The following is a 144,179-nucleotide window of genomic DNA, read 5'->3' on the forward strand; positions in this document are numbered from 1 at the left end:
ACATCTCCCAAAAGGGTAGAGCTTTCTGTGTAATGCTATTTACCCATTTTTTTGGAACAGCAAAAGAGGCTGTATGGAAACTGCCCCCATCTATATGCTTAATTATTGGTTATTTCAGAAATAGGCAAGGTCTGTTTCTGAAGGCAATCTTTGAAGGATCCAGACACATATATCCATACAATTATATACAGACTGGTACTTCTGGACATAAAAGTTAAGGTTCAGCTATAGGGCAATTATAATAGGGATTTAGCACAGCTTTGCTTGTATCTTTGATAAAATAAATAATGAAAATGATTATGATCTCTCTTTTTTATGAGAAGAATTAGCTACAGGTAATCCTCAACTTACAACAGTTTATTTAGTGACGGTTCAAAGTTACAACAGCACTGAAAAACGTGATTTACGACCGTTTTTCATACTTACAACCATTGCAGCATCTCCAGGGTCACGTGATCAAAATTGAGACCTCACATTTATGATGGTTGCAGTCATGTGATCACCTTTTGCGACCTTCTGACAAGCAAAGTCAATGGGGAAACCAAATTCAGTTAACAACCATGTTACTAATTTAACAACTGCAGTGGTTAATTTAACAAATATGGCAAAATAGGTTGTAAAATGGAGCAAAATTCACTTAACAAATGTCTCACTCAGGAACAAAACTTTTGGGCTCCATTGTGGTCATAAGTCGAGGACTACCTATAGTATAAGAAGCATAACTGGAGCAGTGGATGGAATTCAAATTTTTTTACTACCGGTTCTGTGGGCGTGGCATGTTGGGTGTGGCATGTTGGGCGTGGTGCAGCTTGGTGGGGATGGCAGGGGAAAGATACTGCAAAATCTCCATTCCCATCCCACTCTGGGGCCAGCCAGAGGTGGTATTTGCCAGTTCTCCGATTTACTCAAAATTTCTGCTACCAGTTCTCCAGAACCTGTCAAAACCTGCTGAATTTCATCCCTGAACTGGAGAAACCTCTCTTATTTTTCCAGCTGGATGCACATACCAGGAATTCTAAACTGCTCACGTCATGGATTGTTTTTATGATTTGAGAGGTCACAATTTTGTCCAATTCCAGATGGCTCAGTCTTGGCAAATAAATCACTCACTCAAGCAGATGCTTGCCAAGTTAATTGCAAGGGCAGATTCCACAACAACAGATTACATCAACCACCTCCAACACTTATGGCATGCAATCACTTTGGAAAACCAGATGGTGCAGCTCATTTTTAAAAGTAGGATGCGTCAAATCTGGCTTGCAGCCTGAAATCCTCTCCCTTTGCCACCCACACCTCCTCCTTCCATAAGCGTAATTCACATGTACACAGGCTTAACCTTGTTACTGCCTTAGCCATTTTTCTGGTTTTGCACAATGTGTTGATCTAATCTATTTGCTCAGGTTCCCACAATCAACGAAACCACCACAGATGAACTACTGTAAAGCATAACACAGGATAGGATGTTATGTGAAGGCACTGCTAGGTTTTTAACAGAGAAGCTTAATTGTGTTCATGGGAACAGACTTTTAAGATGAGATCAGATAGTCTTTATCCAGGGGACAGCTAAGCTGTACACAAATTTCCAGTTCTTTGCTGCCATCTAATGATGATGTCTATAGCAGTCAGAGTTTAAAATGTTTTCTTGGAAGCAATACAGGAAACAGTATGTTATTGCCATCTTCCACAATTTTGTTTTGCTTTCCGAGCATACACTACAGATCTGGGCTTTTCCTAGTGGCCTCCCATCCAAATATTAACCGGGTTCTATCTTTCTTCCCCCCACACCCCCCAGCTAGGTACTGTGACAAAATGTACATAAATCAGGAAAGAATCCTGGAAAATCTAAAACATGTCTAAAGTGATGGAAATATTTAAATATTCAGAGTATATAGTCCATATGTACACCCTATGACTATAATTAAATATTGTACCTTATGATTCTTCATGCATGTATCTTTTCTTTTTATGTATACTGAGAGCATATGCACCAAAGATAAATTTCTTGTGTGTCCAATCATACTTGGCCAATAAAGAATTCTATTCTATTCTATTCTATTCTATTCTATTCTATTCTATTCTATTCTAGTCTAGTCTAGTCTAGTCTAGTCTAGTCTAGTCTAGTCTAGTCTAGTCTAGTCTAGTCTAAAAGGTAAAGGTAAAGGTTCCCCTCGCACATAAGTGCTAGTCATTGCCGACTCTAGGGGGCGGTGCTCATCTCCGTTTCAAAGCCGAAGAGCCAGCGCTGTCCGAAGACGTCTCCGTGGTCATGTGGCCGGCATGACTCAACGCCAAAGGCGCACAGAACGCTGTTACCTTCCCACCAAGGTGGTCCTATTTTTTCTACTTGCATTTTTACATGCTTTCAAAACTGCTAGGTTGGCAGAAGCTGGGACAAGTATCGGGAGCTCACCCCATTACATGGCAGCACTAGGGATTCAAACTGCTGAGCTGCTGACCTTTCAATCGAAAAGCTCAACATCCTAGCCCCTGAGCCACCATGTCCTAGACTAGTCTAGTCTATATAGGAGTGTATAGTTTCGGTGTATAATTTTTGAATCATAAACTAGTTGTGTGTATGCAGCGGCAGCAAAAAAAAAAAAAAAAAAAGCCAATGCAATCCTAAACTGCATTAAGAGAGGGATACAATCACGATCAACTAAGGTACTAATACCATTCTATAAAGCCTTAGTAAGACCACACTTAGAATACCACATCCAGTTTTGGTCACACCATAAAAAAGATTTTGAGACTCTAGAAAGAAGGCAGAGAAGAGCAACCAAGATTAGGGATTGGAGACTAAAACATATGAAGAACTGTTACAGGAACTGGACACGGTTAGTCTAGTGAAGAGAAGGACCAGGGGATACATGATAGCAATGTTCCAATATTTGAGGGGCTGCCACAGAGAGGAGAGGGGGTTAAGCTATTCTCCAAAGCACCTGAGGGCCAGACAAGGAATAATGGATGCATCTTCATTTCCTGCAAGATGGCGCCGACGAAGGCTGCCTCAGTAAAATGCTCTCTAATGGTTTATTTATTTCTAATTGTTCTCTGCGACTCACTATGGATTTCTTACTCATGAGACCATGAGTCTCATGAGACCATCTGCTAAAAATTAAGCAACATTTCTTTAAGGAGCAGCTTTCTCTGATCTCACCCCCCCTCCGTCTTTACAAACGCGGAGAAGATTCTAACACAGGAAGAGGCAATTCCCCCGGAGCCATGGATTACCAAAAACAAAAACAAAAAACGACGGAAGCGGCGAAGGAGAGATAAGCAGGCTGGGATCTTAAACAGATTAAGGAACAGAAGCAATAAAACTCCTCTGCCTTCAATTTTCCTAACAAATGTACGTTCACTTGCAAATAAGATGGATGAAATAACAATTTAAACAATTTAAACAAATACAATTCTGATTTTCACAATTCATCAGTCCTACGCTTCTCTGAGTGGGACACAGTGGCTCAGGGGCTAGGATGTTGAGCTTGTCAATCGAAAGGTCGGCAGCTCAGCAGTTCAAATCCCTAGTGCTGCCGTGTAACGGGGTGAATCCCAGCTTCTGCCAACCTAGCAGTTTTGAAAGCACATAAAAATGCAAGTAGAAAAAATAGGGACCACCTTCGGTGGGAAGGTAACAGCGTTCCGTGTGCCTTCGGCGTTGAGTCATGCCGGCCACATGACCACGGAGACGTCTTCGGACAGCGCTGGCTCTTCGGCTTTGAAACGGAGATGAGCACCGCCCCCTAGAGTCAGCAATGACTAGCACATATGTGCGAGGGGAACCTTTACCTTTACCTTTACCTTTCTCTGAAACCTGGTTAAATGACTCAATTGAAGATAGCAGCCTGCATATTCCAGGGTTTCAGATTGAATGATCAGACAGAATTACAGAAACATGGCTTATGCCTATATATTAATAGCAGCTGGTATCAAGATTTAACAGTACTTTACAAATTCTTTGACAACAATTTAGAGACTTTAATTATCAACTGCAAACCATACTATTCGCCTCGTGAATTTTCCTCATTTCTTCTAATTGCTGTTTATGTCCCACCACAAGCCTGTGTAAACAAGGCATTACGAACTCTAGCTGACCAAATCATGGAGGCTGAAGCCAAATACCCTGATTCTCTGGCCATTATTTTGGGAGATCTAAACAAGGCAAACTTAAGGAAAGAGCTACCAAAATACTTTCAGCATGTCAATTGTCCCACTAGAAGCAAGAATACTTTAGACCATTGCTACACAACATTAAAAGATGCTTATCGGTCTTTATCATGAGCAGCTGTAGGACACCCTGATCATTGCATGATTCACCTTGTACCTGCTTACAGGCAAAGACTTAAAACCACAAAACCAACAATTAAATCAGTGAAGACCTGGACGGAGGAGGCAAAATTAAAGCTACAGGCCTGCTTTGACTGCACTGATTGAAATATTTTTGAAGAGACCTCTGCAGACCCAGATGAACTCACAGATACCGTAACATCATATGTCAGCTTCTTTGAAGACCTATGTGTACCGACAAGGAACTCGTGAATATACAGTAACAACAAACCTTGGCTCACACCCAAACTTAAGCAGCTACGTCATTCCAAAGAGGAAGCCTACAGAAAAGGTGATAAAATGATGTACAATCAGGCCAGAAATGTACTAACCAAGGAGATCAGAGCAGCAAAAAGAAGCTACTCTGAAAAGCTAAAGAATCAGTTTTCACCAAATGAACCAGCAAACATGTGGAAAACTTAAAAATATCACCGGCTATGGCAAACCTCCTTCCCAGGCTGAAAGTAATCAACATCTGGCAGATGACCTTGAATGAGTTTTACTGCAGGTTTGAAAGGAAACTACAACCACCTATCTCCACAACCCCCATCTCAGATACACCAACAGCCAAGCCGCCTACAACTGACCCCATTTCATTGGGTTCACAACCCCTAGTGATCACAGAAAAGGAAGTGCAGGACCTATTTCACAGACAAAAGCCAGGAAAAGCTCCAGGCCCAGACCAGGTAACGCCTTCCTTAAAAGTCTGTGCTGACCAATTGGCTCCATCTTCACCCATATCTTCAATAAATCACTAGAGATGTGCTATGTTCCTTCTTTCTTCAAACGCTCTACCATCATCCCAGTGCCGAAGAAGCCCACCATCATGGAACTGAATGACTACAGACCAGTTGTAGTCATGAAAACCTTTGAAAGGCTAGTGCTTTCCTACTTGAAAACCATCACGGATCCACTGTTAGACCCCTTGCAATTTGCATACCAAGCAAATAGATCAACAGATGATGCTGTTAATAAGGCTCTGCACTACATCCTACAACATCTTGAATCTCCAAAGACCTATGCAAGGGTCCTCTTTGTAGACTTTAGTTCAGCATTCAATACCATCATTCCAGACACTCTTCTAACTAAGCTAAACCAGCTACAGGCACCTGAACAGACTTGTAAGTGGATCACAAGCTTCCTAACAAACACGAAGCAGCAAGTGAAGCTAAGCAGGATCACATCAGATACCTGTACAATTTGCACAGGGCCCCCCCAAGGCTATGAGCTCTCCCCACTTCTCTTCTCTCTGTACCAATGACTGCATCGCCAATGATCCATCTGTTAAACTATTGAAGTTCACAGATGACAGAAAAGTGATTGGTCTCATTTGAGACAATGACGAATCCGCATATAGATGAGAAGCCGAACGACTAGCCTTGTGGTGCGACCGAAACAATCTGGAACTGAACACACTCAAAACTGTAGAAATGGTGGTAGACTTTAGGAGAAACCCTTCCATACTTCTACCTCTCACAATACTAGACAACACAGTATCAACAGTAGAAACCTTCAAATTTCTAGGTTCTATCATATCGCAAGATCTAAAATGGACAGCTAACATCAAAAACATCATCAAAAAAGTATAACAAAGAATGTTCTTTCTGCACCAACTCAGAAAGCTCAAACTGCCCAAGGAGCTGCTGATCCAGTTCTACAGAGGAATTATTGAATCTGTCATTTGCACCTCTATAACTGTCTGGTTTGGTTTTGCAACCCAACAAGAAAGACACAGACTTCAGAGGATAATTTAGAACTGCAGAAAAAATAATTGCTACCAACCTGCCTTCCATTGAGGACCTGTATACTGCACGAATCAAGAAGTGGGCCGTGAAAATATTTACAGATCCCTCACATCCTGGACATAAACTGTTTCAACTCCTACCCTCAAAACGACGCTATAGAGCACTGCACACCAGAACAACTAGACACAAGAACAGTTTTTTCCCGAAGGCCATCGCTCTGCTAAACAAATAATTCCCTCAACACTGTCAAACTATTTACTTAATATGCACTACTATTAATCTTCTCATCATTCCCATAACCAATCTCTTTCCACTTATGACTGTATGACTGTAATTTTGTTGCTGGTAATCCTTGTGATTTATATTGATTGTTCCTGATTGCTTATTTGTGCCCTGTGATTATCATTAAATGTTGTATCATTAAGTGTTAAATTGTACCCTATGACCATCATTTGTGTTGTAAATATAACTTGATGGAGGTATCTTTTCTTTTATGTACGCTGAGAGCATATGCACCAAGACAAATTCCTTGTGTGTCCAATCACACTTGGCCAATACATTCTATTCTATTCTATTCTATTCTATTCTATTCTATTCTATTCTATTCTATTCTATCTAAAATGAACAAGGGGAGATTCAACCTGTAAATAAGGAGAAATTTTCTGACAGTGAGAACAATCAACCAATGGAACAGAAGTTGCCTTCGGAAGTTGTGGGAGCTTCATCACTGGAAGCTTTCAAGAGCAGATTGGACTGCCATTTGTCAGAAATGGTGTAGGCTCTCCTGCTTGGGTGGGGGGTTGGACTAGATGACCTACAAGGTCCCTTCCAACTCTGTCAATCTATCTATCAAAAAGCTGTAACTAACTAAAACTTGGATAACTCAAGACAGTTTGGTGGTATTTATATTACTATATGGGGTGGCTTCACAAAAACACCTAAGATCAAAGGGCTAGTTTGTGAATCAGCTGAGGAATTCAGTACAGCAATATTATTATCTTGAATTATTTCAAACAGAGTCCTTCTTCCACCCAAAAGAAAAGAAAACGGGGTGGTGGAGAGAGAAACTGATATTCTTTCCCCCTCCCGTTTCCTTCGTCCATATCTATTTGAAGGAAATAACGGGGAAAAAAGATTTTCCGAGTTTTCTCTAAAACAGCCTGAAATAAATTGCTCGCTTCATATGCAAATGAAGGGCCGGGATACACAGCCTGAAAGGATCTGGTCAACCAATGAATGAACCAATCTGAAAGATTTATACAAACAAACCGCCATGCGGTAGCTTTAAATAAAAAAAACGCCCTCTCGCGGAATCTTAGGGAAGGACGCTGATGACGCAATGGTGGTTCGACAACCAATCAGCCGTTCAGAAAGAATTTGGGGCTGCCCCCTCCCCTAAGTAGCAAGATAACGCGAGCGAAAGAGGCGCGCAGACGCCTTTCTGAGTTTTTTTTTCTATCCCTTCCCAAGATGGCGGCCGCGATGGGTTTCCAAAGGGGCGGGTGTATTATTGCGCCTGCGCGCTGAGCAGCAAGTTCTCTCTGAAGATGGCGGCAATGCAACATTTACGGAAAGCGTGCGCTCACGCCGGTTTTACTCCTTTAATAGTCAGGGTGAGACTTTTTTATTATTATTATTTCCCTCTCTCTCTCCATCTCTCTCTCTCTCTCTCTCTCTGTTTGGTCCTTCTACGTTATGATTAATTGGTCAAGTGAAGGAGGAGCGGGCGGGCTCTAATGCATTTTAATCTGATTAAAGAGAATTGTATGTAATTCAAATTAATTCAAAAGCAGGGACTCTTTAATTAGGGCTGTGCAGATAATAACCGTTAAAAGGGAATTAATTAGGGCTGTGCAGATAATAACCGTTAAAAGGGAATTAATTAGGGCTGTGCAGATAATAACCGTTGTATCCACCTTGTGGCTGTTTTCTACCGCAAAACGATGTCGTGAGATAAGGCTGGTTGTGGCTGATGGGTCTTTTAGTCCATCTTTCAAGGAAGGCGCTGGGTTGGAAGTGGGGAGATCCAATTTGAAAGCAGAAATCTGGTTGAGACTTCTTTTTAGGAAAAAGGTGGGATATTAATGTATTGTATTAAATAATTCATATAATTATTAATAGTTTCATGAGAACTATTAGGAACTGGGTGACTGTGAGTTCTAGTCCCTCCTTAGAATGAAAGCCAGCTGGCTGACTTTGGGCCAGTCACAAATACTCAGACCAACCCACCTCACAGGGTTGTTGTTTCAGGGAAAAAAGGAGGGGGAAGGTGTGTTGGGTATGTTTGCCATCTTAAGTTATTTGTAGAAATAAAGTTATTTGTAGAAATAAAGGCAGGTTATAAATAAGGCAGGATATAAAGGCAGGATAAGGCAGGATATAAAGAAGGAAAAAGATAAAAGAATAGAACAGGGGTCTCCAACCTGGCTGAGGAACTCTGGGAGTTGAAGTCCACAAGTCTTAAAGGGACCAAGGTTGGAGACCCCTGGAATAGAATATAATTTTTTATTGGCCAAGTGTGATTAGACACACAATTTGTCTTGGTGCATACGCTTTCACTGTACATAAAAGAAAAGATACCTTCATCAAGGTACAGCACTTACAACACTTAATGATAGTCATAGGGTACAAATAAGCAATCAGGAAACAAGTGAGGCTGAATGATATTGAGGGTGATCATAAAGGGCTCAGGATTAACAAAATATGTAGGAGCTGCTAAATACAGGTATTCTTCAATTTAACAACTACAATTGAGCCTGAAATATATGTGGTTAAGTGAAATATTTGTGTTTTCCCCCATTTTATGACTTTGCTTGCCACGGTTGTTAAGTGAATCACTGCGACTGTTAAATTAGTAACATGGTTGTTCAGTGAATCTGGTATACTCTGACTTTGCTTGACAGAAGGTCACAAAGGGTGATCGTATGACCCTGGGACACTGCAGTCATCATAAATGTCAGTCGGTTGTCAAGCATTCGACTATAGATCACATGACCATGGGGATACTACAATGGTTGTAAGTATGAAAAACGGTCAAAAGTCATTTTTTTTTAGTGGTGATGTAACTTCAAATGATCACTAAATGAACTGCTGCAAGTTGAGGACTACCTGTATGTTAATCTCATATTTCTATAAGCGATCTTATTACTAAATAAGTAATAAGAAAAGTAATATTACTTTTCTTTTGGAGTTAGTCATGTGCCATGCATCTGAGGAAAATGGGTGGTTAAGAAATATGAAATTTAAATAAATTGATGTGTGTTTTCAATCATAGCCTAACATTCATCTTTCAGTTGTTGATAAAAGTAAAGTGTTGGTGCAGCCTCTTAAAAAAGAAAGACAGTCAACTTGATATATAGTTTTCTATTTTTACATATATTTTGATTGGTATTTGCTGCCCAGAGTCATGAATTTGAGTTAGATAGCTGTGTAACTTGGAATAATAAAATAAAATCATTGGTATTTCCAAGGCTATCAATCCTTCAGGTCCAAATTAAGACTGTAGCAAATATTTTAAACAAATATTTTGCCGATCAGTGCTTTCAGGGAGGAAATATTCTTTTCACAACTTCAGAAGTCTTAATAGTTAAAAAGTGGATTTGGATATTAACTATTTTCAACTCCAATTTTTCATGCTATCCCCACTCTTTTGCCTGTTAAATAAGAATTATTCCAGGAAGGCAATTTCTTAGGAGAACAAGAATCAGTTTTAGCTTCTGTTCTAGAAACATTAGCAATGTGGCTAAGCTGGCTTTAATTCAGGAATACAGTTATACTCTAATCATAATTAGAATCACGTATAGTACTTGCTGAGATTTCAAAGGTGCAAAATAATAATTTTTAATTGTTTCTGTTGTAACAGAAGTTAATATCTATGCCCAATGACACATTGGAAAGTGAGAAAATTACAGTCTGAATATTCTTGTGGCAGCTGCACTTTAGAAAGACCTTGTACAGATAGTCCTCAACTTAACAACCTTTCATTTAGTGATCATTTGAAGTTACAACCCCATTGAAAAAAATGACATAACTTTTTTTACATGTATCACCATTGCAGCATCCTCACGATCACATGATAAAAATTCAGACGCTTGACAACTGGCTCATGATGATTGCGATGTCCCAGGATCATAGGATAACATGCAATGTTCTAACAAGCAAGGTCAATGGGGAAGTCTGATTCCCTTTACAGCTGTGTTGCTAAACAACTGCAATGATTTGTAAATAACTGTGGCAAGAAAGGTCATAAAATGGCGCAGAACTCATTTAACAAACGTCTTGCTTAGCAACAGAAATTTTGGGTTCAATTGTGATCATAAATTGAGGATTACCTGTAGTCTTAAATGATTTTTGCCATTTTGGGATTTGCCTCTCTTACGATTAAATCTTAAAACTGTGCCCTAATTTTTTTTTCTTGTCTCCTTGCTCAGAGGTTGGCGACCATTGTTCCCAATGTTTCTCAAGTAGATAATTCTTCAAATTTCCTGAGCAATGTTCCTCACCGAAAACACCCTGGCATCCTCCATCTCAAGTGTGTGATGCTTCCGCCTGAGTTAGTGCAAGCAGTTTCCTTTTGGGTAGCCCGTGAGTAAAACTTATTAAAGATTGGATTGTCTGAGTATATCAGCTGGTGTCTTGGTTGAAGGTATGTTATAGGTAATCCCGGATTTACGACCGGCTGCTTAGCAACTGTTCAAAGTTATGATGGAGCCCCCAAAAGTACATACCAGTCAGATTTGAGGTTCCAAATATGACCTCTGAAGTCATCAGTCAATCAATCAGAATAGAGCTGGAAAGGACTTTTGAGTCTTCTAGTCCAACTCCCTGTTCATGCAAGGGACCCTATACAATTTCAGACAAGTGGCTGTCCAGTCTCTTAAAAACCTCCAGTGATGAAGCAGCTACAGCTTCTGACAGCAAGCTGTTCCACTGGTTAATTTTCCTCACTGTTAGGAAGTTTCTCCTTAATTCCAGGTGGCTTCTCTGTTTGGTTAGTTTCCATCTGTTGTTTATTATCTTGCCTTCTGATGCTTTGGAAAATAAGCCAATCCCCTCTTCTTTGTGGCAACCTCTCAAATATGGAATACTGTTATGTCGTCCCACGTTCCCCCCCCCTTGCCCCCTGTCCATCTTTTCTCTAGACTAGACAAACCCAAATCCTATAACTGTTCTTCATATGTGATTACATTTTTTTTTTTATATTCAAAAAGTTTTTATTAGTCAAAAAAGGTTTATACAAATACATTTCAGGTATGGTAAATTTTCATTTTTCTTATCTAAAATAAGAATTTTACTCAAATTTTTTAACACATACAACAGCCATATGGCAAGCAGGTGACACGAAGTAGCTAAGTTTACAAATTTTAAATACGTAATAAAGAAGAGTCAAGAATAAACAGAATATCGTACAAAAGAGAGTAAGGAAAACCAACACAATCCCAAATATCTTTATCACTTCCTAGTTTTAGATCTCAGAACTCTGGGTTCAGCCTGACCCAACTCCAGGGCCGCAACAGCGGCAGCCGCTCCTCCCATGATCTATAACTTCCCTTCTTCAATTCCTGGGTCATCTGATTCCAGGAGGCTTTGTGTTCCTCCACATAGGCCGTAGCCTCCGCAATTGTACTGATTTTTTCGTAATGCCCTCCCGGAAAATCATCAATCCTCTGGCATCAGCCATCTGAAGCCCACTCCTTCTGGTACAATTTGCTTGACAAAAATAATATTTCTTTCTTTTTCACGCACCTGTCTGGGAATCTGCCTCAGAATGGCTATCTCCTGCCCCTGTAAATCAGTGCCCCACTCCTATGTTTTCTAAGAATTTCATCTCGCCTCTTCTCACAAATTTGACATGAACCTCTCTAGGAACTGCATGCGTGCGTGCATATTGCTAATTAACTCTATAAACTCGATCCACATCCCAATTCATGAAATCAACACCTCTCCCAAGAAATTCTCCCAACAATTTAGTCACAACATCTCTCAAGTCTTCTTGGTCCACTTCTTCCAAATTTTGAAACCTAAGGAAATAAGACATTTTATCCATCTGTAGTCCAAGCACAGCATTGCCTGTCGCCTCCTCTCTTTTCTGCACTGCCCGCATCTCGCCTCCAAACCTTCCACTTTCTGCTTGTTTTCTGCTGAAACTTGTTGAGTATCCTTTAAATCCTTTTGGATAGTCACAATTTCTGCTCTTATTTCATCCAATTTCTTGTCCATATTAGATAACTTTTCCAAAATTCTCCATCTCTCCAGCAGTTGGTCTCTGACCTTTTGCCATTAAGGAAAAAAATACAAAATCCTCAGGCAGGCACAGTATCCTTGTAATTTCCTCCGGATCCACCAGGGGCACTCACAGGAGCAACGAGTCCAGAGTACAGTACGTCACCCAGGTAGCGGAAGGGAAGTGATGTCATCAAAATTCTCATAGTGAAGGAGGAAGCTGGACGCCACCACTGTTCCCCAGAAGGAGGGGGGGCCTCAAACCTTCCCTCCTAAATTTCTCCATCACCTCTTCTCCAGAGCTCCACAAAACCGTAATCTTCTTATTTTAAGTTCTCCTCTCTCCAGAATAACTCGTGCTCCTTCCAACCGCAGGGGAGAAAACCCCCGCACTCCGGAGCACTCCACCACATTTACCGATATTCCCTTCCCTTCTCCTCCTCAATTCTTCTCCGTGCCCTGTTCACCACCAGGCTGCTGCAGTTATAAATCCAATGCCCCGGTGTCACTGGGCACAGCGGCCCAGGCGACGACCAAAATAATGGCCGCGGCCTGTGGCCTCCAAACCCCGCCAAGCCTAGGACGCGCCAGCATCGGTCCCCACAGTCCTGTATGTCGGCTGGGAGACCCCTGGCGGGCCGTCCGTGCGGCAGGTGTCCTTTTCGGAACACCTGGCCCCTGAGGGCCTCGGCGGCGGCCGGATTCGGGCGCTGGAGGCAGGAGAAGCCTTCCAGACGTCCGTTGCCGCTGGATACCGGAAGTCGTCTCCATATGTGATTACATTTTGGGTGCTTGGCAACCAGCCCACATTTACAGCTTGTTTGCAGCATACTATAGTCACATGACCAAAATTTACAATATTTTTTGCCAGAAACTGGTGTTCACTTCCGTAAAGTCTATTGCGGACATGATCCATTAACGACCGTGATTTCCTTAACTGCTGCCACACAAAAATAGTCATGAAATCAGATTGGACACATGATGACCTGCTTAAAAACCTATACAACTTACAACCTTAATTTCAGGGTCAATTAAGTCCTACCTGTACCGTTCCTGAAACTGAAATGACAGGGTGAATTCAGTGATCTTACTTGTTTTTCATTTTGGAGAGTATTCTTTCTCTATTCTTTCATTTAAATCTATCCCTATTATTTCTTTAGCAACAACATTGAATTGGTTTACCATTGTCTTCTGGGATGCTTTTTAGATTCAATGGCTGTCATAGAGCCCAATGAAACCTCCTTTGGTTTCTGTCACAAGTCTTGTTCTTTCTCCCAGAATCCCCCATACGCGATCTGGAGAAGAAATCTGAGTCTCTTAGCAACTACCTCTGGAGCCGCAAACGCCCGGTAGAGTTGAAAGACCTGCGTAAAAAACAACTCCTTCTGGAACAGGAACTAAGGAAGGATGCAGAAGTCCTGATCCAGCAGAAAGGTGAAAGTGGGGTATGGATGACAGAGAGAAAACAGGAGCAACCTCACTTTTTCATTTTTATTGAAGTACGATATCAAAAACATACAGGATAGTTAAAAAGACGAGTTGGGAGAACTGAAAGAAAACTTGAGGAATAGCAATAGCACTTAGACTTATATACCGCTTCACAGTGCTTTACAGCCCTCTCTAAACGATTTACAGAGTCAGCCTATCACCTCCAACAATCTGGGTCCTCATTTTACCTACCTCAGAAGATGAAAGGCTGAGTCAACCTTGAGCCAGTCATTATCAACTGCTGGCAGTAAATAATGAGTTAGCCTGCAGTACTGCATTCTAACCAGTACTGCGCCACCATGGAATATAGTTAGATATGAAATCATAGGGAAAGAAATTAGGCCAAATAATATGTCATTTATAAAAATAAACAGTTACAATTCTACATATAACTCTAGTCCAAATAGCATTTATGTACACATTTTTAATATATTTATATGACTTTATTCTGAATTCTATATTAATGAGTTTCATATTTCATTATACTTGCCTACACAAAGGCTACACCTCTAAACAACCAGCTCATAGGTAGCAAGTGCAATCCGGGCCTCAGTCCATTGAGGGAATTGATTCATTCATTCATCTTCCTAATGCTGCAATATTAACTTTTTGGCCATGGTAATGTGCACAGAAAATCTGTAGTAGTCCCCAAGTTGTGACCACAACTGAGCCCAGAATTTCCGTTACTATCCAAGACATCTGTTAAGGGGTTTTTGCTTCATTTTACGACCTTCTTTTCACAGTTGTTAAGTGAATCATTTTGATCATTAAGTAAATCTGGCTTCTCCCATTGACTTTGCATGTCGGAAGCCAGCTAGGAAGGTTACAGATGGTGATTACATGACCAAGGGACAGTGCAACTGTCATTAAATACATGCCAGTTGCTAAGTGTCCGAATTTTGATTACAAATCTGGTGGGGGTGCTGCCACGGTCAGAAGGGCGAAAAGTCACTTTTTTCAGTGCTGCTATAAGTTTAAATGGTCACTAAACAAGTGGCTGCAAGTCTCGACTACTTGTAATTTCAAAGAATATTATTCCCTGAAAATTTTAGATTTTGTTGCACAATTTATGTAATTAACTTTCTCCTATGAATCGGACGTTGTAAAAACATGTTTAAAGAAGCACTATCCTTATTGTACCTCCAACAAAATGCTGTTTTTGACAGGTCCTTTTCTATAAAGATGGAGTCCAGTGAATACTAAATATTAGAATGTTAGTTTTTCCTCACTTTGACAAAATACATGGAGATCTTATCAAGAGATCTTATCTGTTGATAAGACAGCTTATCTTGTGGAATTGTTGAGCTCCTGCAGAAAAGCTGAGCTGTGACTCTAACAAATATATAAAAATAAATTCTGTAGGAAAGTTTATTTTTTTTCAATCAGAATTTTCGGCAAAAACAGAGCAATATGGAGGGGCCAGAGTTGCAAAGCCTCTGTTTTGCTAAATGGTCTTGGATTGATCACTGTGTCTTAACTGATCCTACCTCTTTGTTGCTTCTATCTTACGATTTATACTGATACTGTTTCCTGATTGCTTAATTGTAGCCTATGACTATCATTAAGTGTTGTATCATTAAGTGTTAAATTTGTACCCTATGACTATCATTAAGTGTTGTAAGTGTTGTACCTTGATGAAGGTATCTTTTCTTTTATGTACACTGAGAGCATATGCTTTCAGTACACTGTGTGTCCAATCACACTTGGCCAATTAAAAAAAATCTATTCTATTCTCTCAGAGCTGCTTATGTAGATAGACCAATAAGAGGCTGAGCGATGAATTATATTACACTCTTTGAGAAAGGGCGAGATAAAAATGTAATAATTGCAACAATAGTATACTTTCTCATACATCTTTTTTAGGTGGATCTCTAGATGAAAACGATGAGAAGCTGAAGCAAAAACTTTTGATTGCTATTCGTAAATCAATTTACCACTGGGAAGAGTTAAAGTGAGTGTTTACAACTCAGGATTCTGATTATTGGAGGAAGATGTAGTTGACTCTTCTTGTTTCATTCTCTTTGAATCGTAAAGTCCTGTTTTTCTTTTCACATAGTTCCTTCCTATTATGGGTGTTGGTGTTACAATGATGGTTTAAACTCTGCCTGGTTTCAGAAAAACTTTTGGCTGTTTACACTTTTTAAAAAAATACAAACCTCTTCTATGTACAATGAAACAAAAGTGGAAAGGACTCACTCGCCCAAGGCCTGGGAGAAAAGCCAAATTTTATTATCAGAATGAGAGCTATATCACTGTATGCTCTGTATACGTGTGTTCTTTGCCTCCACTTTATGATGGCTATTCTCATGACTTTAAGTGACTTCTGTTTAACTGTGGGATGAGAAGTGTTTGTGTAGCTTTCTCTTTTTGTACTGACCACACTTGCAATTTTTCTTCCCCCAAGATATACTCAGGAGCTCAGCTTTCTGTACATGGTTAGCCGCATGGATGCAAACTACGCAGCAGTGAGCCGAGCTTTCCATGAAGTAAGTTGCAGCTGTAACTTCCAGAGCGCAGTGGGCAAGATGATGTAGGGATGGAGGGAGCATGGTGATAACAGCAGGCTTAGAAATCCTGTCACTATTCTGGACTGGAATATTTACTCACTGTTAACATCTCAGCTTTGTAACAGCAACAGTAACAGGAGTTGGAAGGGTCTTGGAGGTCATCTAGTCCAACCCCCTGCTCACACAGGAGACCTATACTAATTCTGACAAATGGCTGTCCAGTCTCTTCTTAAAAGCTTCCAGTGATGGGGCACCCACAACCTCTGAAGGCAATTTGTTCCATTGGTTGATCATTCTCACTGTTAGGAATGTTCTCTCCTTTATCATCATCATCTTTTTTTTTCTTTTTTTTGGAAAAAAGAGATTGATATTTTTAGGGTGCAACCACTGATTATCTGCATTCTTGCAGTATTAATCATTTAATAGGATAAGCCAAAATTACTGTTGAAAATACATATTCATGTGCCAGAACCAAATTTTGCTGATGAGTAATTTTTCCTCATACTCGGCTGTATAAATGTGATAAGAAAGGAGACAGTCCCTTTACATAGGGTGTAAAGTCCAGAAGTCCCAAAATATTCCCATACTCCATTGGTTGTTTTGGCCTTGAATATCAGGTAGCCTGTCTTGTGCTGTGGGTGCTTGTTTCTAGCAATTGAAATTGGGATGTTGTGAACGGCGGCCTGTACTTCAGCAGCCACTCTTCTTTTGAAAGTCTGAAAAGATAAGCTCATAAGTAGCATCTCTGCCAAACTTAAAGCATAAGGTCTTTTTTTTTTTAAAAAAATCATGTCTTACCTTATTAAGCTTGGAAAATATTATGCTGTCCTTCCAAACTGAGAAAGTGACCCCTTTTTCTCTGCAACTTTGTTCCCTTCAGATCCAGAAGCGAGTACCAGATTTCCAGCCCAAAACTTTGCTGGATTTCGGCTCGGGTACCGGTGCTGTCAGCTGGTGAGAATCCCCTTGGAAGGGAGAAACTGCCTTTCTCTGCAGCAGCAGCAGCAGCAGCAGTGAGACTTACCTCCCTAGTGGAGGGAGTGAGTCCCTGAAACAAGGGAAAGAGAGGGGAAGGCAATCTTTTGTGGGCTATGGCTTCACCGTAACATTTTTTGAAGGGGATGAACGCTGCCAAGCCAGCCATTGCACATGTGAACTGGGCAAGTTAAGGTTAGGGCTCCTCGTTTTCCTAAATGGGGATATTCTGGAAGTGAAGCTTCCCATCTATTTTGAAGAGGATCATGTGTAGGAATGCTTCCAAAATGGAGGGAAATCTGCAGCCAGGTCTCCATAGTCAGTATAAGAGGAGGAACACAAGGCAAGCGAAAAAGAGGTTCAAGCAGTATGCTTGTGACAGAAATGGCTTTCCATTGGAGGAAGCCAACAGAAGTGGATCTGGTGTGGGATAGGGAGGTAATATGTCTTCACATCTATAACATCATTCATCTATACATCCTTCTTATCTATACATACATCTTTTCTATCTCTCTCCTATCTTATCTTATCTATCCACCTATCCTTCTTACCTATCCATCCATCTTTCCTATTTATCTGTCTGTCTTTCTGTCTATCTATCTAATCTATTTTTCTTTTTTCTATACTTTAGGGCAGCCCATAGCATCTGGGGCGAAAGCTTGAAAGAATACATGAATATTGATTGCTCTGTTCCCATGCTGGACCTGGCAGAGAAACTAATGCAAGGTGAGATGGGGCCTGAATCTGTCTTTCTCCAACTAAAAATGTTTTCCTTTTTAATTTTTAGACCGGCAGGTAACTTCCTTTCAGTTAGGCCCCAAAAATCGTTGCTCATCACTCTGTTCTCTTCCTGACATCATTTATTTATTTATTTATTTATTTAATCATATTTATATACCGCCCTATCTCCCGAAGGACTCAGGGCAGTTTACAGGCACTTAAAAACACATAAACACATAAATACAATATAAAAACAATTAAAAAACTTATTCTATAAGCCCGTTATTAAAATATAAAAATAAAACCCAATTAAAACCCATAAATTTAAAATCTAGCTCAGTCCTGCACAATTAAATAGGTATGTTTTAAGCCCGCGGCGGAAGGTCCGAAGGTCCGAAAGCTGACGAAGTCCGGGGGGTAGTTCGTTCCAAAGGGTGGGAGCCCCCACAGAGAAGGCCCTTCCCCTGGGCGTCGCCAGACGACATTGCCTCGCTGACGGCACCCTGAGGAGACCCTCTCTATGAGAGCGCACGGGTCGGTGAGAGGTATTCGGTAGCAGTAGGCGGTCCCGTAAATAACCCGGCCTTGTACATACGCCTGTACCTCCTTTGCTTGTAGTTTCCCTTTGTCCCCTTCAGAGTTGCTTGCCGGATTTCCACCTCTCACAGGCCCTTTTCTCTGTGGATTTATCTGTTGCCTGTTTTCTTCCTAGGCATCTCTGAATCCCAAGAGCTCTGCTTTCCTGGTGTATACTTCAGGCAGTTTTTCCCCGTTGGACCAAAGGTAAGTACAGTTCACACAGCTGCATTCCAAAGAGACTGAGTCCCAGGAGTTTTAATGAATATACCATGCCAGCTCCTGAGGTTCTGTTGATCAATGGGTTGGGATGCAACATTTTCCCTATGGAATCTTTCTAGCACTCTCACAAGAATTTACTTTACTGACTTATTTACAAACTCCACCTGATTCCATTGTGGCTTAAGTAATTGAAACTGATCTACTTTGGGTGCATTAATGTATATAGGCTGGAAAATTTTACGATAGTATTAGATAAAATTAGAATACGTTAGGCTTGGATTTAAGATTTAAGAAAAAGGATTCATATGCAGTATATGAAAGAGAGATCTGTTTCCCAATATAGGTAGATATGCTTAACATAACATAACATAATAACAGAGTTGGAAGGGACCTTGGAGGTCTTCTAGTCCAACTCCCTGCCCAGGCAGGAAACTACACCATATCAGGCAAATGGCTATCCAACATTTTCTTAAAGATTTCCAGTGTTGGAGCATTCACAACTTCTGCAGGCAAGGCGTTCCACTTATTGATTGTTCTAACTGTCAGGAAATTTCTCCTTAGTTCTAAGTTGCTTCTCTCCTTGATTAGTTTCCACCCATTGCTTCTTGTCCTGCCTTCAGGTGCTTTGGAGAATAGCTTGATTCCCTCTTCTTTGTTGCAACCTCTGAGATATTGGAACACTGCTATCATGTCTCCCCTAGTCCTTCTTTTCATTAAACTAGACATACCCAGTTCCTACAATCGTTCTTCATATATTTTAGTCTCCAGTCCCCGAATCATCTTCATTGCTCTTCTCGGCACTCTTTCTAGAGTCTCAATATCTTTTTTACATTGTGGCGACCAAAACTGAATGCAGTATTCCAAGTGTGGCCTTACCAAGGCATTATGGTGGGACGGCGAAGTTAGGTTCAAGGGGATACCTATCGAAGCCATTGCTAGATCCTGTGCCGGCTCGCAGCATAAACATCATCGATTCTGAGGTGGAAGAAGAGGCTAGAGCTCATGGTCATGAGGATAGTTCTATCTGCACGGTGGGTGGGAGGGGCAGGTATGGCGGACACGGGGGCCCATATCAGGTTCGGGGAGTGCGCCCGCGCTATCTACGAGCGATCGCGCACTCCGGTCCCCCGATAGTTTCCCGTTCCCTGAGTGGCTTAAATCCTCAGAAGCTGGACCTTTGCCTGATGTTATGCAATGCCAGGTCCGTTATAAATAAAGCCCCCCTCATCTCCGATCTTATACAGGAGGGGGGTGCGGACCTGATTGGCATTTCGGAGACCTGGTTGGGCACGGAAGGGGGGGTTCCCCTGATAGAGATGTGCCCACTGGGTTTCTGTGCGTTCCATCAGGCCAGGGCCCAGGGTAGGGGTGGGGGAGTGGCGGTTTATTATCAACGAGTCTTGAGCCGACGGAGATCACTGTGCCACAGATAACTGGATGTGAGTCCTTCCTTGTGAAGTGGGGCTGTGGGGTTCAGGTGGGTTTACTGATCACGTACCTAGTTCCTTGCTGCGTGTCAGAAACCCTGCCTGAGCTGTTGGAGGTGGTCGCCGGGACGGTAGTAGAGACCCCCAGGCTTATGGTCATGGGGGATTTCAATCTGCCGTCAGTGGGGATAGTATCCACATCAGCTCGGGAGTTCATGGCTTCCATGACGGCCTTGAACCTGACCCATAGTGAACGACCCCACCCACATCGGGGGAAACACTCTGGATTTGATTTTTGTCTCTGGACAGTGGTTGAATGATCTGGGATTAGGGGAGTTAGTTATCAGACCCCTGTCATGGTCAGATCATTCGCTCCTTCAGCTGGACTTTCGAACCGCCGACCCCCTCCGCAGGGAGACGGAGCCGACTCGCTGGTTCCGTCCCAGGCGCCTGATGGACCCTGGAAGGTTCCAGACGGAGCTTGGGCTATTCCCTGAGGATTTAGCCCACGACTCGGCTGGAGCTCTGGTCGCCGCCTGGGATCGGGCAGCGGCTAGTGCTCTAGATCGTGTCGTCCCTTTGTGGTCTCTGACCCGGTGCCGATCTCGTTTAGCCCCTTGGTACTCCGAGGGGCTGAAGGAGATGAAGCGCCGGAAAAGACGCCTAGAGAGTATCTTGAGGGCCAGCCGCTCCAAATCTGACCGGACACTAGTTAGGTCTCAAATTCAGACCTATGTAGTGGCGATGAGGCTGGCCAAACGGGAGTATTTTTCCAACCTCATTGCATCAGCAGATAACCGCCCAGCCGCCCTGTTTGGGGTGACCCGCTCGCTCCTCCATCAGGGAGCGGTAGAAGATCCCTTAAAGGGTCGAGCTGAGGAATTTGGACAATATCTGTTTGATAAAATCGTTCACATTCGGGAAGGGTTGGACACAGATTTGGTAGATCTGGACGGGGTGGGGGAGGCAGGTCTTGATGTTATTATCTGGGATGAGTTTGATCCTGTGGCTCCTGAGGACATGGACAGGTTAATGGGGGGATTGAATGCGACCATATGTTTATTGGACCTGTGTCCCTCCTGGTTGGTACTGGCCACTCGGGAGGTGACACGAGGCTGGCTCCAGAAAATTGTGAACGCTTCTTTGATGGAGGGTGTTTACCCTGCCGCCTTGAAAGAGGCGGTGGTGAGGCCCCTCCTCAAGAAGCCTTCCCTGGACCCAGCTATTTTAGCAAATTATCGTCCGGTCTCCAACCTTCGCTTTGTGGCAAAGATTGTCGAGAGTGTGGTTGCACGACAGTTGCCCCAGTACCTGGATGAAACTCTCTATCTTGATCCATTCCAGTCTGGTTTCCGGCCTGGTCACAGCATGGAAACAGCCTTGGTCGCGCTGGTTGATGATCTCTTGAGGGCTCGGGACAGAGGTTGTTCCTCTGTCCTGGTCCTATTAGATCTCTCAGCGGCTTTTGATACCATCGATCATGGTATCCTGCTGCGCCGACTCAGGAGACTTGGAGTGGGGGGCACTGTTCATCGGTGGTTCTCCTCCTACCTCTCCGACCGGTCGCAGACGGTGTTGACAGGGGGACAGAGATCGACCCCGAGACTCCTCCTATGTGGGGTGCCGCAAGGGTCGGTTCTCTCGCCTCTTCTGTTCAACATCTATATGAAGCCGCTGGGTGAGATCATCCGTGGTCTTGGGGTGAGTTGTCATCTATATGCTGATGATACTCAGCTATATATTTCCACCCCTAACCACCCCAACGAGGCTGTTGAAGTGATGTCCCAGTGCCTGGAGGCCGTACGGGTCTGGATGGGGAGGAACAGACTCAGACTCAATCCCACCAAGACCGAGTGGCTGTGGATGCCGGCGGCCCGGTACAGTCAGCTAATTCCATCACTGACCATTGGGGGCGAGCTATTGGCCCCCACGGAAAGAGCTCGCAATCTGGGCGTCCTCCTGGATGCACGGCTGTCTTTAGAAAATCATGATGGCCGTCGCCAGGGAGCTTTTCATCAGGTTCGCCCGATACGCCAGTTACGCCCCTTTCTGGATCGGGCTTCTTATGCACGGTCGCTCATGCCCTTGTTACATCCCGCCTGGACTACTGTAATGGGGCTACATTACATGGGGCTCCCCTTGAAGGGTACCCGGAGACTCCAACTGTTCCAGAATGCGGCTGCGCGGGTGATAGAGGGAGCACCTTGTGGCTCCTGTGTAACACCCCTCCTGTGTAATCTGCAGTGGCTCCCGGTGGTCTTCCGGGTTCACTTCAAGGTACTTGTTATCACCTTTAAAGCGCTCCATGGCTTAGGACCGGGATATTTACGGGACCGCCTACTGCCACCATTAGCCTCTCACTGACCAGTGCGCTCTCACAGAGAGGGCCTCCTCTGGATACCGTCAGCTAAACAATGTTGGCTGGCGACCTCCAGGGGGAGGGCCTTCTCTGTGGAGGCTCCTACTCTCTGGAACGAGCTCCCTCTGGGGCTTCGTCAACTCCCCGACCTCAGGTCCTTCCGCCGCGAGCTGAAGACGTTGCTGTTTCGAAGAGCAGGACTAGCATGAACGTAGTTTTAAATTGGGGTTTTAAATCAGGGGTTTTAAACGGGGTTTTAAATTTGTATTTAAAAGTTTTAGGCCATCAATTGAATTAATTTTCTATTCTTTTTTGCTGTTTTATATGTATTATATGTTTTCTGTTGTTTTATTGGCTGTGAACCGCCCTGAGTCCTTCGGGAGAAGGGCGGTATACAAATATAATAAATAAATAATAATAATAATTATAAAGTGGTATTAACACTTCACATGATCTTGATTCTTTCCCTCTGTTTATGCAGCCCTCATACTCATACAGCCTTTTACTTACCTCATATAAATATTTTAAATAATATTATGTTTCTTTGTACATACATATAGTTGCACAGCTGGAAGAAAAGACTGGATTGCCATCTGTCAGAAGTGGTGTAGGGTCTCCTGCTTGGGTGGGGTTTGGACTAGATGACCTACAAGGTCCCTTCCAAATCTGTTATTCTGAAGAGCCGTTTAAGGCATGGAGTTCAATAGCACACTCTTCAGTGCAAGAATTATGAAAAAGGAAAGGGAATTCATAATTATTTTAGTGTTGTACTTTTCCTCATGGTTAGCATAGTTTTCCAATAACCAATCATTTACAGCCATGTTTTTTTCAAATTTGGCAACTTGTAGATATGTAGACTCCCAGAATTCACCAGGCAACATGTAGAATGATTGAATAAAATGAGAAACTCTTACAAGGATGACTCTTAATAAAAATGTATTTGTCCTACCGTAACTATATCCTGATGTTAGGCCTGACAGATATATGGGTAAAGAGGGCATTATTATTATTATTATTATTATTATTATTATTATTATTATTATTATTATTATTATTACTATTTATTGGATTTCTAGACCGCCCTTCTCCCGAAGGACTCAGGGCGGTGTACAGCCAGGATAAAACATAAACAATGTACAATTAAAAGCTAAATTAAGAAACTTATTATACAATTGGCCGAAAAATTAAAATATTTAAAATCTAAAAATCCCAATTTAAAACATAAATAGAATTTAGAATTTAAAAATTTAAGCAGTTTAAGAAAAAACTTAAGCCAGCCCCGCGCAAATGAACAAATGTGTTTTCAATTCGCGGCGAAAGGTCCGAAGGTCAGGTATTTGGCATAAACCAGGGGGAAGTTCCAGAGAGTAGGAGCCCCCACAGAGAAGGATCTTCCCCTGGGGGCCGCCAGCCGACATTGTTTGGCGGACGGCACCCTGAGAAGTCCCTCTCTGTGTGAGCGTAAAGGTCGGTGGGAGGCATGAGGTAACAGCAGGCAGTCCCGTAAGTACCCAGGCCCCAAGCCATGGAGCTCTTTGAAGGTAGTAACCAAAACCTTGAAATGCATCCGAAAGGCAACAAGTAGCCAGTGCAGTCTGCGCAGGAGAGGTGTTACATGGGAGCTACGTGGAACTCCCTCTATCACCCGCGCAGCTGCATTCTGGACCAACTGAAGCCTCCGAGTGCACCTCAAGGGGAGCCCCATGTAGAGAGCATTGCAATAATCCAGGCGAGAGGTAACGAGAGCATGAGTGACTATGCATAAGGCATCCTGATCGAGGAAGGGGCGCAACTGGCGAACCTGGTGAAAGGCTCTCCTGGAGACGGCTGTCAAATGATCTTCAAACGACAGCCGTGCATCCAGGAGAACACCCAAGTTGCGCACCCTTTCCCTTGGGGCCAATAACTCGCCCCCGACAGTCAGCTGCGGCTGCAGCTGACTGTATCGGGGTGCCGGCATCCACAGCCACTCCGTCTTGGAGGGATTGAGCTTGAGCCTGTTCCTCCCCATCCAGACCCGTACGGCTTCCAAACACCGGGACAGCACTTCGACAGCTTCGTTGGGGTGGCCCGGGGTGGAAAAGTACAGCTGAGTGTCGTCAGCGTACAGCTGATATCTCACCCCGAAGCTACTGATGATCTCACCCAACGGCTTCATATAGATGTTGAACAGGAGGGGCGAGAGAATCGACCCCTGCAGCACCCCACAAGTAAGGCATGCCGTATTTGAACCAAGATTTTAACTTTTGAAGCCAGTTGATTTCTATCAATAGGCTTTCTCAGACAGAATTTGTAATTGGAGAATGGTTTAATTTCCATTTTCACCTTCCCCTCCATAGATGACATTTGACATCGCAGTATCCGCTTTCTCTCTCAATGATCTGCCAACCTATGGTCAGAGGAAGGCAACGGTGAAAAACCTATGGAAAAAAACCAACCACTTTCTGGTAAGGAACATGTCTTAAATTGCCTGTATGGATTCAGTCAGTTGATGCGAGATGTTTACTCTCAGCTCTGCCTTGAAACTTTTCCTGGTTCTCATGGAATGCTCTTTTGATAACTTCTTTGAGTTGAGAGATAGCAGCCTATGGATTGCGGATCACCCTTAAGTCCTCTTTTTGCATTCTGCTGGGTGTTGCTGGTTGCAGGAAAGGTGTCCATCATTCTTTAGATCAGTAGTCACCAACTGGTGGTCCGCAAGAAAATGTTGGTGGTCTGCAGAAAAATTATTTGCATTTTTTATATTGCACTAAATCAGGGGTCCTCAAACTATGGCCCCTGTGACAGATACAATGAATGTTTGTGTTGCTGCAGAGAGTTTCCCCCTTCAGGATCTTTTTATATAGGTCGGAGGGGGGCAGAAATTCCGATTTGGGGACTGCTTTCGCCTCCAGATACTGGGGATTTAGGCGAAGGCTGGAGGGAAGTGCTGCTGGTGGCAAAGAACTGGAGGGCCTTGTTCCAGTGGGACTGCATCATGGCCTTGAACTGGCTGACCATCTCAGCCCACTGAGCCTTCAGGCACCAGTACCCGGCCTTGTACTCCCGCAGGTCTTCCCTCTGCTTGGAAAGCTTATGCTCCTAGTCCTCAGTGAGGTACTTCTACTTCTTCTCGGTCAAATCCAATTTGAACTGAGCCAGCTGTTTTGCCAACTCTTTCTCATGGTGGCTGCTTAGCTTCAACAACTGCTTGCTATTGGGGCTCTGAGGAGCTTGGGCAGGCAGGCGAGGAGTGGCGAGTAAAGGCTGGCAAGGCACCCCTCGACGTGAGTGAGATCAAGTTGATCACACCCATCCAGTCACATGACCACTGTCAGGCATGGAAACCATACTAGGCCTTAGGTTTCCAGACGCTGCCACATTTTTCCTCTGAGGGGAAGAAGGGGGGGTTGAGGGGTATGGTAACATTCTTCAAGCGGTCAGGGTCGGATTGTGTTCACATCTGCAGAAGGAGTGGCAACGAGGTTTCGAATAAAGTGGAAGAACGTTGGATCATGTGACCAGCAAAGGGGTTAGGGGGTGGGACTCTTGGGGTTTGTATAACTGGGAAAAGAATCCGGAAGTTCAGTTTTGGAATTTCACTCATCGTGTACCAGTTTCCTTATGCTAGTAAAGAACTCTGAAAGACAATGGCTTCTGAGTTTTTTTTATGCAGAGGTTTTTCTGGAACCTTGACAACCACGTTGCCACGCCCACCCAGCCGGTCATTAGGCAGATCATATTAATGGTCCGCGGGATTTAAAATTATGAATTTAGTGGTCCCTGATGTCCGAAAGGTTGGGGACCCCTGCTTTAGATGGTGGTTGCTCTCCATGCTGTTCCTGATGCTGCTGCCTGAAAGCTGCTGCAGCCCCTTAACCCTCTTAATTGCCCTTCTCTGAACCTTTTATTATTGGAGTCCTCATTCTTGTTAAAACAGATTTTCATGTGATAAAAAGGTTTTGATTTGTCCTATGTATGGCCTGGATAAATATTGGAACAAGAAATCAACACACACACACACCTCACCCTGTTCTGCCTTTCTCAAAGAGGCAGGAACCAATGGTACTCATTCTTTGACTGCATGAAAGAAGGTGTCTTCTCAGTACTTGAAGAAGGAAACTAGTATGAAAAGAAAGGTCAGGATTTGCAAAAAAAAAAAAGGGGGAAGGGGAAAGGAAAGGGAAAGGGGAAAAAAAGGAAGTGTTAAATGCTGGAGTGACAACCTGAGTTACATTTGGTCTGCAGGTCCTCCTTTATTTGTCTACCCCTCCTCTGTTTTATATCCTTTTCTAGGTTCTGGTTGAAAATGGAACCAAGGAAGGCCATCAGATGCTCATGGAGGCCCGAGATGTCATTTTGAAGGCGAGTCACCTTTCTTCAGTTAATGGCCTGCTTAAAAAAAAAGGAGGGGGGGGGTTGCAAAATGATGGTGAAAGAAAAATAATCAGATATGTCTCATTAGATAGTTCTTAAGTTAGGGATAATTTTATGTGGTTTGCCAAGTTTCTTTGAAAGGGAGGATACAATTAATAAGTATCTGTTTGGATTTTGATTCTCTCCCACATGCATTGCAGGTGTCATTTAATTGTTCCAGTTCTTCTTTACATCTACATGTTTATACAGGTTTTCCAAATCTGATTTAATTAAGCAGTGAATGGATTCTTCTTTCCTACCCTAATTGCAGGGAGAGTCGCCTCTGTTCTGAAGTGAGCATAAGGTGTGAGCTTTCAGGATTCCCCTCCCCACATTTGAGGGGATGGTTTTCTTCACTGCTATCTTAATTTAATTTAAATGTTAATTTCCAAAATAATTTGTTTTGTTTCCGTCTCTGTTTGTCCTCCAGGCTCTGAATAAGTTGTAGCAGTCACTCAAAAATCATATATCATAGTCTGTGAGCCTCCATGTTAAGGTTACAGGAAAGTGTGGAGGTCACCATTTTTACCAACTGAAACTTTTTTTCATTTTGTTCTCAGGAGGCAGATAAAGTAAAAGAAGAAGCTCATGTTTTTGCTCCGGTAAGTACTGAATTCTATCCAGAGTTGCGTTTATGAAAGCTACATTAGAATGTAAAAATGCCTCCTCTGCTGTCTTGGACTTCAAGCCAGTGTTGTTTTGCTCTTGGGTAAAGGAGAGATTCAAGCTGGAAATAAAGAGTAATTTTCTGACAGTGAGAGCAATCGACCAGTGGAACAGAAGTTGCCTTTGGAAATTGTGGGAGCTTCATTACCGGAACCTTTCAAGAAGAGATTGGACTGCCATTTGTCAGAAATGGTGAAGGGTCTCCTGCTTGGGTGGGGAGTTGAACTATATAGCAATAGCACTTAGACTTGTATACCGCTTCACAGTGCTTTATAAACTTCTCTAAGCGGTTTACAGAGTCAGCATATTTCCCCCAACAATCTGGGTCCTCATTTTACCCACCTCGGAAGGATGGAAGACTGAATCAACCCTGAACTGGTGAGATTTGAACTGCCAAACTGCAGCTAGCAGTCAGCTGAAATAGCCTGCAGTACTGCATTCTAACCACTGTGCCACCTCGGCTCAAGATAGCCTACATGGTCCCTTCCAACTCTGTTAATTTGTTTCTGGGTTGTTTTTTTAAAGCCAGGATTTTTACTTTTCTGACTCTGAACCATATCTTTGATTGTGAGCCCAGAAAACATGCAAATCTTGGCTTTTGACCAGAACTTAAAACAGTCTTTTTTTGCTTGTTTGTTTGTTATTGGCACTTTAAAGATGAAGAAATGTTAACGGAGGAACAAAACGGAGGGCGGGAGAAAACATAGCGTTGCAATACTTGATTGGTGAGCAGGAGCAGAAATGGTATAAAAACGTATCTTGTGTGATGAAGCACAAAAGAGGATTCTTGTGTTCATTGAGGCTCAGGATTACTGAAACATAAAGCAATGGACTTCTCTCCTTTTATTTGTCTAGTGCCCACACCACTTGCCCTGTCCTCGCTTGTTACTGGATAATCCTTTGCCGTGTAACTTCCTCCAGCAATATCAACCCCTGCCTTTGCCTTGGGTAAGTCTGCCTGCCTGCTTGTCTTCCCTTGAGACAAAATGGGGTGATAAACCTGCGTGCGTAAATATCTGCACGAGTTAAGGCCATAATTATTGGCTGAATTATGGACGCACCTTTACATAAATGCTAGGAGCACTTCAAAACACAGCAGTCCTAATAAATACTTGATATTTATGCAGGACTTATTCATGTAACATGGATTGGGTGCAAAGCAAGGAATCAGAGCAGATAGTAGCATGTGTTCAATTTCTGGCACTATTTGACATAGCTATATGACCCGTACACCTCCCAGTTCATTCCCAAATTATAGTTCACTTAGAAAGAGAATATGAGATATGAAATAATTTATTTATTTATTTATTTATTGTTTGAATTTATATACCGCCCTATCTCCCAAAGGACTCAGGGCGGTTCACAGGCATATAAAACATCAATATACAAATAATAGTCTTAGCTGTATTTTTATGTAATTTAAATCACAGTTAGTTTTAGTTTCTAGACTTTCCCATTTTGGTTTACAAACCTTCCAACCGGAATACAAGATTTTAAGATTGTGTGAAGTCTGGAAAAAGGTAACATTTTCCTGTTTGAACCAGCAGGCTGGGTTTTCAGAAGATGCAGAATTAGGGAGTTGTAACGTTTGTGGAGTACTATGGAAAATCCAGGCCAGGTCTTACCACATTGGATGAACCATATTAAGCCATAATATGCTTTATTTTAATGGGACACGGTGGCTTAGTGGATAAGACACTGAGCTTGTGGATCGAAAGGTCAGCAGTTCAGCGGTTTGAATCCCTAGTGCCATGTAACGGGGTGAGCTCCCGTTACTTGTCCCAGCTTCTGCCAACCTAGCAGTTCGAAAGCACGTAAAAAATGCAAGTAGAAAAATAGGGACCACCTTTGGTGAAAAGGTAACAGCGTTCCTTGTGCCTTTGGCGTTGAGTCATGCCGGCCACATGACCACAGAAATGTCTGGACAGCGCTGGCTCTTTGAAACGGAGATGAGCACAGTACCTCCTAGAGTTGGGAATGACTAGCACATATGTGCGAGGGGAACCTTTACCTTTACCTTATGCTTTATTTGTTTTGGATTGGATGTTGTCTGAATAAAGTTTTGTCTTGGGATTAAGTTGGGGTTGGGTGAGAGTTCCGTGGGTCACGAGAGCATAACCTCTTGAGTATGCAAGTGGAATTCTGTGCAACAAGAAAAGCAATTCAAGCATAGGCAAATTGAATAAAAGACACTGCCAACAGAAACTCAAAATATAGAAAGCCTAAAATTAAATTGAAGATTATTCCTGACATAAATAAAGACTTGAAAACCATGACCCTGGTCTGGAATACAGGTAGTCCTCAGTTAACTGCTACAATTGGGATTGGGAACTCCTTCAACATAGTGACACAATTGTGTGTGTGTGTGTGTGGAAGTGTCTTGGCGACGTTTCGACGAAGTCCCATTCGTCATCTTCAAGCTTCAGCTTCGTGCTTCTGGGAGCAATGTGTGATTGCAGCTGTTTCTTCCTTTTGCTGCAATCACACATTGCTCCCAGAAGCACGAAGCTGAAGCCTGAAGATGACGAATGAGACTTCGTCGAAACGTCGCCAAGACACTTCCAATTTTACGCGGGAGAAAACCCGAATAACCAAAGACCTACATACAAACACCCGCGAAAACCTCAGAAAACATATATATATATATATATATTGACTTTAAAAAGACCAGAACTATCGCCAAAACTGAACACTTTTTTTTTTATTTATTTTTTTTTTATTGAAAGAGTTTTATAAAAAAACAAAAACATTTTTCCCCCTTTTTTCCCCCTCCCTCCCAAAAAAACAAAAAACAAAAACAAAACACCCCCCTCCCTCCCCCACCCAAAACTGAACACTTTAACACTTTCACCAAAACTGAACACTTTAACAACAGAATAATCAGAGAAGCCATCGAGATAGAAAAACGCCCACACAGCATGAACAAACGAGATGATACCTCCCGCCTAGCAGCCATTTGGAAACCCGCCCTTATTGACAAACGAGTCCCTAACACGAGGAATGACACCAGACCCACACTCACGAAGTCCACACAGGATGTCACCACCACACATCCACCCAGAAAGCAGACCCAAACCCACACTGATCAGGAAGCACGACCAAGGACCAGAAGCCAGACCGCAGCTGCAACATTAGCCATTTCAAACCCCTCCAATCCATTCATGCAGCAGACTGACACCCACTATGAAGATGTAGCACGACCACAAACACGAAGCCAAACAACAGCAATGCAACTCACCAGCTCAAATCCCCCTGCAACTCACATTAATCTGAGCACAACCAAGCCCCCACCCAAACAGGACACACCCCCAGCCAATCAGAGCACAAAAAACCCCCCATCCAATCAGAGCACAGCCAAGCTCCCACCCAATCAGTTCAAACCCCACTAGCAGTTAAAAGGAAGAAACAGCTGCAATCACACATTGCTCCCAGAAGACGGCTGAAGCCTGAAGATGACGAATGAGACTTCACGAAACGTCGCCAAGACACTTCCAATTTTACGGAGAAAACCCGAACAACCAAAGACCTATGTACAAACACCCGTGAAAACCTCAGAAAACATATATATATATATATATTGACTTTAAAAGACCAGAACTATCGCCAAAACTGAACACTTTTTGTATTTTATTTTTTTATTGAAAGAGTTTTAAAAAAACAAAAACATTTTTCCCCCTTTTTTCCCCCTCCCTCCCAAAAAAAACAAACAAAAACAAAAACAAAACACCCCCCTCCCTCCCCACCCAAAACTGAACACTTTAACACTTTCACCAAAACTGAACACTTTAACAACAGAATAATCAGAGAAGCCATCGAGATAGAAAAACGCCCACACAGCATGAACAAACGAGATGATACCTCCCGCCTAGCAGCCATTTGGAAACCCGCCCTTATTGACAAACGAGTCCCTAACACGAGGAATGACACCAGACCCACACTCACGAGGTCCACACAGGATGTCACCACCACATCCACCCAGAAAGCAGACCCAAACCCACACTGATCAGGAAGCACGACCAAGGACCAGAAGCCAGACCGCAGCTGCAACATTAGCCATTTCAAACCCCTCCAATCCATACATACAGCAGACAGACACCCACTATGAAGATGTAGCACGACCACAAACACGAAGCCAAACAACAGCAATGCAACTCACCACCTCAAATCCCCTGCAACTCACATTAATCTGAGCACAACCAAGCCCCCACCCAAACAGGACACACCCCAGCCAATCAGAGCACAAAAACCCCAGCCAATCAGAGCACAGCCAAGCTCCCACCCAATCAGTTCAAACCCCCACTAGCTGTTAAAAAGGAAGAAACAGCTGCAATCACACATTGCTCCCAGAAGACGAAGCTGAAGCCTGAAGATGACGAATGAGACTTCGTCGAAACGTCGCCAAGACACTTCCAATTTTACACGGGAGAAAACCCGAACAACCAAAGACCTATGTACAAACACCCGTGAAAACCTCAGAAAACATATATATATATGTTCCGGGAGAATATATATATATGTACGCGGGAGAAAACCCGAATAACCAAAGACCTACATATATATATATATATATATATATATATATATATATATATATATATATATATATATATATATATATATATATATATATATACAGCAACTTTTACTTTTTGCCAGTTTCCTCATTGACTTTGCCATCAGTGAAGGTCCCAAATGGCAGTCACATGACCACAAGATATTGCAACCGTTGTAATGGTGTGCCATTTGCTAAGCACCTGAATCGCAATCATGACCGTAGGCATGCTGCAATGGCCACAACGTTAAGGACCTGCCCAGTTTCCTTGTTTCATTGCTGTCATAACTTCAAACTATTGCTGAATGAGTGGTCACGAAATGAGGACTACCTGTACCTTATTCTTTTTGCTGATTGGGCTGATAGGAATAGTTCATGCACCAACCCAGAAAATAGCACTTAACACTTAGACTTACATACCGCTCCATAGTTTTTTACAGCCCTCTCTAAGTGGTTTACAGAGTCAGCGTATTGCCCCCAACAATCTGGGTCCTTATTTTACTGACTTTGGAAGGATGGAAGGCTAAGTCAACCTTGAGCCAGTCAGGATCGAACTCCTGGCAATCGGCAGAGTTAGCCTGCAATGCTACATTCTAACCACCGCACCAAAAAAAAATAATCACATATCAGCCTACTTCTGAGAAAATTTCTGAGTTCTGGAGATAAATTGCACCATTTTGCGCCCGTATTTATTTGTTTGTTTAATGTTTTTGGTCACCCATCTTAGTCAATGACTCTATAAATGAAGAAAGACCAAGGGGCCGTAATCAGCTTCCTCTAGCTTAGATGGATTGGGCTACAATTCCCTTGCAATGAAAGCCCTCCCAGCTTGGAAACTGAGGAGTTGTTGCTGTATGTAAATCTCCCATACAATTATAGTGAAGACTATCTACAGACCTTAAGATAGAAGAAATGAGAGTTTGCTATAGGATTCCTAAAGATGCATCCCAAGGCCAGTTGCCCTGGTCAGATCTTTTTGTTGGCTTATAGATGGAAGTCAGACTTTCTGGGGAGGCTTCCCAATCCTTACCCTACCCTCATATCTCCACCCCCCCTCTGGCCAGATTTTACATTTTACACAATTAGAATTTATATGTTGTTTCCTGAGGGATTCCTGGACTTATTGGAAGAAAATATAGCATCAGCAATTAGTGTCTCAGTCTAATGTTTCTGCTAGCTTTTCTTCCCTGGATTGTGAGAAGAAGGCCTAACTTTCTAAGATCATTCTCTCCTATGTGTGTTTGTGTGTCTTTCTCCAGAATCCTCCACACAAAACCGAGAGATTTTCTTTCTTGATCCTGGGCCGGGGATCGGGGAAGTCGATGGAGTCCTGGCCTCGCATCACCCAGCCTGTCCTTTGCCGCAAAGGCCACGTCCATGTGCACCTGTGTTGTGCTGATGGCACCCTTCAACATGCTGTTGTGACATCAAAAAAACATAGCAGGTACTCGATTCCCCCTTGGGGCGTAAGAAATTCTAGATCCAGGCTCCGCTGCCCTGGAACCAAGGTAGAAATAGAGTAACAGAGTTGGAAGGGAGATCTTCTAGTCCAACCCCCTGCTTAGGCAGGAAACCCTACACCACTTCAGACAAATGGTTATTCAACATCTTAAAAAGTTCCAGTGTTGGACCATTCACAACTTCTGGAGGCAAGTTGTTCCACTGATTAATTGTTCTAACTGTCAGGAAATTTCTCCTTAGTTCTAAGTTGCTTCTCTCCTTTATTAATTTCCACCCATTGCTTCTTGTTCTACCCTCAGGTGTTTTTGAGAATAGCTTGACTCCTTCTTCTTTGTGGCAACCCCTGAGATATTGGAACACTGCTATCATCTCTCCCCTGGTTCTTCTTTTCGTTAAACTAGACATTCCCAGCTCCTGCAATCGTTCTTCATATGTTTCATCCTTGAGTCCCCTAATCATCTTTGTTGCTCTTCTCTTCTCTCCATTCTTTCTCAAATCTCAACATCTTTTTTACATCGTGGCGACCAAAACTGGATGCAATATTCCAAGTGTGGCATTACCAAGGCATCATAAAGTGGTATTAACACTTCACGTGATCTTTATTCTGTCCCTCTGTTTATGTAGCCTAGAACTGTGTTGGCTTTTTTGATAGGTGCTACACTAAATGGTTGTCCACTAGGACTCCAAGATCCCTCTCACAGTTACTGCTATTGAGCGAGGTACCACATATACGGTACCTGTGCATTTTGTTCTTGCCTAAATGCAGAACCTTACTTTTTTCACCACTGAATTTCATTTTGTTTCATAGTGCCCAATGTTCAAGTCTGTCAAGATCCTTCTGTATCTTAAGCCTATCTTCCAGAGTGTTGGCTATTCCTGCCAGCTTGGTGTCATCTGCAAATTTGATGGGTTCCCTGTCTATCCCCTTGTCCAAGTCATTGATGAAGATGTTGAAGAGTATGGGTATTAAGATTAAGAAGGTAGCCCTAGATCCAGGGCTACATTCGAGTGCCCCTGAATGTAATCCTGGGGGTCATCACCTGTCTTTGCTTCTTGCAGGGATCTCTATCGATGTGTCTGGAACAGTAATTGTGGAGATCGGCTTCCTATTCTGACTTCAGATAAAAAATCCATTGTGGAGGACAAGTCAACTCTCGAAGACCAGATAAACAATTCTCAAAAAGTGAATACTGCTCCGTGCCAGGATCAGAATTGATGAGGTCTCTTCCGACTTAGTTTTATACTTCTTTTCGGTATGCCGTTTGAAGCTGTAGACCCAAGGTTGTTTCTGCTTGGCAGTGCGTGTATAATCAACAAGATCAAAGTGTGGTACACCTCAGTCCACGTTCTGTGGATCATGGTGATTTTCATGGAACAACTTCAGCCAGTATCAGATGATGTGGATTTAATTCAGCTGTTTTTCTCTTGGATATTAATAGCCAGCCTAGTGAGGTATCCGGAGATTTAATTAGCTGTGATTATGTTGGTGGGCAGTTTGACCATTCTCTCAAGGCAGAGACGAACCCTTTGGTCAACTTCTTCAGTCTTGTGCTCTACAAAAAATTTGAATTACAGTTTCCATCTCTAGTCCTTGGCTGTGAGAGCTAATTGGGCCTGACAAAGGCTTGGAGAACATGAGGGTGCCAGAATCTACACTGCATATATCTCTTTCTGGATTATTCCATTTGGATTGGAAATGGGCTATTTAAATATTCTCATCCTTTTAAAACATCATCTATAAGAAGATTAACTGAAGGTGATAAAAGTTAGCTTATTAACATTTTCACATACAGTAGGAGTGTGTTACACAAGAAATGCAGTAACACTCCCTTCCAGAGTAGTAGTAGAAGCCAAACCTATATGGGTCAGCACAATATTTTTCTGTTCTGAGTGACACTTTGGGTGCCCTGAAACTCACAAATATGTCTCCTATGTAATTTGGATTGGTTGATGAGCAGTTTCAAAAAATTGGGTTGGTTGTGGTTGTTCTCTTCCTTGTTCTGCCTTCCTATTGTGTTATGTGTTTGGCTAAGGAAGAGAACAAATACTTTCCTTTTTTTTTTTTTTTTTTAAGAAAAGGCTTAGTGTGTGCTCAAATAAAATGGCTTGGAGATCCTGAGTGAAAAGGGAGTGGGAGACAGTTTTGGCTTACACGATGATGCAGAAGGGTGTGTGCTTACGACCACTTTAATCCCAGCTCTCAAAAAGATGCCAAGTAGATTGAAATTGGAGAGCGAATAACGTAGGAGGGATCCTGGTATTAGTAGGTTTGGGATTGGTTGCTTAAGGAGGAAGATTTGGGCACTTAATAGTTTCATTGTTTTTTAAACTCCCCTGCATACAGCCATGCACCCAGAGGCCTGTGGGGTCCTTGGTGCTCTATGAGCTTGCTTCCTAGCACTGATGATGCTACCTAGTTGGGTAATGAAATGTGTGCAAGAAAACAAACAAGCTCAGAGAGCACTGAGGACCCCTCATTTCAACCATGAGCTACAAATATTCTCCTTTAATACAGTAGTACCCAGAGGCCTATTTTGGGCAACAGCAGTGGTATTAACAAAGCAAGTTACAGATATTTTACTCCCCCTGCCACTTATTCCACGTAGCCAGTTAAATCTTTCTGTCTCTAGTGGAGATGGTGACATTGGCATCTCTTCTAAGGACACCCGGACTGCCTCTGGAGTGGATCAGAAATCCTACCTCCTGTTCTGCAATGAATGAAAGGCCGCACATATCTCAGCAGGCTTTTTGTCACTGAACCGGGGAGATTTTTTGGTTAGGCCACCAACAAGCTCTACTCAGTGTTTTCTCCCTCCCTTCCCACAAATCATGTTGAGGGGGGGAAAAAAACTCTTTATCACCCAGATCTGTAGTACTCCCTGCCTGAGTCTCATTCCTATCTCCTATCTATGGAAATTCTCAGTCATCCAGGTCATGGTTGTCCCAAAGGTGCTTTTTCAAAAGGCAACTGGACTTTCTGGTTTTTGTTTTGTTTTTTTCTTTGAAGACATTTTGCTTCTCATCCAAGAAGCTTTTTCAGCTCTGAGCTCTTGAAAAAGCACCTTTGGGACATTACTATCCATTCTTCCTGAAGTCCAAATCTGTCTGCCCCATTTCTACCACTTTGATTTGCATGGCAATGAGGAGAAATTGGCGGTCCAGTTTTTTAATCAGAAGAGGGTGCAGGTTCTACTCAATGATGCAGGCAGTTGTGATAGCAGTGGGTTTTTTTTTAAAAAAAGCCTGCTGAAATCAGTAGAGTTAATTATAGTCTTCCTTGGTGACAATGAATCATCTAGGTCAGGATGTCAAACTTACGTCGTCACGGCGTCTTCATGTGATGTATCGGGAACTTTTTTTTCCCCTTTGCTAAACCAGGCGTAGGCATGACTAGCACGTGATGTGGGCCGTGAGTTTGGCAGCCCTGATCTAGGCCAGTATTTTATAAACCTGGCAATTTTTAAAATGTGTGGATTTAAATTCTCAAAATTGCTGGCTTCAGGATCTCTTGCTGGCTGGAGAATTCTGGGAGTTGAAGTCCACTCATCTTAGACGTTTCCAGGTTTGAAAAACATCAGCCCATGGAACATTTGAGGCTTGACTGGATTACATTGGTGATCTATCTTATCCAGTGTTTTGTTTTAACCTAGGCAACTCAAATTCCAGTTGGCTATTGCGTGTGTATAAAAAAGATGTTGAAACTCTAGAAAGAATGCAGAGAAGAGCAACCAAGATGATTAGGAAACTGGAGGCTATGAAGAATGGTTGCAGGAACTGGGCATGGCTAGTCTAGGGAAGAGAAGGACCAGGGCAGACATGATAGCACTGTTCCAATATTTGAGGGGCTGCCACAGAGAGGAAGGGGTCAAACCATTTTCCAAAGCACCTGAAGGCTAGATAAGATTCAACTTAAAAATAAGGAGAAATTTTCTGACAGTGATAACAATTAACCAATGGAGCAGTTTGCCTTCAGAAGTTGTAGGAGCTTCCATCACTCAAAGCTTTCAAGAAGAGACTGGACTGCTGCCTGTCGGAAATGATGTAGGGTCTCCTGCTTGGGCGGGGAGTTGGACTAAATGACCTAGAAGGTCCCTTCCAACTCTGTTATCTGTTCTATTCTGTTTATTCTGTTCTATGTATCTGGAGACCTTTTTTCAAGTATTTGATGGAATCAAAAAAGAGAAACTGGGTTAAGATTAAAAATGGATTTAAATTAATTTTAAAATTAACTGAGGTGAGTTAAATGAAGCTAGTATTACCCTCTTTTTTGTGTCCTTTTGGTCACAAATTACTGATATTTGATATCAGTTGAAGGGCTTTGGGGGGGATTATATAATTGGAATTCCCCCCCCAATTCAATACTGAGATTTTCACCAATTAATATAGTCTATAACAACCATCAAACAGAAAAGAAAGAGCATCCAGTGTGCACATATCCAGCAGTATCTTGATCCCAGTTAATTAACCATTAAAGTTCTGCTAATACAGTTGCTGACTTTGACAAATACTGAAACTTATCAGCTTTTATGTTGCGGTGTATACATTAGCCTGAAACTTGGCCACTGGACTAGAGCTGTGTGGTTGTTGATCGGACAAAAGGTAAAGTACACACCATTTAACTGCTTTGCCGAGTGTGTGTTTTAAAATGGGTGTGACAAAGCTAGAGCAGATATCTCTGAGGGGATAGTGAAAAAATAAATAAATTAAAACCTGACTTTTCAAATCTCTATGGTCAGAGGACAGTTATGTTAAAGGACAATGTTGTGGCCCTGAAGGCAAGGAGTTCAGCTGGGTCCTAAAAGAGCTGCATATACTTTGGGAAACAGCTTTGACTTAGGTTATGAGCTTATGATTTGATATGAAAAACAACCTAGGGTAGGGGCCTCTGTGGCTCAGACTGGTAAGACAGTCTGTTATTAACAGCAGCTGCTTGCAATTACTGCAGGTTCAAGCCCCACCAGGCCCAAGGTTGACTCAGCCTTCCATCCTTTATAAGGTAAGTAAAATGAGGACCCAGATTGTTGGGGGCAATAAGTTGACTTTGTATATAATATACAAATGGATGAAGACTATTGCTTGACATAGTGTAAGCCACCCTGAGTCTTCGGAGAAGGGTGGGATATAAATGCAATTTTTTTTTAAAAAAAACCTGATTTAGAATTAGACTTTTTTTAAAGCCCAAATTTATATGGGGAGAAATTTAAAGCACCCGTTGCTGCTGATGCTTTTTCTGGAAGAAAGTGGAAGAACTTGGCTAATTTTCTATTACCTTATTTTTCGGAGTATAAAATGCATCTTCCTCCCCCCCAAAAGGGAGTGAAAATTTGGTGCATCCTATACACCGAATGTAGCCCCTCCCACCCACTGGCCCCTACCCTTTGGCCTCTGCCTCCCAGCAATTTACCTCCTTGCAGCAAGCAGCAAGAAGAAACGGCCCATTTCAGCTTCAGCACAGCCTAATTAGCACAAGTTGATTGTTCCTGACTCTCAGCTGTGGCAGGATGCAGGAATTGCCATTGCCTATTGCTGCGCGGACCTCTGATGCTTGCTGAATGGAGGTAAATTGCTGGGAGCGGGTTTTTTTTTTATTGTGCTAATCAAGCTATGCTGAAAATGAAACTGAAAGTAAAACAGGCTGTTTGCTGCAATGGAGGCAAAATTGCTGGGAGGCAGAGGCAGATTTCTTTTTCTTGTTTTCCTCACCAAGAAAGGTAGGTGCGTCTTATAGTCCGGAGCATCTTATACTCCGAAAAATATGGTACATCTCCATAAGGGTCACATTTTTATTTTTCTCCCACCCACAACACCTCAAAACAGTCAATCCATCCATGCCCTTTTTGGGAGAAAAAGCAGAAAAGAGGAAAGGACAACATAGAAGGCTCCCATTGGCCAATCAGTGAACCTAACACAGAATTAGGTTGAGCCAAAGCAAAGTTATTGAAACAACACAAAGAAAAGCCACTTTTCTACACTATCAGAATACTGACATGGCATGAATGAAAAATGATGCTAGAGTGTTTCTCAACCTCAGCAACTTGAAGATATGTGTGGACTTCAGCTCCCAGAATTCCCCAGCCCACATGCTGGGTTTCTGGGAGTTGAAATCTATGTATCTATTGACGTTGAAAACACTGCTAAACTATGCCTTGTACATGGATGTTTTCTGCTGTCCACCTGGGAAAATGTCCGTCCTCTTCGCTCCTAACGATTGATAGGATATTCTTTAGTCTTTGTTGGCAAACACAGGATGATGTTCCAAACGGAGGGAGCCACCACAGAATAGCTCCTCAACTGGAGAGCCTTTGCTCGCCAGCATAAACTGTTCTTCCCCAACTACAGGTAGTCCTCATTTAGCAACCATAATGGGGACCAAAGTTTTGGTCATTAAGCAAAGCAGCTAAGTGAAACCATAACTGCTTACTATCTTACTTTCCTTTCCTTTAAAGATCTCTGAAGGTTGTAAATGCAAGGATTGGTCAAAAAGTTGCTTTTTTAAAAAATCATCATTGTAAGTGCAATTAGCCACTCTACGAAACAGTTGTTAAACGAGGACTAAGCTGGCTTAATCAAACAATTAAATAAATTAATTAAAGCTGGCTGAGGAACTCTGGGAGTTGAAGTCCACAAGTCTTAAAGTTGCCAAGGTTGGTGTCAAACTTGCCCGCATTGTGTCATGTGCTGGCCCTGCCCCCGCCCAGTTTAGCAACTGGGGGAAAAGTCCCGATACGCCACGTGAGGCCACCATGACGCCACGAGTTTGATACCCCTGCTTTAGAGTATCAATCCAGGGAAGTTTGATGCAAGTGACACTTTAAGCAATTTTATATAAGACAACATCCAATATTTTTTAGAAGGAAAAAAGCACTTGGTTCCAATGATGACTCAAATAATTTATTTGTTTCTTTATAATACATCTGGCTAAAGATAAGTGTTTTAGACTTCCCATGGTCAAAGTTTTAAACAGCTGTTACACAAAAAATTAAGAAACCATGTCACTTAAATAGCATTGTCCCAAGCTCGGAACAAAATGGTGTTTCATTTCAAGATTTAAGATGTTCCAGCAAAGGAAATAACAGAAACATGGGACAAGTCATTTTTTCCCCCTCTCAGAAATGCAGAAGTAGCTGAAATAGTAATCCCTGCTGTTTTATTTATTTATTTTGTTTAATAAAATGTCCTTGGCAAAAAAAAATTGAGTATTTTTTAAAAAATCTTGCTATCTATTTGATATCAATAACTTTTTACTGGGGAAAAATGATTCTTTTAGGGGTTCATTTCAGTAGTTTATGTTGAAAGTAGCACTCCATTGGACTACAAGCCTCACAATTCCATACATAATGAATTTTGTTCTGTTTTTTTATTTAAACTAAACAAATTATCAGGAATACACATTTATGTTTTTCTGTGGATGAATAGTGAAGGTGTTTCCATTGCAATAATGATTCTGGAAACTTTGGAAAATACTGTGACTTTTTTTTTAATGCAAACAATTCAAAGTTTTCCTTTTTTAAAAAAAAAACCTGTGTCCAATACTATGTTCCAAAGGCCACCCTTGCTACCTGAAGAACTTAGGAGCAAAGTAGGAGTAATCTCTAATAGTAAACTATGTCAAATGGGTGCTGAACCTTTGATGTTTATTGTGACGTGTGTCCAGTAAGGCTATACTATAACAAATGAGGGCATTGAGATTGCTGCTTTCATTAACTTAACAGCTTTGGTATGAGTCCTGATGCTGCTGGATTTTTTTATGCTGATGGAGCAGTTTGGTTTTTCCTCGAATTAAAAGGGAGGAGTCAGGCTGGAAGCTGTAATCTTGAAGTAGTTCTGCATTAACGTAATAATCAAGCCCTGCTTGCTATCCATAGAATCAAGAGGTTAGTTGTAAAAAACAAAGTGGCTAACCAGCTCAATGAACCAGTTTTGAGCCCTAAATCACCAGCTGCTCAGTTGCATGGTCAGATTCAGTAAGGGGAAAAAATGAATCGATCGATTTAGCATTGAGCTTCTAATGCAGGTCAACCTGGTTCGCTGGCAGAATTTGTAGCTGGTATCTGTCCATCACCACGTGATTGTTTAGATTCTTCTGAATATTTTTAACCTCTCTTTATGGATCATTAAAGGTGGCTATTGCTTGTATACATTTGCACTAGAGGGTGGATTATTATTGATCCGGGTTTGGGACTTCCAATTTATTTATTTATTTTCAACCGGCTATTGGTGCCGCAATGGATCTTCACTGGCAGAATGCAATTGTTCAACTTCAGCAAACATTCTTAATTATTAAGTTGCATGCATGGATGTTTCGCCAATCTTGCTTAGGGAATCTTTCCAGAGGAGAGGAGCAACCTACTCATTCACATACCTGTGTATTTAGAAGAGGGATACACAGGGCCTGGCAGAAACTGTTGTATTCCAAGTCCCATCATCCTGAAACCACACGGCCAGTGATCAAAGGCAAAGAGTGTTGTTATCCCTTACCTCTTTGTAGGAGTTGGTGTGAATTACTTCATTGAATAGATAGCAAACTTGAATAAATCTTTAAAAGCTTCTTTGGCAATACAATTGCTAATTTGGAAAAAAAATCTATTTTGCAAAAGTATAACCATCAGGGTTCATGCAATTTTTTTTAGCCCTTTCCTCCACCTGCCTCATGTGTAGAAGAGTCCATACCTGGAGCAGTTAGCATAACTAATTGCCATTTGCTGCCTTCTGCAAAAATATTAAGGCTGGTCCCAGCCACCCAGATCTTATCCTTCCTGTCATGGTTTTAGCCTTAGGTTGAATAAGTCCACAAAGAATTCTAGTTAGCAATATAAGTGCATGTGCTGGATACATGCCAAGCTAAACCATGGGTTGCTCTGTGCTATTTTGCTGAATGCTTTGTAGGGTTCAAACTTTTTGTATTTTGCAAACTATATTAAGTTCACATAACGTAGTTAACCAATCATAGGTTAGCATCCTGAATCTGTGACATTACCTGAAGAACTATTGGGACCTGTACTTGATATAGTTTTTGTGGTTTCTGTCCAATTTTTCTAGGAATGCAGACTGCCTTAAATTTATGATCTTTTGTTAGAACTATAAAATTGGGCACATTGCATAGTAAATAACATAATTCATGCATTTATGGATTCTGGTCTAGTTGGAGATCAGTTCAAAAAAAATTTTTTTGTTAAGTCAACAAACTCCAATTTTAATTACTCATTTTATTGGAAATTTGGAGGTGGAGCCCTTGTCTACTGCTACTGTGGCCCAGTGACCTTAAGTTTATGATGAGAGTTTCCCTGACAGGCTGTTTCCTATAAGTGAAGCGTGTTGTTTTAAAGTCTAATAGAGCAATTGGAATGGGCTGGGACACCCAAATTGGTGGGAGGTTCCCTTGTAGAGTATCGGTGATTATTCACAGACATCCAGAGAAGTGTTAAGAACTGAAGGAAGATGGAATGGAAGCAAGCAGAGGGGAGAAGAACCTGGTGAGAAGAAGACAGAAAAAAGGAGGAAAGATGGAATAGAAGCAGCAAGGCTTCAAGGAAACTAGGACAGTGGGAGAATAGGAAGAAATTAGGAGAATGGAAGTCATTGTGAAATGGAGCTAAAAAGAGACTGAAGGTAAAGCAGAAACCAATACACTTTGGAGCTTTCAAGTTTGCCGTGGGGTAGAGGTGGTTTCACGAGTGCGCAAGACTGGATTTCTTTCCTTGATCTTTGGTTCACTAAAAGAAGAAGGTCTGCAGAGTGAGAAGGACTCATTGGATTTCTTCGCTCAAGACTAATTAACTGGTCGGAGAAGCTTTAGGAGCAGGTTCTCCTGAGAAGAACCAAAAGCAACAGGAGGTGGTCCTTATTTTGTTCTTCAACTCTTCTTCAGCCCTCTTCCTTACGGTTGCAAAGATGGATCAGTTGTTGGCTGTGAAAATTGGCTGCCTGGCAGGGGTGCTGCTCCTCACTCTTCTTTGTGGCCTCATCCCAGCCCAGATCAAGTGGTTCCACATCAACATGGCCAGAGGTGAGACATTTGGAAGTGTCATGATTTCCAATTAGGTTGGAACTAACATAATAGTGTCATAGGAGTGTCAAACTCAAGGCCCAGGGACCGGATCTGGCCCACGGGGTGCTTAGATCTGGCCCACGTGCTCTCTGGAAGCAGCGAGGGACTGGCTCGCAGTGCCTCTGCCAGCAAAAACAGAGCTTGGGAGTGCTGTGCACTCCATTTTGGCTGGCAGAGGGTTGCAGGAGGTTGTCCTAGCCAAAAACAGCTCACAAGGGCCATGCAGCCCCCACCCCCACCCTGAGCTCTGTTTTCGCTGGCAGAAGGCTGTTTCAGCCAAAAATGGAGTTTAGGAGCCCATTTTCACTGGCAGAGCACTCGGGCCACCACAGGCTCCTCTAACACAAGTGATGTCCCCTGACACAAGTGACATGCCCATCCTGTCCACGTCTACCCCAGTCCCCGACGTCAAACACAATCCCGATGTAGCACTCAATGAAATCGAGTTTGACACCCCTGATTTAGACAGACCCTAATTTGTGATAGGGGTGAATTCTTGGTGACTCAGTATCCTCATTTTGCCTCTGAGATTTTAATGACAACATTGGCATGTACAGCGCTTTATAAATCATAGGATTATAGGTTATTACCTTTCAGGCAAAGGAGCGCAACTCAAAGTTCAATGACTTAATAAGCTTTCCCAAAGCCTTTAATTTAGCTTCCTTTACTTTTATGTGAAGATAAGTTATTGAATTATTAAGTATAATTAATTTTAATAAGGTAGTGTTTCTCAACCTACATCACTTTTAAGATATGTTGGACGTCAACTCCCAGAATTCCCCAACCATGATATATTTACTGGAAAATTTATATTGATATTGATATTGATTTATATTGATATTGATTGCTTCCTGATTGCTTATTTGTACCCTACGATTATTGTTAAGTGTTGTATCATTAAGTGTTAAATTTGTACCCTATGACCATCATTAAGTCTTGTAAGTGTTGTACCTTGATGAAGGTATCTTTTCTTTTATGGACACTGAGAGCATGTGCACCAAGACAAATTCCTTGTGTGTCCAATCACACTTGGCCAATAAAAATTCTATTCTATTTTATTCTATTCTGAAATTCTGGGAGTTGGAAGTCCACATGTCATTATATTAGAAGTGCTATATTGAAGACATATAGAGTAGATATAAATCCAGATTGTGTTTAGAAATATCTTTATGGGTCTCAGCACAAGAAGCATTTTATAGAAAAGAATCGGCAGTTAACCTATTGAAAATTGTGAGAACAAGAGGATGGAGAATATAAGATGAAATCAAAAGGTCAATTCACTACCTATTCATTTGTTCGTTTGTTTATATTTGTATGGCCGTCCACTTACTCTCAGTGACCCTGGGTGGATTACAAAAATAAGCCAATATACAAACCATAAAAACAATGATCACTCACTTGTCCTCATAACAACGATAAATCAAACTAGCCACTTCATGGGCTCCATCTCTTTCTGGGTTCTCCAGACTTGTTGGCAAAACCAGTGAGCCTTGCAAAAGAGTGTCAAAGGGCCAAATTTCCACAGTCATGATGTTCCCAAAAGAGGGAGCCACCACAGAAAAGATCCTTCTAGTTCTCCATAGGAGAGGACACTTATAACATCCCCTTTTGTTCCCCCCTCTCAATTTTCAAGGTATTTCATATGTGCAGTCAAGAGAAAGATTTGAAATCTATAAATAAGGTATTTGGAAATAGAACAGCACAATACAGATTTTGAAAACTGCAAATTTTATACATGTACAAATGACGATTCCTAAAATGTAAATGACAATTTCTAAAATTTCTAAAACTTTTTTTGAAACCTGAAATGGGAGAACAAGTGAAAGACTTAATATAAAAATAGGCTAAGAAATTTGGACATAATATGCTGATGGAACGATGGTAAAATATGTGACCAAAAGAGCTGAAATCAACATTACGTTATAATTTTAAAAAGAACTTTTATAAAATGGTATGCCGTTGCCGTATAGCTCCAGAAAAATTATATAGAATGTATGAAAGTACTTCAAACCGATGCTGAAAATATGGAATAAATGAAGGGTCATTGGGCCCTATCTGATGCAAAAGAACCCAGAGAACTTTGAGTTTTAAATGTATACAGGTGGTACCAAGAATTTTAAAGGTTGACATTCAATTGAAACCGGACCTTTTCTTGTTGGGACTAATGGATAGACAGAAAAGAGTTCTGGGAGATTATTTTTATATATGATAACTGCTGTGAGGTTATAATATGGACAAAAATGGAAAGACTCTGAAATACCCACAATGGAGAAGTGGTTGGTGGAGGTGGAAAATTAGCAGAGATGGTAAAATTGACTCGCTCGATTAGAGAAAGGGCAATAATCACATTTATTAGTCACTGGAAATCCTATAGGGACTTTTTGTTGAAAGATGGAAAAAAATAAACTTGTGATGAATGGATTTGATGAGTAGAAAGAGTAGACTATGGAAAGAAGCTAATTTTAAGAGAGAGTAGGAGGGAGGGAGGGAGAGAGGGACGGGGGTGGGGAAGTAGATATAACTGCTGTTAAAGAAACCAGAAGCTAAATATCCCTCTCTCCCTCTACCTCTCCTGCTCCCTCTCTCCTCTTTATTAAACATAGTTACTACCCATAATAAATATGAAATATTTTTTCCCACTTCTGTGTCTTTCTTTGCATTTTTTCCCTTACTACTTTCCTTAATTTTCTGTTTCAAAATTTGCATGGTTTATGCATTTTAAAATATTTAATAAAAATTATATATAAAAATGTTCATCACTTTTAATCCTGTTGAAATGTACATGAAAATGTACATTTTCCCCTCCTGGCTTTTCCCATTTCTTTGTCTTATTCCTGCCTACTCTTTGGAATAAACAATGTAACTTTATTACTACATTGCTTTTTTAAAAAAAAACAGTCAAGCAGGGGTGAAATATAAAATTTGTTGCTACCTGTTCTGTGGGCCTGGCTTGGGGGGGGGGGGTAATGTGACTGGGTGGGCGTAGCCAACTTTTTTAAAAAAAAACTTTTAAAAGCATTTTTTCTACAACCTCTTCAGCCAAAGAGGTTGTAAAAAAATACTTTTAAAAGATTCTGGCAATCAGGCAATTCAGCTGGGATCGCCAGAGGAGCCTTTTAAAAGCTTTTTTAACCTCCGAAGAGGTTGTAGAAAAAAATGCTTTTAAAGGGTTCTGATGATCCTAGAAGAGCCGCGTGATCATCCGAGGCTTTTTTTACTTTTAAAAGCATTTTTTCAGCCGAAGAAAAAAATGCTTTTAAAAGTAAAAAAAAAAACAACCTCTGATGATCGCATGGCTCTGTTGGGGTGCAGGGAGGATGCAGGGATTTTTGCTACCGGTTCTCCGAACCACTCACCGCCATTGCTACCGGATCAGGTGATCTGGTCCAAACCAGGAGCATTTCACCCCTACAGTCAAGTATCTTTCTATGTCAGAAATAAATTCTTCATCGGCTAAAGCTTGGCACAGAAACAAACAGTAAAACAAGAGGGTGGAAGTGGAAGAAGGCATAGATAGATTAATATGTATCAGGTTTGCACAATCCCAAGCGTAAAAACTTGGATGCAGAACAATTGGATGTAAATGCAGTCAGAATCAACACTCAAACATTATACCAGGTGTAACCTTGCTTAACCTTATAGAAGTCCAAATTTACTGATTGAAATCCAGGACACTCCTCAATTTACGACAGAATTGAGCCCAGCGTTTCTATTGCTAAGAAAGTGAGCTTTGCTCCACTTTACGACCTTCCTTGCCACAATTGTTAAATGAATCACCACAGTTGGTAAGTTAGTAGCACAGTTGTTAAGTGACTCTGGCTTCCTCATTGACTTGACTTTACTCATTGACTTCAAAAGTTTGCAAAAGGGGCCATATGGGACACCGCAATTGTCATAAATACATGCCTGCTGCCAAGTGTCCTGGTCACATGACTATAAGGATGCTGCAATGGTTGTAAATATGAAAAATGGTCATAAGTCACATTTACAAGGAATGGTTGTAAGTCAACGACTATCTGTCAAATTTGAGTAGAATATCAGTTAGATTTGAAATAAATAGTTTGGAACATTTCTTTTTCATTGGGTGTTGAACTTGGGATGATAGGCCTATTTATTTCTTCATGCTAACTTTGTCCATACATTTATAGCCAACAACTTTTCAAGCCAGGCAGCTAAGAATCTTGTATTTCTCTTCAGAATAATAAAAAAAAGTAGTAAAATCTCATTAAGCAAGAATGAGGAAACATTCTGCTTTTCTTACCTTTGTCCTCCTGATAAAAATCTGTTTATACGTACAGGTATGTAACCTGAAATGAAGGAATCGTTATTCCTTCATTTATGGAATCTTTATGGGACATTCACAGCAAAAGATTTTAGTTCTGGAAGGACAAATAGTGGGAAAATAATTCATCTTCCAGATTTAAAGTTGGGAGAAAAGGTTCCCAGCCTTGAATGGTCTTGCAAAAATTAGTGGGAAAAAATAAAAATTAAGGATGGTTGAGCATCTTTGCTCTCATATCACGTAAAACAATGAGATGAATTGGGTTAATTCCCTGGTGAAATCTTCCTACGGCTTCATTCAAGATTGGTGAAACAAGGTAGGCACAATGCAGTAGTGCGCTGCTCCAGGTTCGGGTGAACCCCCAAATCTCACTGCTGGCTGGCCGTTCCCACCCCCCCACCCCAGGAGTCTCCACATGACCAGTTTTGGATGCCAGGTAAGTGCAGGGCCTGCATGGAGGCTTGGGGAGGATGAAAAACAGGCCTGCCGGAGGCTCTGGAATTTCTGGCTTCTGAAGGGCCTCCGGAGCCTGGAGGAGGCCGTTTTTACCCGCCCGAGGCTTGAGGAAAGCTTCCAGAGCCTGGGGAGGATGAAAAATGGGCCTCCAGGAAGTTCTGGAAGGCCAGAAAAGGGCTGATTTCTGGCTTCCAGAGAGCATCCAGATCCCAGGGATGGCAAACCCCCTCCCTCCGGCTGACTAGGTCACGCCACCATGGCCACGCCCACTTAGCAACCAAGCAGACTACCCATTGCTAAAAATTTTGAAGCCCACCCCGGCACAATTTCTCAAATGTCCCTACAATTATTACTTAGTGTGGACAGTGCTGCTTATCTTGTCACCAGGCAGCCTCACCTTGTACAGGTAAGTCTGCAGAATTGAATGCCATTTATAAACAGCTCCTCCCAAGTAGGCAACCATTGGAGCGTGGGTCTCTGATACATTGAAATAAGCAAATCTATACAGAAGTAACTGCTCAGAGGAAATTTGTTTTTCCTTGATAGTACATTATTTTTTGGGGGTAAGGCTTATTCCATAAAGATAGTCCTCAACTGGTTATTTGATGGCAGTTAGAAGATATAACATTTTAAAAAAATGTTTATGATCCATCCTTGGAAGTTACGACTGCCACCCATCCCGGTCATGTAATTTTGGGTATTTGGCAACCAGCTTGCATTTACAACCAGTTGCAGTGTTCCACAGTCATGTGACTATGATTTGTGATATTTTTTGCCAGTTTCTGGTCTTGCTGGTTTCCAGCAAATAGGTTTCCACTTATTTGGAAGAATAGATTTTCTTAATGACCATGTGGTTCACTTAATAACCACCTGATTTGCTTTCTGACCATGGTGATTTACTTTAAGCCCCAAAGATGCTTTTTCAAGAGGCAACTGGACTTTCTGGTTTTTCTTTGAAGGGTTTCGCTTCTCATCCAAGAAGTTTCTTCAGCCTGACTGGATGGTGGGTTAGGGGTAGGGTTGAAGAAGAGCTGAAGAAGCTTTTTGGATGAGAAGCGAAATGTTTTCAAAGAAAAACCAGAAAGTCCTCTTGAAAAAGCATCTTTGGGACAACCATGACCTGGATGACTGAGAATCTCCATAGACACTTTACAGTGTTGTAAAAGTTATAAAATTGAGTCTGGTAATACTGTGACTTACAGCCACCAAAACTTAACAATCACAATTCCAGGCTCCACTGTTGTTGTAAGTCAAGAACTACCTGTACAATTTTTTTTTTCCCCAGGAAAGGACTACATTTTTAATTTTCTTCTATTGAACGTCTATTTATTTATTTAATTAATTTTGTCATAACAATATACACAAGCATAACACAAAAGATTATATAATATATAAACATATATATGAGGAGAAACAAGGTAGTATAAGCATATATATATGTAGGGGAAGAAACAATAGGACAGGAACGGTAGGCACATTTGTGCTCTTATGCATGCCCCTTAGAGTCCTCTTAGAAATGTGGTGAGGTCAACAGTGGATAGATTTTTAATAAAGCTTTTGGGGTTATGAGAAGAGACCACAAAGTCAGGTAATGCATTCCAAACATAGATAATTCTGTTACAGAAATCGTGTTTTCCGCAATCTAAACTGGTGCGGTTGACATTAAGTTTAAATCTGTTGGTAGCTCTTGTGTTATTGTAGTTGAAACTGAAGTAGTCATTGGCAGGAAGGACATTACAACGGATGATTCTATGAGCTAAACCCAGGTCCTGTCGAAGGCGACGAAGTTCCAAGTTTTCTAGACCCAGGATATCAAGTCTGGTGGAATAAGGTATTTTATTGGTTATGGAGGAGTGGAGAACTCTTCTCGTAAAATACCTTTGGACACGCTCAACTGTATTGATATTAGATATATGGTATGGGTTCCAGACAGGCGAGCAGTAATCAAGAATTGGCCTAGCAAAAGTTTTATATGCTCTGGTCAGTAGCTTGGTGTTTTTGGAAAAGAAGCTACATAGAATTAAGTTAACAACTTTTAGAGCCTTTTTTGCTATATAGTTGCAGTGGGCTTTGGCACTTAGATTGTTAGATATAAAAACTCCAAGGTCTTTGACAGGGTGGGGGTCATCTGTGAGGTAATGTCCATCAAGCATGTACTTAGTGATTGGGTTCTTTCTTCCAATATGTAGGACTGAGCATTTGCGTCTAAGCACTGAGCAAAGTGGCGATGTCTGTAGAATTGGTGGGAACAAAAACATTAGCTTCCTTGTTACAGGATTTAAATATATATATGAGTCACATCCACTTAAACTTTAGAGCGGAGGTCCCATGTTTTTGTTGTACCAAATCTGTGCACTGACCAACTCCTAGCAACACTGGATAGTTCAAAAGAAAACGTGAGAATTATACAGGTAGTCCTCATCTGTTAAGTGAGTTTTCATCCATTTTATGACCTTTCTTGCCACAGTTGTTAAGTGAGTCACTGTGGTTAATAAGTTAGTAACTTAGTTGTTAAGTGAACCTGGCTTCTGGACCGATTTTGCTTGTCAGAAAGTTGCAAAAGGGGATCATATGACCATGCGACACAGCAATGGTCATAAATATGAACCAATTGCCAAGCATCTGAATTTTAATTACACGATCATGGGGATGCTGCAAAGGTCGTAACTGTGAAAAACAGCCATAATAGTAACTCTTTCAGCGATATTGTAGTTTTGAACGGTCGCTAAATGAATTGTTGTAAGTTGAGGACTACCTATAAAACTAAACATGTATTTATTTATTTGTTTGTTTATTTAGGAAAATTTATATAGCTGCCTACTTGCGACTCTACAGTAGGTGGCTGACAGAAAATAAAAACACAATGTAAAAAATAAAAATAATAAAAAATAATAAAATAATCACCACCACCCTCTTCTCGGGCAGAACACAAACTCAAATCAGCCATTTAATGGGCTCCATCCCACTCTGAGTTTCCCAGTAAAACTACATCTTCAGGCAGGGTGTTCCGAAAAAGTGTCAGTTGAGGGCCAATTTCTAATTTGCCCTCAACTCTCTCTAATTTCTGAAGGGATGATGTTCCAGAGGGAGGAACCCAATAACCTATATATATATAAAAGCCAAATACCACTCACTCATCACAAAATGTCCAGAACGGTGAAGCCTAGAAACTTGAAATTTGGCACGTATGTTCCTCTTGGCTTCTAGGTGCTCGCTAAAAAAGGATATTTTGAAATCAGATAATTAGTATTTCATAAACAGTATTACATTCACATGCTCTGCTGCTAAGGAGTTAGATGTTCTACTCCCCCTCTCCACCTGAAAGGAACTCTGTCCCAACTGCCAGTTGCCTTATATTAACACATTCTGATGCTAAGGAGTTCGACGTTCTACTCCCCCTCCCCACCTGAAAAGAACTCTGTTCCAACTGCCAGCTGCCTTATATTAGCACCCTCTGATGCTACCCCTTCCCTAAACTGGGCATGGCCATGGCCAGCACATGACTCATCCGGTCTGCAGGGTGGGACGTTCTACTCCCCTTCTCCCTCCGTTCCAACTGCCAGTTGCCTTATACACTCTCTGATGCTATGGAGTTACACGTTCTACATTAAGTTTCAGGCTTTAAGTGTCAAGTTATCACGTCTGATCACATAGTTTCATAGCAAAGCACGGGCATCCAGCTAGTGCTATAATAAAAGAAGCAAAGATGCATAGCATCGAACAAATTTAGGGGCTATGCTCTTCCTATCTTAGGTGAGGAATTAGATCTTCAAGATCCTTTGAAACACCAGCAGGTTGGGCAGGTTGGATCTCCAAAGGAACCTCATTCCAGAGGGAAGATCGTGTGACAAAGGAAATGTGCTTTCAAGGTCCCGAGATTTGGCATTGTTTAATGGAAGAGATCTCAAGCACACCAATCCTGCAGATGGAAGCAGCTAAGCAGATACTATTGTGATTCCTCAAGAATACAGTGCTCTATTGTTCTCATAGACTAATATCTGATCACAAATTACCATCTTACACGTTCGATCAGAAAAAAAAATCACACTTCAAAGGAAACGTGCTTTGACTTGCTGTTTAACCCCATTGTGATTAGATATAATTTTACGCTTAATACATTTATAGCCCTTTGATTGCAGTGGGAATGTCTGTGCGAGTGAGAACAAGGTTCATTTTGAGCAATGCCTTTTCAGCTTAATCCTAGGTATGTTCTCCTTTATTTTTATTATTTATTTATTATTTTATTAAATTTTTATACCGCCCTTCTCCCGAAGGACTCAGGGCGGTGTACAGCCAAAATAAAAACAAAATATATACCATTTAAAACAACATTTAAAAAGAGCAAATTTTAAAGGCTGATTATTAAAATTTAGATTTAAAAATTTAAAAATATTAAGAATACCCAATTTAAAATTCAACCCAAATTATGCCAGTCCCGCTTTAATAAATAGATATGTTTTGAGCTCACGACGGAAGGTCCGAAGATCAGGCACTTGACGCAGGCCAGGGGGAAGTTCGTTCCAGAGCGTCACTGCCCCCACAGGGAAGGCCCTACTCCTGGGGGCCGCCAGCCGACACTGTTTGGCGGACGGCACCCTGAGAAGACCTCTCTGTGAGAGCGTCTGGTCGGTGGGAGGCAAAGGGTAACAGCAGGCGGTCTCGTAAGTACCGGGTCCTAAGCCATGGGCGCTTTAAAGATAGTTACCAAAATCTTGAAGCGCACCCGAAAGACCACAGGAAGCCAGTGCAAGCTACGGAGCAGCGATGTCACGTGGGAGCCACAAGCGGCTCCCGTTACTACTCGCGCAGCCGCATTCTGGACTAACTGCAGCCTCCGGGTGCACCTCAAGGGCAGCCCCATGTAGAGAGCATTGCAATAATCCAGCCTAGACGTAACCAGAGCGTGAGTGACCGTGCATAAGGCATCCCGGTCAAGGAGGGACGCAACTGGCGAACCAAGCGAACTTGGTAAAGGCCCTCCTGGCGGCGGCCGCCAGGTGTTCATCAAAAGACAGCCGTCCATCCAGGAGGACGCCCAAGTTGCGAACCACCTCCTTTGGGGCCACTAACTCGCCCCCAACAGTCAGCTGCGGGTGCAGCTGACTGTACCGGGATGCCGGCATCCACAGCCACTCCGTCTTGGAGGGATTGAGCTTGAGTCTGTTTCTCCCCATCCAGACCCGTACAGCTTCCAGGCACCGGGACAGCACTTCGACCGCTTCGTTGGGGTGGTCCGGGGTGGAAAAGTACAGCTGAGTATCATCAGCGTACAGATGATAACTCACCCCGAAACCACTGATGACCTCACCCAGCGGCTTCATATAGATGTTGAACAGGGTAGGCGAGAGAATCGACCCCTGAGGCACCCCACAAGTGAGGCGCCTCGAGGACGACCTCTGCCTTTAGTCAGTAGTCTAGCTATATTCAAGACTTCCTTCCCTTTCCTTTCCTTTCCTTCTCTTCCCTTCCTCCTTTCCTTTCCTTCCCTTCTTCCCTTTTCTTTCCCTTCCTTTCCCTTCCTTCCCTTCCCTTCCCTTCCTCCTTTGCTTTCTTTTCTCCTTCCCTTCCTTCCCTTCCCTTCCCTTTCTTTCCCTTCCTCCTTTGCTTTCCTTTCTCCTTCCCTTCCCTTACTGCTTTGCTTCACTTTGCTTTGCTTTGCTTCGCTTCCCTTCCCTTCCCTTCCCTTCCCTTCCCTTCCTTTCCCATCCCATAAAAGATTTTTCTGGTCTTTCTTTCATGAGTTATAGCAGTAGCACTTAAACTTATATACCTCTTCACAGTGCTTTACAGCTCTCTCTAAGCAGTTTACAGAGTCAGCATATTGCCCCCGACAATCTGGGTCCTCATTTTACCAACCTCAGAAGGATGAAGGCTTAGACAACCTTGAGCCAATCAGGATCGAACTGCTGGCAGTCGGCAGAGGAAACTGCAGTACTGCATTCTAGCCACTGTGTTCCACCATGGGTCTGATAAGTTGTCTAGCAGCCATTAATACAAAGCAAGTACTTAGCAAGTTTTCATTAGCAAGTTTTCATTTGTTCCTCTGAATGCCATTATTGGCATTATTTATTTCCTATTTCAATATCTTTTGAATTTTCATGTAGGACCATCACAAATGTGAATATTTTCAACTTCTGATAACATCCTCAATGATACAGATAGTCCTTGACTTAGGATCATTCATTTAGCGACTGTTCAAGGTTGCAATAGCACTGGAAAAAAAATAACTGGTCCTCTTACTTACAGCCATCGCAGAATTCCCATGGGCATATGATTGTGATTTAAGCACTTGGCAGCCAGCATGTATTTACAATGTTGTGGCATCTCAAGGTCATGTCATCACCGTTTGAGACCTTCCCAGCTAGCTCCCAACAAGCAAAGTCAGTGGAGGAAGCCAGATTCGCTTAACAAGGGTGTGATTCACTTAATCACCTTGGCAAAAGAAGCTTGTAAAATTGGGCATGGTGATGTGATGACTCACTTAACAATCCCATGGCTTGGCAATGGATTGTAGCCCTGATTGTTTTTGTAAATCAAGGATTACCTATGCATTGGGTTGAGTACAAAGCATTGGTTCGCTGCACTGTCCGTGGTGCTGGAAATTGGGGCGGGGGGAATGCTTGATGCTTGCAAGTGGATGATCACCAAAACAAAGACTTGCTTGGCCACATAGGTGATCCTTAAAAATCTTTCTTCCATTTATTTTCAGGGAAACATCGGCGCATCCTTAGTTTTATTGGCTGCTTTGCCGCTGGGGTCTTTCTTGGTGCCTGTATTATGCACATGGTGGCCGATGCATTGGGAGACATTGAAACAGAAATAAGAAAACGACAACACATGGTGAGTGCTGCTATAACAGCCTTGATTTCTATTTTTGCCATCCTGGAAACAAGATTCCACTTTCAAATGCCAAAGTTCTACAATTCATCATTTCCCATTAGAAAAAAAATAAGACCATGTAGGAAAAAATTCTGACATTCTGTGAGTTTCTAATTTACCAGTTACTTCATTGATCCCCTCTGCGAGTCAATGTAATAATCTCCTTGGCTATTTTTTACTCTCATACTAAGAATCTTATGATGTAGATTCGTCATTTCCTATTAGAAAAAAATAAGTCCATGTAGGACAGGAAAAAAATCTGATGTTCTGAGAATTTCTAATTTATCAGTTACCAGTGCTATTGCTACTTCATTGATTCCCTCTGTGAGTCAATATAATAATCTCCTTGGCTATTGTTTACTCTCACAGTAAAAATCTTATGACGTAAATTGATCTGAAAGCGACTGGCCCAAAGAATTGAGCCTGGATTTTCCTTTTCACTGGCCTGTCCCAATTTATAAATTCCCATATAGGGTTTTGTTTTGTTTTTTAAATAACAAACTACACCTTCATACACAAGATCTCATGAAACCTTATGATCTCTTGAGTTTTGGAACATGTTATTATTTTTAAAAAAAAACAGTGAACTAGATCAGTGGTCACCAACCGGTGGTCCGCGGACCACTGGTGGTCTACAAGAAAATTTTGGTGGTCCATGGAGAAATCTTGCCAGTCCACCCTAGTGAAGGAGCTATGGTGCAAGCAGGCCGAAGCAGTGATTGCGATGGCTGGAAGCTGTGGGAGGGAAGCACTACTTGCACTTGAGCAGTATCAGCATTCTGCCTCAGTATATTTGCCCAGCTGGTGATGCAAAGCAGCTCTCGTCTCCTGCCACTTGGGACTTGGAACGGTAAATGGCGACTGGTCTGGGGAACAGCCGGATTTTGCTTTCTATTATGGACGCCAAATCGGCTCCCTGCAAGCTCTTGTCTCACGAGGAGCGCTCACTGAAACGGCGTGGGAAACTTCAGCCAGGCTCCTCGAGAGAGGAGAGCTTGCAGGGGGCTGATCTGGCGTCTGCAATGGAGAGCAAAATCCGGCTACTCCCCTGATCAGATGCTGTTTATAGCTCCGAGTCCCAAGTGGCAGGAGACAAGGGCTGCTTTGCTCCACTGGCTGGGCAAATATACCAAGGCAGAATGCTGATGCTGCGCAAAATGAAATAGAGAAAAAGAGAATGAAAGAGAGAGAATGAAAGAGTGAGAGAGAGAGAAGAGAGAGAATCAGAATGAGAGACAGAGAAAGAGAATGAGAGAGAAAGAGAACACCGCTTCTTGGAAGAAGTGTGAGGGTGGGGCCGAAGGGAGATGTCTTGCATTAAGTATTGACCCCCCACCACCTAAATTTTGCAATGTTGGCGCAGCAGGCAGCGTTCCTTCCCGGCGCGCCTTGTTTCTCTGGAGCACTCTGCCCCCCCACTTCTGCCCGCCTCCTCCTCCTCCTCCCGGAGTCTCTGGGCTGCTTACTCAGCTGGAGGGAAAACTCTGCCATCCAGCTTGCCCGCCTCCCCAGGGATGTTGCTTGGGGAGGGGCACTTTCTTTGCAGCTCTTGTTCGAAGCCGCCTGGCTCTTTAAGGGACACACAGAGAATCGGAATGAGAGAGAGAGAGACAGAATGAGAGAGAGACAGAATGAAATAGAATCAGTGAGAGAGAGAATCAGAATGAGATAGAGAGTGGGGGGGAGAGAAAGAGAGAAAGAGTGTGGGAGAGAGAAAGAGGGGGAGAGAAAGAGAGAATGAGAGAGAAAGAGGGGGAGAGAAAGAGAGAATGAGAGAGAAAGAGGGGGAGAGAGAAAGAGAGAATGAGAGAAAGAGGGAGGGGAGAGAGAAAAAAGGGAGAGAGAGGGAGAGAGAGAAAGAGAGAAAGGGGAGAGAGATGAGAATAAGTGGGGAGAGAGAAAGGGGAGAGGGAGAGAAAGAGAGGGAGAGAGAAGCAGAAAGGGGAGAGAGAGAGAGAGAGATGACAGAATAAGTAGGAGAGAGAGAAGTAGAGGGGGAGGGGGGAGAGAAAGAGAGATGACAGAATGAGTGAGAGAGAGAGAAAGAGGGGGGGGAGACAGAATGAGAGAGAAAGAGTGGGAGAGAGAGGAGGTGAGAAAGAGAGAAAGAGAGAGGAGGGACAGTGCCTGAAGGATCCCATTCAGCAAGTGGCGCACTGGATTCGTATTAGTGGTTCCCGGGATTTAAAATTATGGACTTGGTGGTCCCTGAGGTCCAAAAGTTTGGGGACCCCTGAACTAGATTGTATATAGATGAGGCTAAAAAAGTTGGTCAGATCCTCCTTTGACCAAATGAACCTGTTAACTAATTGTTGATAATTACTGCAAGCAATTCTGGACCAGAGTTAGCAATAATCTTACCTGGTAAGACAGTAATTTAAGATTGTCTTTCTTACGACGACAATAAGAAAATCTGATTTTCTTCTACCTTCATGTGTATGCATTATCTTCTCACCTGCATCTGACAAATGTGTATCTATCTAAAAGGAAGATGCCTTTTGCAGCTGATTCTTAAAAGTCAGCATGAACAGCAATGTTGCAAAAAGTTAAATGATTTGGAAAGCCAGATTCAGAACATGGAGATGTATCACTTTCAAATTGATGCCTTCCTTTTATTTCTGTGAATAATAATTGATTGAATATAGGTCTTGTATCCAAAATTCTGATGTTGTGTTGATTCTAGGAGAGTGCCAGACATAAAGAAAATAGCACCTACATAGACACTGATAATCATTCCGAGGTAAGTAGCCCATTATTTGAGAACTTTGCTTTTCTTTCCTCTTGGCATTTACTAATCAGATGAGTTTACTACTGATTGGGAACCTGTAATTTTCCAGATGTTGGGTTCCAACTCCCATTGTCCCTAGCCATTGGGCATGCTTCCAGGGATGATCGAAGTTGGAGTTTGAAATCACGTTTGACACAAGGAACGTATTACCTCCATGTGCTGAGTCTTCAAACTCTGAACATGATGAAGAATCTGTGAACTTCCAGTGTCTTGAATTCCGCAGATGCCTCATCAAAATCAAGATTTGAAGACCATAATGTCAGTAGAAGGAGGTAGTACATTCTTTCAGTCGAATGTCATTCCTGGTGCCTTCAGGAGTATAGAAAGCTGTGTAACTCACTTGGCAAAAATATAGAGGGACTTCCCATTGCTTTCTTTTGGGTTTATGAGGTTATTGGTGGTCGTAGTGGGTGTTTCGTTGGATTTTTTTTTTCTTACCAGTTTAGTCTTGAATTCTTAGAATTCCTTTTTTTCAACAACTAACCAGACTTATTCCTGCTTAGCTATTGGAGATCAGCTAAATTCTGCTAAATGCTGCTACATAGCTGGGCAGAACAACATCTGTCAATCTTGTCCTCTTTAAGATGCAAAGCTGGCTGGGGAACTCTGGGAGCTGAAGTCCATACATCTTAAAGTTTCCAAGTCTGAGAAACACCAGTCTAGAGAGAAATAAAGTCCTTGACTGTTACCTCTGTGAATTGTATTTTATATTGTTCTACTTAAAGTAGAATGACTAACTCCAATAGTTGGCCCGAATGTTCAAATTTGTAACACAACGGGTGTGGATCACCCAAGACTAAATTTTGTATAGGTTTCCCATTTTGCAATATTTTCAATTACTTAATTTCACCGGCTCAAGCTTCCACTTGGTTTTAGAGCTTCCAAGGATAGCAATTCCTAACTTTGATTTTTTTATTAGATTAGACAACTTTAAATGATTTGTTATGGCTTGTCTTAAAGCTCTTCTAATCACTGCTTTTATCTCACTGGTCCAGTTTGTATGATAACTTATCATGTGAGTAAAAACAGAACTGTTCCTTGATTTGTTGTTCTGTTTGAGTCTTAAAAAAAAAGTCTTTAAAAAAAAAAAAAAGATTATTGTCATTTTTCTGGAAGACTTTTTTAAACCAAGCTTTAAAACAAGTAGATTGAAATACATAAACTTTGAACAATCGCTCTTAGGGCAATGTAGTACTTTGGATTTAAATTTGAAAAGTTGCTTCCAAGTATGCAGACATATATAGACTTCCTTCACCAGATCCTCATTAAAATACTTTATCAGTATCAACTTCCTGTGGAGGCACCAGAGCGAAGTGGGTGAGGATGCATTTTAAGGAACCCAACTAATTCCTGAAAAGGAGCCCTTTTAAGGGCATCCCCAAACCTGGAGGATTTGGGAAATTAAAGGGAAGGCTTTGTACTTCAGATGAGACGCTAGCGTCCAGGAGAACAAGAGCCGAACCTCTTAAATCAGGCAGGAAAAAAATCTGTCTTTAGGGCAGATCAAGAGCAATGGCGGCCACACAGCGAGGAAGCAAAAAAGGATTTCAGTGTCAGCAGTCCTGAAGGATCGGTGAAAGTAAAAGTGAGAATTCTTACCAAAGAAACAACGAACGAGAGAGTCGCAGAGGGCAAGAGCGGCGGCTGGGAAGGAGAGCGCTCAACAGGAGATGACCAAACAAAGGCAACAAAGTAACAGAAGGTATGGAAGGAGCAATTAACAAGAAGATACAAAGTAATAAACTGTAAAAACTGGATTTGAGTTAAGGATTTAAATGCACCACGAGAAGGAAAAACAGTGAAGGCACAACAAACAGAAAATTTAAACTTTAACGTAAGGAGTTCTCATATTTAAATTGGCAGACTTGGCGGTTTTGATGGACTTAGTGGAATGAAAAGGGGGTAATTTGGAAGAGATCAATAGACAGCTATGTGGACAATTGTGGGTTAATAGCTACTAATATTTACTGAGAAGAAGAAAGAATGGATTGGAATAAGAGAGATAAAAAGATAAAAAAAACAATTATAAGAGAGAAACTGGAAGGACGTAAATATTGTGTATTGAACTTGAACGTGACTAAGCTTGAATGGACGATCTGATGCAATAGGGAGTGGAAAGAAGGAGAAGAAGAAAACCAAAAAGAGAACTTTAAAAAAAAAAGAAGGAAAATCTGGTTGGAATTTATTATAGTTATTATATATATTGATAATTGATAAAAATCACTGTTTGAGGCGGGGGGAACACACTATTTGGTCTGTTGATAATATTTGGAAAAGGAGAGGTTATAAAAGATATAGAAACTCAACGTTAAGAAATTGTTTGGATAAGTTTGAAAGGATTAAAGAGGAAGATATATTTTGATTATTGGATAACATATACTAATAATCATAGTAAAAATATTTGAATTAATTGATCATCAATTCATTGATTAGCAAATCTGACTTGGGGGAAAAATGGAGGGGAGAGACTGTTAATGAATATCTGAAAGGTAAAGCTTGATCTATGTGGTGATAATTAAATAATTTAAAGAAATTGATATATATAGGAATTAGCAGTAAAAAGTAAATATTAAATATTAGAAGAGTAATTTTTATGATATTGTGGGAAAAATTTACAAAAAATGTAACAATGTCAACCACATCAATAGTAACAAGAATAGGAAAAAAGCTCACCTCTAACCCAACATCTACAGCATCTCCCATAACTCATCGGTCAAATGAAAATATGTCAGAGAAAGAAAAAGATAAAACAGAATCGACAATACAGAGTATGCAAAATACGCTTCAAATCATTCAAGAGACACTGATGAAATTCCAAGAAAAAGTGGCAGACAACCAGGAAGAGGCTAGGAAACACCATCAAGAAATCAAAAATGAGATAGGAGAATTAAAGGAAGATTTTAAAAATATGAAGGAAAAGATAGAAAATATGCAATACACAGTTGCAGAAAATGAGCAAAAAGTTATAAAAATAGAAACCAAGGTGGACCAACTAGACCTCAAGGTAGAAATGGTGGAGCAGAAAACATTACAATCAAATAAAGAACTAATGGATACAATCGCCTTTTTGGAAATGGAGAAGGCATCATTTTTCTTACGCTTCCAGAACGTTGTAGAAGGAAAAGAGGAGGACCTGGGGGAAAAAATGGCTGAAATCATAGTAGAGTTAGTACAGAGAGATAAGTCAGAAATAAGAAGCACCATAAATGAAATTTATCGCGTTCACAATAATTGTATAAGAAGGCACCGTTTAGCAAGAGAAGTACATATAAGATTTACCAAAAAAACAATGAGAGATGAAATTTATAAAAAATCAAGAGACTGTAACCTATAAAAGAAAAGAAATTATAGTATTAAAACAAATTCCACGTAGAATTTGAGAGCAAAGACAGCAATACCATTTCCTAACATCACGTCTTACAAAATATAAAGTAATGTTTAGGTAGCTCATCCCTGAAGGTATCTTAATCACATGGCAAGATAAGTAGTTTAAAGTAGACTCAATAAGGAAAGCTCAAGAATTTTATAAAAATTACTTGGAGGAAGAACAAGAAAGTAAGGACAAATCAGAAAGTAGAAGCCAGGAGGACAACTTACAAGAGGAATCAGAAAGAGAGAGAGAGTTAAGGAGAAGCCAAGAAAAAGAACGAGAAGAAAGAGAAGGAGCAAGAAAAAAAGAAAAAAAGGAAACAAAAAACACTGAGAAATAAACACAGTAGGAGATGGAAGAGACATTATCCCTATTCTCATTAAATATCAATGGTTTAAATGCACAGAAAAAGAGAACACAAGTATTTACAAAATTAAAAAAGTTAGATATAGATGTGATATGTTTGCAAGAGATACATATAAAAAAAGGATTCCAAAAATTATTGGAAAACAAGAAATTAGGAAGATTATATGTATCATTATCACAAAAGGGAAAAAAGAGGAATAGCAGTGTACATAAAAGAAAAAATAAACTCAGAATTAGCGTATGCAGATGATGAGGGGAGAACTTTAATGATAAAATTAGATAGAATGAATAGAATAGAATAGAATAGAATTTTATTGGCCAAGTGTGATTGGACACACAAGGAATTTGTCTTGGTGCATATGCTCTCAGTGTACATAAAAGAAAAGATACGTTCATCAAGGTACAACATTTACAACACAATTGATGATCAATATATCAATATAAATCATAAGGATTGCCAGCAACAAGTTATAGTCATACAGTCATAAGTGGAAAGAGATCGGTGATGGGAACTATGAAACGATTAATAGTAGTGCAGATTCAGTAAATAGTCTGACAGTGTTGAGGGAATTATTTGTTTAGCAGAGTGATGGCCTTCGGGAAAAAACTGTTCTTGTGTCTAGTTGTTCTGGTGTGCAGTGCTCTATAGCGTCGTTTTGTGGGTAGGAGTTGAAACAGTTTATGTCCAGGATGCGAGGGATCTGCAAATATTTTCACGGCCCTCTTCTTGATTCGTGTAGTATACAGGTCCTCAATGGAAGGCAAGTTGGTAGCAATTATTTTTTCTGCAGTTCTAATTATCCTCTGAAGTCTGTGTTTTTCTTGTTGGGTTGCAGAACCGAACCAGACAGTTATAGAGGTGCAAATGACAGACTCAATAATTCCTCTGTAGAATTGGTTCAGTAGCTCCTTGGGCAGTTTGAGCTTACTGAGTTGGCGCAGAAAGAACATTCTTTGTTGTCCTTTTTTAATGATGTTTTTGATGTTAGCTGTCCATTTGAGATCTTGCGATATGATAGAACCCAGAAATTTGAAGGTTTCTACTGTTGATACTGTGTTGTCAAGTATTGTGAGAGGTGGAAGTATGGAAGGGTTTTTCCTAAAGTCTACCACCATTTCTACAGTTTTGAGTGTGTTCAGTTCCAGATTGTTTTGGTTGCACCACAAGGCTAGTCGTTCGACCTCTCGTCTATTTGCGGATTCGTCATTGTCTCGAATGAGACCAATCACTGTTGTGTCATCTGCGACCTTCAGTAGCTTAACAGATGGATCATTGGAGATGCAGTCATTGGTATACAGAGAGAAGAGAAGTGGGGAGAGCACACAGCCTTGGGGGGGCCCTGTGCTAATTGTACAGGTATTTGATGTGATCTTGCTTAGCTTCACCTGCTGCTTCCTGTTTGTTAGGAAGCTTGTGATCCACTTACAAGTCTGTTCCGGTACCTGTAGCTGGTTTAGCTTAGTTAGAAGAATGTCTGGAATGATGGTATTGAATGCTGAACTAAAGTCTACAAAAAGGACCCTTGCATAGGTCTTTGGAGACTCAAGATGTTGTAGGATGTAGTGCAGAGCCATATTAACAGCATCATCTGTTGATCTATTTGCTCGGTATGCAAATTGCAAGGGGTCTAAGAGCGGATTCGTGATGGTTTTCAGGTAGGAAAGCACTAGATATGGAATATAAACAAATATTACTAGTAGTGTTATATGCTCCAAATAAAAATCAATAGGAATATTACAAAAAACTACATGATACAATAATAGATCAAAAAATTGAAAATCTATGCATAATAGGCGACCTTAATGCCATAGTTGACAGTAAAAGAGATTATCACAGCAATAAGAAAAATAAAAAAAGAAAGAAATATTACATAAAGAATTTTTCAATATGGCATCAGAACTAAGGTTAAGAGGCATATGGAGAGAAACACAAGGAAGAAAAGCAATATACATATTATTCCCATTCCCATCAATCATGGTCCAGGATAGATATGGCCTGGATGACAACACAATTACAATTAGAAACAGAAAAAATAGAAATAGGAACAAATGAATGGGCTGACCATAATCCAATAACCATGTATTGGAAAGGACAAAAAAGATATAAAAGATGGACCTTAAATCAAAGTATATGTAAAGAGAAAGAATATAAGAAATTCCTGGAAAAAGAGCTAGAGATTTTCCTTAGTGTAAATAAAAAAGAAGATACATCAATTCAAAATCTCTGGGACACATTAAAAACATTTGTTAGAGGGGTGACAATTGCATATATGACAAAAAGAAGGAAAGAGAAAAGGTCCCAACAAAATAAACTACAAGAAGAGCTTTAAAAAGCAGAAGAAGACCTGCAAAAAAACCTCCAAAATAAAAAAAATAAAAGAGGAAAAGAGAATAATTAAACATAAATTAAATCTGATAACTCAAGAGGAAGTGGCAACGAAAATAAAAAAATAAAAATGACCAAACAAAATTATTTTGAGCATGCAAACAAAGTGAGCAGATGGTTAGCCTATAAACTAAAAAAAAAAGAGAGAGAAAAGAACAATCCAACAATTGAAAGATGAGGAGGGGAAAATCCAAAGCAAAAGAGAAGATAAGAAACTAATAGTACCTACTTTCTTTTCGAAACTATACACACAGGAAGAAACGACAGAAGCAGAAATAAGCAAAAATACTTTGAGGAAACAAATGCATGCAAACTGACAAAAGAAGAGAAAGAAATATTAAACCGACCAATCTCTGAAACAGAATTTGGAATTGCAATAAAAAGACAAAAAAGCAATAAAATGCCGGGCCCAGATGGAATACCAGTGGAATTATATAGGAGTATCCAAGAACAAATAGAAGAATTAATATTGGAAATATTTAATGAAGCATTACAGAATACAAACATACCCCAAACATGGACAGAAGCTTAAATTACACTTATACCTAAGGAGGATTCAGATCAGCAATCAGTACAAAACTATAGGCCCATCTCTTTATTGAATTCCAACTATAAAATATACACGTCAATCATTGCGGAAAGGTTACAAATTTTTTTAGATAAATAACAACACCCGGATCAAAATGGTTTCCTCCCCGGTCGACAAATTAAAAACAATACTCGGACCATAATCAATATATTGGAGTATTACGAAGTACACCCAGAGAAACAAGTTTCACTGGTTTTCCTTGACACACAAAAAGCTTTCGACAATTTAAATTGGAGATTTATGATACAACTAATTAAAAAATTTGGATCCAAATTTGAAAAAATGATTGAAAAAATATATTCAAAGCAAACTGCAAGAGTAATTATTAACCAAGACACAACAGATAAATTTGAAATAACAAAAGGTGTAAGACAGGGGTGTCCATTCTCCCCAATTCTCTTTATACTATCATTGGAGCCACTCTTAAAAAAAATTAGGGAAGATCGGGAGATAAAAGGATTGAGAATAAAAAATGAGTACAAATTGCAAGCCTTTGCTGATGATATGGTTTTTATTATTGAGGAACCCTTAAAATCAGGCCCCAATTGATCAAAAAAATAGAAGAATTTGGCATAGTAGTAGGTTTAAAAATTAATAGGAAGAAATCTAAATTATTAACAAAAAATCTTACAAAAAAACAGGAGATAGAATTAGAAAATAACATGAACATTCAGATAACAAAAAAATAAAATATCTAGGGATTTGGTTAACAGCAAGAGGCTCCTCAAATAAGAAAGATAATTATGATAAATTAATACAGCAAATTGGGAAAGATTTGGAAAATTGGAAAAACTTACAAATGTCATGGATGGGAAGAGTGGCAGCAATAAAAATGAATATCTTGCCAAAATCCTGTTCCTCTTCCAGGTTATACCGATAAGAATAGAAAAAAGGTTCTTTGATTCATTAAACAGATTGACCTCAAAATTTATACGGCAAGGACGAAAGCCTAGGATTAGATTGAAAACATTACAGGATACTAAGGATAGAGGAGGAGTAGCCCTACCAGACTGGGAAATTTATTATCAAGCAGCATGCCTGACATGGTTAAAAGAATGGATGGAGCTGGGAAACAAAAGAATCCTAACAGTAGAAGGCCATGATCTTCAGGTAGGATAGCATGCATTCCTGTGGGGTGAAAAATACAAAATACATGGGTATTTTAAAAGACATATAATTAGGAATTCATTACTATGAATTTGGAACAAAATCAAAAAACAACACTATATGAATATACCATTTTGGGCCTCCCCAATGAGATACTAACACATCCAAATTTAATAGATGGGACTAAAATAATTAGATATAAGGATATGCTAAATGAATTGGGAAAATTAAAAACGAAACACAGGATTTGAATAGACAAGTCGAATGGTGGACATATCTCCAAATTAGATCAAAATATTTAGAAGACTCTAAGACTAAGCAGATACAATTGGAACAAAACGAATTGGATAAAATAATATATGGGAAGGACCAAAAACTAATTAGTAAAACATACAATTTCTTGTTACGGTATAAAATGGAAGAGGAAATAGTGAAAGATACCATGATTAAATGGGCGAGAAATTTTAACCATACAGTAGAATTAGAGAAGTGGGAAAAGATGTGGAAAACAAACATGAAATTGACAATATCGACAGCATACAAGGAAAACCAGATGAAAATGTTCCATAGATGGCACCAGCTAGAATAGCAAAGATGTTCCCCAACAACTCACAAGTAGATTGAAATACATAAATTTTGAACAATCGCTCTTAGGGCAATGTAGTACTTTGGATTTAAATTTGAAAAGTTGCTTCCAAGTATGCAGGCATAAATAGACTTCATTTACCAGATCCTCATTAAAATACTTTATCAGTATCATACATTAATTATGAAAAAGACATGGCTGCTTTAAAGACACATCAAGAAGTACACTCCAAAATACATGCACAAAAATCATATGCAAAGCATTGCAAAGCCTTTAAGGAAGAAGTTGGCTTTAAAACAACAATCTTGGCTACAGGGATGATTTGGCAAAAGAAAGTTCTCCTCCCCCAAACCTAGGTCCTCCTAGTGCTTTTGTCAGATGCAAGGAACCTGGATGACACAGGTAGTTAATACCAATAACCATCGCACTTAGACTCACATAGTTCTTTACAGCCCCCTATAAGTAGTTTACAGTGTCAACCTATTGCCCCCAATAATCTGGGTCCTCATTTTACTGACCTCGGAAGGATAGAAGTGTGAATCAGCCTTGAACCAGTCAGGGTTGAACTCCAGACTGTGGGCAGAATTAACCTGCAATACTGCATTCTAACCACTGCGCAGTTGATCAGAAAGACATGTCTATTGCTATTGCTATTACCTATTGAGAGGAATCTTGCCAGACTAATGCAATCATGACAGAAACTACTAGATAAGCACTGCAAGCTTTAGAGAGGATTTGCTTTCCACCACCTCCTTCCCTTTAACAATTCCAAGCTAGTCAGTCTTTTCACTCCTCCCTGCTCCAGATTCCACTGTCATTGGACTTCAATCTCCAGAATTCACCATTTAGTAAGAACTTTGTCAGTGGGGGCTGGGTTGGGCTAGAGTAGTAAAAAACTGTAAGTTAATTTGTTCATGTGGTATTAGGGTGGGGATACGTGATTTAGGAACCAACAAATGTATAATCTTTCACAAACTCTGTGATTTTTTTTATTCAACAATACCTTGTCAATAGATCATGAGGAGGTAACTTGTGGCCTTCCAGGTGCTGCTGCACTGCAGTTCCTAGCATTCCTCATCATTGGATATACTTCCTACTTCGCCTGCTTGCCTGCTTGCTTGCTTGCCTGCTTGCCTACTTGCTTGCTTGCCTGCTTGCTTGCCTGCTTGCTTGCTTGCCTGCTCGCTTGCTTGCTTGCCTGCTTGCTTGCCTGCTTGCTTGCTTGCTTGCTTGCCTGCTTGCCTGCTCACTCGCTCGCTTGCCTGCTTGCTTGCTTGCCTGCTCGCTTGCTTGCTTGCCTACTCGCTTGCCTGCTCGCTCGCTTGCCTGCTCGCTCACTTGCTTGCTTGCCTGCTTGCCTGCCTGCCTGCTTGCTTGCTTGCCTGCTTGCTTGCCTGCTCACTTGCCTGCCTGCTCGCTTGCTTGCCTGCTTGCCTGCCTGCCTGCCTGCTTGCTTGCTTGCCTGCCTGCTTGCTTGCTTGCTTGCCTGCTTGCTTGCTTGCCTGCTTGCTTGCCTTGCCTGCTTGCCTGCTTGCCTGCTCACTCGCTCGCTTGCCTGCTTGCCTGCTTGCTTGCTTGCCTGCTCGCTGCTTGCTTGCCTGCTCACTTGCTTGCTTGCTTGCCTGCTTGCCTGCTCGCTCACTTGCTTGCTTGCCTGCTTGCCTGCCTGCCTGCTTGCTTGCTTGCCTGCTTGCTTGCCTGCTCACTTGCCTGCCTGCTCGCTTGCTTGCCTGCTTGCCTGCCTGCCTGCCTGCTTGCTTGCTTGCCTGCCTGCTTGCTTGCTTGCTTGCCTGCTTGCTTGCTTGCCTGCCTGCTTGCTTGCTTGCCTGCTTGCTTGCCTGCCTGCTTGCTTGCTTGCTTGCTTGTATTCATGTCAGAAGCACTTAAAGCACTTCCAGGTTGAAAGAATTAGCTGGTAACATCACAGTTCCCCTGGGGATGCCTGATTGGGGGCTGACCAGTTTAAGGTTGACTCAGCCTTCCATCCTTCCAAGAAAGGTAAAATGAGGTCCCAGATTGTTGGGGGCAATACGCTGCCTGTGTAAACCGCTTAGAGAGGGTTGTAAAAGCAGTGTGAAGCACTATATAAGTCTTAAGTGCTGTTGCTTCTAATCTGGACAATTCTGTTGAGTCATCAAAGTCTGATAATGTCAGATCTCAACCCAGACACAAGAGGACACAATTCAATCAAGTCCAATTTTATGTGCCTGTACCCAATAGACAGCAGCTTCTCACATTAAAGCTATAGCCTTCTAACTTAATATACATGAGAGTTTCTAGGGTGTCTAAATTCTATTCTATTCTATTCTATTCTATTCTATTCTATTCTATTCTATTCTATTCTATTCTATTCAAGAGCCTAAGAAATTACTATCCATAAAGGAAGAGTTTCTGTTAAGAAGAGTAATCCTCACTGCCACCTGCTGGTCCAACCCTAGTATTGCCATGCATCAATTCTCCAGAATTGAGGACTAGAGATGATATGGATAGCAGTCTTCCAATATCTCAGGAGTTGCCACAAAGAAGAGGGAGTCAAACTATTCCCCAAAGCACCTGAAGGCAGGACAAGAAGCAATGGGTGGAAACTAATCAAGGAGAGAAGCAACTTAGAACTAAGGAGAAATTTCCTGGCAGTTAGAATCAGTGGAACAACTTGCCTCCAGAAGTTGTAAATGCTCCAACACTGGAAGTTTTTAAGATGTTGGATAGCCATTTGTCTGAGGTGGTTCTAGGGTTTCCTGCCTAAGCAGGGGGTTGTACTAGAAGACCTCCAAGGTCCCTTCCAACTCTGTTATTCTATTCTACTTTATATTTATTTATTTGTCAATTTTTTTTTTACAAATTTAAACAAACATAATGAAAAAACTGAAAGGGATGCTAGGTACATTAGTGCACTTATGCGCTAGGGACCTTAGGAACTTCTTAAATATGGGATGAGGTTCACAGAAGTTAAGTTGTAATTAAAAGTTAGTAGCTGAGACAATTGCTACATAAAAGATTTTCTTAGTTTTGCCTTCATTTATTGGCAAAGATGGGCGAGTAGAAGGGCAGGGAACCAGGGGTGAAATCTAGCAGGTTCTGACAGGTTCTGGAGAACCGGTAGCGGAAAGTTTGAGTAGTTCGGCAAATACCATCTCTGGCTGGCCCCAGAGTGGGGTGGGAATGGGGATTTTGCAGTATTCTTCCCCTGCTACACCCACCAAGCACACCCACAAATCTATGCTATGCCACGCCCACCAAGCCACACCCACAGAACCGGTAGTAAAAAAAATTGGATGTCACCACTACAAGGAGCCCTGAAAAAAATGCAACATTTGCCCATTAATCTTGAAAGATTTGAAAACCTTTGTACACCTTAACAACTGTTTTGACATGCAGACTAATGGGTGACTTTTGAAAAGTAGCAATGGGGGTAATTGTCCAGGGTTTTCAATGTAGGGATAAAGCTGTAGTTCAGGGGTGTCCAAACTACGGCCCACGGGCCAACTGCGGCCCGCGGGTCAGTTTTTATTGGCCCGCAGCAAATTCTGAAAATATAATTGAATATGGCCCGCACATGGCGCTTGAGCTCAACTCTGTAAAACCCCGTTAGCATCCCCTGAACACGCTGGCCATCCCTGCCCCCCCTTCCCCAAGCAGGGCAAGGTCAGGGCAGGGGCCCCACTTCCCTGTGCGGGACCCCCGGACCCCGCAAGCTCCTTACACAACCGCTCGGCCTGGGTCGGGTCTGCGCGCAGGGCGGGCGATTGGCGTTCCCACGCGGGCTCCACATGCTCACTGGCTGGCTGGCTGGCACGGCCCCCACCCACCCACCTACCCACCCCCCACCCCACCCCACTCGGGCGGGCGGGCATGCTTCAGCCGCCCGCATTAGGCTCCGTTACAGCCTGGCAACTCCCTCCCTGCGCAAAGCCGGAGCGGCTGCCAACGGCTCCATTAGCCGCGAAGCAGCAGCGAAGGCGAGCCGGTGTCAGCCGCGGCTGAGTACCTGGCATCCCGCCTGCCTCCCGCGCGCCGCCCCCTCGCCCTTCGCCGGTGCCGGATGGGCAGAGGATGAGGAGAGATGGGCCAAGCTTGCGGGTACTCCATCCTCTGCCGGAGCCAGCAGTACCAGTCCGCCGCATCTGACCTGTGAGTTCGGCCACGGGCATCCCTGCGCGGAGTTGGGAGACTTCGGGGGAATTGGAGGAAGGGGCAGAGGAGGAGGAGGAAGGGACGCTCGCAGGACCAAGACTGGGAGCAGCCTCGTCCGGGGGGGGGAGCCGGCAGGGAGGAAGGGAGGCTGGTCGGAGCCTCCGCGAGCGAGGCGACTTAAGCAAGGCAAGGAAGGAGTTGGGGAGACGCGGCGTGGAAGAACAAAAGGATTTGCCGGAGGTGGGGATGGGGACTGAAGGGGGGTGGGCAGCGAGCAGCCCACGCCGCTTTTCCCCGCCAGTCAAGAATGCGCCGCGCAAGAGGCAGCAAGGAAAAAAAGTTTTCCCGTAGGCAAAAAGATGACACGGGACGCGGATTGCCGCCTGGAGCTGTCACGTGGCCCAGGTGGCCAGGGACGCCTTCCCACGCAGACCAGGGTCGCTCTAAAGCGGCCTGGAGAGGCCCACTTGGGCGCGGTCAAGAAAATCAAGAAAAAAAGTATTGTACGTTACTTCCTTTATCAATCACCTTGCTGACATTTGCAAAGAAAAGTATAATCAAAAAGTATAAAACAGTAGTCTGTAGTGCAATTTTGTGACTGGATCAATTGAGGTGCCACTGAAGGTGTCTTCTTACTCTTGGTCTACAGAAGCCACCTTCTGAGGTCACACCAGGGTCTCTGAACATGGGTTTTTGTAAGGCTGACACAGGGCTGATAGTGGGAAAACTCAGGCAAAATTGTCTTTGCGTGGTAAGCGGTTGTGTGACTGCAGAAAGTAAACCCCCCCCCCATTTCATATTCCTGTAAAACACAACGTCCGCAGCTTGCAACAGGGTGGACGTAAAAGCCTGTCTTGACTCAGACACAGCAAATTGAGGATGTAGTTTGGCATCAGACTACATCAGACTGTGTTTGGTCCTACACAGAGTTCTTGATCTCTGTTAGAAATACACACAGTAATCATGTGTCAATATGTCACCTCTTGTGTGTGGCCCGGGCCACACATGAATTTACTAGGCTTATATACTGTTTGTTGTCCAGCCGCATGCCTTTCTGAATAATTATATTTAAAAATATTACATTAAAAATCAACATAACACAAACACACACGTACACAAACATAGAGATACACATGCACATATATATAATTCACACACATACAGTATACTTAAGCCTAAACTGTGCATAGGGACTACCCAGACGGCTGAAAAAAGTGATTTCTGACAGGTTCTCACACTTTTGACCAGTCCTCACACTTATGACCGGTCATCATTTATGCCTGTTGCAGCATTTTGTGCATAAGGACTACTCAGAGGGCTGAAAAAGTTATTTTTGACCTGTCCTCACACTTTTGACTGGTCCTCACACCTACAACTATCTTTACATTTTGCACCCTATCTTGTAACCGTGGTGAAGAGAAGCAGTTGTGAAATGAGTGATATGGTTGTTAAAAATGCTGCAATGGGCATAAATGTGAGGATGGTCATAAGTGTGAGGACTGGTCAAAAATTACTTTTTTTAGCCCTCTGAGTAGTTTCTATGCCCATAGCCACATCCATTCAATCACATGAGCAGTTAGCCACGCCCACCAGTCACATGACCACCAAGCCACACCCCAAAATAAGCCACGCCCACAGAACTGGTACGAAAAAAAATTACACACACACACACACCCCGTTCAATGGTGTGGCCCGGGCCTTTGCTTATTTTTCTGTATTTGGCCCTCACCAAAAAAACTTTGGACACCCCTGCTGTAGTTGGTCATGAATAAATAAGTCTCCTAGTCCTGGATCCTTAGGGCAAATGGAACATAGTTATGTTGCCAGCAAAATCCAGATTCAAGACTCCATTCAACAATGGACATTCGTAGGTTTCTCTGGATGGATCCGAATAGCCAAAAATCCAAATTACAGTAGGTTGGTTGTAGTAGTGATTGACATTTTGCCCACTGGATCTTCTAGGCCAAGGTGCCAGTGTGCATCACTCTTGGTCAGAGATAATTGTGGATGCCTCTGTTCAGTATTGAAGGAAGCTGCTGTTTCCTTCACATCTGAGTGTAATGTGTAATAAAAGGCAAAGATTCCCCTCGCACATATGTGCTAGTCGTTCCTGACTCTAGGGGGCGGTGCTCATCTCCGTTTCGAAGCCAAAGAGCCAGCGCTGTCTCTGTGGTCATGGGGCTGGCATGACTCAACCCCAAAGGTGCACAGAACGCTGTTACCTTCCCACCAAAGGTGGTCCCTATTTTTCTACTTGCATTTTTTACGTGCTTTCAAACTGCTAGTTTGGGACAAGTAACGGGAGCTCACCCTGTTATGCGGCACTGGGGATTTGAACTGCTGAACTGCCGACCTTTTGATCAAACAAACTCAGCATCTTAGCCACTGAGCCACCGCATTCCTGTAATGTGTAATACAGGTCCTCATTCAGACAGCTTGCATTGAAAGTCGGCTTGCCTTCAGTTAGCTTGCCTTTGCTTTGGAACAGAGGACTTTCAGTATTCAACCAAATTGTTTCAACATCCAGCTAGATTTCTTTCCTCTTTCCAACACCCCCATTTTTGATTAGAGTTCTAAAAAATTCAGAAACCACCCATGTTTTTAAGAGAAGGATGAGGAGGGGACATGATAGCCTCCCAGTACTTGAAGGACTCTCAAAAAGAAGAGGAGATTGACTCCTAACAGGGAGAACAATTAATCAGTGGAACTGCTTGCCTTCAGACGTTGTGGGTGCTCCATCACTGGAGATTCTTAACAAGAGATTGGACAGCCACTTGTCTGGTATAGGGTCTCCTTCTTGAGCAGGAGGCTGCACTTGAAGACCTCCAAAATTTCTTCCAATTTATTTTGTTAGATTCTGTTATGTTAGACTTATTCTCTAGGGCGGATGTCGGCAACGTGCGGCTCCCGAGCCGCATGTGGCTCTTATGTCCCCCTGCTGTGGCTCCCTGACGGCTGGCTGACCCCTCCCAGTCACTCCTCGCCTGGCCTGAGAAGGGAAGGGTGACAGCGGGGATGGAGAGTCACTCACATTCCAGAGTGCCCCTGTACTTGTCTCTTATCTCGCAGGCACTTCTTCTGGTGCTTCTTGGTGCTGCGCACACCTCAGTTGCTCGGGGAGACGCACAACTTTCTCTCCGCCCCGAGACACTGGCCTGGCTCAGCTGCAGTGGATGCTCTGCATCATAATGGGCTCCAAAAGGAGGAGGAGATGTCGTCTCCCCCATTATGAACCACACTAAATTTAAGTGTGCTGCGCAAGGTGCTGCGAGAGCAGCAAGCAAGCCATGGAGGTGGCGAGGGCAAGTTGTACATCCAGAGCCACAAAACCCAAGTAGGCATGGCTGGGAGGGGTGTATGTCATGTGACTGGGTAGGAATGACGTAGAGTTGGCCGTACCCACCCAGGTTTTGTGGCTCCCAGTGTTTTCTGTGAGAAATGGGTCCAAATGGCTCTTTGAGTGTTTAAGGTTGCAGATCCTAGACCCCTAGGACAGCAGAGGCCAGCACAATGGGGGGAAGTTTGTCAAAGAGAACTACAACCTAAAAGTAAGGAGACATTTTCTGACAGTGAAAATAATTAATCAATAGAACAGCTTGCTTCCTGAAATTGTGGGTGCTCCATCAATGGAGGTTTTCAAAAAAATAGACTGGACAACTATTGGACTTGGATAGTATAAGATTCCAGCCTTGAAGAGACTGATGGATTAGAAGACCTCTAAGATCCCTTCCAATTCAATGATTATTTTAATTAGATATGAGCTTGTTTGTATGCTTAACAATTCAATGACCCAGGTTCAGGTTCTCCCTTAGCCAGGCAAAGTTCTTGAGTGGATGTTTCCTTCCTCAGCTTAACCAATTCCATAGAACGCTGTAAGAAAATTAAGACTGTGCTAATGGAGGAAAGGGGAGATTTATCCTGAACTAATATATTATACAATGATGAGTGCTTTAACTCATAATGATTCTGTTTCATACTTATTCTCTCTCTCTCTCTTTCTCTCCCTTTCTCCCTCAACAGCTGTATCCATTTGGAGAGCTCATAATTTCATTGGGCTTCTTCTTGGTGTTTTTTATTGAAAGCATGGTGCTCCACTGTTGCCCCCAAGCTGTTCACTCACATGGCAGCCACGAAAATCATGAGGATCACAAAGAGCTCCCACCTTCTCACAGTTCCTTCCGGGCATTTATACTTTTCCTGTCGCTGTCCTTTCATTCGGTCTTTGAAGGACTCGCTATTGGTGTGCAAAAGGAGACCACGGATACCATCCAACTTTGCCTGGCCGTGCTCATCCACAAAGCCATCATGAGCTTCAGTTTGTCTTTGAAGCTGGTGCAGAGCAGCACCAAGCTCCAATGGAGGATACTCTACCTGGTGGTCTTTGCTCTGATGTCTCCTGTTGGTATCAGTGTAGGCATCGCTGTATCTCTTTCCAATGGGGATGGCAGCGGTCTGGCTCAAGCTGTCCTTGAAGGCGTTTCAGCAGGAACTTTCCTGTATGTCACATTCCTGGAAATTCTTCCTTACGAGCTGGGTTCGCATGAAAGCCCTCTCACCAAGTTCCTTTTCATCAGCCTAGGCTTCTCCATCATGGCTGTCATTGCCGTTTGGGCATAAAACTCATGCTCATGCTAAGGAGCCTGGGAAACCTGCTTTCCATCAGCCATCGTCGATGGACGGACCTATTCCTCTTTTGTCTTCTCTGGCACTTTGTATTGCATCTATTCATGTTGTGTATGCCCTTATACTTGTCTTAAGTACCACGACAAAAATGTAGCAAGGAGAGAAGCTTATAGTCACCCTCCAAGGAAGTTCAAGAGAAAACTAAGTGATCTAGATAAAAATAGCTAATCATGACAGATGTAAGACATCAGATGGACTCATTTTCACTTCTTGAGCTGCCGGAAGGCTGCAATTCGGTCTTCTCAATCATTTGTCTTCCATAAGACTGAAGACTGTAGATTAAAACAAAAAGTCAACAACAAAAACATACTGGAAGCAGCAGAGGCTTCTGCAGTGGAGGTCAATGATGAAAATGGTGTTGTGTTGTCTCAACACAAGTCCACCTTATCTGCATGTGCCATGCTGCTGGATGGATGCACGAAAGGGGCATACTACTACTACTATCATAATTCTGCGAAACATAGATTCTTGAGAACATCTCTGGGAAGAAGTCAATAACTACCATCTTATTATTAAGTCCATGACTTGGCTAGGAAGAATCTTTAAGGGTTGGGGATGGGATGGGAGTAAAAAATTGAATGGCCACTTCCTTTTTTAGCAAGTCAAATAAAGAGAAGATAGGCCATTATACCTGGACTGAGAAAAGGAGAGAGAATGGAATATCTTTAGAAAAATAATACAATATCTTTTCAATTCAATATCTTTAAAAAAATAATACAAAGACATATTCTGGTCAAGAACAATCATTCATTCTGTAATTAAACGTAAGGATATAATTGTGTTGATGTCCCTTTTTCAAACAAAACATACTATATATCTTACTATATACCTTACTCACACACCCATCAATGATACTTTCCTACTAAGAAAAGAACTCATATAATTGACAACTTCAAACACCAGAGTATAAGTTCTATCATGTTAGTTGGCATTGTTATCATTATCGTTAAAAAACATTCACCCTTCCCAGTGGTGAAATCTGAACTGGTTTACTACCAATTCGCTGGCTGCGCATGCGTGCTGTGTGCCAAGCGCACTTTGCGTGGGCATGCACCATGTGCACCACGCACCAAATGCAAGATGCATGCACGCACAGTGCACACCAAAAGGAGTAATGAGGTAAGTAGAACAGCACATGGGTGTTGGTGTGATCAGCTCTGATGTATGGTCTTTCTTTTTACTTTTAAAAGCATTTTTTTACAACCTATTCAGGTAAATAGGTTGTAAAAAGTGCTTTTAAAAGTAAAAAAAAGGCTCTGATGATCATGAGGCTCAATTGTGATTGTCAGAGCCTCTTTTTTCACCTTTAGAAAGCATTTTTTTTACAAGCTGTTCATACCATTCGGGTGGGAAAAGCGAGTGAGCCGGAAGGAAGCGGCAAGTAGGCAACTGGGTAATTTGGGGGGCATGGGCAGGGGGGTGGAGGGGGCAGGGATTTTTGCCACCGGTTCTCCAAGCCACCTGCTACCATCACTACCAGATCGGCCAATCCAATCCAAACCAGAAGCATGTCATCCCTAAGACTTCCCAAACCTTGGAAGAAATAATGACTCTAAAGTCCAATAAACCCTAGTTTTCCATGTAGATCTCCACTCTTACACACACACACTTATTTTTTTTTAAGCTGGCCATGTATTATCAGTCAGTACCAAGTAAGCACCTTGTCACTCATCATGTCTTCATCTACAACACTATGGATTTGGTGAGTGACAATTGTTTGATATAAGATCACTTAGCAGTTATAATCTGATAGCAACACTCCTTCATGGTTCAGCATAGAATACTATCAATCTGACAGTCCCTGAATCTAATCCATCACCATTTATTTATTAAGCGATTTTATATAGCACTGTGCTATTTTAAAAACTACAGTTAAACATTCCAATTTAACCCCACCCCACCCCATAGCAGTGACAAAATATTCAAACAAGCTACTTGATCAGCCTCTGAATGAAGGCCGACTTGGACAAAACTATGTCTTCAAGGGTTTGCAGAAAGCGACAAGTTGGAGGTAACTCTTATCTTTGATGTTCAAAAGCAAAGGAGCCACCCCAGAAAAGCCTCTTTTCCTAGGTGTCAGCATAGTGAGCCAAGGTGGCACAGTGCTTAGAGTGCAGAACTGCAGGCTACTTCAGGGGACTGCTAGCTGCAGTTCAGCAGTTCGAATCTCACTGGCTCAAGGTTGGCTCATCCTTCAATCCTTCCGAGGTTGGTAAAATGAGGACCCAGATTGCTGGGGGCAGTAGGCTGACTCTGTAAACTGCTTAGAGAGGGCTGTAAAAGCATTATGAAGTGGTATATACCTGTAAGTCTAAGTGCTATTGCTATATGTACTTCTTTGATACTTCCTGCAACATGCCCTGCCTTCCTACTCTGAGTAGGCTGGGTAGATGTAATTGGGGAGAGCCGGTTCATTAAATAACTTGGCTCTAAAACATGTGGAGGTTTGAAGGTGATAACCAGCACCTTGAATTACATCTAGAAGCAAATTAGTAGTGTATAAATTTGGGGCTTTCTTGCAACTATATGGGCTGTTGTATTTTAAGCCAACTGAAGCTTCTAGATGCTCTTCAAGGATAGTCCCATGTGGAATGCATTATAGTAGTCCGAACCAAAGCTAACCAAGACATGGGTAACTTCCAAGGGCCCATTGGTCCATGAATGGGCATAAATGATGCACAACATACAGTTGTTCAAAGGCTCTCCTAGTCATAAGTGCCACTTGCTTTCTGTTCTGACCTAGGCTCCCTTAAAAAGCAGGAAGCAGAGTCTTCGTTCCAGCAAAACCTCTTTTATTTACATCTCTTTTATTTAGTCAGCAAGGCCTGTCTAACCAGTCTTTCAGAGGAATAGTTATCAACAGACCTTATCTCGCTTAGCAAGCTGCCATGTAACTTGTTTCCAAATGCAGTACAAGGCAAAACTTGGCACAGAGTCTCAGAGTCATGGAATGAACAAATTGTTTCCTGCAAAAGCCCACTCCCCATTCGCTCCTCTTTTGTTTCCTATGGGAGGGGCCAATTACCTCCCAGGAGTGGCTTTACTCCCAAGTCAACCCTGCTTTCTGAGTTGTTCCTGTCTTCTGGCTGCTCTATGCATGCGTACATTAGGAACAGGCTCCAGCTGTTCCTCTGCCTCACTCTTGTCTAGCTCTCTCTCTGCCTCCAATGCAGAGCCTTCATCAGAGCTTTCCCCAGCTGCCAGGACTGGCCCAAATTCCTCCCTTACTATCTGACTCTGTTCTACGCTCTGCTGGCCGCTGGTAGGCCACAACACTTTCTGAGCAGAAACTGCAAATCCAGGAGAACCTCCAGATTACATACTTGAGTCTGTCTAGGGCAGTGTGATTCCAACTATGATCAAAGATGGTAATTCTCTGAGAACCAAGGAGCCCAGGCCCAAAGTCACTCTGGCTTGCCAGTGTTCAGTTTTAATTTGCCACTCCCTATCCAGACACAAAAGTCTCGGTTATTGAGATAGCGTGGTCGCAGCATCACTTAACTCACGTGGTCAGAGACGAGGCTAAATATTTAAATATGGCTTAGTTGATGCAGAACAGAGAGGAATTGTGGATCTTGTGATCTGGACAGAGGTGTACAGCTGAGTGTCATCATCAGGTTGATATTTTGTCCCATGGTAGCGGACGATCTCATCCAGCAGCTTCATGTCATTGTCACCACCATAGCATTTGTACAACAAAACTGTCTCAATCCATTTTTTAAAAAATAACCCTGTTTTCTACATTGCTGACAGTTGCAGCTGTCTGGAGCTCTGAGCAATAGGCCAGGATGGGAACTTTGTAATTTAAATTGGAACACTAAATTATTCACATCTGTCTAAGTATCTCAGTTTTGTACCTATTTGAAGTGCAGGTTACTTGTAGGTGCCCAATGAAATTATGTGGGTTTTAAAACAACAACAACACACAACTAAAATCCTGTGAATTCTAAATGATGTAAAAGAAAAGGGAAATTTCTTAAAACATATAAAGATAAGAAAACAAAGGATGAAAGGAAATGAATAAGAAGAGAGGAATAATATTTAAAATGTGCCAGATAGAAAGGAAAACTGCTGACACACAAAAATTGGGCAAGTAATTGGCATTGAAATGTGGGTTAGACTAAATCAGTGTTGGTAATCTACTTTCCAGATACTAAATTTCCTGAATCTTTTCTGGAAGAAGGAGGAGAAAGAAGAGGAGGGGGGAGGGAAGGAGGAGGAGGAGGAGGAGGAGAAGAAGAAGAAGAAGAAGAAGAAGAAGAAGAAGAAGAAGAAGAAGAAGAAGAAGAAGAAGAAGAAGAAGAGGAGGAGGAGGAGGAGGAGGAGGAGGAGGAGGAGGAGGAGGAGGAGGAGGAGGAGGAGGAGGAGGAGGAGGAGGAGGAGGAGGAGGAGGAGGAGGTGGTGGTGGTGGAAATATCTCCTTAGACACTCTTTAACCCTTATTTTGGCCAAGTTCAGATTTTGCAAAAACATAATTTCTGTAGAACTTCAGGGACTAATGGATTTGAGGGAAAGTTATTATTTTGCCCTATAATTAAGAAAATCACTATGCTGCATTTCTTAATCTCTGGAGGCATGAAAGTTATAGAAAGATTATTAGGCCAAACATAGCCAGCTACACTTTGTAAAGGCATCTCATATTTCCCATTCAGGTTAGTTGTAACAAGCCAGGAGCAGTCCGTGGAAGTTTTAATAATTTCTCCTTTTTCTTTGAAGCATCTTCATGCTTTTATAGAGATTTTCTCTTGGGTCTCGTTGGTGATGTGTGTTTGAACTTTGTGCTTTGATATAGTTTATAGGCTAATCAATGAAGCTATCTATCTATCTTAGGTCTCGTTAATAAATGTTACTTGCAGTGATCACAGCCATTTTTATGTCAGTTATGTATTTGCCAAGATGGAGTAATAGGTTGAAAGTGTTGGCAGTTCAATCCTTTTTCTTCCTTCCTGAGAATGTCAGTGAGAGTTTCAAATCAATGTGCCACCAGCCCGCTAAAGATCCAGAGGAACTGCGAGGCAATAAAGATGATGTGATACTTGGGGCATTTATTTCAATCGTATTTAGCGATTTAAGTTCAGTAAATTTCACACAACAGCCAATCACATCCAAAGTGGGACTGTAAGTACATCTTTCTTCTTTGTGTTAACACGTGATATGATTAAAAAAAACAGATAGAATCAAGGAGATAACCAGATAATTCTGGTTCAGAGCTTACTGACAGCATTGCCAAAAAGGCATTAAGAGTTGTTAACCTGATTTTGTGAAGCTTCTTCAGATCTGATATTGTGAGCATCATTTTTTATTTATTTATTTATTTTGTCACAACACTATATATATAAGCATAAGCATGAAAACAACTATATAATATATAAGCATATATATAAGCATAAGTATGTAATAACTATATTAATTGGATATAATGAAAAGAAACAATAGGATAGGAACGGTAGGCACGTTGTGCTCTTATGCACGCCCCTCATGCAAAAGGATAGAGTTTCTTTAAGTAAAAATCTAAAATTAAATACCATCACAAATTGCTGAAATCACGTGCATTATTTAAAATTGATTTGCTTCTTTTTCTGGCATAATGATGTACATTTATCTGATTTCAGAATGATCACCAAAGATTACCAACAGGTTCTTTCTATGTATTTTGCCATTCATAAGATCAACAAGAACGTTAAACTGTTACCCAATACTACCCTACAACTGGAGATTTTCGAGCACAGTTTTGTTGCACGTTTTGCCATTGAGAACATTGTAAAATTTCTTTTTTTAAAGCAAGGGAATGCCTTAAACTACAACTGTGTCAGAAGGAGGAAAAGCAAGCTCTGGGATGTCTTTGGTGGTCTCACTTCTCACAGCTCTGTCCAAATAGCCCACATTTTGAACACCTACAAGATTCCACAGGTAAGAGAACTTTTCTACAGGATAGCTTGTAGTTGTGAAATAATCAGTCTCAGTAAATTAAACTGCACTTCTTGTACTATCTTGAACAGTTATTTTAATATTTTAATTTTTAAAAAATGAAACCAACTTCAGGGGGGAAAAAAACACAAAATCTAAATAAAGCAGAGGATAGGTCAATAGAAGGTCTTATTCATTTTGGATTCTAAGTTCAGGAATCTTTCCTAGAGTTGATGAAGGGATAAATTGTGCCTCAAGCCAAAATATTTTTAAGGCACAAGGTTGCATAAAAGAAATGACGTCAGAATGAGAAAGTATAAAGAAGAAATGATAAATAAATTAGTAATACAAACAAAATGCCCATGGTTTATTAAAAAAAAAGTTTAGAAAAACACCTTATTGGATATAGATGGATGTTGGAATTAAGTTAAAATATTAAATATTTTTTTTTTCATCTGTGTTCTTCTCTGGGGTAGTCATTCAGTATATAAGGTACTATATTTGGAGTTCTTTGATAAGACATCTGACCTAAATCTTTCACTTAAAGAAGAACTATTTCTCCCCATTTATTACATAATGCTGATGTTCAAGCTACTCAGAGTCATTGGACATGAGATGGCAGGAAATAAATTTCAATAGATAGATAGATAGATAGATAGATAGATAGATAGATAGATAGATAGATTGATTGATTGATTGATTGATTGATTGATAGATGATAATAGATATATAGATAGATGATAGATAGGTAGGTAGGTAGGTAGGTAGGTAGGTAGGTAGGTAGGTAGATAGATAGATAGATAGATAGATAGATAGATAGATAGATAGATAGATAGAGTTGTGAAGGATGACGGACATAGGTTGCTAAATCTCAATTATCTTCAGTCAGAGTATCAGGTGAACAGGAATGATGGAAAGTGAGGTCTACAACTTTTCTTTACTCTGAATAGAAATATACGTTTTGAAGTATTCCTTTCAGGAAAGTTGTAAGTAACAATAACAGAGTTGGAAGGGATTTGGAGGTCATCTAGTCCAATCCCCTGTTCACGCAGAAGACCTGTACCAGGGATTCGAACTGCCAAACTGCCAACCTTTCTGATCGACAAGCTCAGTGTCTTAGCCACTGAGCCACCTAGTCAGGCTCAGTGTGATCTGGTTCTTCCACTTAAAGCTCAATGGCAATCATTTGGTTTTTATAACTCAGTCATAATGTCATAGTAGTATCCAATATTCTACGAAGAATGGAAATGATCTATGTTCTTCAGAGTCACAAAGGGATTCTCAATTTAAATTTCCATGCATGTTTGTTTCCAAACAGCTCAGTTATGGCTCCTTTGACCCAGTTCTGAGCGATAAAAGGCAGTTCCCATCCTTCTTCAGCATGGTTCCCAATGAAAATGAACAATATGAAGGTATTGTTCATTTACTGAAACTTTTTGGATGGAACTGGATTGGTCTTTTAATATCAGACGATGAAAGTGGGGTAGCTTTTCTTCGAAATCTCCAACCAAAGTTCTTGAAGAACAATATTTGCATTGCTTTGCGGAAACTGGTCCCAGTAATCAAAACTCTCAGATTAAGTGAAGATATCTTTACACGACTAGAAGACATAGCGTTTGCTATTTTATTGTCTAAAACGAATGTATTCCTTGTTTCTGGAGATGTGCAATCAACGGTTAGTACACAGCTGATTCTACGAGTCACTGAATCAATGAACTGGCCAATGGATCACAGAGTATGGGTCATAACTTCTCAGTGGGATGTCACTGCTGTTTACTTGAGGCAGAATAGACTCCCAGCAAAAATCTTGAATGGTTCCTTATTTTTCTCACTGTACACAAAGATGGTCCCAAGATTTCAGGAGTTTTTTGAAAAAATGAACCCTTATTTTGATTCCTTTCCTATTCTTGAGTGGTTCTGGGCATCTGCATTTCATTGTACCATACCTCCCTATCACAAAGGACAAAAATACTGCACTGGGAAAGAAGAATTGGGGAAACTCCCTGGCTCTTTGTTTGAAATGAGCATGTCTGGAGAGAGCTACAATGTTTACAACGGGGTTTATTCTGCAGCACATGCCCTGCATGCAATGTATTCCACAAGAAGAAATTCAGCTTTTCTGAGAAAACAGAATCGAGAAACTCTCTGGGATGTTCAGCCCTGGCAGGTAGGCTATTTCTCTTCTCAGATACACCTGTTTAAGGACTGAAGAGGATGAGGTGGAAACAGCAATATGAAGACTTTGTAATGAGGGTTAACCCTAACCCATCACCCATCTTATGACTGTATGACTGTAACTTTGTTGCTTGTATCCTTACAATTTATATTGATATTGATTGTTCCCTGATTGCTTATTTGTACCCTATGACTATCATTAAGTGTTGTACCTTATGATACTTGATGAACATATTTTTTCTTTTATGTACTCTGAGAGCATATGCACCAAGACAAATTCCTTGTGTGTCCAATCACATTTGGCCAATAAAAAATTCTAGTCTAGTCTAGTCTAGTCTAGTCTAGTCTAGTCTAGTCTAGTCTAGTCTAGTTTAGTCTAATTAGTCAATTGATTGACTAATTATTTGCTATCAGGTCAGTGCTAACTCTTAGGAATCACCGAGAACAATTTATCTCCATGATGACTTGTTTAAAGACAGTTTACAGTTCAGGTCTTTGAATGGTAGACTCTTTGCCAACATAAATCTAAAAGTATGTGGAAAGATGGGGCCAAGAGATGCTGCCTAGGGAACAGGCAGATAGAGACAATTCTCTCTCTCTATCAAGTTTCCAGTCTAAAGACTTAGGGAGGGTTAACAATGTCTTTAAATTTATTCCATAATTCTGCTGCTTCTCTGTCAATGAATTTTAGGACTTTAAAGCAATCCCTGATGTTCCATTTGAAAATTGTTGGTATATACTCTATGTTTAAGATTACTGTATTTCTCAGAGTATAAAACACTCCAGACTATAAGATACATCTACCTTTTTTGGTGAGGAAAACAAGAAAATGAAATCTGCCTCCCAGCAATGTTGCCTCGTTACAGCAAATAGCCTGCTTTACTTTTGTTTTCAGCATAGCTTGAATTAGCACAAGAAAAAAAATCTGCTCCCAGCAATTTACCTTTCTGCAGCAAGCAGCAGAGGCTCACGTAGCAATAGGCAATGGCAATCCCTGTAGCCTGAAACAGCTGAGAGTCGAGGATAATCAACTTGTGCTAATTAGGCTGTGCTGAAACTGAAATGGACTGTTTCTTCTTGCTGCTTGCTTCCAGAAGGTAAATTGCTGGGGGGGCAGAGGCCAAAGGGTGGGGGGGGGAGGTGCTTCTTATACTCCAAAAAATACTGTATATGTTGTGGAAGCTGGTTGATTTTTTTTCTTTTTTAGCTTAAAAGGGCTATGATTTGCCTTAATTTACACAAATTCCTATTTGAATAGGGGACCTATTTGAATCATTACAATCTGGATACATCATATGCATTATAACTTTCCTTTCAAGAAGTTCTGCAGTACTGTGATTAATGTACAACAACTGTACAGAGGAGGGGGAGTGTACCTGAATCTTCTTAATAAATCATGGCCTTTTTCTTAACTTTCTCAGGACTTTTAGCTATTGTTCTGTATTGTCTAATATTCTTCTCACATTAATTATCAAGAGAAGTTTGAGAGGTTTTTTTTTTTTTTAGAATCTTTCCTTTCAAACCAGGAGAGAAATCCAGCAGGTTCTGACAGGTTCTGGAGAACTGGTAGCGGAAATTTTGAGTAATTTAGAAAATCGGCAAATACCACATCTTGCTGGCTCCAGAGTGGGGTAGGAATGGATATTTTGCAGTAGTCTTCCCCTGGAGTGGGGTGGGAATGGAAATTTTGCAATATCCTTCCCCCAGGAATGGGGAGGGGATAGGGATTTTGTAGTATCCTTCCCCCAAGAGTGGGGAGGGAATGGAGATTTTGCAGTATTCTTCCCTGCCATGCCCACCAAGCCATGCCCACCAAGCCACACCACGCCCTCCAAACCACGCCCACAGGACCGGTAGTGAAAAAAATTGGATTTCAACACTGTTTCAAACATAAATTTGAGTTCATTGCTAATATATATGCATGTAGAAAACGTATACAAATAGGCCAATTTTACTGTAATTTTGCATTTCTCTTGCACAGAAATGTGCAAGAGTCAGCTATTTTAATATTTTTCCATTCCTTAAAAAGAAGGGGAAGTGCAGGTAAAAATGTAGGTGTTGAATCCTCTTAATAAATGCTGGACATCTTAAGTTTTTAGATATTGTTCTATATTGCTTATTATTTTTCTAACAGTGATGATCAACAAAAATTTGGGGAGATTGCCTTTTGAGAATCATTATTTTCAAACATAGGTTTTTGTTTGTTGCAAAAATATGCATAGCTACTAATCTCAATTTGATCAGACTTCAGTGGTCAAGAAAGGATCTCCACTTCACTGAGGGAGTATAGTTTTAACTCATCTTTTGGCTTCTGATCTAATCTTACTTTTATTCCTCCCTCAATCCAGCTTCGTCACTTTCTTAGACATGTACGTTTCAATAACAGTGCAGGTGATGAAATCTTTTTTGATGACAAGGGAAACTTTGACCCTGGATACGATATCCAGAACCTGGTCACGTTCCATAATAATTCCTTCAAGAGGATCCAAGTTGGAAGGATAGACTCCAGAGCCCCTGATGGGAAAAAGTTCATCATTAATGAAGATGCCATTTGGTGGAATCACAAATTTGAGCAGGTGAGACATTTGTGGGTATTTTAACATGGCAGAATGCGCCTTTTGGAGGAAAATGTTTTTGTTTGATGACTAGAAAATCCCCAATGAAGTGTATTGATGATGTCCTGGAGTCTTGTGATTTGGGGGATATTTGCATTTTTTGTTTTTAGAAGATATTCATCAGAAGATTTTTGTTTAATTTAGTTTAGGAATTTATATGACATAAGAATACAATACAATACAAAGGTGGCTCAGGGGCTAAGACTCTGAGCTTGTTGATTGAAAGGTCAGCAGTTCAGCAGTTCGAATCCCTAGTGCTGCCGTGTAATGGGGTAAGCTCCTGTTACTTGTCCCAGCTTCTGCCAACCTAGCAGTTCGAAAGCACATAAAAAAATGCAAGTAGAAGAAATAGGGACCACCTTTGGTGGGAAGGTAACAGCGTTTCCTGCACCTTTGACGTTGAGTCATGCCGGCCACATGACCACGGAGACATCTTCAGACAGCGCTGGCTCTTCGGCTTTGAAACGGAGATGAGCACAGCCCCCTAAAGTCGGGAACAACTAGCACGTATGTGTGAGGGGAACCTTTAGCATTACCTTTTAAGAATGCAATGTTTGGACATGAATATGTAAAAGTAATTGGCTGCTAAAGAACAATGAAAAAAATGACATATTGTACAGGAAATAAAATATCAGTAATATAAGACAAAGTTTATAGTTGTCATAAAGTTTAAATTTCATTATTTCCTGGGTTATAAAATTAATGAAATGTATAAAATAGGATTCATTATGCCATTCTTCCTGAATCATTTCAGTAATTCTTAACAGGTTATTGAAAAATCAATAAAAGCACTGAACATGAATAATAGTAGTAATCTCACAATTAATTGTTATTCCTAAAACACATTCAAAGAATCTTGTAAAAAACATGAGCCTGGACATAGTTTGAGGAAAATGGATGATGCATCCCATAATGGTTTGCATTAAACTTTGAACACTTCAGACAAACATATCTATATTCTAATTTCTTGAGCTCAAAAAAAGATTGCTTACTCCCTGAACTTAGTAAACTAATATACTGCAAATAAGGTCGTGTATTTCCAAAAACTATTGTTAAATTTCACAAAAATTTCATATATTTTTTTAGGTACCTCCTTACTCCAGATGTGTTGACAGCTGTCACCAGGGATACATGAAAGTCGTTCAAGAAGGGGCACAAATTTGTTGCTACAATTGCACTAAATGCCCCGAAGGAAGAATTTCAGTCCAAATTGGCAAGTAAAAATAAAATTATACAGTGGGGAAATGGATTTTTCTATTCTACTCTGAAAGGGGCTTGGAGGTATGGAATGGGGTATGTGAATGTCTTCAACAGAAATGATTTCTCTAAATAAGATAAAGGTTCCCCTCGCACATACGTGCTAGTCGTTCCCAACTCTAGGGGGCAGTGCTCATCTCCGTTTCAAAGCCGAAGAGCCAGCGCTGTCCGAAGAAGTCTCCATGGTCATGTGGCCGGCATGACTCAACGCCAAAGGCACACGGAACGCTGTTACCTTCCCACCAAAGGTGGTCCCTTTTTTCCTACTTGCATTTTTTACATGCTTTTGAACTGCTAGGTTGGCAGAAGCTGGGACAAGTAACGGGAGCTCACCCCGTTACGCGGCACTAGGGATTCTAACTGCTGAACTGCCGACCTTTCTATCAACAAGCTCAGCGCCTTACCCACTAAGCCACTGTGTCCTTCTTTTCTCTAAATAAGATTTGCAAAATAGACTAAATGGTTGCAAATGATAAAACTTCTTCATGTATTTCAGATGCAGACCAATGTGAGAGATGCCCAGAAGATCAGTATTCAAATGCAGGAAGAGAGCAGTGCCTTCCCAAAAGTTTCAGTTATTTATCCTACAGTGAATCCTTGGGGGTTACACTGACTTCCTTGACTCTTTTCTTTTCAGGAACCCTCATTTTAGTGGCAGTGACTTTCATTCTGCACTGGGACTCCCCCATTGTCAAAGCCAATAACAGGAACATCACCTGCATCCTTCTATCCTCTCTCCTGCTTTGTTTTCTCTGCTCACTGCTGTTTATTGGCTGGCCTGGGAAGGTGACTTGCTTTCTCAGGCAAACAATATTTGGCACTGTTTTCTCCATTTCTATTTCCTGCATCTTGGCCAAAACCATCATGGTAGTTCTGGCCTTCATGGCCTCTAAGCCAGGAAACCAGATGAGGAAGTGGTTAGGAAGAAGACTGGCAGGATCCATCATTGTCATCTGCTCCTTCATTCAAGTTGTTATTTGTGTAGTGTGGTGGGTTACATTTCCTCCCTTCCCTGAGTTTGACATGCAATCTCAGATGGATAAGATTATTGTGCAATGTAATGAAGGGTCAGATTTCATGTTTTATATTGTTTTGGTTTATTTGGGACTTCTGGCCAGTATCAGTTTCACTGTAGCTTTCTTTGCAAGGAAATTGCCTGATTCCTTTAATGAAGCCAAGCTGATCACCTTCAGTATGCTTGTGTTTTGCAGCGTTTGGGTGTCCTTCATCCCAGCTTATCTTAGCACCAGAGGGAAATATATGGTGGCTGTGGAGGTCTTCTCCATCGTGGCCTCTACTGCTGGTTTACTGGGTTTCATCTTTCTCCCCAAGTGCTACATCATTCTCTTCAAGCCACATCTAAACACAAAAGAATGTCTGTCCAAGAGAACAGTTTAATTGTTATGTGCCCATCCCATCAGACGTCATTTTCACGAATCATCCATAGGGGAAATCCCAAAAAATTCAGTATTGGTACCACAATAAAAACTTCCCCTTTATTGTGTGCTTTGTATGAGTGATGCATGTAATAAGCAATATGAATTTGAATGCTCAGTTATAACTTCTATCTTCACTTTTTAAAAAAGCAAATCAATCAATACATAAATAAATAATGTTCTTGCTGTTGATGAAACTTCATCCAAAGAACACTATTCTTTTGTTCCTTTTTTAATGTTGAAGTAGAAATGTAGTGACTCAGTGGCTTAATACTGCTAGAGATGATCTATGTTCAGCAGTTCATGTCCTACTAGTGCGTAGTGGGGTGAGCTTCCTGTCATTTGCCTCAGCTTCTCCCCACCTAGCAATTGGAAAGCATTTTCTTTGTATATCTATGGAGATTCTCAGTCATCCAGGTTGGTTGTCCCAAAGGTTCTTTTTTTTCAAGAGTTTAAAAGTCCTGTTGCCTCTTGAAAAAAACACCTTCAGGATGTTCTTTGTATGTAGATAAATAGGTATCATTTTGGTAAGGAGATGAGCTGGTGCCTGATGCATAATCTTAATTATGGGGCCGTGGTAGCTCAGGCTGGTAAGAAGCCTGTTATTAGAACACAGCAGCCTGCAATTACTGCAGGTTCAAGCCCGGCCCAAGGTTGACTCAGCCTTCCATCCTTTATAAGGTAGGTAAAATGAGGACCCAGATTGTTGGGGGGGCAATAAGTTGACTTTGTAAATATACAAATAGAATGAGACTATTGCCTGATACACTGTAAGCCGCCCTGAGTCTTCGGAGAAGGGTGGGATATAAATGTAAATTTTAAAAAAAAAGTTAGAATCCTGCCAATGCTGAATCATTGTGTTTGCCACACCTGTTTGTGAGGCAACTTCAGTGGAGAGAGGGGGCTTTGGATGATGCAGGAGGAAAGCCCCTCATCTTTTTTTCGGGTGTGGAGCTAGCTCACCCTCATGTGGCACACCTTGGGAAGCGCAAGAGCATGAATCAATCAGAGCTAGTAAGGTAAAGGTAAAGGTTCCCCTTGCACATATGTGCTTCTTATTCCTGACTTTAGGGGACGGTGCTGATCTCTGTTTCAAAGCCGATGAGCCAGCATTGTTTGAAGATGTCTCCATGGTCACGTGGCCAACATGACTAAATGCCAAAGGCGCATGGAACGCTGTTACCTTCCCACCAAATGTGGTCCCTATTTTTTCTACTTGCATTTTTTATGTGCTTTTGAACCGCTAGGTTGGCAGAAGCTGGGCTAGTAAACAGGCCGTCAGATTACTATTCTGCATCAGCATTTAAACTCCTGGATAATATGACATCACCATATGCTAAATAAACTAATTAATAAATATTAGATAGATTATTTTAGATAGATGTATGTTCCTTTGTGTGATGTTCTGTATTTCTACAGTTAATAACTCCAAAACACAGGTTCACTTTCACCCTTACCCAAGGAATGGATTTTTCTTTCTTAGTCCAACCAACTCCATAGGATTTTGTAAGAAAATTAAGAAGCAATGTGGGTGAGGTTAGGAAGCAAGTGAGAATATTGGATGTCCCTTGTCTTTTTTAGGAAGAGAAAAGCAGAGAAGAGAGGGCATTGTTATCTGGACTGAGAAAATAGAAGGGAAGAGAATTATTATTCAATATACAAACAAACCAAACATTCTGTATTCTAGAAAAAAAACTCCAAACATTCATTCTTATTTAAACATAAAAAGATAGTTGTATTGTTGTCCATATTTCAACTCATATTGATGTGGCCCCGTCAGAGCCCGGATCTGAGGAGGAGAAGGAGATGGAGCAGGGGCTGATGGAGCCGGTGGCCACAGCCACTTTGGCAGTGGTGGATTGCTACTGGTTCTCCCTGGTCCAGGAGAGCAGGTAGTCAATTGCAACAATACATGAGCACACAATAGATTTAAGCTTTGGCAGTGGTGGATTGCTACTGGTTCTCCCCGGTCCAGGAGAGCAGGTAGTCAATTGCAACAATACACGAGCACACAATAGATTTAAGCTTAATGTTAACCGTTCCAATCTTGATTGCAGAAAATATGACTTCAGTAACAGAAGACAACAGTAACAACAGAGTTGTTAATACTTGGAATACACTACCTGACTCTGTGGTCTCTTCCCAAAATCCCCAAAGCTTTAACCAAAAACTGTCTACTATTGACCTCACCCCATTCCTAAGAGGTCTGTAAGGGACGTGCATAAGAGCATAAAAGTGCCTACCATTCCTATCCTATGGTTTCCTTTTGTTATATCCAATTAATATAGTTATTACATACTCATATATATTTATTTATTTATTATTTATTTAATCATATTTATTTATTTAATCATATTTATATACCATTTATATATATAGCAATATATATGCTTATATATTGTTTAGTTATTTCATGCTTATGCTTATATATACTGTGTGACTAAATAGATAGATAGATAGATAGATAGATAGATAGATAGATAGATAGATAGATAGATAGATAGATAGATAGATAGATAAAATAGTGGAACCAGTGAGAGCAAACCAGTTCACTCTGACCATCAGCTGGGCCCTCCCGCCCGCCCCTGCACTATGCCTACCTTTATTCCTTCATTTTTAGCCCAGCTGAAAGGCATGGCAGAGTGGATTGCCATGCCTCAGCTGTTCAGCAATTTAGTGTGCTTGCGCAAAGTGCAAGTTTGGTGCGTGTGCAATTAAAGTGAGCATGCATACGCTGATCACGCACAAAGCGTGAGCACGAAGCAAACCGGTGGTAACACCAGTTAGAACCCATCATTGCCCTATGGCCCATGAGGAATGACCTGTGGATGAGGATGAGGCACTCCTAGGTCCCTTGGGCCTAGGAAGAGTAGGTAGGGGGGAAGAGAGGATGCAGGCTGACTGAGGAAGGGGGGGGGGAAATGGAAAGGGCAGGCAGCAGAGCAGAGTGGTGGTGCTTTGGAAACAAGCAAATATTTCCCATGCCCAATCCCCAAATGCAGAGAATGAAGAGGAAGCAGAGTCAGCAAAGGGCAACCCAGCTACTCAGGAGGAGGGGACCCACCCCTCCTCATGTGGATCACCTGGAGAATAGCATTTAAGGAGTTGCCATGGGGAAGGACTTTTATTGGGAACTAGTGTAGTATTTCATGGCAACACTCTCCATGGCTGCAAGAAGAACTTTGAGTCCTTGCTGTTTTTTTTTTTAATTCAAAAAGTTTTTTTTAAAAAAAATTCCCCCCCTTCCCCCCCACCCCCCTCCCTTCACTAATACCCTCCCCCCTCCCCCCTGACTTCCCGGAACAAGCACAAGGTATAGTTAAAAATAAAACAAACATATGCTAAGAAAATTTTTCCCCAAAACTATTATACCAATTTTCCCTCTTTAGCTCTGACTTCCTCCTAACATAACCAAAATCCTTCAAAAAAAAAAAAGTTAACAATTAACAGTAATAAAATATATAAATCAATAGAACAAATTAATCCTAAAGTATTTAAAACCAGCTAAAGCATAAAAATCCAATCCAATTCAGAGAATATCTCCCTTATAGCTTCTATAAGCATATAATTTTCCCTCCAGGTCTTTTTTACATAAGATCTTTTGAGAATATTCTATTTAAAATTCAGTGCAACACATTATAAAATTTCAATACAGAAAATTACAATATCTATTCAACTTTAGTCCTTCCTAGTCAAAATCCAGTATAGATCCAAATATCTAGTCTTTTATGATAGATATAAAACATATAATCAATCCATTTCTTCCAGATCTTCCTCACATATTGTCTTTCCGGGACACTAATATTTTTGTCTGTTAATATTTCAAAAAAACCTTGTTTCAAGGATAATACTTTTGTCTCTTGCCATTTTTTTTGATGCATTAATCTCTGTCTTTCCTTCATTACTCCTTTTGAAAAGTCAGTCACAATATTTCCTAGTAGTTCCTTATGTCCAAGAATCCAGAAATTACTGCCGTATATTCCATCAGTCCAAAAAGAGAACTCTTGGAAAGCATTAACCCTGTGAGTTTTTTCGGTTCGGGAGACAGCCTCCTGTAGCACAAATTCAGGCATTTCATCCAAACTATTTAAAGAAAACTTCTTTACATCAACTTGTTTATTCACAATCATATCTTCATATTTATCCACTTTTGTTTGTATCTCCTCCATTCCATTTTCCAAGTCCTGATTGCACTGGTTAATTTCCTCCAAGCTCTCATCCAAAACATCCCCATTTTTTATCAATTCGTATTTTTGAATAATTAAATACATTCTTTCTGTGTAATCCTGTATAAAGTCACGAATCCATTCTTCTGAAAGAACCTTCATGACAAAGTTCCTGCTGAGAATCCCCTTGTAAAATACTTAAACAACGTAATATAATCCAACAATCCACAGTCCAACACAATAAGATAAAATCTCCATTCAGTTTCAATTCCTCAGCAAGGCTCCCTGCTCTGCTTTCAGTTGCTCTCAAATGCCATTTTAAACAATTAAAAAAAAGGGGGGGGGGGAATTTCTCTTTTTTAAAAAAGGTGGAAGTCAGGAAATCAAAAATACTTGCAAACCAATAATTGTTCACTCATGCTTCTTCCATCTGCTTATAGAAATCCACAAAAAGAAATCAATTGTTAGCAGAAGTGGACACCTTCCTCTTTTCCTGCTTTTGCAGGAGCGCAGTGAATACTGGAGATTAAGGGAGGATTCAATGGGATTCGACTTTTTGGGACTTTGCATAACAAAAACAAAGCCCCTAGGGGAATCTACCACTCTCCCCCCTCCTCTTTCTCTCTCTTTCAACCAGAGAGGGAAATTGAAGCCGGGAACAGCTGTTTGTTGCTGTTTTCACCGGCTTTTACCATATCCAGTGCGGAGTGCCATAAATTAGCACCCAGCGAGAAAGGTCGGAAGTCAAGTCCTTGCTGTTGTTGATTGAGGCTTGATCCTTTGCCTTGACAAGCCTTCTTGGTGGGCTAACAGTGACGTGGCTCTGTCCCAGGTTTTTGCTGCTGCCTGGTGGCCTCTCCATGCTGTGAAGTTCCAAGGCATTTATCGTGAACTTCGCTGAGTTGGAGATCCTGTCTTGCTTCCAGAGCAGTGCTGCTCCATGGACTTCCATTGCCAGGAAGTTTCATCAAGTGGATGTGTGCATGTGTGTTCAAGCCTTGCTCTTGGACTGTGATGTAAACTGTGTACGGAGACTTTGGGAATGAACTGGGAATTGCTGGATTGTGGGTATTTGGGGAGATGGTGGTTGAAAAAAGGCCAACAAGCCTCCGCCTTGTTAGGGAGGCTAGGGAGAAGATTGGCTGGATGCATCATTGTCATCTGCTCTTTCATTCAAGTTGCTATCTGTGTAGAGTGGTGGGCCACATTTCCTCCCTTCCCTGAGTTTGACATACAATCCCAGATGGATAAGATCACTGTGCAATGTAATGGAGGCTCAGCTTTCGTGTTTTATGTTGTCCTGAACTACTCGGGATATCTGTCCAGAATCAGTTTCATTGTGGCTTTCTTTGCCAGGAAATTGTTTGATACCTTTAATGAAGCCAAGCTGATCACCTTCAGTATGCTTATGTTTTGCAGCATTTGGGTGTCCTTCAGTGGCGGGTTGCCCCCAGTTCAGGCCGGTTCTATAGAACCAGTAGTAAAAGCAGCAGGAGGCTCTGCTCACTGACCCACTGGCCCACTGACGTCATAAAAACTCTTCTGCACATGCACGGAAGAGCATGTACACAGGCACAATGCAAACCGGTAGTAAAGATAAATAAACCTACCCCTGGTGTCCTTGTTCCTAGCTTATCTTAATACCAAAGGGAAACATATGGTGGCCGTGGAGATCTTCTCCACCTTGGCCTTTACTGCTGGTCTACTGGTTGCATCTATCTCCTCAAGTGCTACATTATTTTCCTGAAGCCACATCTAAACACAAAAGAACATTTGTCCAAGAGAACAGTTTAATTGGCATATGCACATTCCATCAGACAGCATTTTCCTGAATCATCCAAAGGGAAAATCAGAAGAATTCAATATGGCAGCTACAACTAAGAAGTAAAAACTTTTCCCCTTTACTGTATGCTTCATATGTGTGGTGCATGTAATAAAATAAAGGACTTGGAATGTTCAGTCACAATTTCTACCTTCATTTTTTTAAAAAGCAAATAAATAAATGTCTTTGCTGGTGATTAAACCTCATTGAAAGCAAACTATTTAATTGTTCCTCTTTTAATGTTGAAATGGACATATCACTACATCTGTGTCTCCATCATTTGATTATTACTTCATAGTTACTTCACCAGACATTTTCTTAAAGAGCTTAAACTCTAGACCAGTGATGGCTAACCTTTTGGCCATCACATGTCAGGAGGAGTGGGCCGGGGGGTTGCACACACATGTGCCCACACCCATAATTTTATGCATCCTCCCACTGTGCATACATACTTAATCTCCCCAGCTCGCCCCGCTCCTGGCACATGATGGCATTTTTCTCTCTCATCTGGCTCCAGATCCTTTCTAGGAGTTTGGGGAGGGGAAACTGTTGTATTTGCAAAACAACAGCAAGAAGTGAGGCAATGCAGGAGAACCATTAACAGTTCTTTTATTAACTACAAACAATTAACTGAGGTGAGCAAGCGAGCAAGCTTTAAACTGACAGCCCTTTTATATTGGAGCTGTAAACAGCTCAGCCAATAGCAGCTCCTTAATTCTCCCGCCGGCTATAGCATCGGCGGTTAACCAATCAACTGCTGGTTACTGGTCATGTGTTCTCCAGCCGAACACAACACCCCTCCCTTCCCGGATTGCACAAGCATAATCGGCCAAGTAGGCTGGACGACTCCTGGCTCGCTCCGACCTGCGCAGTACAACCGTACAAGGTGCTGTTGATGGGACCCGCACAGGAACTTCACGAACTTCTGGGGCTTGTTCAGCCGCGCTGGATGGAAACTCGTTGGACTGGTCCTGATGTGGCCTTTGAGGTAAATCAACAGCTGGTGAAGTTGTGGGTGGACTATCAGGATTGGGCATGTTTTCTGGACGGGACTCTTTGCTTTGTACAGGTGGTGGCTGATTCAATGCGGCCAGATCTGTGTTGCTCGGTACATTGGATGGGGGCATGTGGCGGCGGTGCAGTTGATCCACATGGCACCGCCACATGCGACCATCTTCCAACTGAACCCGGTATGAACGGGGGCCGGTCACTTCTTCTATTTGACCTGGTAGCCACCGCGGGTCCCCCCCAAAATGCTGGGCATACACCCAATCCCCCACTTGGAATGCGCGGGCTCCACTGGTAGAATCAGGGGGTTTCTCTGGCGAGTACTCAGGGTGCAAACGATCTAACACAGTCCTCAATCGTCGGCCCATCAACAGTTCTGCCGGGCAGCGGTTAGTCGTGGGGCATGGAGTGGTGTGTTGTGCCAATAGGTAGGTCGCTATTTTGTCTCGCCAATCTCCGGAAACTAATTTAGCTAGGACTTCTTTAGCTGAGCGGACTGTCCTTTCAGCCAGGCCATTCGAGGCAGGACGAAATGGAGCAATAGTGGCGTGGCGAATGCCCTGCTTTGCCAGGTATGCTTGGAAGGCCGCTGAGGTTAGCTGCGGCCCATTATCTGACACTAAAACATCAGGCAAACCATGAGTGGCAAAAACTCTCTTAAGTGCATGGATCAGTGCCTCTGAGGTGGTAGAGGTCATTGAGACAACCTCGACCCACTTAGAGTAAGCGTCAACGATAATCAACAACATGTGACCTTGGATGGGGCCGGCAAAATCTATGTGGACGTGGGCCCAGGGGCTTTTTGGCATCTCCCATTCAGTGGCCACTGCCGCTGGAGGAGCTGCTCTATGGATCTGGCACCTTGGGCACCTGGCCACCCACTCAGCGATTTCCCCATCTAGCCTTGGCCACCACAGGTAACTGCGGGCTAATGCCTTCATGCGGGCGATGCCTGGGTGGCCTTCATGCAAGACATTGAGGATCCGGCCACGGAGCTCATCTGGAATTATCACTCGGGAGCCCCAGAGTAGGCAGCCTCTGATGATAGAAATTTCATGCTGCCTGACCTTGTAAGGTTGAAACTCGGAAGCCAACTGCCCAAGGGGCCACCCCTTCCTCACCCAGTCAGCCACCTGGCGGAGGGTACGGTCCTTGGAAGAGAACTTCGCCACATCTGATGCTGACACTGGAATAGCCTGGTCGTCGATAAACAGGACTGATGAGGCAGGGGCAGGGTCCTCTGCAGGAATTGGAAGGGGGCAATGGCTCAATGCGTCCGCGTGCCCAATAGCCTTGCCTGGCCTGTAGACCAAGGTGTATTGGTATGCCGCTAAGAACCCAACCCATCGTGTCATCCTTGGTGACAGGATGAGGGGGGTTTGACAATCCCCAGCCAGGATGCCCAAGAGTGGCTTGTGGTCGGTGACAAGCGTGAATGCACGGCCGTACAAGTAATCATGAAAACGCTTGATCCCGGCCATGGCTGCCAAAGCCTCCTTATCTACCTGTCCATAGTTACGTTCTGCTGGAGACAAAGTCCTAGAAAAATAAGCAACAGGAGCTTCTGAACCATTTGGTAGAACGTGGCTCAAGACAGCTCCTATCCCGCAGGGTGAAGCATCACATGCCAGGAGCAAAGGTAAGTCCGCATGGTATTGCATGAGGACACTGTCAGAGGTGAGCAGTGCCTTCACGGCGCGGAAAGCTGCGTCCTCTTTCCGTCCCCAATTCCAAGGTGTCTTGCTGTTGAGGAGGCGATGGAGAGGTTCTGCGACTGTAGCTTTATGTGGCAAGAATAAGTTATAAAAGTTAAGGAGGCCAAGGAAAGCCTGCAGTTCAGTCTTAGTCGTGGGTGTAGGAGCCTGTTATACTGCACGTACCTTTGCGGGGGTAGGGTGCAGACCTCGCTTATTGACAAGAAAACCAAGAAATTCGACCTGGCGAACGCCCAGTATGCACTTTTCACACTTTAGTTTAAGGCCAGCCTTCCGGAAACGGATCAAAATGGCACGGAGGCGGTGTAGCAACTCAGCCTCATCGGTGGCTGACACAAAGATGTCGTCGAAATAGGGGATGACCCCCGGCAACCCATGTAAGAGTCTCTCCATCAGGCATTGGAAAATGCTGGGGGCCACACAGACCCCGAATTGCAGCCGGCGACATTTGAAGGCACCGCGGTGAGTCACGATCGTCTGCGCCTCCGCGGACTCATCATCTACCTCAAGCTGCTGATAGGCCTGTGCCATGTCGAGCTTGGCGAATATGCTGCCGCGGCCCAATGAATGCAGAAGATGTTGGACCACCGGAACAGGATACGGGTTTGCCTGTAGAGCCTTGTTGAGCGTGGCCTTGTAGTCCGCGCAGATCCTTATCGATCCATCGGCCTTAATGGGGATCACTATAGGCGTCTCCCAGCGAGCATGGTCCACTGGTTGTAGTATACCTTGTGCCAATAATTTGTCAATTTCCTGATCAACTTTAGTGCGAAGGGCGAAAGGAACCCTGCGAGGCTTAAGGCGAATAGGAGCTATTGAGGGATCTAAATTTAATGAGATGGGAGACCCCTTGTATTTGCCTAATTCCTTACTGAAGACATCAGAGAATTCCTGGAAGAGATCGGAGAAGTGGTCTGATGCAAGAGCATGTATGCCTTTTATGGCCAAACCCAATGCATCGAGCCACTCCAGACCTAGCAGAGAGGGGAGAATGCCATCAACAACTATGATTCTAAGGCGATCATTAAAGTTCTTATATTGAACTTGAAAATACCCGGAACCCAAAATGGGAATGTGATTACCTTGGTAATCACGAAGCTTTAGTCGAGCCCGATCTAATTGGTGTTTTTTAAGGGAGGGCACTAAGCGGGAAATGGTGTGCCACGCTATGATAGACACAGAAGATCCCATGTCAATCTCCATTCTACACAGTTTATTCTCAATATGGACTGTGAGGAAAAAATTTTTCCTAAGTCCTGACCTGGCATGACTTACTCTGGTTTCCCCCTGTTCTGTGCCCCGGTGAATAGAGAAACAATCTTCCTCAATCCGTTCAGCCCTATCTCGCTGCTGTGCATCACGATTGGGTCTCACAGGGTTGAAATTAGTATGCTGTTTTGCAGGGTTGGAAATTGAGGGCAGCGTGGCCCTACAGACTCTAGCGAGGTGGCCCTTCTTGCCACAACGCCGACATTCCACATTCTTAAATTTACACAAAGAACGGTGGTGGTTTCCTCCACAACCTAAGCATGGATTCTGTGGCTTTTTTTCCTCTGTCACCCAACCCTTCCTAGAACTCGAATTAAGACGGCTTATCTCTTCCTCCTCCTCTGAGAACTGATCAGAAACCATCTCCTGCTGATGCACTGTGGCTGGTTTAGCAGCTGCAGCAGTGCTGAAAGGCTTCCTTATTTCAGAAGCCGACTTAGCAGACAGTTCTGAGGCTTGAGCCTCATCTATTGCAGTTTGAAAAGTGATATCTGTTCTGGCCAGTAGGCGGCGCTGCAATTCGATATCCCTGATACCACAAATAAATTGATCCAGAAGGATATCCTCCAGGTCACTAAACTCACAATAAAGGGCAGCCTTCCTTAACGCTGCTGTGTATTGACTTATAGACTCTCCCTCATTCTGGTACCTGTGCCTGAAGGCATGGCGCCTGGCTACTCTTGAGGGCAAGGGAGCATAATGTCCCTTCAGCTTATCTAATACCCCCCATGGTACATCCTGAACATTTTGAGGCGCCAACAGCGCTCGGGCTGTTTCAAACATGTCATGCCCACATATACTAAGGAATACTGCTAATTTCCTGTCATCGGGAAGTCTCTTGTAGTCATTTGCCAGGAAACAATTGACCCTGTCTACAAAGCAGTCCCAGGATTCCTTCGCCTGATCGAATGGAGCGAATGTGGAAAGAGTGGCCATTGATCAAGGAGACTTGCCTGAGGTAATTTAGTCCTCAATGTCTTGTTGCCTTGGCTCTGCTCTTTGGCTAGCTCTCATGAATGGCTTTGTTCCCCTGCAATCTCCGCTAACAAAATCCTCGTCGCCAGTGTTGTATTCGCAAAACAACAGCAAGAAGTGAGGCAATGCAGGAGAACCATTAACAGTTCTTTTATTAACTACAAACAATTAACTGAGGTGAGCAAGCGAGCAAGCTCTAAACTGACAGCCCTTTTATATTGGAGCTGTAAACAACTCAGCCAATAGCAGCTCCTTAATTCTCCCGCCGGCTATAGCATCGGCGGTTAACCAATCAACTGCTGGTTACTGGTCATGTGTTCTCTAGCCGAACACAACAGAAACCATTTGCCAACTTCTAGTGGGACCGAAAGGCCCGTTTTTTGCAGTCCCCAGCCTCCAGGGCCTCTCTAGAAGTTTGAGAAAGCTGTAAAAGACTTTGTAGATACCATGTGAGGGGTATCTACAATAGTGGTGGGAAGATACCATGGGAGGTATCTTCCCACCACCCCCCAAGGCCCTCTGGAGGCAGGAAACAGCCTATTTCCCTACTTCTGGTGGACCCAGAAGGCCCGAAAATCAGCTGGCCGGCACATGCATGCGTGCCGAAGCTGAGCTCATGTGCCCACCTGTGGCACGCATGCCATAAATTCGCCATCATGGCTCTAGATCTTCCCAGGAATTTATATGCAATTTATTTACTTAATTCCCAGGAACATAAAATAAAATCCAAAATTATTTTGGTTTGGTCATTCCCTGGTTTCTTCCTGCTGAGCCTGCAAGTCTAATCTTCCTTCTTTGGGTCTCAGTGCTCTTCCTCACATGGTATCTACAAAGTCTTTTACAGTCCCTACAGGCTTTCTTGTGAGAAACAGTTGCCCAGAACACAAGTCTTTTTGGTTTCCTCTTTTCTCAAGAAATTCCACAGAATCAGATATATCACCTAATCATGATTCCAGCTTTGGGAGCATCTCGGCCAACACAACTGTTCTTTGGGCATTCCTGGAAGACATCATTTGTCCTATAGTAATCAAATCAACTATGTTTCACCTCTATGAAGAATGGTGGCAGAATTGGTATTTAATTAGTCTAATGAAAAGAAAAATTGGAGGTGAATGATAGCAGTGTTCTGATATCTAAGGAAATGCCATAAAGAAGAGGGGGGGAACAACCTATTCTCCAAAGCACCTGAGGGCAGGATAAGAAGGAATGGGTGGAAACTAATCAAGGAGAGAAGCAACCTAGAACTAATGAGAAATTTCCTGACAGTTAGAACAATTAATCAGTGGAACAACTTGCCTCCAAAAGTTGTGGCTATGCCAACATAGGAGATTGGAGAACCATTTGTCTGAAATGGTGTAAGGTTTCCTGCCTGAACAGGGGATTGAACTAGAAGATCTTCAAGATCCTTTCCAAACTTGTTATACTATTATTCTGTTATTATTCTGTACCTGCATTCAGATATGAGAAAAGACAAGTGATTCCACCATGAATTTAGATCAGAGGGGAAAATGTAGTATCTTCTTACTCAACTTACTCAAACACCAAAGGTGCATGGAATGCTGCTATCTTCCCACCAAAGGTGGTCCCTATTTTTCTACTTGCATTTTTTATGTGCTTTTGAACTGCTAGGTTGGCAGAAGCTGGGACAAGTAATGGGAGCTCACCCCATTATGCGGCACTAGGGATTTGAACCGCTGAACTGCTGACCTTTTGATTGACAAGCTCAGCATCTTAGCTACTGATCCACTACATCCCGCAATGGTATGTAAGCCTTAGTAAAAGATCTTATTCAATTTTTGAATTGAAAAGGCTTCCATTGAATACATAATGGGTGAGTTCATTGCTTATCAGGTTGACTCTTAGAGTCAACTTAATTGGAGAGCCAATGATGTGTTTAAATGGGAGTCAGGATTGCTCACAACTGAAGTATGTTCTTGGAGGTTAACATGCTTGGAGGAGGTGCTCAGCTAAGTTTATAATTCAAAAATGAAATTTGATGTTTTCCATATTCAGATTAAAAATCACCTGAATGTCTGTTTGTGTGTGCCTTGCTAATTTTCTTATATTGCTATGCTAAAAAATATTAGGATAGAAAAAGACATCTGAAAAGTGAAAGGGGGCTCACAACCAGATTTCTGGAAAAAAATGAGTGATTGAAATGAATAAAACGTGGTGAGAAATCACAGAAACAGAATTTGATAGATATAAACTACTCGTGCAAAACATAGTTTGATTGCAGATTTATGACTGAATATCTTAAATATTCAGTTTCTCCCCATGGACACCCTGGGACACCAGCGAAATGCTGAAAAATAGAATATGGCTTCAAATTGAATTCAATCATTAAATTATCTTCGGGTTAAATGTTGCTGTTTGTTAAGTTGTGGTTTCAAGAGTATGCTGTAGCACTTGGGGATAAAGATGCAGCCCAGTAAACCAGCAGCAGAAGCCAAGATGGAGAAGATCTCCACAGCCACCATGTATTTCCCCTTGGTGCTCAGATAGGCTGGGATGAAAGACACCCAAATGCTGCAAAACACAAGCATGCTGAAGGTGATCAGCTTGGCTTCATTGAAAGTGTCTGGTAATTTTCTTGTGAAGAAAGCCACAATGAAACTGATGGTGGCCAGCAATCCCAAGTAGCTCAGGACAATATAGAACATGTTATCTGAACCCTCATTACACTGCACAATAATTTCCTCAACCTGTGCATGCTTGTCTAATTCTGGGAAGGGAGGCGATATGATCAACAACACCACTCAGATAACAATTTGAATGCAGGATCCAAGGACAATGGCTGATCTCTCCAGTCCTTTCCCTAGCCACTTCCTCATTGTGTTTCCTGGCTTGGTGGCCAAAAAGGCTAGGACAACTGTAATGGTTTTGGCCAAGATACAGGAAATTGAGATTGAGAAAACAATACTAAAGACTGTTTGCCTGAGAATACAAGTCACTTTCCCTGGCCAACCAATAAACAAAAAGGAACAGAGAAAGCAAAGGAGAAAAGAAGAAACAAGGACACATGTGATGTTTCTATTGTTGGCTTGGACAATGGGGGTGTCCCAGTGAAGAAAGAAAGTCAATGCCACCAATATGGGGATTGCTGAAAAAAAAAGTATCAAGGAGGTCAAAATGATTCCTAATGGCTCACTAAAAGATAAATAGTTGAAATGTTTGGGAAGGCATTGATCTCTTTCTGCATTTGAATATTGGTCTTCTGGGCATCTCTCACATTGATCTGCATCTGAAATACATGAAGAAAGTTTTTTCATTTCCAAATAAAAAGAAAATATAGAGCTAACATACAGAATATAGTCTAAAGCAGGAGTCTCCAACCTTGGTCACTTTAAGACTTGTGGACTTCAACTCCAAAGCTGGCTGAGGGACTCTGGGAGTTGAAGTCCACAAGTCTTAAAGTGACCAAGGTTGGAAACCCCTGGTCTAAACTAGAGAAATTATACTAACTAATTAATTAATTAATTAACTAACTAAGTGCCAGAGCCCACTGTAACAACATTCCCCAAAAGGCATTAAAAGTTGTTAATCTAATCTTGCACAACTTCTTCTGTGGTAATATTGTACTACTGACTAGAGCATACAAAACATTTGCTAGACCAATTCTCAAATACAGCTCATCTGGGTTCGAGACAATGTGGAACCCACACTGCATATCGGATATTAATACAATTGAGAGAATCCAGAGATATTTTATAAGAAAAGTCCTCCACTCCTTTATCTGCAATAAAATACCTTATGCCACCAGACTTCAAATTTTGGGCTTAGACAATTTAGAACTACGCCGATTTTGGTCTGACCTAACCATAGTATATAAAATTATCTGCCACAATGTCTTACCTGTCAATGATTACTTCAGCTTTAACCACAACAATACACGAGCAAATAATAGATACAAACTCAAAGTAAACCGCTCCAAACTTGATTGCAGAAAATACGATTTCAGTAACAGAGTGGTCAATGCCTGGAATGCACTACCTGACTCTGTGGTTTCTTCCCCAAACCCACCCCCCCAATTTAACCTTAGACGGTCTACTGTTGATTTCACCCCATTCCTAAGAGGTCTGTAAGGGGCGTCCATAAGAGCACCAACATGCCTACCGTCCCTGTCCTAATGTTCCTTTTTATTTTTATTCTTACTCTTTTCATGTATTCAAATTATGTTTATACTTTTACTTGTTATCTTATATATGCTTGACAAAATAAAATAAATAAATAAAACAAAACATAAAACAAAAAGCTAAAGAAAGCATACTTGGTAGGTCAATTCACATAACCAATTCCACTTACAAGTGGAATTATGACCACAACTGAAATCAAAATTTCGATTACTAAACAAGGGAGTAGTTCAGTCTGTCATGTCCAATATTAGGACCTTTTTCAGTCATTGTTTTAAAGTGAATCACTGTGATTGTCAAATTAATGAAATGGTTTTTAAGAGAATCTGGTTTGCCCCATCAATTTGTCAGAATCTGACTGGGAAGATCACAAATGGCAATCATATGATCCTGGAAGCTGCAACTATTGTGACTTGACACTGGTCTCCAAGGGCCCAGACTTTTTGAACATGGGGCTACAAGGATGTTCTGAGTCTGAAAAGTTACTTTTTCAATATTTTGGTTTAACTTTTAATGATTGCTAAAGGAATGATTGACTTAAGGACTACCAATGTACAACAATGGTTTTCTCTTGTCCAAAATATAAAATTCAACTTCCACACTATTTGAAGTTATCTTTTTCTTTCTCCTTTCTAAAAACACTGCACAGCTTTGTATAATGAAGGATAGTTTAATGTAAAAATGCATTCAAGTATTCAAATTATCTCCTTTAAAAATTATAATAGGCTATTCTAGTGTATCCCTACACTATTTTGATGTTGGTTGAATTAGTCTATTCACTATAAAAGATTCAGAAAGATTTTTTAAAAATGCGTAAGGTTGAAAATGTCTGAATTTCTACATTTATAATTCTATTTTTAACTTGCCAGTTTGGACTGAAATTCTTCCTTCAGGACATTTTCTGCAACTGTAGCAACAAGACTGTTTGCCCTCCTGAACAACTCTGCTGTAGCCCCGGGGGTAGCTCTCCACACATCTGGCCTTAGGAGATACCTAGAAATAACCATCAGGAAATCAGCAATTTTTCTAAAAGTGGGGCGATATCCACCAATAACAAACTTTTTTCTTTTCAAAAAGTAACTCTATGTTACTGTCTTTCTCTATTCATAGTTTCACATCCAGAGAAATACCTAAGATAAAGTTGAAATAGAGCACATTTAAATAAATAGAAATATTATTGTTTATTATTTTTTTTAAAAAAAGAGAGAGAAAATGTTGAAAGATTTTAGTTTACATTATGTAAAAAGGTAGAAGTTCAGTTTAAAAAGTTATCATATTGTTTCATCCAGTGTCAGAACATTTTTTCACAGGAATAGAGAGAAAAAAATATCCTACTCATATTTATTCTGCACATAATACATTTTAATAAATTGTCGGTATAGATATTGCAGTGCATCCAGAATATCATTGCTGTCCTCCATTTCTGTAGTAGTCCATACTCCAAACAAAAATATCTTCTTCCAAAGATTATAGTTACTTGGCTAAAAGTCAAGGTAAAGGTTTCTTCTATCCAGTCATGCCTGATTCTAGGAGGCAGTTTTCATCTCCATTTCTTAGCTGAGGAAGCCAGTCTTGTCTAAAAATAATTCCATGATCATATGGCAGACATCACTGTATGGAACACTGTTATTTTCCCACTGAAGTGATACCTATTTATCTACTCACATTTGCATGCATTCGAATTGCTAGGTTGGCAGGATGTGGGACAAGTAACAGGAGCTCACTCATTAAACCAGTATTCGGTCATGAACCCAGGGATCAACTTTTCAGCTGACAAGCTCAGCATCTTTAATCAATGAGTCATCACTTTACTACACTACCTCAAAAAATCCTATCTGCCTAAATTTTTCATTCCACATGATGGCACTTTCATTGAGGGTGAACATTTTCCCATCAGAAGTTTTGGAATTCATCCTTCCAACATGGACTCTCTGGAAAGATCTATTCTGAAAGACGACCAAGTTGAAGATGTTGTATCCTGGATCAAAATCTCCCTTTTTGTCAAAAAATATTTCTTCTCCCACACTGTTATTAAAACAAGTGTTTCTCAAAAAGTAGTGAAGCTGGTTTGAAGGGAGAAAATAAAATGAGAATTATCTCAATATTCCCCCAAATTTGGGGGATATTCACAATCCCAACAGAATTTCTGTAATGCAGCTTATCAACAATTGTAACTGATGTCTATTCCGGTATGATTCAGATACCTAGGCAATCCACATTCCAAAACTTAGCTTGAATTTCAGAAATCAAACCTGAGATTTTCCTTACACTTACCTTGAATGTTTTAATAAATAAATCAATATTCTTTGTATAAAATAGAGTTCTCACATAATCAGCCCTCCCCACCTGTTGCATAAATAAAAAGTAGGAGGAAAGGGGCCATCCCATGTAAATTGGAGGGGGTATCCATTACAAAAAATAAAATAAAATAATAAAAAAAGCAGAAAGTTCACCCTGCCAATAAAAGTCTGTATAGCAAGGCTATGGTTTTCCCAGTTGCAAAGTATGGTTGTGAAAGGTGGACCATAAGAAAGACTGAGCACCAAAGAATCGAGGCCTTTGAACTCTGGTGCTGAAGAAGACTCCTGCGAGTCCCTTGGAATGCAAGGCGATCAAACAAGTCAGTCTTAGAGGAGATCAATCCTGACTGCTCTTTAGAAGGCCAGATCCTGAAGATGAAACTGAAATACTTTGGCCACCTAATGAGAAGGAAGGAGCCACTGGGGAAGAGCCTAATGCTGGGAACGACTGAGGGCAAAAGAAGAAGGGACGACAGAGAATGAGGTGGCAGGATGGAGTCACTGAAGCAGTAGGTGTGAGCTTAAATGGACTCTAGAAGCTGGTAGAGGACAAGAAAGCCTGGAGGAAAGTTGGGGTCACGATGGGTCAGACATGACTTCGCAACTAACAACAACAATCCATTACAAATGATGGGAAGTAAATAGAAGCACAGGGGGAGTACAGTACTATGTATCTCTTGTACTTGAATCACTGCTTTGCAAAATTTTATTTCAATCTGAATCCATAACTTCAATAAATATTACTAAAATGATAGAATATCTTGGAAACTTAACTTTCTGATTCTGCATGTTCATCTATCAGGTCTGTTTTGGTCTATATAATGCATTCATGGTGTTACAGTGCAAATAGATTTCCCAAATTGGAAGGAGGAAATTTGTAAATTAAGGGAAAAAACATAGACCTGTTGAGATTATGTTCTATTGGTTTCAGAAAAATGAAAATAATAAATAAATACTGTATTTTTTGGAGTATAAGACGCACCTTTCCCCCCCAAAAAAGAGGATGAAAATCTGGGTGTGTCTTATATTCCGAATGTAGCCCCATGCAGCTTCTCAACTGGAGGTTTCAGAGAAACTGAAAGAAGCTTCAGAAAAGAAGCCCCCAAACAGCTTCAGAGGCTTTTTTTCCTGAAGCTGTTTTGGAGGCTTTCAGAAGCAGAAAAAAGTTTTTTCTGAAACAGAGTTTCAGAGGCAGAAAAAAAAGCCAAAAAAAAGCAAGGCACAGAGGCACAGAAGCACAGAGCTCACAACCAACTAAAATTCACCTCTGGGAACAGCTGACTGGGGGTATTTTGGAAGGCTGATCCACCTGCCAATCAGCTTTTTTCTTATTTTCCTCCCCAAACACAAAGGTGTGTCTTATACTCCAAAAAATACAGTAAATAAAGAGTAAAGAGTCTCTCATCTCAATAAAAAAAAAAAAATCCCGGTCTAATGCAGAGCAGAAGTTTGTGGTTCGTGATCGTCTTGCATCTATATTCTGGGTCCCACTCTGACTGATTTCTGAGCCCAGATAGGCCTGACCAAGTGGTGATATTGCTAGGAAAATTTTCACTCTTAGAAAGGGGAAAATGGGTCAAATGGGTTCAAATTGCATATCACCTCCATCAATCAATCACTGCAAAAAACCGTGATCCTTTTCATAACTACCAGTACAGATATCAAAACATAATATTTTACATTGTTATGCTTCAGTGTTTGTAAACACATCTGAATTTTCAATATTTCTGCAAAAATATGACCTGACGCATGGACTGTTCTCTATGCAAGCCTTAAACTAGAAGAAGAGAACCCAAATAAATAAATGAGTGAAAAACAATACTTTTGTGTTGTTGGTTTTTTAAAAGAATTGTTGAGAAAGGCTATCCAAAGGAAATATTTGTCCATGTGGGAAAAGTGTATAAGCCTCTAGGATTTATTTGGAGAAAAATTTAGAATCATGTGTTTCAATGAATGGGATGATAAGCATTTGTGAATGTGGGAGGTCCAGCCCATGGGTAAAGTCCAGCAGGTTCTGACAGGTTCTGGAGAACTGGTAGCGGAAATTTTGAGCAGTTTGGAGAACTAGCAAATTCCACCTCTGGCTGGCCCCAGAGGGGGTGAGAATGGGGATTTTGCAATATCCTTCCCCTGGTGTGGGGAGGGAATGGAGATTTTACAGTATCCTTCCCCTGCCACGCCCACCAAGCCACACCCACAGAACCGGTAGTAAAAAAAATTGGATTTCATCACTGATCCAGCCAAATATTTTCACAATAGGAGTACAGGGAAATAAGTCATGGCTAGCACAAAGGAGATCTGTTAAAACTCATTTTTTCACAGACTGGAAAAGATTACAAAACTATTTCCAAAGATATTGAATTTCACCTGTCCACTGTCAGGTAAATTTTGTACAAGTGGAGGTAATTCAGTCCTACTGTCACCCTCCCCAAATGGTCAGGAAAAAACCAAGTGAAATGTACATGAGAAGAAAACTGAAGAATTAGGTGAATAGCAAGGTTTCAAGGAGAAAATTGCTAGTCTCTACAAAAAACATTGATACCAAATTATTGATTGAAAAAGACCACATGAATAAGTCAGAAATCTAATGGAAGAAGTGAATGAAAAGTCGCACAAAAGTTTCCAAGATCAAAATAAAACTTTTTGTCTTCAGGGAAAAACATGGCATTGGTAAAAAGTAAACAATGGGATCCCTGCCTAAGAACCATAGACCATCTGTGAGAGATGATGGTGGCATCTCACCTCAAATAATCTAAGTGCCAGAGCTCACTGTAACAGCATTACCAAAAAAGCATTAAGAATTGTTAACCTAATCTTGCATAGCTTCTTCTCTGGTAATATTGAACTGCAAACTAAGGCATAGAAAACTTTTGCTAGACCAATTCTTGAGTACAGCTCATCTTTCTGGAACCCGCACTGCATATCGGACATAAATACAGTCGAACAAGTCCAGAGATATTTCACGAGAAGAGTCCTCCACTCCTCTACTCACAATGGTATACCTTATGCCACCAGGCTTGAACTTTTGGGCTTAGACAACTTAGAACTTCGCAGTCTTCAGTCCGACCTAAGCGTAGTACATAAAATTATCTGCTACAACATCCTACCTGTCAATGAATACTTCAGCTTCAACCAAAACAATACACAAGTTCACAAGAGATACAAACTTATGGTAAACTGCTCCAAACTTCATTGCAAAAAATACGACTTCAGCAACAGAGTGGTCAATGCCTGGAATTCACTACCTGACTGTGGTTTCTTTCCCAAACCCCCAAAACTTTAACCTTAGACTGACTACTGTCGATCTCACCCTATTCCTAAGAGATCTTTAAGGGGCATGCATAAGTGCACCAGCGTGCCTACCGCCCCTGTCCTAATGTCCCCCTTTTATTCGTAACCATCTCATTTATTCATAATCATGTTTATACTTATATCTGTTATCTAATACATGCTTAACGAAATTAAATTTTAAAAAAAGTATCATGGTTTGTACCTGCTATGGTACAGCTTGCTCATTGGTAGAATGATGAGTTCTGAATTGTACCTGCAAATTCTACTAGTAAATGTCAGAGCATCTTTCCATAAAATGAAGGTCAAGAGAAAATGACTCATGTAGCAAGACAGTGACATTATTCTACCAAAGAATAGTTAAAACAGAAGAACATTAATGTTTTGGAATGGACAAGTAAAACTACTGACATTAAACACACAGAAATACTGCGGAAGAACATAACTGGGCAGTTCATGTGAGGAAGCCCATGACCATGCCTGTCTTCATGCTGTTCTTAATACATGCATGAAATTCTACAGAGAATAAATCACATTTTAGGTCATATCCATGCACAAATATCAATTATTTCAAAGGGTCGACAGATTTATAACATCACTGTACATGTGAAAGTTTGTCATATAAATGTACAGTATGTATAAACAGTCGCACTGTAAGATCAGGGTGTAAAATAGGTAAATGCAAGTTGTTTAGTAGAAAGAGATCCCATAATGAAGATTGTGGACATCAATTTTAGTGTTGTTCATTCAAATTTAAGAGAGATTTGATGAAAGTGTTTGGATAGGAACTGATAAAATTAATGAGCCATTTATGGTACAACACTAATTGATAAACATCCCACCAGAAAAGATAGTGGGATGTGATCTCTGCCTTGGACTCATTACTTGGAACCCTGACAATAGATTCTGTAAAATTGTTAACCAACATAGTTACTTTGTATTTTAATTTGATTTATTTTTCTCTTTTAAAATTATGATAAGGCTTTATTAAACCATGTCAGACTGGAATGTAGGGGGGAAAATTGTCCTATTCATATATGGATGGATTAATAGCCTCTAACATTCCTAAACTGGAAGGATAAATTATAAAACGGATAGCTGGAGATTATCTTGATAAGATAAAATTTGTTAGTGAATCTGTCCCTTCATGAACTCCAGACAACATTTTTCCTCATTAACATCTTAAATTTAATGTCCCTTTCTGATGTTAGACCTCATTTAAATGGACATACAGTACATATAACCAGAGATGGTATTCAGCTGGTTCAGACCGGTTCGACCAAACCTCCTGGAGTTAGTTTGAATTGGGACACAATAACAACCAAAAGCATGAATGACTGAATTGCAGACCAGTAATTACTAATAGTTAATTAGCAATTAACTATTAATGATCCAGAGGCTTTATACTACTGATTCATGTTCCTTCTGCTTCAGGCTACATAAATATTTATGGAAAGAGCAAAGACATACCTGCCATGGCTGAAAATGAAAATTAGGATTTGCTCCTTTCTGATTCCTCAATGAAGCCAACTTTCCTCTGCTTGAATGCATTGCTTGCAGAGCATGTGCTGCAGAATAAACTGCATTGTAGATATTGTAGCTCTCTCCGGACATGGTCATTTCAAACACAGAACCAGGGACTCTGCCCAGGTCTTCCTTCCCAGTGCAGCGTTTTGCTCCTTTGGAATTTCCACGAAATGAACAGTCAAATATAGTCCACCAGAATCTACTCATGAGAGCAGATGAATTTGCAAACTGCTTTCTCCTCTCAAGAAACCCATGAAAGCCTGGCACCGTCTTTGTGTGTAGTGCAAAGTATAGGGACCTGTTGAAAGTTTGGGCTGGGAAACTCCCTGGTTTAAATATCATAACAGTGAAATCCCACTGAAAGGTCATGATCCACACTCTGTGATATACTTTCTTTTTCTTGGACCTTTCAGAAAGATACAGAATTATTTGCAAAGCCTCCATAGATTGGATGGTCCCAGAAGCAAGGAACACATCAATTTTCTTCACTAGCATAGTGTCTTGTATGTTGGATATATGTGAAGTAACTGTTCCTGCAGCTAAATCTCCACCTTTAAAAACTGGCATGAACTGCTTCGAAGAAATGCAAATATCATTCTGGAAGAGCTTTGGCTGGATATTTTGAAAAAAGGCTTCCCCACTCTCGTCCTCTGATGCTAGGAGGCCAATCCAGTTCCGTCCGAAATGTTTCAGTAAATGAACAATCCCCTCATATTGTACATTGTCATTGGGAACCATGCTAAAGAAAGAAGGGAACTGTTCTTTATCACTCAGAACTAGGTCAAAGTGGCCAAAACCAAGCTGTTTGAAAGAAAGATGCATAGAAAATTAAATGGAAGAATCTTTTTGTGATCTTGAAGAACATGGAGCTTTTCCCTTCTCCCTAGAATTTTGGATTCTAGTGCAACAGCATGGCAGGATTAGAAACACCCCAAGTTTCCCATCAAGATCTTCTTAGAGCACTTTTGCTAAAGAAACTGATTTGTGGAAAAATGGCCATACCTGTGGAAACTTATAGCTCTTCAAAATGTGAGCCACCTGGAGAGAGTTTTGAGAGTGGAGGCCTCCAATGATAGGCAAGAAATCTGTCTTCTTCCTTCCAGCACAGTTGAAATTGATAGGGCTCCCTTGGTCCAGAAAGAGATGGCTTAGAGCGTGTTTACTGGCCTGCCTGACACTGAATCTGTTTTCATAAAATCTCAGCACTAGTGTGGTGTTGGGGAACTTCTTGATGTTCCTGTTGATCTCATGGACAGCAAAAGATATCGAAACCGGTGCTGGAAGTTTTTGGGTATCAGGCTAAAATAAAAGTGCATCAATACATATCATCATATCTCCAAAAGAATTAAATAATTAAATAAGAAGTAAAAGAGCCAGAGTGGCGGAGTGGTTAGAGTGCAGTACTGGAAGCTATTTCTGTTGATCACTGACTGCCAGCAGTTTGGCAGATTGAATCTCACCAGACTCAAGGTTGACTCAGCCTTCCATCCTTCCAAAGTCGGTAAAATGAGGACCCAGATTGTTGGGGGCAATAGGCTGACTCTGTAAACCGTTTAGTGAGGGCTGTAAAGCACGATGAAGCAATATATAAGTCTAAGTGCTATTGCTATTGATAAATCCAGTTGTGAGCTATGAGTATAATTTCAGCAATTTGTGCAATGGAAACTAATTTTGGATTTCAATGACTTTCTGCTTTGTACATTATCCCCACCACCTCAACAGCCACTGTTGTTTGAGCAAAAGAATGGAGCAATAGATCTCAGTTCTTTATAAGAAAGTACGGATTCTTTCTGTCCAAATCAGCACCCCTTGATTCTTGTGCCTTTCCCATTATGAGACTATAATTGAACTCAACCAGTTATGAAGCTTTGTTGCAGTTTGACACATGTGAAAAGCACTTTACAAGTTTGAATCAGATGTACTGGTTTTTTAAAAAAGATATGTATTAAAATAAATTAATTTCTCTTAACCAATTGATTAGTAGTAGTTTTATTAATTATGCAGAAATTATTCAAATCTTTTAAGAGGAGACATTCAGCAAGGCGTAGACCACCGGGCAAATGGTTTGGAGAGGAAACTTGGAAGTCCTTTTCCTAATAGATACAAAGTTGTTCTACTTACTTAGTAAAGTCATCTATTAAAAGATCCTGGGTTGTCTTTGAAAGTCTAGGAAAACCAACACATTATTTGTTAGACCAATTCTTGAATACAGCTCATCTATCTGGAACCCGTACTGCATATCGGACATAAATACAATTGAGAGTTCAGAGATATTTCACAAAAAGAGTCCTCCACTCCTCTGCTCGCAATAAAATACCTTGGGCCACCAAACTCCAAATTTTGGGCTTAGACAACTTAGAACTATGCCGACTTCAGTCTGACCTAAGCATAGTACATAAAATTATCTACCACAATGTCCTACCTGTCAATGACTACTTCAGCTTCAACCACAACAATACACGAGCAAATAATAAATACAAACTCAAGGTAAACCATCCCAAACTCAATTGCAGAAAATATGACTTCAGTAACAGAGTGGTCAATGCCTAGAATATGACTCTTTAGTTTCTTCCCCAAACCCCCAAACTTTAAGCTTAAACTGTCTACAGTTGACCTCACCCCATTCCTAAGAGGTCTGGAAGGAGTGTGCATAAGTGTATCTGCGTGCCTACCATCCCTATCCTAATATTCCCCTTTTTTTACCTACTTAAACTACTTCAGTTAAAACTGGGTGGATCTATGTTAATCTTGGGTAGTAAATTACACAATCAAATATAAAATTTCAACTTTTAGATTACAATTTGCAGTTTCTTTCCTTCATTCTTGTGAGAATGTTTTCCCCAGAACTTTGAATGAAACGAATCAGCCCTCTAGTTCTTTCTTCAACTGCTGTAAAATTTAATTTGTAATTATACACACCAATCAATAATTTGATTATTACAATCTGTAATAATGAACAAGTTATGGAGGATGATATGAGCAATGGGAATTATATTCCCTTTAAAATTCAGCTCTTAAATATGTTACTACAAAGCATTGTAAATGCCTGAATTTCAGTTTGTGAATCCTAATTGGATCAATGTTAGAAATATGCCAATTATTTGCTCTATTAAAAAAGACTTAGAATCAAAAGACCAAATTTTTCATGAACCCAGTGCTACTCAAAATTCAATTTTTGAGAGTTTATGTTAAAATGCATCTTTATAATTTTAGATCTCTAAGATGGTCATTTATAATATGCGCAGAATTCCACTTTCTATTTTCTTTAAATATTTTCTCAGTTGAAGTCATGCTCAAAATGCCAAAAGGGAGCAGTGCCACATTGGATGCAAAATCATGCTCTTTTCTACATTCTATCCCCATTTTCTGAAGTTTATTGCACTTTATTCAACAATGAAAGGGGTACTTACTGTCTACTTCTGGAGGAGTATGGCTCTTTTGTTAAACTCTCTATCATTTCATCGATATACATAAGGGACATAAATCCTCCAAGTATCATTTGAGATTTGGAGTTGCTAATCTTGCTGTGAGCTTTGGAAGGCTGGATGCAGATGGATTTCAAACGCTCATTGACACAGACAGGAAGGAAGAAGAAGAGCAGAATAATTTTAAACACCAGCAGTCTTGAGCCACCATCACACCTGTTCAAGTATTTGGTGAACAACATGTAGCTGTCACCTTTGCAAGGAACTAGACCTGATGGGAAATTTCCACTGAATATGAGAATAGGGAGGGAAAGTGTTCTTTAAAAAAAAAATTAAAAAGATAAATGTAAACGTTTGGCTTATTAAATGCAAAACATTTCTCTGATAGAATAGAATAGAATAGAATTTTATTGGCCAAGTGTGATTGGACACACAAGGAATTTGTCTTGGTGCATATGCTCTCAGTGTACATAAAAGAAAAGATACGTTCATCAAGGTACAACATTTACAACACAATTGATGATCAATATATCAATATAAATCATAAGGATTGCCAGCAACAAGTTATAGTCATACAGTCATAAGTGGAAAGAGATTGGTGATGGGAACTATGAAACGATTAATAGTAGTGCAGATTCATCAGGGTGTTTGGCTTCAGCCTCCATGATTTGGTCAGCTAGAGTTCGTAATGCCTCGTTTACACAGGCTTGTGGTGGGACATAAACAGCAATTAGAAGAAATGAGGAAAATTCACGAGGCGAATAGTAAGGTTTGCAATTGATAATTAGAGTCTCTAAATTGATTCAGCTAACCTCTGAGATTTCAGGGGCAGAAGGCGAATTGTGAGGGCCCTTTTCAATGAGTTGCATTTCTGGTCTCCCTTTCCCGCAGTAACCTTTATACAGCAGTGTTACTGCTAAAGAAACAGAACTGGAATAGAGCCGTTTTGCTAATTAGCAGGCAAATGATACTCTTATTTATTTATTAATTAGATTTCTAGATTTCTTCCAAGTCTACTAGTCCCTGGTGATTTATAGAAATTTTGGTGTGAAAACTGTACATATCTAGTTTATGTGTTGTAGTTGGTGTAATATAGTAATTCTAATTTATTTCTTTTGCCTTGCAACCATACCTACTCTTGCCTTGTCGCTGTGTGCAGAAAAAGTTTCAGAAATTTTTGCTCTTCAATATAGGTTATCTACACTGACATATGTTAACCTCCCAATGGGGATACTAACTGGTTAATCTGTTTTTGGTGTACAAGAAATGTTGAACGTTCTGGTTTCATTCTTTTACTCCTTTTTTTTTTGTTATCCTCACATTTTTATTAGGATTACTGTTTTTTCCATCTTCACTGATGTCAGATCAGTGGTGAAAAGTAAAATTTGTTATTACCGGTTCTGTGGGTGTGGCTTGGGGGGTGTAATGTGACTGGGTGGGCGGGGCCACCTTTTTTTACTTTTACTTTTACTTTGGCCGAAGAAAGAAAAGTATTTTTAAAAGAAAAAAATGCTTTTAAAAGGCTCTGATGATCCCAGCTGAGCCACGTGATCATCAGAGGGTTTTTTTAATTTTGAAAAGCATTTTTTCGGTCGAAGAAAAAATGCTTTTAAAAGTAAAAAAACACCCTCTGATGATTGTGTGGCTCAGCTGGGATCATCAGAGCCTTTTAAAAGCATTTTTTTTCTTTTAAAAATACTTTTCTTTCTTCGGCCAAAGAGGTTATAGAAAAAAATGCTTTTAAAAGTAAAAAAAAACACTCTGATGATCGCACAGCTCAGTTGGGCATTGGGGGGGCAGGGATTTTTGCTACTGGTTCTCTAAACCACCCACCGCCATCGCTACCAGATCGGGTGATCCGGTCCAAACCAGGAGCATTTCACCCTTGTGTCAGATGCTAGAGAATATCATATCAAGGGCTGAGGGACTCAACACTCTTCCCTCAAAACTCACTTTTCTCTGATGTGAAAGCAGGGACAGGTTTCTTTAAAATATAATATTTTGTTTCTAAGAAAAACTCTTGACCCTGAATTTATATTGTGGAGATTCTTAGTGGGGGGGAAAGGATTGGGCATTTCAGGCAATTTTTTGTCTAAACAACATTTTTTGTCGAAGCTCACTCTCCAGGCTTGTGAGTTGGTTTCCAAACAATTCATTACCAAGCTAGATAACAGCTTCAGCAGAGTTTAGGGAGTGTCAGTGTCCCTTTGTTTGTAAGAGCTTTCTGTGGTCAGTAGATCTTGTGATGGGGAGATCACATCAGGTGATGGTCCTGTGCTGGGTCTCATTATGGGTTGTATTAAGTAAGGATCTTGTGATGGGTCTTATGATGTGTCAGGTGGGTGTCATGTCAGGTGATGGTTTTGAAACAGGACCCATTAGAACAGGGGTCTCCAACCATGGCAACTTGAAGACTTGTGGACTTCAACTCCCAGTTGAAGTCCAAAAGTCTTCAAGTTGCAAAGGTTGGAGACCCCTGCATTAAAAGACCCTCACTTGATATGACCTGAATTTATATCTGCAACAAAAAAGGATAAGGGATTTAAGGCAGGTTTTTGAGTTCATGGAGTATCAGATTGTCTTTTAAAATCAAGCTAATGGGACAGCAAATGACCTTGTTAAATAGGAGCCCCCCACAATTCCATGTACGTGATGTGCTTGGAGGAGGCATATGTCTCCAGCTCAGTGATGAAATTTAATTTTGTTCATGCGTAAGTTTACGTGTGTGTGTGTGTGTGTGTGTGTGTGTGTGTGTGTGTGTGTGTGTATGCCATGTTTCATTTTCTTATGTTGCAATGCCTATATTTGAAGGATGGGGAAAGAGGATGCAGAAGTTGGAAGCTGGAACTCACAGGTTTCTAAGGCAATCACAGGAATAATTTAAATGTCCAAAGAACACTTGGATTCTCTACCATCACAAAGTAGTAAAAATCTAATATCAACTTGGACAGTCCCTATGGAGGCTTTTACTCAGCTGGTAAAGACAAAATGTTTGAATGATATAGTCAAACTTTAAACTATCCTCCAAGACAGATGCTGTTTTGTGTTCAGCTGTAAGTTTAAGGGTATGATAAAGAACTTGGGAAAAAGATGCATTTCCTGCAACAAAAGCCAATATAGAGAAAAGCTCCATAGTCACCACAAATTTCCTCTTGGTGCTCAAATGGGCTAGAATGAAGGACATCCAAATCAGAGGTGGTATTCAGCCAGTTCTGACTAGGTCTGGAGAACTGGTAGGAGAAATTTTGAGTAGTTTGGAGAACCAGCAAATACCACCTCTGGCTGGCCCCATCCCTGATCTATTCGCTGCCTCCTGAGTCCCAGCTAATCAGCTGGGTCTTCTTTTGTTGCCCTGTACAGGAGAATGGAGCTGGAAAGTAGGTTAGTGTGGTAGGGAGAGAATGGAGATTTTACAGTATCCTTCCCCTGCTACACCCACCAAGCCACACCCACAGAACTGATAGTAAAAATGTTGATGTATGCAAAGAACATAAAACCTTCCATTTCCTAAAATTCAGTCAGAATTGAAGAAGCTTCTTGGATGAAATGTCTTCAAAGAAAAATAGCCCAAGGAAGTCCAGTTGCCTATTTGAAAAGCACATTGTACATTTTAACGTAGAAAAAAATATAAATTAATTTCACCTTATAGAAATGAGGAAAAAGTACACTGGAACCATTTGCTTGATTGATGCTGTATTTACTTGATTTTTGTACACACATTACTTAAAGTTTCAATTGGATAGTGAAATATAATCCTGCTCATATTGATTTTATGCATAACTGGCACATCACACCTCTAAACAAATATCCTCTTAACATTTTATCTAATGATTTTTTAAAAAAACACCTGATATTGTATTTTTAAAATGAGTAGTATGTCGAGCAAATTAAATAAATACAAAGAAATATTCATGAATAAATCCTATACCGTACAAATTCCAAAATGCAACTCATTATAATAAACAAAAATTGATATTTTCATAAAGACCCACCTAAATACCTAGCAAAACCACCAATCTCAAAGATAACATCACTGTCCTTCACTTATAGACTTTCTGATACTCAGACAAGACTATATCCCACCAAAATAATAGCCTACCTAATTAAAGTATCAAAAAAAAAAATCCCCACTTGCTGAAACTAGGGATTCCACACAACAGTTCTTTTACTAAGTGACAACTTTTTTTCCCATCAAGAGAAAAATCCATCCTTTCAATCTGGACTTTCAAGTTACAGAAAAATGAGTAAAATGACTGCAGTGATTTATAGTTTCCTCTCTATGACAGAAGTGAAGCCACAATATTCTTCCATCTTCTATACTTGGAATATAAATATAATCTTTTTTATGATATGTTTGTACAAGAACATTTTGAGCGCACCACACTCATTGACACCAAGATCTGTTGCATATTATGTTTTGCTGCATTCATAATCTCACATCGTAAAAACGCCCTTAGAACAAATTTTAATCTATATATACATAAAAACGAAAACTACTCATGCCGTAATCACAAAATCTCCAGAACTGTAAAGCCTACAAACTTGAAATTTACCACGTTGTGTTCCTCTTGGCTTCTAGGTGCTCACTAAGAAAGGATTTTTTGAAATGACCATCATAGCATTAGTATTTCATATATTATTATAACATGCTCTGATGCTAATTTGTTAGACGTTCTACTCCCCCTCCCCAACTGAAAAGAACTCTGTTCCAATTGCCAGTTTCTTTATATTAACATGCTCTGATTCTACCCCTTCGCTAAACTGGGCACGGGTGTGGCCAATGCGTGACTCATCCGGCCTGCAGCCTGGGCCATTCTATTCCCTCTCCCCTCTGTTCCAACTGCCATTTGCCTTATGTTGTCATGCTCTGATGCTATGGAGTTACACATTCTACATTAAGTTTAAGTTCATGCCCGATTACATAGTTTCGTAGCAAAGCATGAGTAGCAAAGCATAGTTTCGTAGCAAAGCTAGTTCTGGATATTTCAGAAGGAAATATCAGATTTTTCTGAAAAAAAAGAGAAAACTTCAAAATTCTTTCTCCTTTGAGCAAAATAGAGAAAATTGTGCAACCTCAAGAAAAAAATAATCTTCTACTGCTTTACTCATTGAAACACAATCACTACATTACTTGTTGCATTTTTTTTCTTCTGTTCAGTGGTGGGAAGGAGTAAGGACTCCTTAAAAGTTTTAGTATGCACTACCCTTTATTGTAAAATTAATAAGGATTCACTATTGCATTTTTTCAGTTTTTTCCAATTTAAAAGAACAGAGAGAAGACATACAAGGTTCCTCCCGACTCTGTTATTCTGTTAAAAGAAATTCAAACTTTCTTTTAGCTGTTTCCTTACATAGAGTGAAAGTTCCAACAGCTGCTGTTTTTCAAGTTCTGTTTGAAAGTCCCATTCAGGTCAAGGCTAAAAATTGTGAGGGGGGGGGGGAAGAGAGGAGGGGAGATCAAGCAATTTTCCAAAGCACCTGAAGGCCAGACAAGGAATAACAGATGGAAACTGAACAAGAAGAGATTCAACCTGGAAAAAAGGAGAAATTTTCTGACAGTGAGAACAGTCAACCAATGGAACAGCTTGCTTTTAGAAGTTGTGGAAGCTTCATCACGAAGCTTTCAAGAAGACAATAGACTTCTATCTGTCAAAAATGATGTAGGTCTGCTTGGGAGGGGGGTTTGGACTAGATGACCTACAAGGTCCCCTCCAACTCTGTTAATCTGTATATACAAATGCTTTTCGTATAAGATTTTGGTTATTTATCTATTGCAGAATGGGCACTTTGAAAAGGAGGATGGAAGAATTCCAGCAAAAGCACCAGTGGTGGGATTCAATTTTTTTTACTGTGGGTGTGGCTTGGTGGGTTTGTGAGGGGAAGGATACCGCAAAATCTCCCTTCCCTCCCCACTCCAGGGGACGATGCTGTAAAATCTCCATTTCCTCCCCATACCAGGGGAAAGTTACTGCAAAATCCCCATTTCCTCCCGATCAGCTGGGATTCGGGAGGTAGAAAATAGATGGGAACGGGGCCAGTCAGAGGTGGTATTTACTGGTTCTCTGAACTTCTCAGAATTTCCACTACCGGTTCTCCAGAACTGGTCAGAACCTGCTGAATACCACCTCTGAAAAGCACCCTGACTACAGAGAGAATCCCAAATTGAGAGACAGCACATAAACTATGAAAACTAGGCCAAAGCCACACTTTTTTCTCTCTTCCCCACCTAAAAGTAGCAGTTGTCATTCTGAAATCAAAGTCATGGCCCTGAAACACACATTCAAAGATTAGAAAAGAGGGAAGTGCTTGATTGCAGGGTTACACTCAGTATTTTAAATATTCAAATTGAACACATGGTTACTTTGGGTCATCAAGAAAATGATGAAAAAGAGAAAGGGGTGCATACTGGATTCAACCTTTAAGTGATCTTCTGCTCAGATGTTGTTTTGCATTAAGATGTGGCTTTAAGATTATGATGTAGCACTTGGGGAAAAAGATGCAACTCAAAAGACCTGCAGCAGAAGCCAAGATGGAGAAGACCTCCACGGCCACCATATATTTCCCTTTGGTGCTCAGATATGCTGGGATGAAGGACACCCAAATGCTGCAAAACACAAGCATGCTGAAGGTGATCAGCTTGGCTTCATTGAAAGTATCTGGTAAGTTCCTTGCAAAAAAAGCCACAATAAAACTGATGGTGGCCTGAAGTCCCAAGTAGCCCAGGACAATATAGAACATGACATCTGAACCTTCATTGCATTGCACAATAATCTCATCAACCTTTGAATGCATGTCCAACTCTGGGAAGGGAGGAGATATGACCAACCATACCACACAGATAACAACTTGAATGAAGGAACCGAGGACAATAGTTGATCCTGCCAGTCCTTTCCCTATCCACTTCCTCATCATGTTTCCTGGCTTAGTGGCCAGAAAGGCTAGAATTACTGTGATCGTTTTGGCCAAGACACAGGAAACGGAGATGGAGAAAATGGTACTAAAGATGGTTTGCCTGAGTATGCAGGTCATTTTTCCAGGCCAACCAATGAACAAAAAGGAGGAGAGAAAGCAAAGAACGAGAGAACAAAGAAGGACACATGTGAGGTTTCTATTGTTGGCTTTGACAATAGGGGTATCCCAGTGCAGAAAGAAAGTCAGTGCCACCAAAATGAGGGATGCGGAAAAGAAAAGAATCAAGGAAATCAGAACAATTCCTAAGGGTTCATTGAAAGATAAATAGCTGAAAATTTTTGGAAGGCAGTGGTCTCTTTCTGCATTTGAGTATTGATCTTCTGGGCATGTCTCACATTGGGCAGCATCTGAAATACATGAAGAAAGCCTTGTCATTTCCAAATAGAGAAAAAATACAGAGCTAACATTGAGAACCTAGTGAAACGTAGAGAAATCACAGTTCAGAGAGCACCAAAGTCCCCTCATTTCAAACTCTGAAGTACAAATATTCTCCTTTCTTAAGCGAAATCACACTGACTTACAGAGCTAATATACAGCTAATGCTAAATTTGTCATGCCCATTCTTATGACCTTTTTTCCATTGTTATTAAGTGAATCACTGCATTTGTTAAGTGAGTCACGTAGTTGTTAAGCTACCCTTTCTGATTTTGCTTGTCAGAAACTGGCTAGGAAGATTGCAGTGATGACCACATGATCTCAGAATACTACATAAATATATGCGAGTTTCTGGCCAATTTAATTTCTTCAACATTTGAAGGCTGTTTTCTATTTTCTCCTTTCTAAAAATCACTGTACTGAAGGAAACGTGATATAAACATTCAAGCAAGTGATTTAAATCACTCCCTTTAATGTTTTTTTTTTTTAAAAGCTATTCTGGCATACATCTACCTGTGATTCAGACTAGATTAGAATTAATCTATTCCATTATGTACCACAACACATTTGGAAATAAAGAAAATATCATAAATCTGAAAGCATTTGAATTTTCATCAGTATAACTCTATTCCTTTTACTTGCCTGTTTGGACTGAAATTCTTCCTTCAGGGCATTTTCTGCAATTGTAGCAACAAACAGGTTTCCCCTCCTCAGCAACCCTTGAATAGCCTTGACGGCAGCTCTCTACACATCTGGCATTGGGAGGTACCTAGAAATAAGGGTCAGGAAAGTTTACAAGTAGAATTCACCATCTCTTCAAATACCCACATTAATTTGGAGAGGTCCTTAGAAAGAGGACCGGTTACAAATTCAAAGGAAATACAAAATCTTCTGAGGTCAAGATGCCATAGGAGCATTATAATTGTGGAGATGGTTCCATGTTTCCAAGAAAGCACCCCATCTTCTGAAATGTATTCTGAGTTTTCATGAAAACAGGTCCATGTTTATTTTTTGTTGTATATCCACTAAAGTAAGGACAACACTGTTCAGTGAGATCTACCACCCAATCAGTGGTGGGTTGCTACCAGTTCACCCCAGATCAGGCGAACTGTTAGCGGCGGCAGTGGGAGGCTCCGCCCACCTGCCCGGACATTTTTGTGCATGCACAGAAGCGCAAGTGTGCGTGCCCACAAGCAAACTGGTGGCAACGGTTTTTGAAACCCACCCCTGCACCCAATATAGAGAAAAATGGAGAAAATGATATTTGGAAGCAAAAATAAGAAGTTTAACTCCTATCAAAAAAACAGAGGAACCTATACCCATTTTTAGCCTACGGACTATGTCAGAAATCAAAAGGATATTTTCTATTTTATTATTATGGAATGTAAAACCTTTTCAATCTCTTTAACAATTTGACTTCTTTGTTTTATTTTCATGCACATAAGTAGGTTTCTTTTTTTCTTTTAAATATGGGTTCCATATATATGTAAAAGCAACCTAGACTTACCTTGTGGTGAGATGAGTGACAAAAGAATGAATGAATGAATGAGTGAGTGAGTAAGTGAATGATAAAAAAATGTAATTTAATATTAAATTGAAAAATATCTGTAAGCAACACTGGAAAATACATTAAATGTTTAAAGAGAGAAGACTTAATTATTAGATATTTGTTAAATGATACAGGTCCAAAAATGATTTAGGATAACAAGAATATTGATAAATGGACCAAAATGAAATTTATGGCAAAGTTAGTCATAATGTAGAAGGGTTGCAAGAATCCTCCGCCCAAAATTATGTGATATTAGCATATTTAAAGCCATTAAGAGTATACATTGTTTATCTTCAGTTAATGGAATAGGATAAATATTCATTAATAAGGGACTGGGATTGGGTGGAAGATGAATCGTGATTTGATAATTAAAATGAAAAATATTTGAAAAGGAAATTTTAATCAGATATTTAATCAGGCTTATGTTAAAGCAATAGCAATAGCAATAGCACTTAGACTTATATACCACTTCACAGTGCTTTATAGCCTCTCTAAGCAGTTTACAGAATCAGCATATTGTCCCTAATAATTTGGGTCCCCATTTTACCGACCTTGGAAGGATGGAAGGCTGAGTCAACCTTGAGCCTGATGAGATTCGAACTGCCCAATTGCAGTCAGCTGGCAGTCAGCAGAACTAGTCTGCACTACTGTATTTTAACCACTGCACCTGCATTCTAACCATGGGTTCCCAAGGTATCTAAAGATCATACATATCAAGGATAGGAAATTAGGAGTCCAGGTAGTTCAAAAGAATATAAATTTATTGTATGCTAATGCTCTGTACAAGAATCTGAACTACTAATAGTCAAAGCAAATTCAAATAAAAATCAACAGAATTCAAGGTGGGCTGGATTTAGACCTCCTATGAGTGCAAAGGGTCTTGAGACTGATGATGTATTCAGCCACTCCCTCAGGCTCAACCTGGTCATCTCCTACATCACCCTCCCCTCCACCTTGGCCCCCCTACTCTTCCATCAGTTCTTTGATATTGCTTTTCCTCTTCTGCATATATTCTTCAAAGTCCAAGCTCTCATGGGAACTTGACAAGGGTGGAAGTGGAGCAGTTTCAAAGGAATCCACCTCTCCCTCATCTGAAGAAGCCAGTGAGCCAGGTTGCTAAAGAACAAAAACATTGTTCCCTCCTCTGCCCTGCCTGGGATTTGAAGGCCAAAGGTAGATGGAACATTGTAAGCAAATGTCCCCAAGAGGGGCAGCCATAAGCTAGACCTCTCTCTCCCTATCAACACTGTTTGGGACAATTGGGAAAATTTCATCGCCCAACCCCAAATACTCCAGCCAGATCAAAAGGACACCATAGTTGAGAGTATCAAAGGCAGCTGAGGGATCAAGGGGAACAAGGATGGTTGCACAATCCCCATCCCAGTCCCACTAGAGACCATCAAGTATCACTAATGCCATTTAAGTCCCATAACTGTGCCTGAATCCTGACTGAAAGGGTTCCAGCTATTTTGTTTCATTCAGGACTCTCTGAAGCTATCAAGCAACCATCTTTTCTAACCATCTTTCCTAAGAAGGGAAGGTTGGAAACTGGACAAAAGTTGTCCAGGCACCTGGATCAAGCAATGGTTTCTTGAGGAACAGGCAAAGAAGATATTTACCAGAATATCGGGGTTTTTTATCATTGTGAGATTTCCCTCCCCCTTCCTATTGTTTTTAAAAAGAAATGAATTTTAAAAAGCACATTGAGCAAATTAAAACACACAAACAAAAATGTTCTTATTCATTTGTATTCCAAAATGCAACTCGGGACAATAAAAACTTCCAAGTAGATATTTTCATAAAGACCAACCCAAATATACAGCAAAACCAGAAGGTTGCAGAATGTCATCACTTTCCTATACTTGTGGACTTTCAGGTCATCAGGGAAGACTACCTTCCTCCCAAAATAATAGTCTACTTGATTAGTGTATCCCACCTGCTCAATTGCGGGGTTCCAAACAATGGCTTTTTCATCGAGGGTGAACTTTTTTCCTTCAAAAGCTTTGGAGTCCATCCTTCCAATCCGGACTCTCTGGAAAGATTCATTGTGAAAGGCGACCAGGTTGAAGATGTCATAACCTGGGTCAAAGTCCCCATTCTCATCAAAAAATATTTCATCTCCCACACTGTTATTAAAATGGATGTTTCTCAGAAAGTAGTGAAGCTGGATTTGAGGGGGAGGAAAAGTAATTTCAGAGGAGTATTATATCAATCTTTCCCAAAAATTTATGTTGTGATGAAGGCCCAAGTAGTGATTACCAAACACAATTAGTCCTGAACAAACATATTTTATTAAAACAGCTGAGAATTAATTCATTCTCAGCTGAGAATTAATTCATTCTCAGCTTAGTCCAAAACAAATTCTTCATAAACAGTCCTTCGGCCTATCACCAATCTTTGTTGTCTTGGCAAAACCCCCACAAAGTTCAAGAGATGCTGACTCAATGGAATCAACGTTGCTTTTCCACAAAGAACCCAACGACTCGTTGCTGCTCTTTTAAGCCTTATGGGAGTGGCCGATCATCTTTGGCCTTACTATCAAGTTTTGCTTCAGCTGCTCTTGCCTTCTGTCAGCTCTTCGTATCCATGCACTAGGAACAGGTTCCTCCTGTTTCTCTGCATATCTGCTGTCCGCCTCTGGAGGCTCCAGAGTCTATGCATCATTCCCAGATGGCCCTGGCCCCATCCCTGCCTTGGACACAAAGCCCTCGTCTGGGCCTTCCCCTGACTCCAGGACTGACCCATTGTCTTCCCCAGCCTCCTCACTGTCCAACTCCGCTGCCAAGTCCACAGGCTGCTGGCAGACCACAACTATTTATCAGAATTTTCAGCATCCCAACAGAGTTTCTTATTGTCAGAGTTGTGAGGACCATTGGATTTATGGAATTCATTCATATCCAAAGTCCATATAACATACCTATTTCCAATTTCCCTAATTTTGTTTAACTACCTTACACTTACCTCAAGGGTGAAATCTAAAAATTTTCCCTACCGGTTCTGTGGGCGTGGCTTAATTGGTGGGCATGGCTTGGTAGTCAGATGACTGGGTGGGCGTAGCCAATAACAATAAATAATAAAAATAATTAACGAAGTATACAAAACAATAAGAGGTACCAAAAACCAACTTTCACACACAACACAACCAACACAACACAACACAACTGACTCAACACAATGTAAAAGCAGCTGTACTTCACCCAAAATGGCCCCTGCAACAAGCAGGAACCTCACACTTTTACATTTTACACACACACAACACAACACAACACAACAGACTCACACACACACAAAATGCCACATACAGCTTTGTGAGATTTTGTGTGTTTGTGTAGTTAGAGTGAAACACTACAGGAATACACCAAATCTCAGAAAACTGCACAAATATTTTATTTTAGCTCCGTCGTGAGCTAAAAACATACTTATTTACTCAAGCAGGACTGGCATAAATAGTTGATTTTAAATTGGGGTTTTAGAGATTTTAAACATTTGTAAATTTTTTAAATTATCGGCCATTTACTAATAGTTTCTTTTAATTTCTTTTAATTGTATATACTCTGTATTTTATTTCAGCTGTACACCGCCCTGAGTCCTTCGGGAGAAGGGCGGTATAAAAATCTAATAAAATAAAATAATAAATAAATAATAAAAATTTTATTATTTTATTTTATTTTATTTTGGACTTCAAATCCCAGAGTTCCTCAGCCAGCAAAGCAGGAAGTCAAAGCAAGCTTTTTTTTTTTCTTCAGTAGCTGAAGAAAGCATGCGGTTGCCAGCCCGAAAGAGCAGTAATTATAGGTAAGTGAGGAGGGGGCATTGGGGGGGCATGGGTGGGGGCTTTTGTAATTGGGGGCTGTTAAAAAGTGAGTTTAAAAGCCTGCTAGGATCAGGAAACTTCTCTGGGATCGCCACAGGAAAAAAAGTTTTAAAGTCAGCTCCTCTGACGATCTCAGCTGAAGTTCCCTCATAGCAGCCCAGAACCTCTTAAAATAATTGTTTTAACATGTAGAAAACATGTTTTTTAAGGTTCTGGTGATGAGGAACTCAGCTGGGATGGCCAGAGGAGCCTTTTAAATCCCCCCCCTTTTCCTTTTTTTCCCCTTCGGCTGAAGAGGTTTTTTTTTAAAAAAACTTTTAAAGTGTTCTGATGATCTCTGCTCAGCCCCGCGATCATCAGAGGGTTTTTTTTTACTTTTAAAGGTATGTTTTCAGCTGAAGAAAAACTTTTAAAAGTAAAAAAAAAAAAAACCTCTGCTGATGGTGCGGCTCAGCAGAGGCAGGGGGGCGGGGCTAGGGATTTTTGCTACCGGTCCTCCGAACCAGCAGCTGCCATTGCTACCTAATCGGGAGAGCCGGTGCGAACTGGGAGCATTTCACCCCTGACTTACCTGAAATATTTCAAAAGATAAATTTAACTCTTATTATAAGCATTCTAAGGCTATCAACCATTTTTCCACCTATTGCAAAAATAAGCAATAGGAGAAAACAGGCCTTCCCGCATAAATGGAGGAGAAAATACATTATATGCTATGGAAAGAAGAAGGAAGCACAGAGGACTGCTTTTCTATATACCTCATATCCTTGAATCCAGTTCAAAAAATTCTTCAATAAATAATACTTAAATTCTTGGATATCATGGTAACTTAATTTTTCTTTCCAAACTTGTGTATCCCAAAAGCCTGGATTGTTATAATGCATACTTACTTATTTTATTAAGACTGCCCAACATTTATGGCTGCCCAACTCACTCTTGGGGATTTCAGGGTGTATACAGGGATAAAACCCAAATATATACCCTACCACCCTGTCAACAATAATAATGAAAAATACTACTTAATGGGCTCCATATCGCATGGGCTCACTCTTATCTATATTTTGTGAAAGACCATGTGCATAAGACAGAAAACTACTGGAAATATCTTCTTTAGATGCATAAGGCCAAAATAGATCCTTTTAGTTTCAACGAAAAGCATTACATTTAGTGAAAGGAAATACTAGATGGTTTTATTTAATCACACACACACACACCAGAGATGGGTTCAGCAGGTTCTGACCAGTTCTGGAGAACTGGTAGCAGAAATTTTGAGTAGTTCAGAGAACCAGTAGTAAAAATTCTGACTGGCCCCACCCCCATCTATTCTCTGCCTCCCGAGGCCCAGCAAATTGTGAGGAAATGGAGATTTTGCAGTAACCTTCTCCTGGAGTGAGGAGGGAATGGAGATTTTACAGTATCCTTCCCTCCCACGCCCACCAAGCCATGCCCACAGAACTGATAGTAAAAATTTTTGAAACCCACTACTGACATACACATACAGTTTTATAATAAAAGATAAAATGCAAAACAGAAAAACAAACAGAAAAACATGTCCAGCTTTAACAACAACAATAAAGAAAGGAGATTGGTGTATAAAAAAGGAGAAAAGATGGACTCAAATGTCAATAAAATCCTCCCCTTAAATATATATTAAAAAAGTAAAAAAAAAAGAATAATGGGCAGGTTAAGTAAAATATTACACTAATCGTCGAACCCCCTGTTAATCATCTGTTATTTTATTTAACACAGAGAAAGTTCACAAACAGTTTCCAGTCTAGTCCATTATCTCTGATCAAAGTGGTTCATTTCACCATCTCTGCTAATTCAGTCAATTTTAAAACCCCTTCTTCAACAGTCTTTTCCTTTCCAGTGCTTGGCAATTACAATCCACATAGCAGGATTGTACTTGCAACAATCACCATATGAAGGAATGGCATCACAAACTCTTTTTCAATTGGCTTGTCCATAATACCTAAAAGAAAAGCTTCAGGCTACATTAATGTTTGTATCTTAAATATTTTCTGCATTATCGTTATTATGTTTATCCAATATGTTATCACATACAAGACCACCATATATGATAAAATGAACCTGGATTTATTTTATTTTATTTATTTATTTTATTTGTCACAACAGTATATATAAGTATAAGCATGAAATAACTATACGATATATAAGCATATATATAATCATAAATATGTAATAACTATATGAAATTGGATACAATCAAAGGGAACATTAGGACAGGAATGGTAGGCATATTGGTGCTCTTATGCACGCCCCTTACAGACCTCTTAGGAATGGTGTGAGGTCACTAGTAGATATTGACCTCACACAACATAATAATAGTAGATTTTGGTTACATTTCCAACATTTATTAGAAGCCCCTTTATACATTTTCGTTTGTCTATCTGGGATCAAATACCAGTGAGCTGAATTTTTTTTTCAAAATGTAATTTCATGTAAATTTTAATCCATTAGCCATACATTATCTCATTTATCTAGTGTTATATTATACCCTTCAAAAATTTGCCCATGATACAAAAGAAGATTAGCCACTGAAATTCCTCATGAAACTCTACTTAGAATAGAGATGGTATCAGAATTTAAGTGGATAACATATTAGGACTTACTGATTTTTGAAAAGGAGGGATTTAAAGTAAAGATAAGAGAACAATTAGTAAGTGAAGGATTTGTTTGTGATTGATTTAACTATTATAGAATTTCTGAAAGATATAAATGATAAAAAAAAGTTTTGTTTTCGCAGGAACTAAATCTGAACTGGATGTCAATTTATATTCTGGGGATGGTCACTTGATTGCTGAGGTATATAAAATGTTATTCAAGATGAATCTGAAAGACGAATATGTTAAAGATTGAATGGTAAAATGGGCACTAAATAGCACTTAGCAGTAGCACTTAGACTTATTTACCACTTCACAGTGCTTTACAGCCCTCTCTAAGCAGTTTACAGAGTCAGCATATTGTTCCCAACAATCTGGGTCCTCATTTTACCCACCTCAGAAGGATGGAAGGCTGAGTCAACCTTGAGCCTGGTGAGATTTGAATTGCCAAATTGCCAGCAGTTGGGAATAAGCAGACATAGCCTGCAGTACTGCATTCTAACCACTGTGCCACCACAGCTCTTCTATAATGTAGAAGATATAGAAATCCTTTCATAAACAGCCCTGCAGCACAGTGGTGGGTTTTACTTACTTTTGCTACCGGCTCACTCTCATGCACGCCACTTCTGCGCATGCACAGAGCATATTTGATGACATCTGGGCAGGTGGGCAGAGCCTCCTGCCACCACTGCTACTGGTTCATCTGAACCAGGGCAAACCAGTAGCACCCACCACTGCCACAGCAACAGCAGCCGATGTAGATCTAAATATGAGTGGTTTTCCAGAAAGTGATTGAGAAAGAACCCAAAATGAAGATTGTGAGGGGGAGAAAAACTTACAACAATTTTAGCTTTGTGCATTCCAGTTTTGGGAGAGATTGAGAGTGAATGTTTTCCCAGAAATTTATAAAAATAATGAGCCTTCCCACCACGATATAGCACTAATTGGCAAATCATCAGAAAAGAACTGGCTTGAATTGGGGAACAATTCTTTGATACGATTGAGCTGCATTAGTAACTGAATTAAGAAAGGCAATTACTAAAAGTTATTTGGTTCCTGCAGAGAAAAAAAAAATAGAAATAGAACAACAGAGTTGGAAGAGACCTTGGAGGTCATCTAGTCAACTAGTACATTAGAGCCTTTATGCAGCAGAACTCCATCCATCACTTCAGGGCTTACATAAATGAACAAGAAGCAATGGGTGGAAACTGATCAAGGAGAGAAGCAACTTAGAACTAAGGAGAAATTTCCTGATAGTTAGAACAATTAATAAGTGGAACGACTTGCCTGCAGAAGTTGTGAATGCTCCAACACTGGAAATTTTTAAGAAAATGTTGGATAACCATATGTCTGAGATGGTATAGGGTTTCCTGACTGGGCAGGGGGTTGGACTAGAAGACCTCCAAGGTCCCTTCCAACTCTGTTGTTATTGTTGTTATTATTATAAATATATCAGTGAAGAGCAAAGACAAACCTGCCATGGCTGAAAATGCCAAAGATTTGCTCCATGTTGACTCCTCAGAGAAGTTGGCTTTTCTCTTCTTGAATACATGGCTTGCAGAGCATGTGCTGCAGAATAAACTGCATTGTAGATATTGTAGCTCTCTCCAGACATGGTCATTTCAAATACGGAGCCAGGGACCCTCCCCAAGTCTTCCTTGCCAGTACAGAGTTTTATTCGTGTGCTGAACGGACGGAAGAGACACAAAAAAATGACCTCCCATAATTTTTTCATGTAAAAATAGGACCACAAAGAAGTATTTTTGTTCACAAGAAACTCTTGAAATCCCGGAACCTTGTTAGTGTGCATTGAGAAATATAAGGAACCATTGAAAGCTTTGGCTGGGAACCTAGAAATTCTTTCTACGAGAAAAGTGAAATCCCACTGACAGGTCACAATCCACACTCTTTTATAGTTTTGCTTTGTATTGAATTTCTCAAAGTCCGTTAATTTCCATTGTAAAGCCCGCATAGATTGTGCAGTCCCGTGGGCAAGGAACACACTTGTATTTGTCTCTGAGATAGTGTTTTTTATCTGCTTTTCACGTGCAGACCAATCTTCTAAGTATTGATCTGTCACCGGTGGGATCAACAGCAGCCAAGCAATACAAATATCATTCTGAAAGAGCTTGGGTTGCATATTTCGAACAAAGGCTTCCCCACTACCATCCTCTGATATTAAGAGGCCAATCCAGTTCCATGCGAAATGTTTCAGCAAAAGAACAATTCCTTCATATTGTAAGTTTTCTTTGGGAACCATGCTGAATAAGGAAGGGAACTGTGTTTTATCATTTAGGACAGGGTCAAAGGAGCCATAATTGAACTGTTTTGAATAAACATGCATAGAAAATTAGAATTCTTTTATGAGTCTGAAGATCAGAAAACTTTTCCATTTTCCTTAAGAATATTTTATGCTACTGCAATACTCTAATTAAATTACAACAACCCAAATGTTTCTATGAAGATTTATATGCAAGGAGATTTTAAGTTTCATAACAGGAGACTCTGAGAACTTAAAATTGGGAAATATTGTACATTGAATGTTTTTGAGGTTTTTCTTCTCATTACTGGGTAGCTTGGCTAAAAACTGATGGGAGCTAAAATTGACCAAAAGCAGAGGTCTTCTTAAACAACTTTTGCTAAAGAAGCTGATCTATGAAAATATGTCATACCTGTGAAAACTTATAAATATTCAAAATGTGGGCCATATGAATGGAATTTTGGGAGGGAAATCACCAATTATAGGTAAGAAATCTGTCTTGCTCCTTCCAACACAGTTGAAGTTGATAGCACTCTCTCGCTTTAGAAACAGAAGATCTAAAATATTTTTAATGGCCTCCCTGACAATGAAACGAGTTTCATGAACTTCCAGTTCTATTGTGATGTTGGGGAATTGCTTGATGTTCTTGTTGATCTCATGAATGGCAAAATACATAGAAGTAACATGTTGGAAGTATTTAGGTAATATCCTGAAAGAAAAGTGCATTAAATAAATAAAATTTTAGCATCAGAAGAACTAAATCCAGTTGCGAACCATGTAGTTAACTTCAGCAATTTGTGCGCAGAGATTAGTTCTGAATTTGAATGAAAGATATTCTGATTTGCATATTATCACAAAGTTGAGGGACACAATAGGAACCATGCATCTCAATCCTTTGTGATGCTGTAGGAATTCTTTCTGTCCATATTAGCAGATATTTAATCATGTGCCTTTCCCATTATTAGACTATAATTGAATTCTACCAGTTATAAAGCTCCAACACTCACACTTTCTACACATTTGAATAATAGTTGCTTTTTCACTCTGGAGCACAAGACTGCATTTACTCTTGTTTGAAGAGATGTAGTGAAAGGAATAGAATTTCTAAGAACTATTAAATTAAAATTATTCCTATTAGTAATGAAGCAACTATTCAAATCTTTTAGGAGGAGAATTTCAGAATTTCAAGGCAAGAATGTTAGAGAGGCTGGTAGGGAGTAATTTTCCTGACAGATACAATGAAGACAGATACAAATCTTCCTCTGGAGGAAGATTTGAAAGCTTAGGAAGACAAGCATAACAATTTAATCAACCAACATGGTTGGATATACAGTATGTTGATATTAGGCAATATATTACATGATCAAGTATATAAAGTGAACTTTTAATTCACATGTTCCTTCCTTCATTCTTATGAAAAGGTCTTCCCAAGAATGTTGTATCAGTTTGTAGGACTTTCTAGAATTACTGTAAAAGTTTATGTGAATCAACACTTTTCAATCAACATATGTTACAATTTAAAATGAAAATAAATCATCACACTATTCTTCCAAATTCTGTTAACATTCTGTAATGTTCTCAAATTACTTTCTGCATCCAGTGGAATCAGCTAATATGACTTCTGTAACAGAATCATCAGTGCTTGGAATACTTTAGCTGACTCTGTGGTCTCTTCCCATAATCCTAAAAGTTTTATCCAAAAACTTTCTACTATTGACCTCGCCATTCCTAAGAGGACCATAAGGGGCGTGCATAAGCGCACAAACGTGCCTACCGTTCCTGTCTTATTGTTTTTCTTTTCTTCTTCCTATATATATGCTTATACCTCCTTATATTTACTCATATATGTGTTTATTTACTATATAATCTTTTTGTATGATACCTACATATATTGTTGTGACAAAATAAAATAAATAAAATAAATAAATTTATTGAGGATGATATGAACTGGAATTTATCTCAATGGAAACTCCATGTTTTCGACCTCCGCATGCCCCGTTTTTGGCCTCCACATGTTTCATTTTTGGCTGTTTCCAGGCATTGAGGATCCCCTCTGCCTGGAACAAGCTGAAAACGTAATACGCAGAGGCCAAAAACAAGGCACGTGGAGGCTGAAAACACGACATGCAGAAGTGGCAATCGGTGGTAATGTGCTGTGGCGATCCTGGCAGCCTGGAAGGGGTATAAAATGGAGCATCTGGAGGGCAAAAACGTGATTCACAGAGGTGGCAATGGGCTGTGGTGATCTCTGCAGCTGGAACAGCTGATTAGCAGTATTCTGGGAGGCCAATCCAACTGCCAGTCAGCTGTTCATGCTCAATCAGGCTGCAATAACATGCTGAAGCTGACCAGGCTGTTTGCTGTTTGCTGCAAGAATGCTAGCCAGATGAATACTGATGGATGCTGGTAGGCAGAGGCAGAATTTTTTTTCTTGTTTTCCTCCCCTAATATGCATATTCCTCCCTAATATGCTTCTTATACTCCAGAGCATCATATACTCCGAAAAAGCATTCAGTATTGGCTATATTTAAAAAAGACAAAGCAATAAATGACCCTTTCCCATGACTTCTGTGTTAATTCTATTGGTGAAAGAGTGTTTTTCAAGTTCTATTTCCTGAGACCTTATGTTAAAATGTTATCTTTAAATTTCCAAGGTGGCCACAATGCTCAAAATGAGGCAAGCAAGGGCGAAGTAAAATATTTGAACCAGAAGACTCTACCTCTGCCCTATATTCCATCATCTTTCTCTGAAATTGTATTGCATTTGTTGTATTGTACTGCATAAATCAAAAAGAGGGCTGTGAAAATATCTTCAGACCCCTCACATCCTGGACACAAACTGTTTCAACTCCTACTCTCAAAACAACACTGAGACAGTTTTTTCCCCGAGTGCCATCACTCTGCTAAATAAATAATTTCAACACTATCAAACTATTTACTAAGTCTACACTACTATTAATCTTCTCATCGTTCCCATCACCCTTCTCCTTCCACTTATGACTGTATGACTGTATTTTAGTTGCTTGTATCCTTATGATTTATATTGATATTGATTGTTTCCTGGTAGCTTATTTGTACCCTATGACTATCATTAAGTGTTGTACCTTATGATTCTTGATGAATGTATCTTTTCTTTTATTTATACTGAGAGCATATGTACTAAGACAAATTCCTTGTGTGTCTAATCACACTTGGCCAATAAAAAAAATTCTATTCTATTCTATTCTATTCTATTCTATGCTATGCTATGCTATGCTATGCTATGCTATGCTATGCTATGCTATGCTATGCTATGCTATGCTATGCTATGCTATGCTATGCTATGCTATGCTATGCTATGCTATGCTATGCTATGCTATGCTATTAAGAGGAAAGAGGTACTTACTCTCCAGCTTTAAAAATGAATGGCTTATTTTTGAAACCCTCTTCACGTTCAATAATTGTCATAAAGGAAGCAAATCCCCCGAGTATCATTTTAGATCCGGAGGTGCTAATTCTCCTTGGAAGTTTGGAAGGCTGGATGCAGATAGACTTCAAACTGCCATTGACACAGCCAGGAAGGAAAAAGAACAGCAGAATAACTTTCAACATCAGCAGTCTTGAGTAACCTCCCCATTTGTTAAAGTACATGGTCAACTAAATATCGTTGTCAGCTTTGCAAGGAACTTTTGCCTTGGCCAAATAGAAAAGGAAATGTCCCCTGAAAAGGAAGAAAATTCTTTTTGAAAAGAACATTTGGATTATAAAATGCTCTGATGAGAACCCTTTCCTTGATTCAGCTAACTTCGGAGGTTTCAGTGGTAGAAGATGAATTGAGATAGGTCTTTTCAAAGTATAGAACTTTTGAACATTTTTTTCCCCCAGCAGTCCTCACGCAGCTGCCAAAACTGCTGAAGAAATAGAACATAGTGATTTTGCTAATTAGAGGGCAAATAATATCCTTCCTCCAAGTTCTCTTGTGCCTATGGAAAGATTGTTTATATGAAATATGTACATAGCCATTGTAACAATGATAGTGTAATATAGCAAATGTAACTTCTCCCTTGATAGTGCCAAAAGTTTTATTTTTATTTATTTTTATTAATTTTCTATTTTAGAACTTACTCTTTCCATCTCCTTAAGTACAGAAAAGTTTCAGAAAGTTCCTCTCGACAATTAGCTTACCTAGATTGTTGTGCTACAACTCCTAACAGTGACGCCAACTAGTTAACCATTTCTTGCTATTTCCCCCCCCCCCAATTTTCTATTCTTTCAACAGCAGTTTGAATGTTCTTCACCTCTTCTGATTCATTTCCTTTTAGTCCTCATATTTTTGTAATACTAATACTTTTTATCAGGGTTCCGGTTTCTTCCCCATCTTCCCTGATATCAGATGCTTAAGAATATCAGTCCAAGGACTGGGGGTTCAAGACAATTCCTCCAAAATTCACTTTCCTCTGATATAAAAGCAGGGATGGTATTATTTCAAGTATAATAGTTATCTCCAAAGAAAACTCTTTACTTTAAATTTATATTGTAGTCAATCTTGGATGGGGGAGTTAGGGAAGATTAAGGTAAAGATAAAGGTTCCCCTTGCATTGGGGAATATGTGCTAGTCATTTCCAACTCTAGGGGGCGGTGCTCATCTCCATTTCAAAGCCGAAGAGCCAGTGCTGTCCGAAGATGTCTCCATGGTCACATGGCCAACATGACTAAATGCCAAAGGCGCACGGAATGCTGTTACCTTCCCACCAAAGGTGGTCCCTATTTTTCTACTTGCATTTTTTACGTGCTTTTGAACTGCTACATTGGCAGAAGCTGGATTATTACAAGATTATTAGAAGATTAGGCCAGTTATTATTATTAGCACCCAAAAAAAGTTTTTAAAATATATTGCTGGAAGAAATATCCATCTGGTTCAGTTCCAAGCCAGGAGAAAGACAGCCGTGGAAATATGGAGGCTGATTGGAAAGATGGTTTATTGATGAAGCAGAACCACATGTGATTCTGGGCAACTGACAAAATGAAGTTGAGACTGAGGGTTTTTTATACCTTCTTTGGGCTTTTTATTTTAGCTTCCTGTTCCTGTGCAAGAACACATCCTTTAATATTGTATTGGCTATTGTCAGATTCGTATGAGTCATGTAGGGTTTATGTAAGGGTCATAGCAGGCTCCATAGGCAAAAGAGGAAATGCAAATCCTAGGTGTTTGTCTGAGCTAATTTTGTTAACTTTTGTTTGTTGCTTATCTGAGTTTCTGTCTTGACCCAGTCTTTCTGAATGGATTACCAAATCTGCATTTCTACAAACTGGCCTGTTCAGTTTCTGCTTGGGGCAGGGAAACTGGGGCTAGTTTTTGAATAGGCTGGCCCAATCTTTCTTAATGGGCACAAAATATCTGCTGGGGGCTATTAAGAAGGGCCTCTGGTGGCTCAACAGAGTAATGCAGTCTGTTATTAACACAGCTGCTCGCAATTACTGCAGGTTCTAGTCCCACCAGGCCCAAGGTTGAATCAGCCTTCCATCCTTTATAAGGTAGGTAAAATGAGGACCCAGATTGTTGGGGGCAATAAGTTGACTTTGTATATAAATATACAAATAGGATGAAGACTATTGCTAACATAGTGTAAGCCGTCCTGAGTCTTCGGAGAAGGGCGGGATATAAATGCAAATAAAAAAAAGAAAGAAAGACTGGGTCTGTTTTCTGTCTTTAAGAGCATGTTTCTCCATTTCTCCTTTAGGTAAATTTAATATTCTGCCTTTTTAATATTTCCCAAAATAGTTCATTCTTCTAGGAGGGGGCGGGCTTCCCACAATATTAAAAAGTGGTGAGAAGTCAAAAGAAACCTCCTCCTTCCCTACCAGCAATCTTTTTCAAATTTTTATTTTATTCAGAAGATTAACATACAAGATAAAAAAAATAATATCAGAGACAAAAAAAATTAAACAAGAACATTAAAAATATGAATTAAAAAAAGACAAAAACATGTATTGTCCCTATTCAAATTCAAGTAAGGGTATGGCTAGCTGATGAGAGCTAAATAGCTTGAAATAGATCTATACTTGTCACCCTTTATTTCTTTATCAGCAAAACACAAATTTGGTACAAAATAGTTTGTCATGAAAGCAACTGCATGAGGGCTGGACTGGACTGGAGTTGAAAGGTGAAAGGGAAGCAGTATGCTCCCTCCCATATTGGGGCAGACCAGGTGTAATCTCATACTAACATGAATAATTCCCTCATAACATCAATACATATTAATTGCTAATTAATTAATTGCTAATACTAATCAAAATTAATCAAAGTTAATAAGTTGCAGTAAACAATCCTAATAATAAGATTAATCTTTCTCTTATGGTTTTTTTTTTTTGAAGAAATTTTTGAAGTTCTAAATCCTGTTTCTCTTCTATAACCAACCTGTCCTCCATGGAGGACCTGTATACTGCACGAATGAAAAAGAGGGCTGTGAAAATATTTACAGATCCCTCACATTCTGGACATAAACTGTTTCAACTCCTACCCTCAAAACGATGCTATAGAGCACTGCACACCAGAACAACTAGACACACGAACAGTTTTTTCCTGAATGCCATCACTCCGCTAAACAAATAATTCCCTCAACATTGTCAAACTATTTACTAAATCTAATTGAACTCTACCTACTGTAGAGTAATTGAACTCTACCTACTGTAAAGTTCTATCTGTTGCATTTTAGACATAGTTGAAAAACAGTTGCTTTTCCAAGTTGCTTACTGGAATGCAAGGTTGAATCAGATATAATAACTCTTTTTTTCTTGAAACACATGTAGTGAAAAGAATGGAATTTCTCTTAGCCATTTGATTAGCATTAATAATGTAGGTACTATTCAAATCTTTTAGCAGGAGAATCTCAACAAGGCGTAGATTTCCAGGCAACAGTTTTGAAGAGGAAGTTCTTTTTCTGACAGATGCAGTGATGTTTCATAAAATCATCATGGCAAAGACTTTGAAGGAGTCTTTGAAAGTTTAGGAACACCAGCATATCAACTTCAACAATATCAGCTTGGTCAGTACATTATATATCATGATCAGGTACATAAAGTTAGCATTTGCTTCACATTTTCCTGACATTTTGCAGCTTTCTTCCTTCATTCTTGTCAAAAGATCTTCCCAAGAAATGTACCGTCTATCTAGTACTTTCTAGAAGTGCTTTAAAAGTTTATGGGCAACTACATGTATCAATCAACATATGTCATGACTTAATATGGAAATCAATTTTCACACTGTTCTTTTAAATCCTGTAACATTTTCAAATTATTCTCTTCATTAAGTGGCATCAGTTAATAAACAAATGGTTGAGGATGAAAAGAATTTGCAGTTTCAGTGAATGGAAGCTCTTGGAATTATAACTTCTTTAAAATACTGTTTCTAAAGGGTCAGTAGAAAGAATAATACTTGCCTCAATTTTAGTTATTGATTTTTAACATCTTTTACATAGAAAGTACAGACAAAGATAGAGTTATATGATCCATGAATACTCTGGTACTTCAATTCTTGAGGTGAATGAAGGAACAATATTGGAGTGTTTTTTTTTTAATTCTATTTTTTGAGGATTTATGTCAAAATATATCTTCAGATTTCTAAATGTCTAAGACTGTCTATTAAAGTATGAGACCCCAATTTTAAGTTTTTCTAAGTGGACACAATACTCAATATGCCTAACATCACTAAATGTGACTGTTTCAATCCCCACAATGAATGAATGATTGCAAAAGCTGATGGAGTTAGCAGAAATAGATAAATTGACTGCTTTGATTTAAAAAAAAAACATTTTTTTTCAACTTGAAAACCACTTCTGAACTTTGTGCTTGAGGTGGGAAAAAAATGAAGCTTTGATTTTGGGTTTTACATAGACGTGTTGTTATGGAAATGGCTAGTTTACACTATTATGTACCAGCAAAATGTTGAGGTTTGATGTTACTATCTTATTCTACTGTACCAAAACGAGTTGGAAGTTAATGCCTTTTCTTTCTTTTCCCTTTCTTTCTACACTTTTCCCTCTCCTATTTTCCAATAATTTGCTTTTGTATTTTATATTATAAACTAATAAAAAAGATAAAACTGAAAAAAACCCCTAAATGTGACAGCCCAGAGAACAGTGCCTGATTTGAAAGAAAATACTCTGCCATGTTCTACAATCTTTCTCTGAAATTATTTTGCAGTTTATTCAAAGAGAAAAGAAGCACTTACTCTCCAGCTTTAAGAATAAATGGCTTTTCTTTGAAACTCTGTATATGTTCAACCATTTGTATAAAGGAAACAAATACCCCAAGTATCATTTTAGATCAGTGGTTCTCAACCTTTATAGTGCTGCGACCCCTTTAATACAATTCCCCACGATGTGGCGACCCCAACCATAATTTTTTTTTTTTTTAGGCAGCGATATCAGCGCGCCTCAGCAGCCGCAGAAGGGGAAAAAAGCGGCAAACTGTTTTTTTTAATTTATCGCACCTGAAGCCATAGTGGCTAGCAATCTGAACTGCTTGCGATTGCCTTGAGGACAGAGGCATTAAAGCGGAGACTCCTCCCCTATTAAGTTTATCGTGCCTGAAGCCTGATTAGGCTAGTGATTGGGAGTGATTGCAGCTGGCTTGAGAGGGAGACATCAGAGCAAAGATTTCTCTCTTTTTTAATTCATCGTGCCTGAAGCCGAATTCGGCTAGTGATTTGAAGAGCCTGCAGCTGGCTTGTAGAGTCAACCATTGGAGCGCGATTCTTCAACTCGCAAGTATACTTCCCATATTTCCGATGGTTGTAGGCAACCCCTGGCAAATTGTCATTCGACCCCCAATGCGGTCGCGACCCACAGGTTGAGAACCACTGTTTTAGATCTAGAGGTGCTAATCCTCCCTGAAAGCTTGGAAGGCTGGATGCAGATGGATTTCAAACTCCCATTTATGCTGTCAGGAAGGAAGAAGTACAGCAGAATAATTTTCAACACCAGCAGCCTTGAGCCACCACCCCATCTGTTCAAATACATGACCAACAAAATATAGCTGTCACCTCTACAAAGAACGTATGCCTTGACTAGAACTGGAGAGAAATGTCCACTGAAAAGGAATAAGATGCTTTTTTGAAAGCAAAACTAGAAGCATAGATTATAAAATGTCCAAATGAAAAAGAACCCTTTCTCTCATTCCCTGCAATCCCTGAGGTTGCAGTGGCAGAAGGCAAATGGTAAAGGCTCTTTTCAAATTTTTAGCACTTTGACCCTTTTTTCCTCCCACCATCTGTGATCGTGCCAAACAAACAGAAGTGGACCATATTCAGCTTTCTAATTATAGGGCAAATAATAACCTTCCTCCAAGTCCTGCAATTCCTGGGTAAGTAGAAAAACGTTGTTTGTGTGAAATATGGCCATGGCTGTTGTAAGAGTTTTATAGCTAATGTAACTTCTTTTCCCTTGGCTTGCAACATTGTTTACACTTTCCAGTCAATCAATCAATCAGAATAGAGCTGGAAGGAACCTTGGAGGTCTTCTGGTCCAACCTCCACCTCAAGCAGGAGACTCTATACCAGGGGTCTGCAAACTTGGTTCTTTTAAGACTTGTGGACTTCAACTCCCCAAGCTGACAGAGGAACTCTGGGAGTTGAAGTCCACAAGTCTTAAAAGAGCCAAGTTTGCAGACTCCTGCTCTATACCATCTTAGACAAATGACTGTCCAGTCCCTTCTTAAAAACCTCCAGTGATGGAACACCCACAACTTCTGAAGGCAAGATATTCTGATAGAGAGAATACAAGATCCTCTGGGAAATAAAGCTGTCCGTCATCTAGTCACTCAAATTGAAATTGACTATGAAGGCTACTCCATTTCTTCTGAGGGATTCTTGCCCGCAGTAATATACCTGATGGTCATCTGAATTAAATTCACCCATTCCTGTCCATTTGAGTTCACTGATTCCTAAGATGTTGATGTTCAGCCTTGTCATCTCTTGTTTGATCATGTCCAGCTTGCCTTGATTCATTGATCTTACATTCCATGTTCCTATGAAGAAAAAATCTTTATAGCATCAGACTTTCCTTTCACCACCAGATGCATCCACAGCTGAGCGTCCTTTCGGCTTTGACCCAGTCACTTCATTCTTTTTGATGCTACTGGTATTAGCCCTCTGCTCTTCCCCAGTAGAGGTCTTCCCTCTCAAAAAGAGGGCTGTGAAAATATTTACAGACCCCTCGCATCCTGGACACAAACTGTTTCAACTCCTACCCTCAAAACGACGCTACAGAGCACTGCACAGCAGAACAACTAGACACAAGAACAGTTTCTTCCCGAAGGCCATCACTTTGCTAAACAAATAACTCTCAAATAATAGTCAAACTATTACTAAATCTGCACTACTATTAATCTTTTCATCGTTCCCATCACCCATCTCCTTCCACTTATGACTGTATGACTGTAACTTTGTTGTTTGTATCCTTATGGTTTAAAAATGATATTGATTATTTCCTGATTACTTATTTATACCCTATGATCCTATTACTTTAAAATTCTTGATAAACGTATCTTTTCGTTTATGGCTAATAAAAAATTCTATTCTATTCTATTCTATTCTATTCTATTCTATTCTATTCTATTCTATTCTATTCTATTCTATTCTATTCTATTCTATTCTATCATGTTGGACACCTTCCAATCTAAGGGGCTCATCTTCCAGTATTATTTCTTTTTGCCTTTTGATACTGCCATGGAGTTTTCATGACAAAGATACTGGAGTGGATTGCCATTTCCTTCTCTAGTGTGGCCTTACCAAGGCATAATAAGTCAGGGGTAAAATGTAAAATTTGTTACTACTGGTTCTATGGGCGTGGCTTGGTGGGGGGGGGTTATGTGACTGGGTGGGTGTGGCCAACTTTTTTTTTACTTTTAAAAGCCTTTTTTCTGCAACCTCTTTGGCTGAAGAGGTTGTAGAAAAAATGCTTTTAAAAGCGTCTGATGATCAGGCAACTCAGCTGGAATCACCAGAGGTTTTCTGACGATCCCAGCTGAGTTGCCTGATTGCCAGAACCCTTTAAAAGCATTAAAGGTTGAGAAAAAATGCTTTTAAAAGGTTCAGATGATCCCAGCTGAGCAGTGCGATCATCAGAGGCTTTTTTTTAACCGGGAGCATTGCACCCCTGTAATATGTGTAGCTTTCTTTCTCTCGCCTTTTAAAAATAGCCATTTTTTAATTCATTTTTCTCTTGTCCCAAGAGCAGTTTGAATGTTATTCCTCTCTTCTGATTCATTTCCTTTTAATTCTCATATTTTCATTATCCTCATATTTTTACCAGTTTCTTTTCCATCTTCACAGATATCAGAATGGAGAATGTCACTCCAAGGACATGGGCATTCAAAAAAAACTCCTTCTCTTTCCTCTTATATGAAAGCAGGGAAGCAGCAACCAGAAGGAATGCTTTCCTGGAGGAGATCTAAGAAAGATGATAATGGCCAGAGCTACATCCCTGGTTGGCTGGTTACAAGGACGTGCTGAGGACTTTGGACAATATCTGCACGATAAAATCACTCAGATCTGGGACGGTCTGGACGCAGATTGGGCAGATGCAGGTGGGATGACGGAGGTAGATCTTGGTGACATTATTTAGGATGAGTTCGACCCTGTGGTTCCCGAGGACATGGACAGGATACTGGGGAGGCTGAAAGCGACCACATGTTTACTGGACCCATGTCCCTCCTGGCTGGTACTGGCCACCCGGGAGGTTACACGAGGCTGGTTCCAGGGAATTGTCAACGCTTCTTTGAGGGAGGGTGTCTTTCTTGCCGCCTTAAAAGAGGCAGTGGTGAGGCCCCTTCTCAAGAAGCCCTCCATGGACCCAGCTGCTTTAGAGAACTATCGTCCTGTCTCCAACCTTCATTTTGTGGTGAAGGTTGTTGAGAGTGTGGTGGCTCAACAGCTCCCCCAGTACCTGGATGAAACTGTCTATCTGGACCTGTTCCAGTCTGGCTTTCGGCCTGGGTACAGCACAGAGACGGCTTTGGTCGCATTGGTTGATGATCTCTGAAGGGCTCGGGACAGGGGTTGCTCCTGTCCTGGTCCTATTAGATCTTTCAGCGGCTTTTGATACCATCGACCATGGTATCTTGCTGCAATGGCTGGAGGGGTTGGGAGTGGGGGGGCACCATGTTTTGGTGGTTCTCCTCCTACCTCTCTGGCTGGTCGCAAATGGTGTTGACGGGGGCAAAGTTCGACTGCGAGACGCCTCATGTGTGGGGTGCCACAGGGGTCAGTTCTCTCGC

General features: G+C 40.8%; 1 protein-coding gene and 1 pseudogene across 1 annotated transcript; both read left to right on the forward strand.

Moving 5' to 3' along the window:
- Positions 1-7,607: 7,607 nt before the first annotated feature.
- Positions 7,608-35,228, forward strand: METTL17 (methyltransferase like 17). Its single transcript, XM_058181183.1, has 14 exons — positions 7,608-7,684; positions 10,502-10,655; positions 13,572-13,727; positions 15,645-15,732; positions 16,186-16,267; positions 17,169-17,242; positions 17,895-17,989; positions 18,696-18,766; positions 24,907-25,014; positions 26,843-26,911; positions 27,523-27,564; positions 28,484-28,576; positions 33,440-33,624; positions 34,701-35,228. The coding sequence occupies exons 1-14, from the start codon at positions 7,619-7,621 to the stop codon at positions 34,855-34,857; spliced, it is 1,440 nt and encodes a 479-aa protein (XP_058037166.1). The 5' UTR covers positions 7,608-7,618; the 3' UTR covers positions 34,858-35,228.
- Positions 35,229-38,919: 3,691 nt separating this feature from the next.
- On the forward strand, positions 38,920-90,977 carry LOC131197299 (vomeronasal type-2 receptor 116-like; annotated as a pseudogene).
- The last annotated feature ends 53,202 nt before the right edge of the window (positions 90,978-144,179 follow it).

This window comes from Ahaetulla prasina, chromosome 4 (assembly GCF_028640845.1).
Source record: "Ahaetulla prasina isolate Xishuangbanna chromosome 4, ASM2864084v1, whole genome shotgun sequence".
Classification (NCBI taxonomy): Eukaryota; Metazoa; Chordata; class Lepidosauria; order Squamata; family Colubridae; genus Ahaetulla; species Ahaetulla prasina.

What these genes read in the sequence shown, in the direction of transcription:
- METTL17 (XM_058181183.1), top strand. Translation starts at nt 7,619, where the DNA reads ATGGCGGCAATGCAACATTTACGGAAAGCGTGCGCTCACGCCGGTTTT. An exon ending in TACCACTGGGAAGAGTTAAA is followed by an intron (nt 15,733 to 16,185) that starts GTGAGTGTTTAC and finishes TCTTCCCCCAAG; the next exon opens with ATATACTCAGGAGCTCAGCT. An exon ending in GGTACCGGTGCTGTCAGCTG is followed by an intron (nt 17,243 to 17,894) that starts GTGAGAATCCCC and finishes TCTATACTTTAG; the next exon opens with GGCAGCCCATAGCATCTGGG.